Below are 144,179 nucleotides of genomic sequence, written 5' to 3'. Positions count from 1 at the left end.
TCTCTCACTAGGGCCGCTCCAACATCCACTGCCTTACCTTGTATCTCTTTTATAACCCCATCCATATACAGATTGAACAACCATGGAGACATGACACACCCTTGTTTCAGTCCAACCTTCAAATAGAAAAATTCACTCAGTTCACTATCCACATACACTGCAGCCTTAGCACCCTTATCCATACTCTTCACGTCATCAAACAGCTTTCCATCTACTCCATATAATCATAATAATTTCCCCGCATCACACCATATTATTAGCCACGCTCTCTCCAGACCAATTATTTAACCACTGAATGATTTCTATCAGTGAAATAGATGATAAAAGTTACATCTCTCCCTTCCAGCTTGTAAGGTCATCCCTTAATCGAATAAAATCGTGTTGTAATAGTACGAATAAAATATAGAATACTGCACGCCATGTGACTGAATTGGACATGTAGGAATACGTATGTAAAGTACAATTAGTGTTCTTGATGGTTTAGGAGACTCTCTGGTAGCTACTTCATTGCCTATATATTATAGTCTCTTCAGCTCGAGGACGTAAGCTATATTTAGTTCTTGCAATCTTCAGATGATTTTACTGAGTTTAGATATTACGAATGGTGGATGGATATATCATACTCTTACTCCTTATATAATATATATATATATATATATATATATATATATATATATATATATATATATATATATATATATATATATATATATATATATATATAGATAGATGGATAGATATGTGTAGGAAGAACATCACCAGGGCTCGTATATACATCTTCATCTTTATTGGCTAACGTTTCGGTACAATACTTTTACCATCATCAGGGTCAAAAAAAGAAATAAAGGACTGTACATGTAATATTCTTCCTTACTGTAATTTAGTTACAAGTAATAAAATAAAACTGCATTAATTTCTGCATAAAAGCCTTAAGGTGAGAAGTGCAAAATGAAACAAAGTTTTACTAACTATTGTGTCGTCTAGTGCACTCATTATTTTTTTTTTTACTATTGGCATTTTTATACTAGTGTTTACATAAGTTTTTGATACGTTAATGAATGCTTGCCACATTTTGTAACGTCTTGTGACTTATTTATTTCTATCTATCTATCTATTGCCAGACGCCTCAATCCCGTTTAGGGTGGCCACAAACAAATCGCCTCCAAGTCGCCCTGTCCCCCGCCATCTCACTGCCCTGCTCCCAACTCACACCCCCCTCTCTCATATACCTCTCCACCCCATCCCTCCATCTCATCCTCGGCCTCGCTCTCCCTCTTCCCTCCTCCACCTCACTCACATACACTCTCTTCGTCAGTCTTTCACCCTCCATCCTCTCCACATGGCCAAACCACCTCAGTGTGTTCCTCATAACGCTTCCTATCACATCCACATCCACACCACAACGCTCCTTTATATCCTCATTCGTCAACCTGTCTCTCCATGTGACTCCACAGGCTCCTCTTAAATAACTCATTTCCACTGCTCTCACTCTTGACTTGTGTCCTTCCAACAATGTCCAAGCTTCACTTCCGTACGTTAGAGTTGGTATCACAATACTGTCATGTAGTAACATTTTCACTTCCATGCTCACTTCCCTGTTTCTCATCACTGCTTTCAAAGAACCAGCAACCTTTCTTCCCTGCTGTACCCTTTCACGCACTTCACCCTCCAAACCTACATCCTTACTCATCACACTACCGAAGTACTTAAACGTACTCACATTTTCCAATTCCTCACCATCCAACCTCGCTGTACATTCACTGACTTCACCTCTCTCAAAGACCATCACTTTACTCTTCCCTACAATCACCTTTAGATTCCGTTTCTTACACACTCTCCCAAACTCATCCTCTAAGCCTTGCAGCTCCCCTTCGTCTTCACTCAACAACACAGTATCATCTGCAAACAACAGTACAGGGAGTTTCCAAACACTATCCTCTCTCACCAGGGCCACTCCAACATCCACTACCCTACCTTGCACATCTTTTATTACCCCATCCATGTACAGATTGAACAACCATGGAGACATGACACATCCCTGTTTCAACCCAACTTTCAAAGAGAAAAATTCACTTAGTTCACCATCCACACGCACTGCAGCCTTCGCACCATCGTACATACTCCTCACAGCAATCAACAACTTCCCATCTACTCCATATATTCTTAACACTTTCCACAATCCTTGTCTATCCACCCTGTCATATGCTTTCTCCAAATCCATGAAAGCCGCATACAACTTCTTTCCCTTCTCTAGAAACTTTTCCACTAAAGATCTAAGAATGAATATCTGATCTACACAACCTCTTCCCTTCCTAAAGCCTCCCTGTTCTTCTCCAACTAATTTCTCTGTTCTTTCTCTAACTCTGTCTATAAGTATCTTACCATACACTTTTCCTATTATACTAAGAAGACAAATGCCCCTATGATTACCACACACTTCTTTTTCCCCTTTTCCTTTGTACAAGGGAATAATTATACCTGACTTCCAATCCTCCGGGACTCTACCTTCCTCCCAGGCTAATCTGCACATTTTCCACATCCATTCTGCTACTATCTCTCCCCCATGCTTCAGCATTTCACCACACACTCCATCAATTCCTGGGGCTTTCCCCGATTTAACTTTCTTCATTGCTTCCACAACTTCTATCCTACTGATTTCTTCCTGTCTTCTTACCTCTCCTTCTCCCAGCCATTCCCCAGCCACTTATACTCGCATTACTTCCATCCTCTATGTTCACCAATTCCTTAAAGTGTTCTCTCCATCTGCTCACTTTTTCTCCCTTCTTCACTAGTAATCTACTATTTTTATCTTTCATTCCCCTGTTAACTTCACTTCCACCTCTTACTCTTTTCACCTCTTTCCAGAACATTTTCTTACAGTCCCTCCACTTTACACTCAAATTCCTTCCAAATTCCTTATGCACTCTCTTCTTACTCTCTCTTACTAATCTTTTCACCTCTCTCTTTCTTTCTACATATAACTCTCTCTTATTTATTTACCTTGGTTTAATAGTAATTTTACTTACCAGACCCGACTTCAAATTTTTTATTATTTCTCCTAGAATGAGTTTTTAATTTCATTATTTCACGTAGGTTGATTTCACCCAAAAGTATTCATTTTGCACTTTTCACCTTAAGGCGTTTATGCAGAAATTAATGCATTTTTATTTTATTACTTATAACTATAATACAGTAAGGAAGAATATTACATGTGCAGTCTTTTATTCCTTTTTTAGGCTCTGAGGATGGTAAAAGTATTGTACCGAAACGTTAGCCTACAAAGATGAAGATGTATATACAAGCTCTGGTGATGCTCTTCCTATTAAGACTATGCTTTCCAAGCAACAAGTCCGTGGCTGTTTCGTTTTCGTTTTTAAAGGCTCCAACATGCTTGCATGTGTCGGCCTTGGTCACCTAATGGCGGCTCTCCATGCTGCACGATCCATTGCAGCCTCCCTGTTCAGTCCCTTAACCCTAAGGTCACACTTAATGACCTCGTCCCATGTCTTTCTCGGTCTACCCCTCATAACCCCACCCCCAATATTAACACTTCTCACCTTCCTCACCCAACTATCATCCCCCATCCTCTCCACATGTCCAAACCACCTCAATCTACCTCTCCTCATCACAACACCAATACACTCCAGTCCCATCCTACCTCTCAACTCTTCCATTGTAAACCCAGCCCCTCCAGGCCTTGGACGCAGGGACGCACTGCACATCCACCTAATCATTGTCATTTCTGTACGTCTGAGCCGGCGAATGTCTTCCTCCTTCACTGCCCAGGTCTCACTGCCATACAGCATTACACTCCTAACACACGCTGCATACAAAGACCCCTTAGCACGTAGGGAGAGCCCCCTCAATGTCAGGAGAGGCAAGAGCTCCCTGAACTTCTTCCAACCACTTCTCACCCTAGCCACAGAGCTAGCTCCAGCCCCACCTCCAGCACACAACATGTCTCCTAAATAACAAAACTCTTCCACACACTCAAGAGATTCACCAGCAAGTTCAATTCTTTCACGTCTGACGATCTCCACCTGCTCACCCCGGCACGCCGCACACACAAAATCAGCATTATCTATATATATATATATATATATATATATATATATATATATATATATATATATATATAAACTGAGGACTGTAGCCGTCGTCCTCTGTGGTAATAGGACAGCTTTAAGTAATGTATGTAGAAAGATTTTCAACACAAAGAAAATCGCCAAGAGATTTCAAAATTTTACCAATATAATACGTCACCTGATTCAGGCAGTTTACTATTATTAAACCGCAATGTGTGATATGGAAAATATGTATTTTTTTCTCTTGAGGTTAGGAGAGTTTCCTGCATCAATTCTTTAGCAGTGTACTGTATGTAATCTAAGAAAATTTATCCCCTTCAATAATAATTAGTATTATTTTTTTTTAGAACGGTTTAATTCAGCCTAGAGGTAACCACCCCTTGTGATAGGATGAAAAATAATTTCCATTAATCCTTGCCGTGTACGATCTTTCCTAAGCTGAATGTAATGTTGTATAATTATGCAACAAAAATAAAACATACAAGAGTGTATTGAAGGACAATTATATGTGTTGCGCGTTGAACTTAACTGTCCTCGGCACCCATTCCTTTGACTTACTTTGGCTTATTGCAACATATCCCTTTTAGTAAAGAGGTATCTTTTTTTTCAGCAAATATATAGTTGTGAGTAAAAGATGGAAGAAGAGCATAAGAGAGTATGGATCAGTTGGGTCAAGGATTGTGTGGGTAAGATTGAAAGTTGGAATACAAATGTGGGCGATTATGTGTGTATGTGCCAACGCAAGAACGTGCAAGCAGAGTGAGATAAGAGTTCTGGACAAATGTGGAAGTGTGCATGGAAAAGTTTGGAAGGAATGAGAGTGTTTTTGATCGGTGATATGAATGGTAAAGTAGGGAATGTAAAGGTGGATGGAATAGTTGATGAGTGGGGTGTGCCTGCTGAGATAGATGAGAACGGCAGTGCGTTAGTGGACATTTGTGCTTGGAGGGGGTTGGTGATAGCCAATACCCTCTTCAGGCACAAGATGATCCACAGGTATACATGGTGAGTGATGAGAAGGGTGGGTGGTGAACTGAATGAAAGGAAGGCAATGATTGATTATGTGTGTGTGGATAAAAAGATGGGAAAATGTGTAATGGATGCAAGAGCTTATAGAGGTTAGGGGAGTGGACTTTCTGACCACTGCTTGGTAGTGGCCAGAATCAAGGTCCAATTAGGATGGAGAAATAGAAGAAGGGAGAGACGGGAAGAAGGAGTATTTGTAAGGAGAGTGGAAAGGTTACAAGAGGATGAGAAAAAGGCAGAGTATAAGAGAGAAGTGGAGGAACGATTGGGCAAATATGAATTGGAGCAGATGGGGGACGTGGAAGGTGTGTGCAGGATATTTACAGAAGAAATATGTGCAGCATGTGATGTGGTGTGTGGGATGAAGAGAAGACGGAGGGGTGTGCAAGGAGCAGCATGGTGGAATGAAGAGGTAAGACAGGCTGTGGCACAAAAGAAGAAAGCATACAATGAATGGATGACAAATAGGGGCGTGGAAGAAGTTGAGAGGCGGAAGAGAGAGTTATATGTAGAAAGAGAGAGGTGAAAAGATTAGTAAGAGAGTAAGAAGAGAACGGATGAGGAATTTGGAAGGAACTTGAGTGTAAAGCAGAACTGTAAGAAAATGATCTGGAAAGAGGTGAAAAGAGTAAGACAGGGTGGAAGTGAAGTTAGCAGGGGAGTGAAAGATAAAAATGGTAGATTACTAGTGGACAAGGGAGAAAAAGTGAGCAGATGGAGAGAACACTTTAAGGAATTGTTCAACATAGAGGATGGAAGTAATGCGAGTATAAGTGGGGGGGGGGGGAATGGCTGGGAGGAGGAGGGAAGTGAGAAGACAGGAAGAAATCAGTAGGATAGAAGTTGTGGAAGCAATGAAGAAAGTTAAATTGGGGAAAGCCCCAGGAATTAATGGAGTCTGTGGTGAAATGCTGAAGTATGGAGGAGAGATAGTGGTAGAATGAATGTGGAAAATGTGCAGATTAGCCTGGGAGGAAGGTAGAGTCCCGGAGGATTGGAAGTCAGGTATAATTATTCCCTTGTACAAAGGAAAAGGGGAAAAAGAAGTGTGTGGTAATCATAGGGGCATTTGTCTTTTTAGTATAGTAGGAAAAGTGTATGGTAGGATACTTATTAACAGAGTTAGAGAAAGAACAGAGGAATTAGTTGGAGAAGAACAGGGAGGCTTTAGGAAGGGAAGAAGTTGTGTAGATCAGATATTCATTCTTAGATCTTTAGTGGAAAAGTTTCTAGAGAAGGGAAAGAAGTTGTATGCGGCTTTCATGGATTTGGAGAGAGCATATGACAGGGTGGATAGACAAGGATTGTGGAAAGTATTAAGAATATGTGGAGTAGATGGGAAGTTGTTGAATGCTGTGAAGAGTATGTATGATGGTGCTAAGGCTGCAGTGCGTGTGGATGGTGAATTGAGTGAATTTTTCTCTTTGAAGGTTGGGTTGAAACAGGGATGTATCATGTCTCCATGGTTGTTCAATCTGTACATGGATGGGGTAATAAAAGAGGTACAAGGTAGGGTAGTGGATGTTGGAGTGGCCCTGATGAGAGAGGATAGTGTTTGGAAACTCCCTGTACTGTTGTTTGCAGATGATACTGTGTTGTTGAGTGAAGACGAAGGGGAGCTGCAAGGCTTGGTGGATGAGTCTGGGAGAGTGTGTAAGAAACGGAATCTAAAGGTGAATGAAGGGAAGAGTAAAGTAATGGTCTTTGAGAGAAGTGAAGTCAGTGAATGTACAGCGAGGTTGGATGGTGAGGAATTGGAAAATGTGAGTACGTTTAAGTACTTGGGTAGTGTGATGAGTAAGGATGGAGGTTTGGAGGGTGAAGTTCTTGAAAGGGTACAGCAGGGAAGAAAAGTTGCTGATTCTTTGAAAGCAGTGATAAGAAGCAGGGAAGTGAGCATGGAAAAGAAAAAGTTACTACATGAGAGTATTGTAATACCAACTCTAACGTATGGAAGTGATGCTTGGACGTTGTTGGAAGGACACAAGTCAAGAGTGAGAGCAGTGGAAATGAGTTATTTAAGAGGAGCTTGTGGAGTCACATTGAAAGACAGGCTGACAAATGAGAATATAAAGGAGCGTTGTGGTGTGGATGTGGATGTGATAGGAAGCGTTAGGAGGAATACACTGAGGTGGTTTGGCCATGTGGAGAGGATGGAGGGTGAAAGACTGACGAAGAGAGTGTATGTGAGTGAGGTGGAGGGGGGAAGATGGAGGGAGAGGCCGAGGATGAGATGGAGGGATGGGGTGGAGAGGTATATGAGAGAGGGGTGTGTGAGTTGGGAACGGGGCAGTGAAATGGCGGGGGACAGGGCGACGTGGAGGCGATTTGTTTGTGGCCACCCCGAACGGGATTGAGGCGTCTGGCAATAGACAGATAGATAGATAGATATTCAGCTTGGAGTACTCACTCACAGTGAAGGAATCCGTAAAGGCTCTGTTTTTCCTCTCCAATTCGTAAAAGTCTCTCCAAAGCTGAAAAGTATTGTCTGGGGATGGTAACACTTTAATTTATAAGGCATCTTCGTAGTCAAGTTGCCAATATTCTCATGTGTAATTTGAATTTTTTTCATCAATGCTGCTTCCCCCCCTGATTGAAGAGAACGTCAGTCCCTTCATTCCGGTATGATACGACATGTTCGCTTTTTCCTTTCTAATCTTTGGGAGAAGAACCAAGTCGTGACGTGGTTTATGGATACTGTTTTCGACCCCATGGTTTGGTCAAAGTTAACAAAATCGTCCGGAGGTGTGTGCCACGAAGAAACTACAAAGAAAAAAAAAGTTATTAAAGTAAATTGACTGCCATGCCATATGCAGAGAAACACAGGTTTTCTTGTGCTCTTAGGAAACTCCCTTGGATCCCTTTATTTGTGGCAGGGTTTGACCTCCATCGCAAGACCAGGTAAATGTGCTTGAATCAGTATATTAGTGGCAGGATTTTACCTGCATCACAAGACCAGAATAATGAGAGTGAATCTCTCTCTCTCTCTCTCTCTCTCTCTGAGAACTATGAGCAGAATTTTTCGCTGCACCGCAACCGTTATTCTTGCAACATTTATTTTCATTAGGTGTACTTCCTGCCCAAGTCCAACCAGAATTCCAGGTCATTCTACTCATTCCCTTGCTATCCAGGCCCATTTCCTCATCCCTTCTGTGGCATGTTCATGGCGAGACTCAGGTCACGCTGTCAAAGAACAAGAATTTTGCTAGTTTTTACTGGTTCTTTAGAAACTGGGCTTATGTCCCTAGCTCTCCGTCCACCTATTTACAGTATTATCACCATTCGCGCCTCCGTTCAACCTCCTCATTTCAAGCCAAGCCCCCCCTTGTCCATCAACTCAATTAAAAACTTATGATAACTTTCCAGGTGCCTGAAGTGTACTGATGGCCGTGTGTGTGTGTGTGTGTGTGTGTGTGTGTGTGTGTGTGTGTGTGTGTGTGTGTGTGTGTGTGTGTGTGTGTGTGTGTGTGTGTGTGTGTGTGTGTGTGTGTGTGTGTGTGTGTGTGTGTGTGTGTGTGTGTGTGTGTGTGTACTAGTTCACGTAACTACTAGGCAATTGATACTGATCATTTCTCCCTGCATATGTATGAATCTATGTATCTGTCTATATAGTTTTACGTATATCTGTCTGTTTACATCTACTTATTATCCTATCATTCAGTTTCTCTTCCTCTGTCCATAAGGCTGTCATCTCCATGTCTTTTTTGTCTTCCTTTCTCATTAAACTACTTCTGTCCTTCAACGTCAGCAAATAATATTACAACAACACTCGTAATAACTTCTCGGCTACCTGAAATGAAATTAGATCTGGGTGTGTATTATTACCCACGGCCATCCGAGATTACAAGCTCCTTTGCACTGTAATTATTTGAATAATTACGGTGATAAATTTAGAAGTGCAATCACGACAGGGGAAGAGGAGTTGCAGGAAGGGTGTGTCAAATTACGGGTAATATTAACAGACTATCATAATGACAGAGACGGGTAATTGTGTAACTGTTATTCTTTTTATGTCACATAGGCATAATCACTATCATATGACTTGCCATATTCTCCTCCAAAATAGGGTGAGGTATAATCCAGAAACAAATGCTCTGCTATTCCTCAGTTTCACCAGGTTTCATTCCTCGGTGTTTCACGCATAATTTCCTATATCAATGAACCTTTTTCTTGCTCTGTCATGCCTCCTCCCACAGTCAAACTCAGAGACGTGCTCTAAGTTGCTCTGGAGATATGGTAGCACTCTTCTTGAACGATTTATCCTGCACATTCCACCTCAGTATCCTTTCGTAGGTTGTTGATGCAAACTGTGTCAATATTAAGGCGATAAAAGTACATTTCAAAAGGAGTATGTTATGTAATATACAAAATAATTTGCTAAATAAGAGGCGTTACGAAACCTACTATACCTCCCGGATTATGACTCTCAGTCACAAATACTGTACATGCAACGTTCCAGCAAAGCCATCAGAACAAAAGTTGTGTTCGTCTATCATTTTTATGCGTGACTAATTCTCGAAAAAATTTGTCTGTCTATTTATAGCCCGACGCATTAATCCAGCAAAGGGTGGCCGCAGACAAAACATCTCACAAATATGTCTGGATAATTTATATCACATCAAGGTCTTTACTCCAGTGGCGAAGTTTTCTTTTTTTGTTTACCAATCAGCGGACGTTCTTACTGAACGATTTCATTCAACAGCAATGGGGAAGGGAATAAAGAATGGCATTAATAGCCCCTGCATTTCAAGATGTGTTTCCTAAACATAAATCATCTGTAAAGCAAGAATATAAAAAGTCCTCGGACTGAATGGATTCATTCGTTTTTATTTATTTATTTTTATTTGTCCACAGAGAACAGTTGAGGTCCAGTTAGATGGAAGATTTTACTATATGAATACAGATGTTGTTGGCTTATTGACTAGATGGAAGTAATATCATTATCCTGGACATAGAGAGATGCAGCAAGCTAGGAGGTGTCGGGCAGGGGGGGGGGGAGGGGGAAGGCAAGAAATGGGTTGACTGGAGGAGGGGAATGGATGGTACAGTCGCCCAAAGAAGTGATGGGACAGTAGCCTATAGAGAAGTTTTAGTCAGCAATAATGCATATACTCTTCCTTATATCTTTACCATGTGAAATTGTAACAACAGAAGACAAACGACATGGCTAAAGCAGTATGTGCATCTCAATATTTTGGGAAGTAATTAGTTTGTGTCGATACTAAAGAATTCTCAAACTACCTGAAATGTAAAACTATCACCCAGGGACGGTCAAGAATAATTTGCGAAATTTAAATTTGACATGGTAACAAAGAATAGTCCTGTAACTATGTAAGACTGAAAAGATCAGAAAGAATCAGTTCAATCACTAATGATTACTATTGAAACTCTATGTTAGAACACAAATGAATATTATAAAGCCATGTAATATCATATCTGCTGTTCGGAAAGTGACAAGGTTAGAAGGATATTTAATATGGCTCATCATCATCAAGCGAAGAGGAATGAAACTGTTGTTCATAGCAAGTACTTTCTACACTGAAGACGGTCATGTTTCCGGTAAGAGAAATCACTAGATGACTGTAAGTGCCAGATACCTATAAATCAGTGAATAAAGTATGGATAAAGAGAACTTTGAAAACTTGACAAGATTCGAAATTCCTTGGAAAGTCCAAACATAAGTCATTTCCCAATACCTTCAGGGTCTAAATGGTTTACTGGCGTGGTAGAAAACAAAGGCTTATATATAGATTTACGAGTTAAAAATCCTCAGTTCAGTAATTTCAGGTACACACGACTTGAATGGTTTGTTCAAACGATAAAGATTTGAAAGAATAAAAGACAAAGGTATTTCCCTTTCTATGGATCTGTAAATTACGTTCAGGTCCTCCTTACTGACACGTGTAAAAGAAAAACGGTAAAAATCTGAAATACTTTATAAAACTATCCATCCAGCCATCCATCATCCAATCCTACATTGCCCCATGAGTGTAGGAGCCCGGGGCTAAGCAGTTGGTCCCGACATTTAAGATGAGAATGACCAGCCTCACTCATCCCTGAGTGGCATTACATGAGCAATCAACCCCAACAACCCCTTGCATATAAACCTTCACCTGTTCAATCAGAATGGAGCGCAATAATTACTCACTAAACCACCAGGCGCCAAAATTTGGTTATATGGTTACCACCCAGCGTAGGAAATAACTTTTAAAAATCTTTGAGGAATAAACTGGCGACAATTATGAGCATTTTAACTGAGAAGATAAAGAATAAAGGCATGCAAGTTAAGCTCCTACGAATTATTAACTGATTCGTATTTGCTACATTGTATTTTTATTGTTGTGGCATTTGTATTGTTGTTACATCATCGCCATGGCATATGATACTCGTGTGTGTGTGTGTGTATATATATATATATATATATATATATATATATATATATATATATATATATATATATATATATATATATAGATAGATAGATAGATAGATAGATAGATAGATAGATAGTGTATAGATAGATAGATAGATAGATCTCGAAACCTTCTTAGTTGGCCTTCGAAACTACACAAGTTATTGTGCCTGAAAGCCAACAACATAAATACTTCAGGAAATTCTTCCCAGGTGGCAAGATTTAACATCACACATTCAGCTTCGGAAGACGTCTCTTACGGTGTTACCTCCTAAAATGTTTAACTGTCTCATGTTATTCATTTTACATCAGTATCAGCGTAAAGCAATATTCATTTTTTTTTTCATAACGACTCTATAGGCATATAAATTTAAATCTATATTAACTATTTTCCACTGAACATTTGGCAGTGCACTGCCTGATGGGTTTTGAAACTGCCTTTCCTCTCGGGGCGACTGTACAGTGCAGATTTTGAACAGTGTTGGGTGTTTATGTAGGGTATGAAGAGAACTCCCTGTGCAGACGGTTTTTGTATAAGCGTGACGGTGGTGAAGAGACTGAGTCTACATTTTACTTCGATATTTAAATGGATGAAGCAGAATATCACTGTGTTGGGCGGAAGGGGGTAGGCAGGATGGCCTGAGATTGTAGTGGATGTTAGGACAGTGTACCAATGTACCCTGTGAAGATAAGTGGTGGTGGTTGCATGCACTGGCATGAAAAAGGTTTAAGTTAATTTTTTTCCTATGAATATGAAGTGAGAGTGAACAAAACGGAAACATGGATTTTACTTCTGGGCAACTTTTGTTCAATTTATTCTTGAAAGAACAACTTCTTTTTAGATTTTTTTTTTCAAATGTGCTACTCTCATTTTCCTCCTGTCATGCTACACAGGAAAAAAAAAATCTGTCATCCTGACAAATAGGAAAGGAACACTATTTGCTACATACTTTTCTGAAATAATTTTTACCTAAATCTGCGTTGGTTAAAGTTCTTTCGAGATGTGCAAAAGGAGAAACAGATCCATACATTCTACGATCGTAACAACACTGTCACCAACTTCCTCGAACGATTAAACCTCGAATATATATATATATATATATATATATATATATATATATATATATATATATATATATATATATATATATATATATATAATTTCCCGTGGCATCCCATGGGATGCATAGGGTCTCGATGAACTCTCTCCACCAATTTTTGTCTATTGCCATCTCCTTCAGGTCCCACCAACACTCCTCTCCTGCTTCTCTTTTCATTGTCCTCAACCAGGTTTCCCTCGGCCTCCCTCTACCTCTTCTTCCTCTAGCAGTCCATTCTGGCACATCCTGTATTAAACTGCCTTCGTTTCTGTATATGTGCCCCAGCCACTTCCAGCGAGATAGTCTCACATATTCATTAACTGGTTCCACTCTCGTAATATCCCTTACTCTTTCATTTGTAACTCTGTCTTGCCACTGTACCCCAAGAATCCTTCTCAGTATTTTATTCTCAAATCCTAATACTTTCTGATCTGTTGCAATTGTAGTGTACCATGACTCATGCCCATAAATTAAAATTGATGTAACCATTGACTTGTAAATTTTCACTTTAGTATGTAACCTAAGCATATTATTATTCCAAACAGATTTCAACATTCCAACAGCTCGCCAAGCCTGTCTAATCCTCTCCTCAATTTCATTGTTTAATGATCCATTAGATGATAGAATCGTTCCCAGATATTAGAAGTTTTCTGCATTCTTCACCACATTATTCCCAGTTACACAATCGATTTGGATCTCCACGTTCATGTTAATAATTTCAGTCTTTCCACAATTTATTACCAATCCCACTTTTTCTCCTTCCTCCACCAGACAATCAAGCACCCTCTGCATCTCGTAATTACTTCCGCAAATCAGTACAATATCATCAGCATAGTCCAAATCCATCAGCTTCTTATTTTCTTTCCAGTTAATTCCTGCACCTGTTCTCCTTACAACCTTTCTCATAACATAATCAATAACCAAAACAAACAGCAATGGCGGAAGAAATCCTCCTTGAATCACGCCTGACCTAACTTCAAATGGATCACTCAAAGAACCACCCACCATTACCTTACAAAAAGTACGTTCATGCAGGCTTCTAATAATATTGACAAAGTTTTCTGGTATACCATAGAATCTAAAAATTTTCAACATAGCTCCACGTGAAACACTATCAAACGCCTTTTCAAAATCCACAAAACACATACTAAGTGGCATTTTAATCTCAATAGCTTGCTGCATTAGATGCCTTACAATAAAAATATGATCATTACAACCTCGACCCTTTCTACATCCCGCTTGTTCTTCTCTTAAAATTTTATCAATTACTGGCTTTATTATGTTTAAAAAGATTTTGGGAAAAACATTTGCAACTGCAGGTGTCAAAGTTATCCCCCTCCAATTGCCACACACACTTAAATCTCCCTTTTTTGGTATTTTTATAATCACTCCATTTTTTCCACTTTTCTGGAATTCCACCATTATCCCAAGCCACATTAAAAAGTTTCAAAAGTACATTCATCAACTCATCATTTTCTAACTTAAGCATTTTAGGAAATAGTCCATCCTCTCCTGGGGCCTTAAAATTCTTTAACTCCTTTATCGATTTTGTTACGTCTTCCAAGGTTATATCCCCTGTTTCTATCTGCAAATCTCTCTCGGCTGGCAAAATGTCCTCTTCAGCTGGGATTGTTCTATTTAGAACAAATTCAAAATGCTCTTTCCACCTTCCTTTTATATGCAAATCTTTAGTCATCATATTACCATTTCTGTCTCGTACAGTTATTTCCTTCCTTCTCTTTTCAGTCCCAGTTAACTCTTTTATGGCCTGATATGCTGCCCTTGTGCTCTGACCGTCATTTTTACTTAATTTAATTTCTGTCTATGTTGCCTTTTCATCATATAACCTGCTTTTATCACGTCTAACGAGTCTTTTTCCTTCACAATGTAAACTCCAGTACTTTGCTCTAAGACGTCAACTACCTGGCCATCAACATGTTGTTCTTCACTTCTTAACTTCGCCTCTTTCCTTTGCTGAATTACATTCCATGTTTCATCTGACATCCACTTTTTGCTTCTCGCTTTTCTATTTTTCATAATAGTAACCTTAGCACTCTCATGCAAAACCTCTTTTACCTCTCTCCACATTTGATTAATATCATTGTCTTCAGATTCCATAAAAGTCTGCAGGACTAGAAACCTGTTCCTACATTCTCACTGAAACTTTTCCTTCGTGTTCTCATCACTTCTCAGTTTATCAAAATCATAATTATTACCTCCTGTACAATTACCATTAATGTTTCTCTTAAGTTTTATTTTAATATTTGACACAACAAGTTGATGATCACTACCTATATCTGACCCCCTCCTTACGCAAACATCTCGCAGATAGCTCCTATGCCTTCTGCTAATTGCAATGTGGTCAATCTGGTTACAATATTTACCACATGGTGAAATCCAAGTAGTCTTCTGTATTTTTCTATGCTCAAAGATACTTCCACCAATTATAATGTCATTTGCCAAACAAAAGCTTCCAGATCGCACCCCATTTACGTTTCTTATACCAACACCCTCCTTACCCATACAGCCTTCAAAGTCATCCCTACTACTGGCAACAATCGCATTGAAATTACCAGTGCAAACTAACACACCATGTCTTGCTACTCTGTTCACTACATCCTGCAGCTTCGCATAAAGTCATCCTTCATTTCATCAGCAGCCTCATTTGTCGGAGCGTACCCTACAACCATACTGACATTACCATGGTCAGATTTTAAACGAGCATAAAGCAAGCGCTCATTAATTGGTTCAAACTCACATACTGCCTTACAAGCATCTCTACTCAGCAGTAAGCTGAGAGAGAGAGAGAGAGAGAGAGAGAGAGAGAGAGAGAGAGAGAGAGAGAGAGAGAGAGAGAGAGAGAGAGAGAGAGAGAGAGAGAGAGAGAGAGAGAGAGAGAGAGAGAGAGAGAGAGAGAGATTATACATCAGTCCGGTATGAGACAACACTAGCGTGTTTTCAATATGGACGGTGAAGGTCAATGCCGAATTGGTGACATGCGTAGGTGTATGGACGTAGGATGACTACTGGGTCTTAATACCAGGCTATGAAGCCTTTATCCAGAGTCGGACACACACACACACACACACACACACACACACACACACACACACACACACACACACACACACACACACACACACACACACACACACACACACACACACACACACACACACACACACACACACACACACACACACACACACACACACACACATACACGATAATGCTATATAAGTGCATATCAGGGAAGGAGAAAATAGACATAAATGATTACTTAACATATGGAGAAGCATCAGCAAGAGGACACTGCAAAAAACTGCATAAGAAGAGAGGTGATAAAGACGTAAGAAAATTCTGTTTCCCAAATAGAGCAATTGATCAATGGAATGCACAACCGAATGAAATAGTGTGTGCCAAAACAATTCACAAATTTCAGGATATGTACGATAAATATGGTTTAAGACACGGGACAGTACGAGCTTGACTCATTCCTGTAAAGATACAATTAGGTAAGAACAATTAGGTAAGAACACACACACACACACACACACACACACACACACACACACACACACACACACACACACACACACACACACACACACACACTCTCCATCAACCCGCCTACAGTATTATCATCATTCCCTCTTCCGTTCAACCTCCTCTTTTCAAGCCACGCCCCCCTCCCTCCTTTGTCCATCAACCCAAATAATAACATATAATAACTCTCCTGGTTCCTGAAGTGTATTGATGGTCGTGTGTGTGTGTGTGTGTGTGTGTGTGATTACTTTCGTATTTACTAGTTCACATAACTACAAGTCAATTGATACTGATCATTTTTCCCTTCATATGTATTAGTCCAGGTATTTGTATATCTAGTTAATTTATGTACACCTGTCTCTTTATATCTGCTTATTATCCTATCACTCAGTTTTTCTACCTCTGTCCTTATGTCTGTCGTCTCCCTGTCTGTTGTGTGTTTCTACCTCGTTAATCTCCTGTTCTTCAACGTCAGGAAATAATAACATTAAAATAAGTTTCGTAACAACGTCTCGGCTACCTAAAGTGTAATTAGATCTGGATGTGTCTTATTGATCCACGGCCATCCGTGATTACAAGGTCGTGGGACTGTAATTCCTTGCATAATTACGCTCATCAGTTTGGAAATGGAATCACGACAGAGTAAAAGTAGGTGCACAAAAGGTGTGTCAAATTACGGGTAATATTAACAGACTTTATCCCTGGGGATAGTTTTTTTTTTTTTTCAAGAATACTCCCTCAGTATCCCTGCTTGTTGTACAAGGCGACTGAAAGGATTGGCGGAGCGTTAGCGCCCCTCCCCGGAAAACAACTAACTAAAAAGACGAAGAAGAAGCCTAGGACAAGGACTGACCTAAACATGACCAAGGACTGGACCAAGGACATGGCAATCACAACATGGAATGTAGCAAACTCTCATCCCTTTTCTGTCCAACTCTCTAATGCAAGAGTTAACCGTTACTCCCAGTCCTTCACTTATGCAACAGGTCAGCTCTGGAACTGTCTTCCTCTGTCTGTATTTCCTGCTTCCTCTGATCTCCAGTCTTTCAAATGCAGTGTGTCCAGGCATCTCGAAATGATCGGATCTTGAATTTGGCTCTCTCTTGTATTTTGTTTTTCTCTTGGAAGGAACAATTTTGCGGGCTCGCGGCCTTTGGTTCCTTCTTCCTCATAAAAGAAAAATTTAGCCCTATGGGGTCAAATTAATTTCTCTCTAAGGATTTCCCACTTCACCTGCCCCTTGTTTCTCTCCGTCTTTGTGCCGTGATCTGTAATCCCTTTCCCCTGGACCTCACCTTCCTTACTCTACCGGCACTCTTCCCTACCAACCCCAGCCAATACCTGTCGAGCAGGGCAGTACTCCCAAGGTGGATGGAAAGCTGATGACAGGGAGAACTGGAGCTCCCGTTTCATCAGCCTTCGGGACTAAGTCCCGACCATCCCCCTTTGCTGAACTTTTTCAGTATCTCATTAACACAGAGAGTACACCAGCATGCTCTTCAATATATGTTTCTCCAACTATGAACACCAAACTACATGCACAGTACACACCACACTTCCTTTTTCAAAATTTTTGAAAATGGCGTCGAAAAACATAGCCTCGGAGTCCCTAGGGGGGGGTAACATAAATGCCCGCACCTTCAGCCCCTCTCCCAGTGACGACTCAAGGTGCCTGGAACCACTGTCTGACTCTTCTTCTTCATTTCTGCAACATTCGTGGCCTTTCCTCTAACTTTCGCTCTGTTGAGCACCACCTCTCCTTCTCTAAACCTCACCTTCTTTTCCTAACTGAGACTCAGCTGTCTGAGGCAACTGACAGCAAACCCTTTTCTGCATCCTCCTACTTTCTCTATACTCATTTCAAAGCCAAAGGTGGCTGTTGTGTATTTGTGTATATATACGCAACAACTTATCATGCTCTCGTGTTCCTGAACTCGATTCTTCTGAATTCTCTACACTCTGGCTTCGGCTTTCCTGTCATTCTCTGACTAAATATATCTGTGCTGTTTACTTATCTCCTAATTCTATTGACAATCAAAAATTCTTTCACTATCTTACTTCTCCGATGGAACACATTCTATCCATCTCTCCTTTCCCTGAAATCTCCATTCTTGGAGATTTCAATGTTCACCACCACCTTTGGTTCTCCTCTCCTTTCACTGATCCACCTGGTGAAGAAGCCTACAACTTTTCTATCCTTAATGACTAGAGCAGCTTGTACAGCACCCTACCCGTATCCCTGAATGCCTTGGAGGGAGCTCCAACATACTTGATCTCTTCCTTACAGCTAATCCTTCTGCTTACACTGTTAATCTTTTCTCTCCGTTGGGCTCCTCCGATCATAACCTTATCACTTTAACCTGTCCTATCGCTCCGGTATGGCCTGCGGACCCTCCAATAAAACGTCGTCTGTGGCACTTTGGAGCTGCGGATTGGGAGGCCCTCATGCAGTACTTCTTTGATTTTCCCCGGAATGATTATTGCTTTCATGGCCGAGAGCCATCTGGATGTGCCTTGCCATTACGGAGGTTATTCTCTCGGGCATGGAAGCATGCATTCCTTTCTCATATCCTTTGACTAACGCAAGAAAGCCTTGGTTTAATCACACTTGTTCTAATGCTGTCCACAACAAGGAGAGGGCCTATAAAAGGTACCGGAGCCATTGCACCCCTGAATCACATCTTTTATACATTTCTGCCCGGAATCGTGCTAAGTCAGTTCTTCGCTCTGCTAAAAATAATTTCATCCGTACAAAATGCTCTCAACTCTCCAACTCGAACTCTTCCCTCTCCTTCTGGCACCTTGCCAAAAACCTTTCTAACAACTTTACCTCATCATCCTTCCCTCCTCTTTTCTACTCTGATGGCTCTGTAGTTATTTCTTCTACTGACAAAGCAGATCTCTTCGCTCAGACTTTGTTCTCCAATTCCACCTTAGACGATTCCGGTGCTGTTCCTCCATCACTTCCCCCCTCTGACTTCCTCATTGCTAACATTAAAATGTCTTCAGCTGATGTATTTTCTGCCATTGCTAGCCTCAGTACTAATAAGGCATATGGGCCTGATGGAGTCCCTCCTGTTGTTCTTAAGAACTGTGCTTCTGTGGTTACACCCTACCTAGGCAAACTCTTTTGCCTTTGTCTGTCAACTTGTACCTTTCCTTCTTGCTGGAAGTTTGCTCTCATTCAGCCAGTCCCAAAGAAGGGTGACCATTCCCAACCCTCTAACTATCGCCCAGTTGCTTTAACATCCTGTATCTCAAAAGTTTTTGAGTCTATTCTTAATAGAAAAATTTTAAAGCATCTTTCCTATCACAGCCTTCTTTCTGATCGCCAGTATGGGTTCCGTTAGGGACGCTCCACAGGCGATCTTCTCACATACCTTTCATCCTCCTGATCATCCTCCTTTCGGGACTTTGGCGAAAGCTTTGCCATTGCACTTGACATCTCAAAGGCTTTCGATCGAGTCTGGCATAAATCTTTAATTTCCAAACTGCCCTCTTACGGTTTCTATCCTTCTTTCTGTGCCTTCATCTCTAGCTTCCTTTCTGGTCGTTCTACGAGTATAGCCGCTGTTGTAGACGGCTATCGTTCTTCTCCTAGATCTATTAACAGTGGTGTTCCTCAGGTCTCTGTCCTATCACCAACTCTCTTCCTTTTATTCATCAATGACCTTCTAAGCTGTACATCTAATCCTAACCACTCATACCCTGATGACTCCACCCTTCATCTTTCCATTCGATTCTCACAACGTCCATCTCAGCAGTTACTTCAACAGGCAAGGGATGAGGCTATGGCACACCTAATGTCTGACTTGGCTCGTATCTCTGACTGGGGTAAAAGTAATCTGGTTGTTTTTAGTGCATCAAAGACTCAGTTTTTGCACCTATCAACCCGACAAAATCTTCCACAGGTATACCCACTTATGTTTAATAATACTCAAATTAATCCTGCGTCATCCTTGAACATGCTTGGGGTTTCATTTGCTCGGGACTTGTCTTGGAAAGATCATATTACATCTCTTGTAAAATCTGCTTCCAAGCGATTGGGTGTGCTTAGCCGACTCCGTTCCTTCTTTGCCCTTGCACAATTGTTGACTCTATATAGGGGTTTTATCCGCCCCTGTGTGGAGTACAACTCTCATGTGTGGGGAGGCTCCCCACATGCAGCTCTTCTCAATAGGGTGGAGTCAAAGGCTTTTCGTCTCATTAACTCTCCCCCTCTTACTGACTCCCTTCAACCTCTGTCTCTTCGCCGCAATGTTGCATCTTTATCTCTTTTCTATCGCTACATCAGTGGTCACTGTTCCTCTGAACTGTCTGCATGCATTCCTGCACTTCTACGACGGGCGCGTAGCACCCGTCTAGCAGCAAACTCTCATCCCTTTTCTGTCCAACTCTCAATTGCAATAGTTAACCGTTACTCCCAGTCCTTCATTTATGCAACAGGTCAACTCTGGAACTGTCTCCCTCTGTCTGTATTTCCTGCTTCCTATAATCTCCATTTTTTCAAACGCAGTGTGTCCAGGCATCTCGAAATGAATGGATCTTGAATTTGGCTCTCTCTTGTATTTTGTATTTCTCTTGGAAGGAACAGTTTTGCGGGCTCATGGCCGTTGGTTCCTTCTTCCTCACATAAAAAAAAAAAAATCTCCCACTCCCACTGTCTTCTGCTAGGCTATATGTACAGGACATGTGGTGTATATTCAGCAATTGTATTCTGGGGAAGCCGTGAGGCGAAACGTCATTACACACTGAGTCCCACATCGGTGTTTCTTTTTTTCTCTAGTTAAGTGACTATTGTTCCTATTATGTCACATACGCATAATCACTATTCTATGACTTACCATATTCTCCTCCAAAATGGGGTGAGGTATAATTCAGAAACAAATGCTCTGTCTAATCCTTAGTTTCACCAGGTTTCATTCCTCGTGTTTCACGCATAATTTCCTATATCAATGAACCTTTATCTTGCTCTGTCATGCCTCCTCCCACAGTCAAACTCAGAGACATGCTCTAAGTGGCTCTGGAGATATGGTAGCACTCTTCTTGAACGATTTATCCTGCATATTCGTCCTCAATATCATTTCGTAGTTTGTTGATGCAAACTGTCAATATTAAGGCGATAAAAATACTGAAGGAATATATTATGTAATGTACAAAATAATTTGCTAGGTAAGAGGAGTTACGAAACCTACTATACCTCTCGGAATATGACCCTCACTCACATATGCTGTACATGCAACGTTCCAGCAAAGCTATCAGAACAAAAGTTGTGTTCGTCTATTATTTTTATGCGTGACCGATTCACGAGGAGGATTGTCTAGATAATCTATATCACTTTTTTTTTTTTTTTTCACTTCAGTGGCGAATTTCCTCTTTCTTGTGACCAATTGGAGAATGATTTTACTAAGCAATTTCAGTCAACAGCAAGAGTGAAGGGAATAAAAAATGGCATTAATAGCCCCCGCTTTTCAAAAAGTGTTTCCTAAAGATAATAAACCATCCGTAAAGCAAGAATATAAAAGTTCTCGGGATGAATGGATTCATTCGTTTTTTGTTCAGTTCACCGAGAACAGTTGAGGTCCAGTTAGATGGAAGATTTTACTGTATGAATACAAAATTATGCTGTTGGCTTATTGACTAGATGGAAGTAATATCATTATCCTGGACATAGAGCGATGCAGCAAGCTAGGAGGTGCCGGGCAGGGGGGGGGGGGGGAAGGCAAGAAATGGGTTGACTGGAGGAGGGGGATGGATGGTACTGTCGCCCAAAGAAGTGATGGGACAGTAGCCTATAATGAAGTTTTAGTCAGCAATAATGCATATACTCTTCCATATATCTTTACCAGGTGAAATTGTAACAACAGAAAACAAACGATATGGCTAAAGTAGTATGTGCATCTCAATTTTTTGGGAAGTAATTAGTTTGTGTCGATACTAGAGAATTCTCAAACTACCTGAAATGTAAAACTATCACCCAGGGACGGTCAAGAATAATTTGCGAAATTTAAATTTGACATGGCAACAAAGAATAGTCCTGTAACTATGTAAGACTGAAAAGATCAGAAAGAATCAGTTCAATCATTAATGATTACTATTGAAACTCTATGTTAGAACACAAATGAATATTATAAAGCCATGTAATATCGTATCTGCTGTTCGGAAAGTGACAAGGTTAGAAGGATATTTAATATGTCTCATCATCATCAAGCGAAGAGGAGTGAAACTGTTGTTCAGAGCAAGTACTTTCTACACTGAAGACGGTCATGTTTCCGGTAAATCACTAGATGACTATAAGTGTCAGATACCTATAAATCAGTGAATAAAGTATGGATAAAGAGAACTTTGAAAACTTGACAAGATTCGAAATTCCTTGAAAAGTCCAAACATAAGTCATTTCCCAATAGCTTCAGGGTCTAAATGGTTTACTGGCGTGGTAGAAAACAAAGGCTTATATATAGATTTACAAGTTCACAACCTTCAGTTCAGTAATTTCAGGTACTCACGACTTCAATAGTTTGTTCAAACGATAAAGATTTGAAAGAATAAAAGAAAGGTATTTCCCTTTCTATGAATCTGTAAATTACGTTCAGGTCCTCCTTACTGACACGTGTAAAAGAAAAACGGTAAAAATCTGAAATACTTTAAAAAACTATCCATCCAGCCATCCATCATCCAATCCTACATTGCCCCATGAGGAGTGTAGGAGCCCGGGGCTAAGCAGTTGGTCTCGACATTTAAGGTGAGAGTGACCAGCCTCACTCATCCCTGAGTGGCATTACATGAGCAATCAACCCCAACAACCCCTTGCATATAAACCTTCACCTGTTCAATCAGACTGGAGCGCAATAATTACTCACTAAGCCACCAGGCGCCAAAATTTGGTTATATGGTTAACACCCAGCGTAGTAAATAACTTTTAAAAATCTTTGAAGAATAAACTGGCGACAATTATGAGCATTTTAACTGAGATGATAAAGAATAAAGGCATGAAGGTTAAGCTCCTATGAAATGTTTACTGATTCATATTTGCTACATACTATTTTTATTGTTGTGGCATTTGTATTGTTCTTACATCATCGCCATGGCATATTATGCTCGGATATATATATATATATATATATATATATATATATATATATATATATATATATATATATATATATATATATATATATATATAGATAGATAGATAGATAGATAGATAGAGTATAGATAGATAAATAGATAGATCTCGAAACATTCTTAGCTGGCCTTTGAAACTGCACAAGTTATTGTGCCTGAAAGCCAACAACATAAATACTTCAGGAAATTCTTCCCAGGTGGCGAGTTTTAACATCACACATTCAGCTTCGGAAGACGTCTCTTACGGTGTTACCTCCTAAAATGTTTAACTGTCTCATGTTATTTTACATCAATATCAGCGTGAAGCAATATTCATTTTTTTTTTCCATAACGACTCTATAGGCACATAAACTTAAATCTATATTAACTATTTTCCACCGAACATTTGGCAGTGCACTGCCTGATGGGTTTTGAAACTGCCTTTCTTCTCGGGGGGACTGTACAGTGCAGATTTTGAACAGTGTTGGGTGTTTCTGTAGGGTGTGAAGAGAACTCCCTGTGCAGACGGTTTTTGTATAAGCGCGACGATGGTGAAGAGACTGAGTCTACATTTTTCTTCGATATTTAAATGAATGAAGCAGAATATCACTGTGTTGGGCGGAAGGGAGTAGGCAGGATGGCCTGCAGCTGTGCTTAAAGTCATCCTTCATTTCATTAGCAGCCTCATTTGTCGGAGCGTACCCTACAACCATACTGATATTACCATGGTCAGATTTTAAACGATCATAAAGCAAGCGCTCAATAATTGGTTCAAACTCACATACTGCCTTACAAGCATCTCTACTCAGCAGTAAGCTGAGTATATATATATATTGTTACGGAACAGAGAAAGATAACGTACACTTTAAGTGAGAATACTAAGAGTCACTACTGTCCCGTAAAGTTCCAGGTTCAAAACAAAAGAGTTAGGTAAAATTACAAGTTAAAGTTCAATGCACAAACTAACAACAAAACATTCAGAACTCATAAGGATAATGTAATGGGAAAAACAGGTTAAATATATGGTTAACTGCAATAGCCTCTATTAACACGAAATTAGCAAGAATAAATTTATCTAAGTCAGCCCTGATAAAATGAGATACCAGATAATACTCAGTGAATGCCAGATAAATAATTACAGATACAAACTATTATCAAAAATGACTGACATAAAGAACCTCACACGAATTACAAAAACTTCACTAGGCCTACAAATTAAACTTATGCTACACAGTACAAGAAAAAATGCAACAACAGTTATACTCAAATTACACACAGCTGCTAGATGGTTGGAGATTTCTTGAGCACTCACAATAATAATATCTGTACAGAGGAGGACAGAGATGTGAACAAAATGAGGAGCAGATCTAAGTGGCAATGATGCAGAGACTGAGCTCATTATATAGGGGCTGGCAGAGCTTGATACAACTTGTAAGAGGGACGCGCAAATGAAGCCATGGGGACAGAGAGCTGAAAATCCCGCAAAGTATAACAGAGAGAACGACTTACTCTACTATAACGGTAGAAGGGGGGGACTGAGGCTGAACACGCTCGTGATCAAACATGCAGCATACTGTGCGTTAAAATTACACAAAGGATGATGAAATCATAGGCTATGTAACACCTCCCCACAAAGAAAAAAGAAATTTACAAAGGAAATTTCTTATTACTCTAAAACAATCTGTCTAAAGTCTGGATAAGCAATCTGCAATAACATTTTCTTTCCCCTTGACATGTTGTATGTCTAATGAATACTCCTGAGGAAGTAGACTCCATCTTGTCAATCTCTGATTTTTATCTTTAAACTTACTAAGGAATTTCAGTGGGTTGTGATCGGTATAAATGACTATGGGGTCAAAACCAGAACACAAATAAAATGAAAAATGCTGTAAACCCAAAATCAAGGCCAAAAGCTCTTTCTCAATAGCTGAGTAGTTCTTTTGAGGTGGAGTGAACTTCTTACTGTAATAAGATACAGGATGTTCAATACCCTGATCATCCTCTTGCAGCAAAACAGCCCCAGCTCCTGTATCACTTGCATCAACAGCCATCTTAAAAGGCTTAGCAAAATTTGGAGTAGCGAGCACTGGCTGACTTAATAGAATAGCTTTAAGTTTGTTGAAAGAGGATTCACAGTTATCGGTCCAGACAAATTCAACTCCCTTTTTCAGTAGGTCTGTAAGTGGTGATACAAGAATAGAAAAGTTAAGAACAAATCTCCTGTAATAACCTACCATTCCCAAAAATCTTTGTAGCTCTTTCCTACTTTTAGGTCTGGGAAGATCACTTATAACCTGAACCTTAGCTCCTGGTGGTGCAACATGTCCATCACCAATTACATACCCAAGGTACTGAACTTTAGCTTGACCAAACTCACACTTTGATAAATTAGCTACAAGATTAGCATGAACTAAACGGTCAAGAAATTTACTGACATGGCATAGGTGATCTTTCCAGTTGTCACTGAAGATTAATACATCATCAATATAAACAACACACCCTTCCAAACCCTCTGTTACAACATTCATGAGCTTCTGAAATGTGGCTGGTGCATTCTTCATACCATACGGCATTACTGAACATGCAAAAGCCTTTCCTAATGTTACAAAACATGAGATCTCCCTAGCACGTTCAGTCATAGGTACTTGCCAGTATCCCTTTAACAAATCAAACTTACTTATGTACCTAGCCTTTCCGATCTTGTCTATGCAATCTTCCACACGAGGGAGAGGGTAAGTGTCTGTTTTGGTTATCTGATTAACACGTCTGTAGTCGATGCAAAACCTCTGTGACCCACCTGGCTTAGGGACTACAGTGACAGGAGAACTCCACTCGCTCTGAGAGGGCTCAATCATCTTGTGGTCCAACAGGTAGCCAAGCTCCTTCTGGATGAGAGGAACTTTCACTGGGTTCACACGGTAAGGAGGCAATTTAATTGGCTTTGCGTCTCCAACATCGACATCATGCATCAACACAGTGGTTCTTCCTGGAGTGGCACGGAACACTTGCGGGTACTCCTGCAGTAATGCCGAAAACTCCTGCCTTTCCTTGGGTGGTAGATGAGAAAGCTTAGTCTGGAGATCATTCATGATATCAGGATTCTTCCCCAAACTATCACTCAGGCTCATACTGCATGGGAGAGCTTCACTTGCAGACTCGGGTGGAACAGCTACAGTGCAGACTGGATTATTTTCGTCCCGCCTGTGATATAACTTTAGCATGTTGATGTGACATAGTTGCTTGCTCTTTCTACGATCTGGTGTGGCGATGACATAGTTGACATCACTGAGTTTCTTCTCCACGAAATAAGGACCACTAAACTTGGCTTGAAGAGGTTGCCCATGAACTGGTAGCAGAATCAAAACCTGATCTCCTGGCTGAAAGTGGCGTAACCTGGACTTCTTATCATACCAAGTCTTCATCTTCTCCTGAGCAGCTCCTAAATTCTCTCTCGCCAGCTGTAAAGCAGTGGACAGCCGTTCTTTGAACTTCATCACATTCTCCAGCAGGTTGACGTCATCTTCCTCCGACAGCCAGCATTCCTTGAGTAACTTAAGGGGTCCTCTTACTTCATGGCCAAACAGTAGTTCAAAAGGTGAGAAGCCCAGTGATTCATTTGGAGATTCTCTTGCAGCAAACACAACGAATGGAAGACCTTTATCCCAGCCTTTCTGATGTTCCAAACAGTATTTCTTGAGCATCGATTTGAGTGTTTGATGATATCTCTCCAACGCTCCTTGGGTCTGGGGATGGTAAGCTGAAGACGTGATCTGGGTGATGCCCAACTCTTTCAGAGACTGCTTGAAAACGTTTGACATGAAATTACTTCCCCAGTCTGACTGTACCTCCTTGGGCAGACCAAACTTTGTGAAGAACCCTAGCATTTCCTTAACCACGTTCTTTGCTGAGATGTTTCTAAGTGGAATGGCTTCAGGATAACGAGTAGCCATATCAATCATGGTCAACACATAAGAAAATCCTGAAGAAGTCTTAGGAAGAGGGCCCACAATATCCACCAACACACGGGTGAAAGGCCCCTCAAAAGGAGGAATGGGAACTAGAGGTGCAACCTTTTCGGTCTGATTACACTTTCCCACAACTTGACAGGTGTGACAAGACTTACAATACCAGGAAACATCCCTGAAGATACCTGGCCAGTAGAAGTGTTTCAAAATGCGTGCCACAGTCTTCCTCACTCCAAGGTGTCCTGCCAAACTGGAATCATGAGCCACTCGAATGATATCCTGCCTACAAACACGAGGGATGACAACTTGATGTACAACCTCCCATTCACAGTCGGCTGATGCTGTTGGGGTCTCCACTTCCTCATAAGTACTCCTGACTTTACATAATAACAAGTAGAAGCACCGGCTGACTCTTCTTCACTGTAAGCAGAGTTAGCTAGACCTTTCAACTCAGGGTCAGCAACCTGCAACTCAACCAACTCTTGACGAGACAAATTATCAACACTACGGGGTACTGCCTCATCTGGTGAGTGGTCCAAATTAGCAAGAAAAGTGTCAGCTAGGATAACATCATCATCATTATCCTCTAAATCACCAGTAACTTTAGACTTAGCCCTAGTGACAGCACATGCAGGGAACACATCAGGGACATCACAATCCTGGGACGCAGCCACTGGCTCACTAGACAACTGAGGAGCTGGACACACTTGACTTCCACCAATATCATTTCCAAGTAAGAAAGTTACACCTGACATTGGGAGTGTCTCAACCAACCCAACCATAACGGAACCATTAACAAAACCAGACTCTAAATTCACTCTGCACAGAGGGACAGAGAAGTAATTATTCCCTACACCTTGTAAGATTACAGTTTCATCAGAGGAATTAACATTAGAGCCTAGAACACTGGTCAGCATAAGGGATTGGCAAGCACCTGTGTCACGATATATTTGAACTGATTTCCTGCCATTACTGTCCAGAGGACTGACAAAACCATCAGACAGGAAATTAGCACATGAACTCTTGAGAGTGTCACCCACGTTACTGCTTCAAAGAGGAGCTCCATCATGAGAATTTAAGTTACCCCTCAAAGCAGGTTCAGTTAACTCAGTTAAAGAATTCTGGGAACTCTCAAGAGTGGACACTAGACCAATTGACTGAATATTTAAAGACTCCTTTTTGTTCACATCACGCTGTCTCCTGAAACATCTCTCCGTAGTATGACCAAGCTTACTACAATAAGTACATTTACTTTTCTGAAATCTAGAGGTGAAGCTGGTATTTACTTCCTGAGAAACATCATCCTTATTCTCTTTCCTGTTACCTGTACTCTGAGTAGAGGCAACGTACTTACTCTCAGCTTTCCCTTTTTCTTTAGAATATCTCTTGTGAGTGAGAACATACTCATCAGCTAAAACTGCAGCATCAGACAAATTATCTATTCTTCTCTCATCAAGATATAGGCTTACATCTTTACTAATACACCTTTTGAAATCCTCCAGCAAAATCATCTGCTTAAATTTACCAAAATCAGAATCCACATTCTTAGAATTTAACCACTGCTCCAACAAATCTTCTTTGATTTTTGCATACTTAACATGGGATTGCATATCTTGCTTGTAAGTTGTCCTAAATTTTAGTCTATAGGCTTCAGGAACAAGCTCATAGGCCTTAAGAATCAAGCTCTTAACTACATCATAATTATCAGATTGATCCTGAGGCAAAGATGCATAAGTTACTTGAGCTTTACCGGTGAGAACAGTTTGAAGGAGTACTGGCCAATACCTTTTTGGCCAATTAAAACCTGTAGCTACCCTCTCAAACAACTGAAAATACTTTGTTAAATCAGATTCATTAAAAGGAGGGACAAGCTTAACATTTTTAGCCACATCAAAATCATCAGAGCTAGATGATCCAGTTCCACCTTGTTTCATGCGATACTCATGGTCTGTCTGAATCCTAGCAAGTTCAACTTGTGCCTCAACCTCCCTAGCACGGGCCTCCTGCAGGGCTAGCTGTAACTTAGCTAATTCAATCTGCGTTTGCTCATTTGGAGGAGTTACATTGAACAAGTTTTCATTAATCATGGCAACAATTTGATCTTTAGACTGATGAGAGCGAACAACAAATCCCAATTGTTGAGCAACAATCTTAAGTTCATTCTTTGTTCTGTTTTCGATATCACACACTGTTTGCACATTTGACAAAAAATCCCTGGCTTCATCAAGTGTAGAAATAGTAGCCATCATGAATATATCACAGTCACAAAATATCAAACAATATCCTTATGATAATATCCTGAATATCCTGATATGAGGTCGCCAAATTTATGTTACGGAACAGAGAAAGATAACGTACACTTTAAGTGAGAATACTAAGAGTCACTACTGTCCCGTAAAGTTCCAGGTTCAAAACAAAAGAGTTAGGTAAAATTACAAGTTAAAGTTCAATGCACAAACTAACAACAAAACATTCAGAACTCATAAGGATAATGTAATGGGAAAAACAGGTTAAATATATGGTTAACTGCAATAGCCTCTATTAACACGAAATTAGCAAGAATAAATTTATCTAAGTCAGCCCTGATAAAATGAGATACCAGATAATACTCAGTGAATGCCAGATAAATAATTACAGATACAAACTATTATCAAAAATGACTGACATAAAGAACCTCACACGAATTACAAAAACTTCACTAGGCCTACAAATTAAACTTATGCTACACAGTACAAGAAAAAATGCAACAACAGTTATACTCAAATTACACACAGCTGCTAGATGGTTGGAGATTTCTTGAGCACTCACAATAATAATATCTGTACAGGGGAGGACAGAGATGTGAACAAAATGAGGAGCAGATCTAAGTGGCAATGATGCAGAGACTGAGCTCATTATATAGGGGCTGGCAGAGCTTGATACAACTTGTAAGAGGGACGCGCAAATGAAGCCATGGGAACAGAGAGCTGAAAATCCCGCAAAGTATAACAGAGAGAACGACTTACTCTACTATAACGGTAGAAGGGGGGGACTGAGGCTGAACACGCTCGTGATCAAACATGCAGCATACTGTGCGTTAAAATTACACAAAGGATGATGAAATCATAGGCTATGTAACAATGTGTATATATATATATATATATATATATATATATATATATATATATATATATATATATATATATATATATATATATGGATGTTAGGACAGTGTACCAATGTACCCTGTGAAGATAAGTGGTGGTGGTTGCATGCACTGGCGTGCATATATATATATATATATATATATATATATATATATATATATATATATATATATATATATATATATATATATATATGGATGTTAGGACAGTGTACCAATGTACCCTGTGAAAATAAGTGGTGGTGGTTGCATGCACTGGCGTGAAGAAAGTTTAAGTTATTATTTTTTCCTATGAATATGAAGTGAGAGTGAACAAAACGGAAACATGGATTTTATTTCTGGGCAACTTTTGTTCAATTCATTCTGGAGAGAAATACATTTTATTTATTTTTTTTTCAAATGTGCTACTCTCATTTTCCTCGTGTCATGCAACACAGGAAAAAAAAAAATCTGTCATCCTGACAAATGGGAAAGTAACACTATTTGCTGCATACTTTTCTGAAATAATTTTTACCTAAATCTGCGTTGGTTAAAGTCCTTTCGAGATGTGGATAAGGAGAAACAGATCCATACATTCTGCGATCGTAACAACATTGTCATCAAATCCTCGAACGATTAAACCTCGAATATATATATATATATATATATATATATATATATATATATATATATATATATATATATATATATATATATATATATAATTTCCTGTGGCACCCCATGGGATGCTTAGGGTCTCGATGACCTCTCTCCACCAATTTTTATCTCTTGCCATCTCCTTCAGGTCCCACCAACATTCCTCTCCTGCTTCTCTTTTCATTGTCCTCAGCCAGGTTTCCCTCGGCCTACCTTTACCTCTTCTTCCTCTAGCAGTCCACTCTGGCACATCCTGTATAAAATTGCCTTCTTTTCTGTATATGTGCCCCAGCCACTTCCAGCGAGATAGTCTCACATATTCATTAACTGGTTCCACTCTCGTAATATCCCTTACTCTTTCATTTGTAACTCTGTCTTGCCACTTTACCCCAAGAATCCTTCTCAGTATTTTATTCTCAAATCCTAATACTTTCTGATCTGTTGCAATTATAGTGTACCATGACTCATGCCCTTAAATTAAAATTGATGTAACGATGGACTTGTAAATTTTCACTTTAGTATGTAACCAAAGCATATTATTATTCCAAACAGATTTCAACATTCCAACAGCTCGCCAAGCCTGTCTAATCCTCTTCTCAGTTTCATTGTTTAATGATCCATTAGATGATACAATCGTTCCCAGATGTTAGAAGTTTTCTACATTCTTCACCACATTATTCCCAGTTACACAATCGATTTGGATCTCCACGTTCATGTTAATAATTTCAGTCTTTCCTAAATTTATTACCAATCCCACTTTTTCTCCTTCCTCCACTAGACAATTAAGCACCCTCTGCATCTCGTAAATACTTCCGCAAATCAGTACAATATCATGAGCATAGTCCAAATCCATCACCTTCTTATTTTCTTTCCAGTTGATTCCTGCACCTGTTCTCCTTACAACCTTTCTCATAACATAATCCATAACCAAAACAAACAGCAATGGCGAAAGAACTCCTCCTTGAATCATGCCTGACCTAACTTCAATTGGATCACTCAAAGAACCACCCACTATTACCTTACAAAAAGTACGTTCATGCAGGCTTCTAATAATATTGACAAACTTTTCTGGTATACCATAGAATCTCAAAATTTTCAGCATAGCTCCACGTGAAAAACTATCAAACGCCTTTTCAAAATCCACGAAATATATACTAAGTGACATTTTCATCTCATTAGCTTGTTGCATTAGATGCCTGACAATAAAAATCTGATCATTACAACCTCGACCCTTTCTACATCCCGCTCGTTCTTCTCATAAAATTTTGTCACTTACTGGCTCTATTATGTTTAAAAAGATTTTGGAAAAGACTTTTGCAACTGCAGGTGTCAAAGTTATCCCCCTCCAATTGCCACACACTCTTAAATCTCCCTTTTTTGGTATTTTTATAATCACTCCATTTTTCCACTCTTCTGGAAATCCACCATTATCCCAAGCCACATTAAAAAGTTTCAAAAGTGCATTCATCAACTCATCATTTTCCAACTTAAGCATTTCAGGAAATAGTCCATCCTCTCCTGGGGCCTTAAAATTCTTTAACTCCTTTATAGAGTTTGTTACCTCTTCCAAGGTTATATCCCCTGTTTCTATCTGCAAATCTCTCTCGGCTGGCAAAATGTCCTCTTCAGCTGGGATTGTTCTATTTAGAACAAATTCAAAATGCTCTTTCCACCTTCCTTTTATATCCAAATCTTTAGTCATCATATTACCATTTCTGTCTCGTACAGGTATTTCCTTCCTTCTCTTTTCAGTCCCAGTTAACTCCTTTATGGCCTGATATGCCGCTCCTGTGCTCTGACCGTCATTTTTACTTGGTTTCATTTCTGTCTCTGTTGCCTTTTCATCATATAACCTGCTCTTATCACCTCTAACGAGTCTTTTTCTTTCACAATGTAAACTCCAGTACTTTGCTCTAAGTACGTCAACTACCTGGCCATCAACATGTTGTTCTTCACTTCTTAACTTCGCCTCTTTCCTTTCCTGAATTACATTCCATGTTTCATCTGACATCCACTTTTTGCTTCTCGCTTTTCTATTTTTCATAATAGTAACCTTAGCACTCTCATGCAAAACCTCTTTTACCTCTCTCCACATTTGATTAATATCATTGTCTTCAGATTCCATAAAAGTCTGCAGGACTAGAAACCTGTTCCTACATTCTCACCGAAACTTTTCCTTCGTGTTCTCATCACTTCTCAGCTCATCAAAATCATAACTATTACCTCCTGTACAATAACCATTAAAGTTTCTCTTAAGTTTTATTTTAATATTTGACACAAGTTGATGATCACTACTTATATCTGCCCCCCTCGTTACGCAAATATCTTGCAAATAACTCCTATCTCTTCTGCTAATTGCAATGTGGTCAATCTGGATACAATATTTACCACATGGTGAAATCCAAGTAGTCTTATGTGTTTTTCTATGTTCAAAGATAGTTCCACCAATTATAAGGTCATTTGTCAAACAAAAGCTTCCAAATCGGACCCCATTTTCGTTTCTTATACCAACACCCTCCTTACCCATACAGCCTTCAAAGTCATGCCTACTACTGCCAACAATCGCATTAAAATTACCAGTGCAAACTAACACATCATGTCTTGCCACTCTATTCACTACATCCTGCAGCTTCGCTTAAAGTCATCCTTCATTTCATCAGCAGCCTCATTTGTCGGAGCGTACCCTACAACCATACTGATATTACCATGGTCAGATTTTAAACGATCATAAAGCAAGCGCTCAATAATTGGTTCAAACTCACATACTGCCTTACAAGCATCTCTACTCAGCAGTAAGCTGAGTATATAATATATATATATATATATATATATATATATATATATATATATATATATATATATATATATATATACTGGAGAGAGAGAGAGAGATTATACATCAGTCCGATATGAGACAGCATTAGCGTGTTTTCAATATGGACGGTGAAAGTCAATGCCGAATTTGTGACATGCGTAGGTGTATGGACGTAGGAGGACTACTGGGTCTTAATACCAGGTTATGAATCCTTTATCCAGAGTCGGACACACACACACACACACACACACACACACACACACACACACACACACACACACAAACTCTTCATGAACCAGCCTACAGTATTATGATCATTCCCTCTTCCGTTCAACCTCCTCTTTTCAAGCCACCCCCCCCCCCTTTGTCCATCAACCCCAATAATAACATATAATAACTTTCCAGGTGCCTGAAGTGTATTGATGGTCGTGTGTGTGTGTGTGTGTGTGTGTGTGTGTGTGTGTGTGTGTGTGTGATTACGTTCGTATTTACTAGTTCACATAACTACAAGTCAATTGATATTGATCATTTTTCCCTTCATATGTATTAGTCCAGGTATTTGTATATATAGTTCATTTATGTATACCTGTCTCTTTATATCTGCTTATTATCCTATCACTCAGTTTCTCTACCTCTATCCTTATGTCTGTCGTCTCCCTGTCTGTTGTGTGTTTCTACCTCGTTAATCTCCTGTTCTTCAACGTCAGCAAATAATAACATTAAAATAAGTTTCGTAATAACGTCTCGGCTACCTAAAGTGTAATTAGATCTGGATGTGTCTTATTGATCCACGGCCATCCGTGATTACAAGGTCGTGGGACTGTAATTCCTTGCATAATTATGCTCATCAGTTTCGAAATGGAATCACGACAGAGTAAGAGTGTTTACAGGAAAGGTGTGTCAAATTATGGGTAATATTAACAGACTTTACCCCTGGGGATAAGGGGGTTTTTCAAGAATACTCCCTCAGTATCCCTGCTTGTTGTACAAGGCGACTGAAGGGATTGGCGGAGCGTTAGCGCCCCTCCCCGGAAGACAACTGATTAAAAAGACGAACAAGAAGCCTCGGACAAGGACTAACCTAAACATGACGACCAAGGACTGGACCAAGGACATGGCAATCGCAACATGGTATGTAGCAAACTCTCATCCATTTTCTGTCTAACTCTCTAATGCAAGAGTTAACCGTTACTCCCAGTCCTTCATTTATGCAACAGGTCAACTCTGGAACTGTCTCCCTCTGTCTGTATTTCCTGCTTCCTATGATTTCCAGTCTTTCAAACGCAGTGTGTCCAGGCATCTCGAAATGATCGGATCTTGAATTTTGCTCTCTCATGTATTTTGTTTTTCTCTTGGAAGGAACAATTTTGCGGGCTCGCGGCCTTTGGTTCCTTCTTCCTCATAAAAAAAAAAGAAGAATTAGCCCTACAGGGTCAAATTAATTTCTCCCTAAGGATTTCCCACTTCACCTGCCCCTTGTTTCTCTCCGTCTTTGTGCCGTGATCTGTAATCCCTTTCCCCTGGACCTCACCTTCCTTACTCTACCGGCACTCTTCCCTACCACCCCTAGCCAATACCTCACCCCACTCACACTCCCACTGCCTTCTGCTATATGTAGAGATGTGTATAATCAGCAATTGTATTCTGGTGAAGCCGTGAGGCGAAACGTCAATACACACTTAGTCCCACATTGGTGTTTCTTTTTTTATCCAATTATGTGACTATTATTCCTTTTATGTCACATACGCATAATCACTATTCTATGACTTACCATATTCTCCTCCAAAATGGGGTGAGGTATAATCCAGAAACAAATGCTCTGCTATTCCTCAGTTTCACCAGGTTTCATTCCTCGGTGTTTCACGCTTAATTTCCTATATCAATGAACCTTTTTCTTGCTCTGTCATGCCTCCTTCCACAGTGAAACTCAAAAACGTGCTCTAAGTGGCTCTGGAGATATGGTAGCACTGTTCTTGAACGATTTATCCTGCACATTCCACCTCAGTATCCTTCCATAGGTTGTTGATGCAAACTGTGTCAATATTAAGGCAATAAAAGTACATTTCAAAAGGAATATGTTATGTAATGTACAAAATAATTTGCTAAGTAAGAGGAGTTACGAAACCTACTATACCTCTCGGAATATGATCCTCACTCACATATGCTGTACATGCAACGTTCCAGCAAAGCTATCAGAACAAAGTTGTGTTTGTCTATCATTTTTATGCGTGACCGATTCACGAGGAGGATTGTCTAGATAATTTATATCACTTTCTTTTTTTTTCACTTCAGTGGCGAATTTCCTCTTTCTTTTTAACAATTGGAGAACTATTTTACTAAGCAATTTCAGTCAACAACAATAGCGAAGGGAATAAAAAATGGCATTAATAGCCCCTGCATTTCAAAAAGTGTTTCCTAAAAGTCCTCGGGCTGAATTGATTCATTCGTTTTTTGTTCAGTTCACCGAGAACAGTTGAGGTCCAGTGAGATGGAATATTATACTATATGAATACAAATGCTGTTGGTTTATTGACGAGATGGAAGTAATATAATTATCTTGGACATAGAGTGATGCAGCAAACTATACTTGCGACAGCGAGAGGTGGCGGAGAAGCCCGTCCCACTCTCTTCCCACTGGAATGCCTGTGATTGGTGGATTGTGGGATGGGAGGTGCGTGGGTGAGGTTAGGAGTCCATTTGATGGCCAGTACAGGTGTATCATCTAATGTGGAAAGACTTCTTCACTTGTCTGGTGCTACTCCCTCTCGCTCTCTCTCTCTCTCTCTCTCTCTCTCTCTCACTTTGTATGTACTGTATATATGTATGTATGTATTTTTTTTTCTTAAAATTTATTGTTTCCATTATATTTTCTAATCTCTTTTTCCATGGCATTGAAATACAAAGGAAAATATTATATTTATCAAAATGTACTTATACCAGTCATTATCTCTTTACATGGCTCATTAAGTCATGCGTGATTCATCGCCGTATTTAACCCTCTCGCGCACGGTAAGTTTTGGTAAGTTTTCTGCTGCACGATTATATCCACCTGGCCACCCGGCCCGGCTGCTTGTGCATGGCAAATAACACGTATTCTCGCCTTACTTTCGCCACCCAAACATCAATATACTGCCATGAAACCTATCTCATCTTATTCGTCAATGTTTGTTCTAGCTGATAAGCACCACAAAAAAAGACAGCAAAACATGAATAAAACAACATTAGGTGGTCATGAATAAACATTTCACTACATCAATTTCAGTTCCCAACATCACCATTTGAATGCTTTCCATCATACAAGAAAATGTTATTAAAAGTTTTGATAGAAAATTTCATCAGCTTTCTAATGAGACAAATCCAGTTGTGTTAAGATTTTTAGTTTTGAAGAAAATAGCCAAAAACTGAAAGCCATTTTTAAAAAAAATTTAGGGAGCTTTTAAGAATTTTTCTCGCACACCTTATGTTTTATTGCATAATATTATGCAGAATTTCACGAGCTTTGCCATGAGCACCAACTGGTTTCGATACACCTCATAGTTTTCGAGTAAATCACCAAAAACGACTGGGTACTCACAGCCGTGCGTCACTTCCATGATGCATGCACAATAATCATTATATTCCTGCCTTTTCGTCAGAGATATTATACTGTTATGGTCTAAATATACGTAGAATTCACTGATCTTGGTCTAAAGATACGTAGAATTCACTGATCTTGGTCTAAAGATACGTAGAATTCACTGATCTTGGTCTAAAGATACGTAGAATTCACTGATCTTTATCGTGGTTCATACGGGAAATCGATAGGTACAATAGTTTTGGAATAATTGGATGACAAACCTAGAGTACTCCTCATCGCCCACAGGCGAGATAAAAACATTCTTTCCTTGCCTCACCCACTTCTACATATTTTTGCTCATTAGGTATTATTATTTTCTTTTTTGCTCAAAGTATACACGTAAAATGTCATAAGGTTTTTGATAGAGCTCTCAGAAACTCAACATGACCACTAGTCATTTGCCAGGTACTGATACTGAAGCTGAACTTTCTTCCATCTCATATGTGTTTAGGTATAAAATAATACTTATTTGTGTTAAAAAAATATAGAACTATAGAAATAGGTCAATACAGTATACAAATCAACAAAATATGGATAACTCATTTCCTCCAGAGGTATTGAGATGCTGGCAGGAGCTTGAAGGATTGCTGGAAGATGAGGAGTTATGTAGTGTGTAAGCATGTGTGTGTGTGGGTGAATGTGTGTGTGGGGGGATGAGTGTGTGTACATGTGTGTGTGTGTGTCTGTGGCTGTGGCGTATGTTCTTCTCTCCTTGCAATATGTTTGCCTAAAACACATGCAATGCACACAATAGATTTCTCCATGAACATTCACTGCAAGCCATACATATATATATATATGTGGCTGTGGCATATTTCTTTTCTCTGATACTTGCACTATGTTTTTGCTAAGTTAGTCAATACATGCAATATTTCTCAGTGAATACTTGCTGCACTATTTTCTTCGTTTGTTTCACACTAAACCATACGCAATATAGCACTGTCTGAGATTGGTATATTACCTTTTCACTAAAGTCTGTGACTGTGTGGCATAAGTGTTGTCTCTGATATTTGTGCTAGGTTTGAGCTACATCAGTCAATGCTTGCAATATTTCTCGGTGAACACTCACAGCACTACTTTATATGTATGTTTCACACTAAACCATACACATTATAAATCACTATCACATGATTCTATCGCAACCTCCTCTATTATTCCCTTCCCGACTCTATGGTGAAGGTGACTGCCTGTTTCCTTAGCGACTGTTGCATATCTCTATGGTGTACATAATGCCTGCTAAGGTAGGTCAGTTATTTCACCAATCCAGGCAATATATGTTTCACAAATATAAGTATTGGCTTCAGTATAAAAAGGTAAAATACTTATCATTTACAGCCTAATGGCTGATAATGGGTCTCAATGTTCCATAGACACAATCACTTCACATTATAGTAAAAAACACTGTACAATCACAATATTTCAATAATGGCTTCTGCCTCGGGTGGGAGAGGGGAAAATGGCGGGTTTAAAGGAATGACTGACAGCTGCACCACCCTCCAGCCCTGCTAGTCATGAGATACTGAGATTTTTCTGCTATGCATTGTCTCGTCAGAGCAGTCACAGTGTTGCCAATGCATCACCTTGCGACAGACACGTGCCCGCTAGAACTCACCAAAATTTGACGCAAATCGGCCGAAAACTTAATTTTTGGTGATTTTTTGTGTGCTTAGGAACGCGATTCGCGTGACTGTGCTTCTTCCTACCAAACCACATGGAACGCGATTTGCGTGATTGTACCAGAGAGGGTTAATAACCTTAAATATACTGTACCAGCCTCCCCCCTTCAACCAATCTCTCTCTCTGTCTCTGTCTCTGTCTGTCTGTCTGTCTGTCTGGTCTCTCTCTCTCTCTCTCTCTCTCTCTGTCGAGAGAAAAAATGAAACATAAGAGGGGTATTGATAAAGGATTTGATATAGATAAGTTTCATAATTCATAAGGAAGAGGGAAGCCAAAATCGAAGGTAGCCAAGTGCGTGTGTAACCTGAGAAGGGAGGCTAATTCTTAAGGGACAATATAATCTGGTGTGTGTGTGTGTGTGTGTGTGTGTGTGTGATACTCCAGGACTTGTACACTCTGCTCCACGTCAATAAAATCATTACTGGTATATGCTATCCCTCCACTTCCACTCAATTTTTATTTTCCCTCAGTTTTTCACTCCTTTCAGTGTCTCTTAACCCCTACACCGCGGGCTTGTTTACCAATGACTTGCGTGTGCTGCGGGGTTATTTGGGCTCCGACAGACTCTCAAAAAATATTTGCCAAAAATCAGTTATTAGTCCTAGAATAATAAAATTACATATGCTTATGGCACATACCTTCAGCTTTCTCCTGGAATGATTGTTGAGCTTTCGTCGGTTACCGTAGGACTTGTGGAGACCTCTGAAGTAGGGTAACAAAGTCTCCACTTTACACTTCCCGACAACCCGTAATATGATTACCATAGCCAGATACAAACACTATAAACACTATTCTACAATTTTCAAGTAGTTTGGGATCCATACTAAAAAAAAAAAACACTGTGAAAGCAATGGAAATTACGAGCGCGTCTGATCATCGCACTGGCACTAGTTCGCTCTTGGTACTCTGTCATTTATTATTCATAAAACCCCTCACACTTTATATTTCTATTACTATATAACACTTATATATATATACAGTCTTTATCCATAAGTTTCCTTCAGTAGTATTAGTTTATTGTCACTGTAGGGATTCAATTTCTTTCAGTAAAATACGTAGCATTCACTTTCTCGTCCTGTATACTGGCATTGAGAGTGAATGTCACTTTCATGTTCACTATCATAACTCATAGCATTCAGACATGCTAGAGTGAAACTTTCACTTTCATTACTCCTAGGGTATATACTCGTATTCTTATAATACTACTCATTTACATTTCTATTTACGTTCTCTATTTTATTTACGTTATTTGCATTTCTATTTTATTTACACTGTGTTGTGCACTGTCACTTGAAATAACTTATGAAACTATTTTCCATTGTTCACGTATATTTACATTCATTACTTTCACTTGCTGTTTACACATTATTTACACATTATTTACAATTCCACTTGCACTGTTTTACTCAATAGAAAGATCGTAGTCACTCTTTTATCAATTGTCAGCCCTTTACCTCTTTCCACACGAGGTTTAGTAGGGGGTAAAGGTCACAGGGCCATTTGCATGGGGGTGAAAAAAGGCCTTGAAGTCAGCAAGAAGAAACATACGTACCCTCGCTTCGGAAGATGAGAGTAAACTGATAACGGAGGGCCAGCGTGGAGGCCTGCTTAGGGGTTATTCAGAGTTACCAATATTAGTTCTTGAAACAGCTAAGTCTAGCACTGAAATGATTGGCAGGAAATCTAGACAATACATTATAAATTTGGTAGTTCCAGGTGAATGTAAATATCACTTAGGCTTCTCCCTTCCCTCCTTACATGTATATTTATTACGAAAATAGATTAGAGGCCTACTTAGGAGATATATATTCAGAGCTACCAATGTTAGATCTTGAAACAGCTTTGTCTAGCACTGAAATGATTGGCAGGAAATCTAGACAATACATTTTAAATCAGGTAGTTCCAGGTGAATGTAAATATCACTTAGGCTTCTCCCTTCCCTCCTTACATGTATATTTATTACGAAAATAGATTATACGGCATATTTCAAGGGGAAAAAAACAGCGAAAATTAACGAACGAGTGCACGTGAGGTGTTGTCAGGTGATAATTAGCCAATTCCAGGTGTATGGGACTCTCACTTACCTTATTTCTTTCTTGTATATATTATTTGGTATAAGAATAGGACATAGGGCTTATTTCAATGGATGAAATCAGTGAAAAATTCCAGGGAAGATTTACTTAACGTTGCATGGCCGGGCAGGCGAGAGGATAGGGTAATGGAGGGGGGGGTAGGGAGGGGAGTCAAGAACGGGGAGAAATGGCTAAATTGTCAACAATGGATGGGAGTACAGATGAGATTAGGAGTGCTGACTAGTGTTGGACATTGGCAGTACTGATAGATGATACAAGCCCCCACTTGGAAGCCCGGGTGAATTCAAAATAACACAGAATCACAAAAGCGACGCCCCGCGGTATGATCCCTTGCTCCCAAGCATCACGAAAGTGATGCCCCGCGGTTAAGGGGTTAAATGTAGCGTACCAGTGTACAGTGCCTCATTCCTTTTGTCCCGTCATCTCCCAACACTCCTCCCTTTCTATCTGTCTGTCTGTCTGTCTGTCTCTCTCTGGCAAGCATGGCCAGGTAATCCCTTCAGCCCTCCCATGAACATCCCCAGGGACGTGAGCGTATAGCCTGAGGGAATATTTGCCTTTTGTATCCTCTGTATTTTGCACCATGCCTCTTCACCTCACCTTCCAGACGCTTTGTCTGCTTGTCTGACAGAATGCTTTGCTTTTGGCTCGTGGTGTATATTGTATGTCCTTTCTAATGCTTTGCTTCTATAATATTAACTTCGCATACCGGCGTACAGTACACTCGGTCAAAAAAAAAAAAAAAAAATCTTGGCAGGGGTGAACAATGTTTTCACAATGAGCGATGCTCCTGTTCATGTTGGTTTAAGCCAGTTTATTCTGAATGAATATTTCCCAGCCATATGGAACATAAATACTTCTTTATGGTTTGTTAAGAAAAACAGTTGAGATTCACAAGCATGAGAATTTTACTCAAGAATAATTTCAAAAGTTTCGTCCACTGTTAAAGTGACAAGACAAAGCTTACAAAGATTATTTTATGATCGTGTACACTCATTGTACAATCATTCTTAATTTTCTCTCTCTCTCTCTCTCCTTCATGATTTTGGTTTATGATGAGTACTATACTGTCCTTTCTAATGATTTACTTGTTATATATTTTTACTAGACTTTCATGTTCTAGAATATCAACATGCACACCTGTATGTATTGTAATATACCATAGGTAATATTCTATATACGCATATTAGTTGTTGTAACCAATAAATATAGCTTCGAACAATGGCGATCAATTTGGTGACAATACTACAGGGAAGTATAAGCGCTGTCACACCTCACCATTCTGCTCATCTCCGTAGACCAATCAGGGACGAGAGAAGGAAAGACTTTTCCTCGCTCTTCTCTGAGAGAGGCGCTTCTCCGCCACCTCTCGCTGTCGCGAGTATAGGAGGTGTCGGGCAGGGGGGGGGGAGGGGGAAGGCAAGAAATGGGTTGACTGGAGGAGGAGAATGGATGGTACTGTCGCCCAAAGAAGTGATGGGACAGTAGCCTATAAAGAAGTTTTACTCAGCAATAATGCATATACTCTTCCATATATCTTTACCAGGTGAAATTGTAACAATAGAAAACAAACGATATGGCTAAAGCAGTATGTGCATCTCAATATTATGGGAAGTACTTAGTTTGTGTCGATACTAGAGAATTCTCAAACTACCTGAAACGTAAAACTATCACCCAGGGACGGTCAGGAATAATTTGCGAAATTTAAATTTGACATGGTAACAAAGAATAGTCCTGTAACTATGTACGAATGAAAAGATCAGAAAGAATCAGTTCAATCATTAATGATTACTATTGAAACTCTATGTTAGAACACAAATGAATATTATAAAGCCATGTAATATCGTATCTGCTGTTCGGAGAGTGACAAGGTTAGAAGGATATTTAATATGGCTCATCATCATCAAGCGAAGAGGAGTGAAACTGTTGTTCAGAGTAAGTACTTTCTACACTGAAGACGGTCATGTTTCCGGTAAGAGAAATCACTAGATGACTAAGTGACAGATACCTATAAATCAGTGAATAAAGTAGGGAGAAAGAGAACTTTGAAAACTTGACAAGATTCGAAGTTCCTTGGAAAGTCGAAACATAAGTCATTTCCCAAGAGCTTCAGGGTCTTAATGGTTTACTGGCGTGGTAGAAAACAAAGGCTTATATATACATTTACGAGTTCACAACCTTCAGTTCAGTACTTTCAGTTACTCACGACTTGAATGGTTTGTTCAAACGATAAAGATTTGAAAGAATAAAAAACAAAGGTATTTCCCTTTCCATGGATCTGTAAATTACGTTCAGGTCCTCCTTATCGACAAGTGTAAAAGAAAAAAGATAAAAATCTGAAATACTGCAGAAAACTAACTTTTAAAAATCGGTAAAGAATAAACTAGCAACAATTATAAGCATTTTAACTGACAAGACAAAGAATAAAGGAATGCAAGTTCACCTCCTACCAAATGTTAACTGATTCATATTTGCTACCATAGCATTTTTATTGTTGTGGTATTTGTATTGTTCTTACATCATCGCCATGGCATATTATACTCGTATATATATATATATATATATATATATATATATATATATATATATATATATATATATATATACATTGTTACGGATTAGGGTTCAAACCCGTAACATTAAATAATAATGAACAACTCCCATCAAAAGGCAACAAAACTAGAATTACTACATTACTACAAGAATGGAAGTTACCAAAAATAATATACTGGAGGGTTAAAATTATCCTTCAGTGAAACCCTAAAACTATACAACAGCCAGGAAGATCTTCATCACGTCATTGGTTTAATTCAGTTTTCTTTTGGTACCAGCAGTCAAATTAATAGCTTAGGCTTTCATAAATTCAAAGAAAATATAAAGTCAGATATTATTTACATATAAATTACATTTTATACATTTACACCCTTACTCATACAAGATAACAGATTATACTTATCAAACAGAGTTACACAAGGCACCACAAATACAAGGTAAGCAGACCCATGATGACAGGCAGGTCAGGTCAGGTCAGAGCTCGGAGATGAACTGCTCTCACAAGTGTATAACTTGCAGTCATCACCTTGGTCATTGAGCATATCATACAGTGCCAAATCTACAACTACATGAATAACAAATAAGTTAACAAAGAAATAGTTTACAGTACTTCATTATCATGTTTGAATGAAGACCAACAATAAGAAAATAATAATCCCACTATATCTATTCCTACGTCTGACAGCACTACTGGATGAACAGGCATACGAGAGCACAGGAGGGGGGGGGTATTCGAAACTACTGGCGCCAAGACAGCCGGCTTTTACTGCCTGGAGAAAAGGTGTCTGGAATTCCACACTCCTGGGCAGAAACACTGTTCATCCAGTAGTTAAACAAAATAAATGTAATACATAACACCTCCCCCATCAAGAGATTTATAAGAAACGTTATAAATCAAGTCTTTAAGTCCTAGATAACATGTCTGCAATTACATTATTCTTCCCTTTTATATGAAAAATGTTCAGTTTATATGGTTGCAATGCCAGAGTCCATCTCATGAGACGTTGGTTAGAGTTTTTCATTTTATGCAGAAATATAAGGGGGTTATGATCAGTGAACACATCAATAGGAAAAGTAGAACCATTCAAGTACACACTGAACCTTTCAATAGCAAACAACATGGCATAGCATTCTTTCTCTATCGTACTGTAATGCTTTTGGTATGTTTTGAACTTAGTGGATGCATAACAAACAGGATGTAGCACATTATCATCACTAAACTGTAATAACACTGCCCCTGCTCCCACATCACTAGCGTCTATTTGCATGACGAATGGCTTATTGAATTGCGGAGATCTCAATATGGGTGCGTTGGTGAGAAGAGCTTTGATTTTAACAAAAGAGTCTTGGCACTCCTGGGTCCACACAAATTTTGTCTTGGGACTGACAAGGTCGGTTAAAGGAGCCGAGAGATCAGCAAAATTGGGCACAAACCGCCTATAGTACCCAGCCATGCCTAGGAAGCGCATCAATGCCTTTCGATCATGAGGCACAGGCAGTGATGTAATGGCCTCCACTTTTGCGGTTACTGGGCTCACTTCACCTTGCCCAACAACATGACCCAGGAATATCACCTTGGCGTGCCCAAACTCGCTCTTGGCCAAGTTTATTGTTAGCCGTGCGTCAGCCAAGTTGTAGAAAAGGGCGCGCAGTTGAAGACGATGATCATCCCAGGATTTGCTGTATACAATCAGATCGTCCAAGTAAGATTGCACTCCGACTAGTCCCTCGGTTACCCTATGAATCAGTCGTTGGAAGGTCGCTGGGGCGTTGATCATACCAAAAGGCATGACAGTGTATTGGTATAAACCGTCAGGGGTAACAAATGCAGAGATCCGTTTGGCTCGCTCAGTCAGCCGCACCTGGTAGTATCCACGCAATAAGTCAATCTTTGTGATGAATTTTGCTTCTCCCAGTTGGTCGATCAGGTCATCTATTCGAGGGAGAGGATAACAGTCCTGACAGGTCAGTTGGTTCACCTGGCGATAGTCAGTACACATGCGAAACGATCCATCCGGCTTGTCCACCAACAGGCATGGCGAAGCCCACTCACTGTCACTCATCTCCACCAGGCCATGGTCCATCAAGAACTGTACCTCTTTCCTCAGGGCCTCCCGCTTCCATGGACTGGCACGGTAAGGATGCTGCTTGAATGGCCGAGCACCCTCGACCAACACTACATCATGCTCAACCAGGGGGCACTGCTGAGGGACATCACCAAACAGCTGCGGAAACTCAGTTAACAGGCGTTCCAAGTCACCACTGTGGTCAGGCGGCAAATGCTGGAATTTCAGATGAGGGTTAGCCAAGAAATCCGAGTTTTGTAATTTAGGGTCCGAAACCAACGAAATATCGTCCTGTTCATCTGCATTAATAGTTTCTGATACACCCAAGTTCAGGACAGGGGTCTCATTGTCAGGCCTTCTTATAAAATATGGCTTGATCAGGTTCACATGTATCAGTCTCTCTGCCTTTCTTCTATCAGGAGTTTTAAGGACATAATTTACATCACCGATCTTCCGTTGAATCACATAAGGACCGTGAAACTTACTTTGTAAAGGTTTCTTAGGGATTGGCAGAAATGCTAACACAAGATCACCTGGCTTAAACTCTCTTACAACAGCTTTTTTATCAAAATTGTCTTTCATTTTTACTTGAGAATCCCTTAAGTTTTTCATAGCATGTTCTACAGCAGATTTTAATCTCTGTTTAAACTGTTGTACATAGGTAAGTAGAGGTTTATTAGAGGGTTCATCTAACCAAGATTCCTTCAGGACTTTCAGAGGACCTCTAACCTCATGACCATACACTAACTCAAAAGGTGTAAAACCAAGGGAATCTTGTACACTACTCCTTACAGCATACAACACGAAATGAATGCCTTCATCCCAGTCTGCATTATTCTCCTCACAATACTTAGTCAACATTGATTTCAGAGTTTGATGCAGTCTCTCTAATGCACCTTGGGACTCTGGTCTACAGGCTGTGGAATGGTACTGGCGCACTCCCAACTCATCCATAGTTTGTTTGAAGAGATTAGAAGTGAAGTTACTACCCAAGTCAGATTGGACAACACGAGGAATTCCATACTGAGTGAAGAATTTACCAAGGGCTTTCACTATGTTCTGAGAAGTTATTCTCTTCAGTGGAAAAACCTCTGGATATCTGGATGTTGAACACATAACTGTTAGCAAGTACTCATTTCCAATGCGTGTTTTAGGCAAAGGACCAACACAATCAATTATCACTTTACTGAAAGGTTCCTCAGTCACTGGAATAGGATTTAATGGTGCAGGTTTTATTGGCCGATTTGGTTTTCCAGCCATTTGGCACTCATGGCATGTCTTACAGTAGTAGGCAACAGACTGCTTCATTTTAGGCCAGAAGAAGTCTTTGGAGATTTTACTGTAAGTTTTGTTAATGCCTAAGTGTCCACCACTGAGGTCATGAGCTATTGACATGACAAAAGATCTGAACTTTCTAGGTATCACCACCTGATGGCATTCTTGCCAGGTTTCATTGGCTGGTACATTGGGAGGTCTGTATTTTCTCATTAGGATACCGTTCTTCGTATAAAAGCAAATAGGAGAGTTCACTATCTCCGAATCCTGTACAGTCTTATCAAAGAACTGTATTAACTCAGAGTCTTGTACCTGAGCGTCTTTAAGAGTGTTTGAATCAATTGGTACATTACTAAGGTGCTCTGGAGAAGTTAACACCTGAGAAGGGTCATTATCAGGAAATAGGTGGGAGAGGTCAACATCCACAGAATCAGTGCTATCTTTACTGTCACCCTGTTGAGCTGCCGTGTTCCTTGTCACTACACACGAAGGGAATAAGTGAGGATACTCTTTTTCCAGTTGCTCTGTGTTATTACATTGTGAGGGAGCCAAAGCTACAATGGGGTCAGGTACAACTTTTCCACCTGCAATATCATTCCCTAAGAAAAAGTTCACTCCCTTTACAGGCAGAGACTCTTGAACTCCTACAGTGAAGTAACCACTAGCTAATTCAGTATTCAAATAAACCCTAGCCAGAGGAACAGCAATACACCCACTAACTCCCTGAATCAGAACACTCTGGGCCAAATAACAGTCCTCCAAATCAGGCATCAGACCTTTTAACATGAGGCTATGAGAGGCTCCTGTGTCTCTAAGTACTTGAATGGGATATTTAGTGGAGGTGTCAGAAGAAGAAACTGTTCCTGTAGAACGAAAGGGTTGAAACTGATCAACAGAACATCTAGGAGGGTCATTACAAGCCGAAACACTGTCTCGAGTCCGTGTTGGGATATTAGGACAGTCACTCAGAACTGACTGTTCAAAATTTTGCTTTGGAACAGAATTAGATGGTTCACTAGTAGGCAAATGAGAGAAAATGCTAGTGCTAGCCAAAACTTGTTCTGAGCGTTTTTCTTTACTTTTAAGCTTAGGACATTCCCTAATGTGATGACTGGGGTGTTTACAGTAAGCACAAATCAAAGTGGATGTGGAAGAGTTTGGGATTTTACCTGGTTCAGTCTTTCTAGTTACAGTATTCCCATAAGTTAACCTAATAGATGGCTGGAAGCCACCAGAACCATTCCCACCGCTTGTTATTAGAGTTCCACCACCGCCTCGGGAACTGCCTGCAAGGTCTGTCCCCTTCTGTTTCTGCCTGACATACGAGTCACCATGAGTCAACCTATAATTTTCAGCTAAGGTGGCTGCCTTGTTTACAGTAGTAACTTCTCTCTCCTGTAGGTATAATTTCAAGGAATATGGAACTTTGCGGAGAATTTCTTCAAGCAAAATCAGCTGACAGAGTTGCTCAAAAGTAGTTACTTTACTAGCCCTCAACCAAGCACTGAAAATCCTTTCTTTTTCTTTGATAAATTCTAGATATGTTTGTTTCTCTCCCTTCTTCAGATTACGGAAATTCTGTCTATGGGTCTCGGGAACTTGATCATATGCTTCCAAGATGGTCTTTTTTAGATGATCATAAGTCAACTCATCACTAGGCAAATTAGAGTAAATCATCTTAGCCTTACCTACAAAAGCTGTTTGGGCAAAGAAACTCCATTGGTCTTTTGGCCATTTAAGTTGGTTTGCCACACGCTCAAAGAGATTGAAGAAATTCTCCACATCAGTCTCATCAAATCCGGGCACAAATTTTAAAGAGTTTCCAAGATCAGAGATAGATTTATTTGCATTAGCTTCTCTGTTTTTCATACCTTCTTCATTCTTTAGTTTCAACACTTGAAGTTCATGTAAACGCTCTTGAGCTTTCATTTCCTGCTCTCGAGCTTTCATTTCCTGCTCTTGAGCTTTCATTTCCTGCTCTCGAGCTTTCATTTCCTTTTCATGCTCTCTTTGTTTCTCTCTATCCTCAAGTTCCAACTTTTTAATCATAAGTAAAGATGCACTACCTCCGTCACCATAACACAGACTATATGCTTCAAGAGGTAGCAACTCATTTTTTTACCATTCTATCGATCACACTCTTCTTTATCTCCGCTTTAGTCATGCTAGATTTATGAGGAACTTCATATATGGCTGCTAACGCCATCCAGTCAGTTTTCTTAATCTGAGAAACAGCCAAAGTGCTTAAACACGGTTTCTCAACAAATTCATCAATGTTAAATTCCATATTGAACTTAATTCAGGTCTAAAGGAATTAGCAAAAGAGGGAAGGTTAGAGAGAGCACAAAATCAGAAATCTCACGCCACGCAAATACCAATGTCCTGATTTGCCACGATTACGTTCGCACAATTATCGACCAATGACGTCAGTACTTAGCTGCTGTATAAAGGCAATGTATCCCGGACAGGCCCCCACTTAATGTTACGGATTAGGGTTCAAACCCGTAACATTAAATAATAATGAACAACTCCCATCAAAAGGCAACAAAACTAGAATTACTACATTACTACAAGAATGGAAGTTACCAAAAATAATATACTGGAGGGTTAAAATTATCCTTCAGTGAAACCCTAAAACTATACAACAGCCAGGAAGATCTTCATCACGTCATTGGTTTAATTCAGTTTTCTTTTGGTACCAGCAGTCAAATTAATAGCTTAGGCTTTCATAAATTCAAAGAAAATATAAAGTCAGATATTATTTACATATAAATTACATTTTATACATTTACACCCTTACTCATACAAGATAACAGATTATACTTATCAAACAGAGAGTTACACAAGGCACCACAAATACAAGGTAAGCAGACCCATGATGAGAGGCAGGTCAGGTCAGGTCAGAGCTCGGAGATGAACTGCTCTCACAAGTGTATAACTTGCAGTCATCACCTTGGTCATTGAGCATATCATACAGTGCCAAATCTACAACTACATGAATAACAAATAAGTTAACAAAGAAATAGTTTACAGTACTTCATTATCATGTTTGAATGAAGACCAACAATAAGAAAATAATAATCCCACTATATCTATTCCTACGTCTGACAGCACTACTGGATGAACAGGCATACGAGAGCACAGGAGGGGGGGGGGGTATTCGAAACTACTGGCGCCAAGACAGCCGGCTTTTACTGCCTGGAGAAAAGGTGTCTGGAATTCCACACTCCTGGGCAGAAACACTGTTCATCCAGTAGTTAAACAAAATAAATGTAATACATAACAATATATATATATATATATATATATATATATATATATATATATATATATATATATATATATATATATATAGATATATATATATATATATATATATATATATATATATATATATATATATATATATATATATATGTGTGTGTGTGTGTAAGAAACTTTCTTTGCTGGCCTTCGAAACTACACAAGTTATTGTGCCTGAAAGCCAACAACATAAATACTTCAGGAAATTCTTCCCAGGTGGCGAGTTTTAACATCGCACATTCAGCTTCGGAAGACGTCTCTGACGGTGTTACCTCCTAAAATGTTTAACTGTCTCATGTTATTCATTTTATATCAATGTCAGCGTGAAGCAATATTAATTTTTTTTTTTCCCATAACGACTCTATAGGCACATAAATTTAAATCTATATTAACTATTTTCCACTGAACATTTGGCAGTGCACTGCCTGATGGGTTTTGAAACTGCCTTTCCTCTCGGGGCGACTGTACAGTGCAGATTTTGAACAGTGTTGGGTGTTTATGTAGGGTGTGAAGAGAACTCCCTGTGCAGACGGTTTTTGTATAAGCGTGACGGTGGTGAAGAGACTGAGTCTACATTTTTCTTCGATATTTAAATGGATGAAGCAGAATATCACTGTGTTGGGCGGAAGGGAGTAGGCAGGATGGCCTGAGATTGTAGTGGATGTTAGGACAGTGTACCAATGTACCTTGTGAAGACAAGTGGTGGTGGTTGCATGGACTGGCGTGAAGAAAGTTTAAGTTATTATTTTTTCCTATGAATATGAAGTGAGAGTGAACAAAACGGAAACATGGATTTTACTTCTGGGCCAGTTTTGTTCAATATATTCTCGAGAGAACAACTTTTTTTTTTTTTTTTTCAAATGTGCTACTCTGATTTTCTTCGCGTCATGCTACACAGGAAAAAAAAAAAAAATCTGTCATCCTGACAAATGGGAAAGTAACACTATTTGCTACATACTTTTCTGAAATAATTTTTACCTAAATCTGCGTTGGTTAAAGTCCTTTTGAGATGTGGAAAAGGAGAAACAGATCCATACATTCTGCGATCGTAACAACACTGTCACCAACTTCCTTGAATGATTGAACCTCGAATATATATATATATATATATATATATATATATATTTATATATATATATATATATATATATATATATATATACTGGAGAGAGAGAGAGAGAGAGAGAGAGAGAGAGAGAGAGAGAGAGAGAGATTATACATCAGTCCGGTATGAGACAGCACTAGCGTGTTTTCAATATGGACGGTGAAAGTCAATGCCGAATTGGTGACATGCGTAGGTGTATGGACGTAGGAGGACTACTGGGCCTTGATACCGGGCTGTGAAGACTTTATCCAGACACGGACACACACACACACACACACACACACACACACACACACACACACACACACATACTCTCCATCAACCTGCCAACAGTATTATCATCATTCCCGTTTCCGTTCAACCTCCTCTTTTCAAGCCACGCTCCCCCTCCCCCCTTGTCCATCAACCCAAATAACCAAATAATAACAAATAATAATTTTTCAGGTGCCTGAAGTGTATTGATGATCGTGTGTGTGTGTGTGTGTGTGTGATTACGTTCGTATTTACTAGTTCACATAACTACAAGTTAATTGATATTGATCATTTTTCCCTTTATATGTATCAGTCCCGGTATTTGTATATGTAGTTCATTTATGTATACCTGTCTCTTTACATATGTGGTAGGTGGGGGAGCTCACCATCCACTCACTCGATGTAGTGCTGCTCTCGGGTGTCTCCCCTTTCCTCTCCTCCATCCTTCTTTCCTTCCATCCTCTTCTGTCTTCCTTTCCTTCATTCTTTCCTTGTCCTTCTGCCTTAGGGTAACTTTACACTCCCCCTTCTGTCTATCTTTCCTTCATTCTTTCCTCTTCCTTCTGCCTGTGGGTGACTGTACACTGTGTGACAAGCCAAATGGTTTCCTGTACATCAGGAAACCATTTACTGTGCTGGGTGGTAACCATATAACCAAATTTTGGCGCCTGGTGGTTTAGTGGGTAATTATTGCGCTCCAATCGGATTGAGCCGGTGAAGGTTTATATCCAAGGCGTGGTTGGGGTTGATTGCTCATGTAATGCCACTCAGGGATGAGTGAGGCTGGTCACTCTCATCTTAAATGTCAAGACCAACTTGCCTAGCCTTGGGTTCCTACGCTCCTCTGTGGGGCGACATAGGATTGGATGATGATGATAATGTCTCTTTACATCTACTTAATTTCCTATCACTCAGTTTCTCTGCCTCTATCCTTATGTCTGTCGTCTCCCTGTCTGTTGTGTGTTTCTACCTCATTAATCTGTTCTTCGATGTCAGAAAAAATAACATTAAAATAAGTTTAGTAATAACGTCTCGGCTACCTAAAGTGTAATTAGATCTGGATGTGTCTTACTGATTCACGGCCATCGTGATTACAAGGTCGTGGGACTGTAATTCCTTGCATAATTACGCTCATCAATTTGGAAATGGAATCACGACAGAGGAAGAGGAGGTGCAGGAAGGGTGTGTCAAATTACGGGTAATATTAACAGACTATCATAATGACAGACACGGATAATTATGTAACTATTATTCCTTTTATGTCACAGAGGCATAATCACTATTATATGACTTGCCATATTCTCCTCCAAAATGGTTGATGTATAATCCAGAACCAAAGCTCTGTCTATTACTCAGTTTCACCTGGTTTCATTCCTCGGTGTTTCACGCATAATTTCCTATATCTATGACCTCGGTGTTTCACGCATAATTTCCTATATCAATGAACCTTTTTCTTGCTCTGTCATGCCTCCTCCCACAGTCAAACTCAGAGACGTGCTCTAAGTTGCTCTGGAGATATGGTAGCACTCTTCTTGAACGATTTATCCTGCACATTCCACCTCAGTATCCTTTCGTAGGTTGTTGATGCAAACTGTGTCAATATTAAGGCGATAAAAGTACATTTCAAAAGGAATATGTTATGTAATGTACAAAATAATTTGCTAAGTAAGAGGAGTTACGAAACCTACTATACCTCCCGGAATATGACCCTCACTCACATATGCTGTACATGCAACGTTCCAGCAAAGCTATCAGAACAAAGTTGTGTTCGTCTATTATTTTTATGCGTGACCGATTCACGAGGAGGATTGTCTAGATAATCTATATCACTTTCTTTTTTTCACTTCAGTGGCGAATTTCCTCTTTCTTTTTAACAATTGGAGAACGATTTTACTAAGCAATTTCAGTCAACAGCAATAGTGAAGGGAATAAAAAATGGCATTAATAGCCCCTGCATTTCAAAAAGTGTTTCCTAAAGATAATAAACCATCCGTAAAGCAAGAACATAAAAGTTCTCGGGCTGAATGGATTCATTCGTTTTTTGTTCAGTCGACCGAGAACAGTTGAGGTCCAGTTAGATGGAAGATTATACTATATGAATACAAAATTATGCTGTTGGCTTATTGACTAGATGGAAGTAATATCATTATCCTGGACATGGAGTGATACAGCAAACTAGGAGGTGCCGACGAACAATAGTCCTTTAACTATGAAAGACTGAAAAGATCAGAGAGAATGAGTTCAGTCATTAATGATTACTATTGAAACTCAATGTTAGAATATAAATGAATAATATAAAGCCATGTAATTTCGTATCTGATGTCCGGGAAGCGACAAGGTTAGAAGGATAATTAATATGGCTCATCATCATCAAGCGAAGAGGAGTGAAACTGTTGTTCAGAGCAAGTATTTTCTACACTGAAAACGGTCATGTTTCAGGTAAGAGAAATCACGTGATGACTACGTGCCAGATACCTATAAATCTGTGAATAAAGTATGGAGAAAGAGAACTTTGAAAACTTGACGAGATTCGAAATTCCTTGGAAAGTCGAAACATTTCCCAGTAGCTTCAGGGTCTAAATGGTTGACTGGCGTGGTAGAGAGCAAAGGCTTATATACAGATTTACGAATCCAAAACTTTGAGATCAGTGTTTTTAGTTACACGGAACTTAACTGGTTTATTCAAACAATAAAGAATTGAAAGAATAAAAGACAAAGGCATTTCCCTTTCCATGGATCTGTAAATTACGTTCAGGTCCTCCTTACTGACACGTGTAAAAGAAAAACGGTAAAGATCTGAAAAACTGTCTAAAACTTACTTTTAAAAATCTGTAAAGAATAAATTGGCAACAATTATAAGGATTTCAATTGAAGGGAAGACAAAGAATAAAGGCAAGCAGGTCCAGCTGATAAAGGAGATCTCTTCACTCAGACTTTCTCCTCCAATTCCACCTTAGACGATTCCGGTGCTATTCCTCCATCACTTCCCCCCTCTGACTTCGCCATGGCTGACATTAAAATTTCTTCACCTGATGTATTTTCTGCCATCACAGGCCTCAATACTAACAAGGCATATGGGGCTGATGGAGTCCCTCCTGTTGTTCTCAAGAACTGTGCTTCTGTGGTTACACCCTGCCTAGGCAAACTCTTTCGCCTTTGTCTATCAACTTGTACCTTTCCTTCCTGATATAGTTTGCTCTCAGCCAGTCCCAAAGAAGGGTGAGCATTCCCAACCCTCTAACTATCGTCCAATTGCTTTAACATCCTGTGTTTCAAAAGTTTTCGAGTCAATTCTTAATAGAAAAATTTTAAAGCATCTTTCCTATCACAACCTTCTTTCTGATCGTCAGTATGGGTTCCGTCAGGGACGCTCCACTGGCGATCTTCTATCCTACCTGTCACTCCTGGTCATCCTCCTTTCGGGACTTTGGCGAAAGCTTTGTCATTGCACTTGACGTCTCAATGGTTTTCGATCGAGTCTGGCATAAATCTTTAATTTCCAAACTGCCCTCTTACGGTTTCTATCCTCTATCTATGCCTTCATCTCTAGCTTCGTTTCTGGTCGTTCTATAGCTGCTGTTTTAGACTGTCATCGTTCTTCTCCTAGATCTATCAACAGTGGTGTTCCTCAGGGCTCTGTCCTATCACCAACTGTCTTCCTTTTATTCACCAATGACCTTCTAAGCTGTACATATAACCCTATCTACTCATACGCTGATGACCCCATCCTTCACCTTTCCATTCAGTTCCCGCAACGTCCATCTCAGCAGTTACTTCAACAAACAAGGAATGAGGCTATGGCATGCCTAATGTCTGACTTGGCTCGTATCTCTGACTGGGGTAAAAATAATCTTGTTGTTTTTAATGCATCAAAGACTCAGTTCTTACACCTATCAACCTGACAAAATCTTCCACAGGTGTTCCCACTAATGTTTAAAAATATTCAGCTTAATCCTGCGTCATCCTTGAATTGGGGTTTCATTTACTCGGGACTTATCTTGGAAAGATGATATTACATCTCTTGTAAAATCTGTTTCCAAGAGGTTAGGTGTGCTAAGCCGACTCAGTTCCTTCTTTACCCCTGCACAACTCTTGACTCTATACAAGGGATTTATCTGCCCCTGTGTGGAGTACATCTCTCATGTGTGGGGAGGTTCCTCACATACAGTTCTTCTCAACAGGGTGGAGTCAAAGGCTTTTCGTCTCATTAACTCTCCTCCTCTTACTGACTCCCTTCAACCTCTGTCTCTTCGTCACACTGTTGCATCTTTATCTATTTTCTATCGCTACATCAATGGTCACTGCTCCTTTGAACTGTCTGGATGCATTCCTCTGTCTCTACGACGGGCACGTAGCACCCGTCTAGCAGCCAACTCTCATCCCCTTTCTGTCTAACTCTCTAATGCAAGAGTTAACTGTTACTCCCAGTCCTTCAGTAAAGTTTGCTTTTATGAAATTCACATCTATAAACTGTTCGCTGGCCGAGCCGGAAGTCGATCCTGGGTCCTTTAAGACTGCAGGCCGCCCCTCTACCGATTCAACCACCTCCTCCCTCTGACCCTGAAAGGTGCAAAATCAAGGTTACTGGTTTTCAGAGGGCTGTAACTTGAAACCGGTTGAAGGTAGAGATGTTTACTATTATGAACATGCAGGAACTCGTAATATTGGCCCTCATTTGACACCAAGACCTTTGACCTTGAGTGACCTTGGAAGGTGAAACTCAAGGTCACGGATATTAAGGGGGCTATAGCGTAACTCGAAACTGGTTGAAGATAGAGAGATATTTACTATTATCAGCACATAGGATGGCTCATGGGTTTTTAATTGGTGCCATGACCTTTGACCGTAAGTGACTGTGAAAGGTCAAACTCATGGTCACGGATATTCATGGACCTATAACTCGAAACTCGTTGTCGATAGAGATGTTTACTATTACCATGATATCTCTCATATGGGCTTTCATTTGGCACCATAACCTTTGATCTTCATTGACCTTGAAAGGTCAAATGCAAGATCACAGATATTCAGAGGAGGTAACTTGAAAACGTTTGTGTCATTACCATAGACTTTTACTGTATACTGACATCAGTGTTCAACAGCAGTGGTATGTGGGGGCGCTCACCATGCAGTCAGTGTAGTGCTGCTTTGGGTGTCTGCCCTTTCCTCTCGTCCTTCCTTCCTCTTCTTTCTTTCCTTCCTCTTCTTTCTTTCCTCCGTTCTTTCCTCGTCCTTCTGCCAACGGGTGACTTTACACTCCCTCTTCTATCTTTCTATCCTTCATTCTTTCCTCTTCCTTCTGCCTCTGGGTGACTCTACACTGAGTGACAAGCCAAATGGTTTCCTGTACACGAGGAAACAATTTACTACGCTGGGTGGTAACCTTATAACCAAATTATGGCGCCTGGTGGTTTAGTGGGTACTTACAGCACTCCAATGGGATTGACCCAGTGAAGGTTTATATCCAAGGAATGGTTGGGGTTTATTGCTCACGTGATCAGAGTGACCAGCCTCAGTCAGGGATGAGTGAGGCTGGTCACTCTCATCTTAAATGTCAGGACCAACTTGCCTAGCCCCGGGCTCCTACTTTCCTCATGGGGCAATGTAGGACTGGATGATGGATGAACAGCAGTAAAATAACTGCTGGCGGGCAAGGGCTGTTGTGCCTGGCGTTACTTGTTTTTACTGGTTTGGAAAAAGTATGTGCTCACTGAATACTTTCTAGCTTAAATATTGTTAATACCGACAGAGATTGCATCAGTAACATACAGAAAGTTAATGGGGTGATGGGAGCAAAATAAGTTGTTATGGAGGTGGTGTTATGAAATCTCTCCAAACACTTAGAATAGCCTACGACTCTATAATCTTATCACCTCCTGACAGTTATATATAGCTCAAGATAAACTTTTCGAACAAGGTGGGTTAGATGAAGCAGCCATTAGCCCTTGTACTACTAGGGGGCTTCCAAGACTGCATTTAAATCGACCGGGGCAGCAAAAGTAAAACATATAACACGTCCTCCAATTTTAGGTCTTCGTCTAATTTTTACAGTTGATCCCTCCACAGAGGAAAAAATATCGTGTTTTGTAAAGAAGCAAATGAAAATGAATCCTGCAAATGAAGGGTTAAATATAAGATTGATTTCAGTTTCGTTACTACAAAAGGTCTGGCTAAATAAATATTTGTGCATGCAACAGAAGAAATATCATGTGGCATGAGCAAACAGAAAATTGTCTGTTGGTGAAAAATGTAAAGCCATCTCTCGGTGGGAGGCGGTGGCTCAGTCGGTAGACAGGTGGCCTGCAGTCCTACCGGACTCAGGTGCTAATCCCGGCTGGGGCAGGGAACAGTTTAAGAATTTGAATTTCTTTAAAATCAGACTTTACTGATCTACCAGAAGACCCTCCGACTTGTAAAAATACCCCCGCTAATACCAATACAACAGTCCTATATGAGACAGCCCTAGCATGTATTCAATATGGACGGTGGGTGTTGGCACCGAAGTGGTGACATGTAGAAGTGTATGGTATGTAGGAGGACTACTGGGCCTTGAGAGCAGACTGTGAGGCCTATGCCCACAGTCGGACACATAAAAAAAAAAAAAAATACATAAACGCCTGTTAGTGAAAATAATTTATTCTGTCGGTGCATATATAAAACAATTACTGCAGCTTCTCGGAGCAAAATACACTGTGTCGGTGCAAATAATATTGTCTGCCGTTGCAAATGATACAGTCTGTCAGTGCATATATAAAATACTCTGTCAGTGCAAATAATATGGTTGGTCGGTGCAAATAACACTGGTTTACAAAAAAAACAAAAAACAAAAATCTGAGGCAAGCATGTGAATAGGTGTTTTTGACTAATTTTGATATGCTTAATTCAAATTTCTAAACAGTTTTGCTCTATCACCTCTAGTTTTTTTGCTTCCACATATCCTTTTTTTTATTATAATGCATATATTTATAATATAATGAGTTTATTTCATACATTAAAATGGCATATTATAGAACGAAACAAAACAGACACAGAACACTGACAGAGCTAAATATTACCATTACTTGGATATAAGCATATTACTGTACACACCATAGTACTACAGACAGTCAGAAGTGAGTTTTTTTGGACGATCTGGTGTACTTTGCCTCCGGGATGTCGCGCAGGAGCATCCAGCAGAAGTCCCCCATCATGCTGGGGTTCCACTTACCTTCATAGTTGCTCTCCATCCTAGTAATATCTTGGTGGAACCTTTCCACATATTCGTCACTTACTGCTCCGAGGTTCTGGGGGAAGAAGTTGAGGTGGGAGTGGAGAACGTGAATCTTGAGAGACATTCGGCACCCCATATCCTGATAAGCCTGCAACAACTTCTCGACACGCTCTTGGTAATCTAGTGCCCCTGTATTACCAAGAAAGCCATGGCAGACTACCTTAAATGCTTTCCATGCTCTCAATTCCTTCAAGGCGAGCTTCCCCTCGAATACCTCATCCTTCAGCACCTCCCGGATCTGAGGTCCGATGAAGATGCCCTCCTTGAGCTTAGCTGAACTGAGAGCTGGGAACAGAGTGCACAGGTGTTGGAAGGCAGCGCCATCCTTGTCCATGGCCTTCACGAAATTCTTCATAAGGCCAAGCTTGATATGAAGAAGGGGAAGAAGCATCTTGTTCATGTCCATCAGAGGATTTCCTTGGACCCCCAGTACTTCTGCGTGTAGTGCTTGACATGTTTGAGCTTGTTGTGGCGCGCGTTTTAAACAAAGTTCCAAGAAAATAGGACGGTAAATGGATTTTTGGCGAATATTTTGGGTCTAGGCCTATATGTATACATGTACATACATGTATACATGTATATCTCAAAAACTAGAGGTGATGTGTGAAAACGGATTTCGAATCTGAAATCAGCACCTCAAAATTACGTTAGAACACCTAATTTCATGCTTGCCTCAAATTTTTTGTAAACCAGTCTAATAAAGTCTGTCTGTGCACACACACACACACACACACATATATATATATATATATATATATATATATATATATATATATATATATATATATATATCTTTAATTGCTTTTAGATAGGGGAGTTTGGGAGACACTTAACCCGGCCCCAAACCCCGAGTATATGGTTACCACCCTGCGTAGTAAATGGTTTCCCTGGTAAAGGAAGCCATTTGGCTTGTCACTCAGTGTAGAGACCATAAGCCCCCCCCCCCCCCCGCCATCTCCCACATACGTTACTACCCCTCACCCTGCCCTAGGGTGGGAAATGAGGTGCGGATGATGATGATGATGATGATATATGTACGCCATGTATATATAAATTTGTTTGTCGATGCAAATAATATACTCTGTCGGTGCAAATAATATAATCTGTCGGTGTATATGGTATAGTATGTAGGCGTAAATAATAGAGCATGTCGGTGCAAATAGTACAGTCTGTCGGTGTAAATAATATAATCTGTCGGTGTACATAATATATTTTCTCAAATAATGCAGTCGCTACAAATACTATAGTCTATTGATGCAAATAAGATTGTCTGTCCGTAGCAAATATCGTCTGTCTGTGGTAACATATAATCGCCTGTCAGTAGGAAATATAAGGTTATTTATTATCACGGTGCAAATGATTAAGATCAGGGGTCCGACTAGACTTAGCTAGTAACTTAAGTCCCTGTGTAATACATTTTTTTTTTTTTTATGCGAGGAAGAAGGAACCAAAGACCATGAGCCTGCAGTAACAGTTCCCTCCAAGACAAAAACAAAATACAATAGAGAGCCAAATTCAAGATCCGATCATTTTGAGATGCCTGGACACACTGCGTTTGAAAGACTGGAGATCATTGGCAGCAGGAAATACAGACAGAGGGACACAGTTCCAGAGCTGACCTGTTGCATAAATGAAAGACTGGGAGTAACGGTTAACTCTTGCATTAGAGAGTTGGACAGAAAAGGGATGAGAGTTTGCTGCCAGACGGGTGCTACGCGCCCGTCGTAGAGGTGGAGGAATGCAAGCAGACAGTTCAGAGGAGCAGTGACCATTAAAGTAGCGATAGAAAAGAGATAAAGATTTAACAGTGCGGCGAAGAGACAGAGGTTGAAGGGAGTCAGTAAGAGGAGGAGAGTTAATGAGACGAAAAGCCTTTGACTCCACCCTATTGAGAAGAGCTGTATGTGGGGAGCCTCCCCACACATGAGAGTTGTACTCCACACAGGGGCGGATAAAACCCCTGTATAGAGTCAACAATTGTGCAGGGGTAAAGAAAGAGCGGAGTCGGCTTAGCACACCCAATCTCTTGGAGGCAGATTTTACAAGAATTGTAATATGATCTTTCCAAGATAAGTCCCGAGTAAATAAAACCCCAAGCATGTTCAAGGATGATGCAGGATTAAGCTGAATATTATTAAACATTAGTGGGTACACCTGTGGAAGATTTTGTCGGGTTGATAGGTGTAAGAACTGAGTCTTAGATGCATTAAAAACAACCATATTATTTTTACCCCAGTCAGAGATACGAGCCAAGTCAGACATTAGGTGTGCCATAGCCTCATCCCTTGTTTGTTGAAGTAACTGTTGAGATGGGCGTTGCGGGAACCGAATGGAAAGGTGAAGGGTGGAGTCATCAGCATATGAGTGGATAGGGTTAGATGTACAGCTTAGAAGATCATTCATGAATAAAAGGAAGAGAGTTGGTGATAGAACAGAGCCCTGAGGAACACCACTGTTGATAGATCTAGGAGAAGAATGATGGCCATCTACAACAGCGGCTATAGAGTGACCAGAAAGGAAGCTAGCGATGAAGGCACAGATAGAAGGATAGAAACCGTAGGAGGACAGTTTGGAAATTAAAGATTTATGCCAGACTCGATCAAAAGCCTTCGAGATGTCAAGTGCAATGGCAAAGCTTTCGCCAAAGTCCCGAAAGGAGGATGACCAGGAGTGAGAAAGGTAGGTGAGAAGATCGCCAGTGGAGCGTCCCTGACGGAACCCATACTGACGATCGGAAAGAAGGTTGTGATAGGAAAGATGCTTTAAAATTTTTCTATTGAGAATTGACTCGAAAACTTTTGAAATACAGGACGTTAAAGCAATTGGACGTAGTTGGATGGTTGGGAGTGGTCACCCTTCTTTGGGACTGGCTGAATGAGAGCAAACTTCCAGCAAGAAGGAAAGGTACAAGTTGACAGACAAAGGCGAAAGAGTTTGCCTAGGCATGGTGTAACCACAGAAGCACAGTTCTTGAGAACAACAGGAGGGACCCCATCAGGCCCATATGCCTTGTTAGTACTGAGGCCAGTGATGGCAGAAAATACATTAACTGAAGAAATTTTAATGTCAGCCATGAGGAAGTCAGAGGGGGGAAGTGATGGAGGAACAGCACCGGAATCGTCTAAGGTGGAATTGGAGGAGAAAGTCTGTGCGAAGAGATCTGCTTTATCAGTAGAAGAAATAGCTACAGAACCATCAGAGTAGAAAAGAGGAGGGAAGGATGATGAGGTAAAGTTGTTAGAAAGATTTTTGGTAAGGTGCCAGAAGGAGCGCGAAGAATTCGAGTTGGAGAGTTGAGAGCATTTAGTATGGATGAAATTATTTTAGTAGAGCGAGGAACAGACTTAGCACGATTCCGGGCAGAAACGTAAAGATGATGTGATTCAGGGGTGGGTTGGCTCCAGTACCTTTTGTAGGCCCTCTCCTTGTTGCGGACAGCATTAGAACAAGCGTGATTAAACCAAGGCTTTCTTGCGTTAGTCAAAGGATATGAGAAAGGAATGTGTGCTTCCATGCCCGAGAGAATAACCTCCGTAATGCGCAAGGCACACTCAGATGGCTCACGGCCATGGAAGCAATAATCATTCCAGGGAAAATCAAAGAAGTAGTGCCTGAGGGCCTCCCAGTCCGCGGCTCCAAAATGCCACAGACGACGTTTCCCTGGAGGGTCCACAGGCCGTACTGGAGTGATAGGACAGGTTAAGGTAATAAGGCTGTGATTGGAGGAGCCCAACAGAGAGAAAAGATTAACAGAGTAAGCAGAAGAATTAGTTGTGAGAAAGAGGTCAAGTATGTTGGAGCTCTCTCCAAGGCGGTCAGGGATACGGGTAGGGTGCTGTACAACCCGCTCTAGGTCATTAAGGATAGAAAAGATGTAGGCTTGTTCACCAGGTGGATCCGTGAAAGGAGAGGAGAGCCAAAGGTGGTGGAGAACATTGAAATCTCCAAGAATGGAGATTTCAGAGAAAGGAGAAATGGATAGAATGTGTTCCATCGCAGAAGTAAGATAGTCGAAGAATTTTTGATAGTCAGTAGAATTAGGGGATAAGCAAACAGCACAGATATATTTAGTCAGAGAATGACAGGAAAGCCGAAGCCAGAGTGTGGAGAATTCAGAAGAATCAAGTTCAGGAATACGAGAGCAAGATAAGTCGTTGCGTATATACAGGGTGTAACGCGACGTATGACAAAAACTTACACCAATGATCTATCATGTAATTTTGAGTATATTTTGTTCTATAAACATATGCTCTCCGCGACCCCAGTTCAGTACACAGCATTCTGCAGTTTTGTGTAAAAGCTTCGTCTCTTGCATGTGCCATTGGGTGAGAGCTTGGCAGGGCGACGGGAGACGAGTATTATTAGCTTATACTGTACTATACATGAAAATCCCATATCCTATCAGTACACACGAGTTTTAAGAAGAAACTTTACGTAGTCTATTGATTCTTTAACATCAAGTCATGCATTCATGCAATTCTTTTGCACAAATCGACTGTAATTAAGGATTAAATTCGAATTTTATAGCTTGCAAGGGAGTAGGGAGGGAGGGAGGACAGGCTGGTGTGTTGTTGCCAGTTATGTAATATTTGGTTTGTAGGATGTTGCTACCAGCATTATCATAACACCCGCAGCTCATTCAGTAAAAGAACATTACTGTTCTGAGTGACTAGCCTCACTTTAAATCAGGAGTAATATTATTATTCATTACAATTTTTCTGCTGCAAGTAAACGTGGCACCATTTTTTTCATATGATGACGTGGGAACAGTGATACAGGATTGCCAATGCAACGCCTATGCAACTAGACCTATTTTTTGCTTCTACTTGCAGCACTAACATCTGGCAACATGATATCTAGCTACATTCTGGATATTTTTGCCATTTTTAGGTGATATTCTAAAGATTTTATCGTATTTTCCAGCGATGTTTTGCAGTGTTTATTGTCTAGCGACATTCTAGCAAGTTATCAGGACTTAACTAGCGATATTGATAAGGACTTGGCAACCCTGCGTCCACTGTCATTTGAACGGGAACATTTGCAGGGGAGGCACACACTTCAAATACTGTTCTCCGCGTTCTGTTGTTCACCGGGTTCAGCTTCACATGTTCATGAAACAGCATGCTACGTACGTACAGCAATGAAGAATATGCAGATATCGTGTATTTTTGTTACGGGTTCTGCGATGGTAATGCCAGTGCTGCAGAGAGGAACATAGATGGAGATACCCAAGGGCGCCACGTTTACTTGCAGCAGAAAAATTGTAATAAATAATATTGTTCCAGACTTAAAGTGAGGCTAATCTCCCTTTAGAATAACGTTTTTTCACTGAATGAGCTGTGGGTGTTATGATAATGCTGGCAGCAACATCCTACAAACCAAATATTACATAACTGGAAACAACACACCAGCCTGTCCTCCCTCCCTCTCTATCCCTTGCAAGCCATAAAATTCGAATTTAATCCTTAATTACGGTCGATTTGTGCAAAAGAATTGCATGAATGCATGACGATGTTAAAGAATCAATAGACTACGTAAAGTTTCTTCTTAAAACTCGTGTGTACTGATAGGATATGGGATTTTCATGTATAGTACAGTATAAGCTAATAATACTCGTCTCCCGTCGCCCTGCCAAGCTCTCACCCAATGGCACATGCAAGAGACGAAGCTTTTACACAAAACTGCAGAATGCTGGGTACTGAACTGGGGTCGCGGAGAGCATATGTTTATAGAACAAAATATACTCAAAATTACATGATAGATCATTGGTGTAAGTTTTTGTCATACGTCGCGTTACACCCTGTATACACAACAGCCACCTTTGGCTTTGAAATGAGTATAGAGAAAGTAGGAGGATACAGAAAAGAGTTTGCTGTCAGTTGCCTCAGACAGCTGAGTCTCCGTTAGAAAAAGAAGGTGAGGTTTAGAGGAGGAGAGGTGGTGCTCAACAGAACGAAAGTTAGAGGAAAGGCCGCGAATGTTGCAGAAATGAATAAGAAGAGAGTCAGACAGTGGTTGCAGGCACCTCGAGTCGTCACCGGGAGAGGGGCGGATGGTGTAATACATACGCTGCTCAACTTAGACTTTCTTTGAAGATAAATCAAGATCAAATCCCTGTATTCATATTTAACTCCTCCAGCTCTTCAATTACCAAAATAACTTTAACCAAAACTCAAGACTTACCTATTACAAGACTAAAGAGTTACACATATACAAATGGTGGCTACGAAGTTCCAGCAATAAATGGTGGCAGCAACGATCGACTCTACGCCTATGAACCATCATTTCTACAAAAGCAGGCGAAACTGTAACCAAGATCAGCTCCAGGTCTACAGGTGATTCTACATTATCAAAAAAGTACAATTCCATGATCAAGTAACCACAAGTGAGTGTACAATAAGAAGAACGAGTCTACGAGTTTATGAGTCTACGAGCATACAGAAGCAACGACGAGTTACGAGTGAGGATCAACAAGCCCCACAATTAACTACAAATAACACATCTACAAGACAGCTCTATAATATTCTTCATGCAACTTCAAGTATCAGCAAGAAGACTAAAAAATAAAACAAGTAAACGAAAAGCAAGACCAAAGCAACAAGCACTAGAGACCCAATGCTCTCTCCTACCACCCCCCTACCTCCACTGCTGAGGCAGAGGTCAAGACGACACAGCAAACACCAGAGCCATATTTATAACGCATCTTACTCACTTTTCCTCACTCAGGTGACTCATCACTACTCAGTTACTCACCACAGCTACCATTGTGGGAAGCCGACATCACCATGTGTATCTGCTGAGATGACATCACCATGCGTGTTCGCTGAGACGATGCCACACTTATCAACGTGTGACTGCCACCAGGCATTTCTCACCCACTACTCGTTACTCATTCTTATTCACATAGCTCCTACTCATACTCATTTATTTCCACAGTACTGAATGGGAATTCGACGTTAAATGGTGAGGTTCGCCTGTGAGTTCAGCTGTTAACCACTACATTCATCAAGCCATGGAATTTCCTGAGTAATATCGTCCATCAACACAGCCCTAGAATTATCGAGAGGAGATCTTCATTCAACTCTGCATTTATCTTCCGAGATCGACAGCTGCTCTTGACATGCCTCCCCGAGTGACCATCTGTATCAAGTGAGTGTACTTATACTTACTCATTTCTTCTCAGTGCTTTAAATTAGGTACAATCACCTCCTTTACTTCTTTTTATATATACACTTATACACTCACTATCTATCATTCATTACAATTCTATTACTCATCTATTTAGTTAGGACATAAACAAAAGATGTATTTCATAACACCATACCTTAGCAACATGAATTCTTTTTAGCTGAGTGATATGACAGGAATATTTTCACCTCCACCCGTATTAGTACCAGAAGATACACAGTTAGCGCCCACTGCAGATACACAATTAGGAGAGTACCAGGGCAACACACCCACCCTACAAAATTCACGACAAAGTAATGGTAATGATTGGCAAACCCCCTCTGATGTGGCGAGTGAGAACTTTGTTTCTGACTTGCATATCTATGAAAATATACCTAACAGAGTTCATCGTTCAGGGAAAACCTATTCCACTATTACCTCACACAATGATAAACAAGTCCAAGTTAAACTAACAGAGTAACCAGTGAAAATGAATACCACGAATCAAACATCCCTAACTAATGTTTACGTTTACCATGAGGATAAAACTGCCACGAAATCCTCTGGCACAGAAAAAGACCGTATTGATGTCATGTCACTGGTTAATCAACGCGAACAGATCTTCGTAAACAGGCATATTACAGATGAACAAGAGAAAATTGCTATTTTTATCTCTTGGATAAATCAGGAAAGGTGCCCGGCAGGAAACTTGCTTAAGTCAGACAAACTTTTCCGAGCTAAGACATATGATGAATTTAAAATTGAATTTTTGAAGAAATTTTCTGGAGGTATGAACTTTTTGTCAAGTATAATCCCAGAATTATATAAGATTGTAGATCTTGTAAGGGAGCACACTACAAATCATGTACTCAGTGGAATAACTGCCGATGTGTCCACGATCAAAAGAACATTATTAGCTACCTTAGAAAACTCAAACTGGATAACAGGAGATAGAAAGATGTCCCCAGACCTCATCGTGGATATCATTGGTTGTGTAGCTGCCTTGTGTAAATAACCTGATAGGACCCTCAAGATAGCCAAGACGATAGCGTACACCCCAGGTACGTGCTTACTAGACTTAATGAACGAGGTAGAGATGCAGTGTAGCAAAGCAGGGGTGATCGAAACACAATCACATTCTAGTAGAATGAGAGTGCCTGAGACAGTATCAGCTGTGAAAAGAGCTACAACTACCTCAAACAGAGAACAAAATCGATTGCGACCCAAAAGCAGGCAGAACAAACAACCAAATGCGTCAAGGCTACGATCACAAACACTAGGCTACAGGCAGTTACGTAAGTTTTTGCGCAGTCCAAGCAGATCTCGCGCCACAGACACCACTATGGGAAGTCATCTTGCAGATCGCAGTTAGGAGATAGGTCCATTCTATATCTATTGTGCAAAACCCTGACACACAAAGAATGAATGCTTTATCAAAACAAAAGAGGATAGACAAAAGACACAAGGATTTGGTCCCTACTGTAGGCATCATCGGTGCCAAGGGCATTGGACCAGTAACTGCAAAACTGTAGAAAAATTAGTGTCTATTTTCAAATCGGGGGAAGACTAAGCCATGACAAAAAACGAACAAACGTAAAGAAAAGCAAGTCTAAAGTTCACATAGGAGGCATGTTGGGAAATGAGTGTATCTTGATACCAGCTGTATGTGAGGATCAAAAAGTTTCCTTATTTTTAGACATAGGCTCTCCAGTGAACTTAATAACACAAGAAGAAATAAACAAAATTTTTAGAAATAAGAAAAAAGTAACTTTTCTGGAAGAATCTGATTTAGACTTATATACAGTAGATGGCAAACAAATCACAGTAAAAGGTATGATACGGTTAAACATCAGTTTCACAGAGACTACAAGACCAATCTCTACATTTTTTTTATATTGCTGAAAACTTAGCAATTAAAGCTCATATGTTACCGGGCTTAAGATGCATGAGAACAGAGAAAATAACTTTATTCCCACAAATGAATGGAATAGACTTCGATAATAAATTCATAGAAGAAATACCATCAGAGTCCTCACCGATTAGTAAAAGAGGACCAAAAATAATTGGTAATATTAAAAGCTTAAACAAACATACACAAACAGATGAGTGTATAGATCCACTCACCCCCTCCCCCAGCCTCCAGGACTAGAAACCCAGGTAACGGTATTGATTTATCAGTTTTTCCCGCCTATCTCACCAATGATTTAGTTATACCACCTAACTCCTATATGAAAGTTACCAACAAGAGCAAGTTACGGAACGGTACTGTTCTTGTCTTAGAAGAATTATGTATAGTAAAAGGATTGTCAGTAGAAAACGCAATATGTCAGATGAACGACGATGGGCAAACTCAGATATTTCCAGTTAAACACATGACTGAGGAAGTACAGTTGAAAAAAGGGACATGTATAGTTAATATTGAAAAATATCCCTCCCCTGTGATGGAAATAGTTGTAGCTGGAGTCACAAGTGAGATAAAATCTACGGATAGAGAAAGTATAAAAGAGAATTTAATTCATCCAGGAGAATTTGATGAAGAAAATGATTTGTTAACCCTGTTGGAAACACACAGGGACACCGTAGCATTACCCGGAGAACAATTAGAGTGTACTAACCTGATTCATCACAAGATTAATGTGCACCCAGATACATCACCAACATTCTTACCTGCCTACCGAATCCCACAATCTCAGTGTACACTCGCAAATCAGTATGTCGATGAAATGTTAAAACTTGGAATTATTGAGCCATCAGTCTCCCCGTAGAATGCCCCATTGTTCTTCGTGCCCAAAAGAAATGGAGAAATGCGTGCAGTAGTAGATTACCATAAATAACACAGTCACACAATCTTAGACTGATTTCCCATGCCATTGCTAAGCGACATCCTGCAGAATATTGGACCAGAAAATAATATATTTTCCACAATCGATATGCTAAGTGGTTATTATCAAATTTCTGTAGATCAGGAGTCACGTAAATACACTGCCTTTTCCACAAATAGAGGACACTATCAGTATAGAAGGACGCCCATGGGACTGAGGACAGCCCCGGGCACATTCCAGTATCTTATGAATTGCGTATTATCCGGAATTTTAGGACAAGGAACATTTGTTTATCTTGACGATATTATCATCGCAACGAAAGATATCACAGAACATCTCCAGAAATTAGACCTACTCTTACAAAAGCTTGGTGATGCTGGTTTAAAAATTAAGCTTTCTAAATGCGAATTTTGCTTTAAGGAAATAAAATTCTTAGGCTGCAGATTAAGTTCTAATGGTATTCACACCACTGATGACAAAATATAGGCAGTGAGAGACTTTCCTGAACCCACTACGAATGACGAAGTTAGACAATTATTATATCTAGCTGGGTACTATAGGTCATTCGTACAATAATTCTCTCATATAGCCTTTCCTCTATCCCAACTACTCAAAAAAGATGCTATATTCCAATGGGGACAAGAACAAAAACAAGCATTTGACAAAGTAAAAATTAAACTAACTAATGCACCATGTTTGGCATATTCGGATTTCACAAAACCATTTATTATTTGTACAGATGCATCAGTTAAAGGATTAGGGGCTGTATTGATGCAAGAAGATAAAAGAGGACAAACTCAACCAATTGCATTTGCCAGCAGATAAATAAAAGGTGCAGAGAAAAATTATTGCACTACAGACTTAGAGGCACTTGCAATGGTTTTTGCATTACAAAAGTTTCCAAATCTGGTATATGGTTACGAAATACACTTATTCACCGACCATAAACCGCTAGTGGGTATGTTTTAAAAAAACTCCTCTCTGGGTGGAGAGCAAGATGGAAATGTACAGTCGAAAACTACAATGTACATATTCATTATATACTAGGCAAATTGAATCTAGTAGCCGACGCATTATCTAGGATCCCGAAAACAATTCAGGTCGCGGCATTAGGTCTCAAAGGAGACATCCCAAACCACGATGAAATCGCAACAGTACAAAGACTTGATCCAACTTGGTCTAAAGTTTATATACAAGTTAGAAAGTGGAGATGACATACAATTACCCAAACTACATGTATCACTAGAACAATTCACAATAATCAGTAATATCTTATACAAGATCAACCCAGAAAAACCAAAACGCCGAAGAAAAACCAATTGGCAGTACCTACTGACATGATACCTCAAGTATTACGGACAATACATGATAGCCCACATTTTTTAAAAATAGATAATGAATGGAGGAGGGAAAAACAAACGGGAAAGAAAATAAGACCATGTGCATAATGGCATCCTCCATTCATAAAATACCCATAACAACTAGACTTGAACTGAAGTGGATCAAATGTTTGTGGGAAACAACTCCCAGGAAGCGAATTCCAGACAATAGTAGTTCTGGGGATAAATGAATTTTGATAAGCAGAGGTTCTGCATTGCGGGGGAGAGAGTGTGAATTCATGGGCGTTCCCAGCTGCCCGAACAACTGAAGCCAGTTCGTCTGAACACTTACGGTAAGAATATCTGTAAAATAATACTAAAGAAGCAACATCTCTACATACTGATAAAGGAGGAAGGTCTTGCGTGATGGCAGGATTATTGATTAATCTAATGACTTTATTTTGAATTTTGTCCAACTGCCTCAATGCAACCGCTCCACATCCACTCCACAGTGGTGAACAGTATCTAATCTGAGAACGCACATGGCTTTTGTATGTTGTGGCCATCTGCTCGTCAGTGAAGAACTCACGAACCCTGTACATAAGTCCCAATTTTATTGAAGCATTTTTAGCAAGGGATTTAACATAAGCTGTCCAGCTTAGGTTGAGGTTTAGAGTAACATCTAGGATATCAATTGTAGTGGATATGGGAATATTGACATCATTTGAAATTATGTGAGAGTCTGAGGGATTCTTTCTGTTGGAGAAATTAATGTACTTAGTTTTTTGAGCATTAAATGAGACCAGATTTGTTGGTCGCCATTGATTAATTTTAGAAAGGTCCTGATTCAGAGAAATAGCTGTGTTTATTTGGGAATTCATAATATCAAATTGTGTAAATGAGGTAGTAAATATGAAAGAACTATTAAGGGTCGAGTCATCAGCATAAGGGTGTATTGGGTTGTGAGTCACAGATAGGAGGTCGTTTATATGAATGAGAAAGAAGGTTGGAGCCAAAACTGATCCCTGAGGTACGCCAGCATTTATGGAGTGACACTGAGAATAAATATCATCTACCATGACCCGTATTATTCTATTATGAAGGTAAGAAGAAATTAGAGGAACCAGTGATGCAAGGCCATAGTATGACATCTTAGAAAATAAGGCCCGGTGCCATACTCTGTCAAATGTTTTTGATATATCTAGTGCTATTGTATGTGTTTCGCTGTGTTGGTCTATTGTTTTGTTAATCTGATGGGTAAGAAGGCAAAGAATGTCTACAGTTGAACGTTCTTGTCTAAATCCATACTGCCGATCATTGATTAATTCATTGATTTCTAGATGCTTGATTATGTGTTTGTTATTTAGCGTCTCAAAAACTTTGCCAAGAATGGAAGTTATTGCAATTGGTCTATAGTTTGATGGCTCAGAAGTTGCCCCTTTTTTAGGAACAGGATGGATATTTGCTTCTGTCCAAGAAGCTAGAAAACTTGAGGTACGGATGCATAAGCGGAAAAATTTTGCCAATACAGGAACGAACACTGAGAAGCAATTTTTAAGTACTATTGAAGGAATTTCATCTGGACCAGTAGCTTTGTCTGCTGAGAGATTCCGTAATAGAGCTTGTATGTATCTGGTATGAATCATGAAAGGAGGTATTTGAGGGGAACCAAATCAAGTACAGGAATATTGTAATTTTCTGTATTTAGGGTTGAGTTCATTGAAAAAATGTCAACAAGAAGTTTGGCTTTTCCACGTGGGTCACCTACTAGATTTCCATCGGGGGACTGTAAAGGTGGACTGGAAGAGGAGGTAGTGAAGTTAGTTTTGAATGAGTTGAGGGTTGACCAGAATATTTTGTTATCATTTTTGGGTTGTTTAGTAGTTTCTTAGCCTGTCTATGCAGAAAGTTTGATTTAGAAAGATTGATGATAGTTTTAGCATAGTTTCTGATATTTCTATAATAGTTAAAGGCTTCTTTGGTTTTGATCCTTGTATAAGTTTTATAGGCTGTTGTTTTATGTTCTGTTAGTCTAGCACAATTGTGGTCAAACCATTTAGGAGAATTACATCTTTTTCTGTAACTATGATGAGGAATGAATGTTTCCATGCCGACTTTAATGAAATCCTGTATGTGGCCCAATGCAGGACATCCTGGAAAGGATAGGACATTCAAACAAGCCCAGTTGTTATATTACTGGCTATCATTACGAAAAGATATAAACAATCATATAAACAGATGTCAATCATGTGCAAAACACAAAGGATACCCAATTTCACCTGCACCTATAGGTAATTACCCTGTACCACATCAACCATGGGACGTTGTCGCTGTTGATTTACTCAAGATGCCATTATCATACAATAATAACCAATACCTACTCGTAGCAACGGATCATTTTTCCCGTTATGTAATTTTGGCCCCAATTAAAGATAAAACAGCAGAGACAGTAGCAAAGGCAATAATAGATAATGTGATATGTCGCTTTACTACCCCAAAGGTACTAATAAGTGATAATGGAGGAGAATTTATTTGTAATATCTTACAAGAAATATATAAACAATACAATATCAAAAAGATTAACGTTTTAGCCTATCACCCAGCATCCAATGGGTTAGTAGAGAGACAAATAAAAAAAGTATTAGATGTACTACGACACATTCTCAATTAATATTATGCAAGCTGGGATGATTGGATTCCCAGAGTAGAAGCCTCAATTAATGGATCTATAAATAAATCTATAGGTGACACATCACATTTCATTATATATGGGACAGAAAAAAACTACCGTATGAGATTCTAGGTCAAAATCTACCCATATACAACTACGATGATTAAACTCCGTTTACGTGAATTCCAGGACATATATAAAAGAGTCAAAAAACAATTAACGATGTCCAAGGAAGAAATGACGGAGGCATTTAATAAGAAGGCAAAAGACTCTCCTATCGGCTTAGGAGACATTGTATATGGTATCATTCATACGAGAGACAATAAATTATCCCCGAAATTTCACGGCCCATGCAGAGTAATTAACATAAAAGCAAACAAAGTTTTAATTGGGTCACTGTTAAGTGGCGAAGAGAAACAAGTTCATATTGACCATTTAAAACGAGTTTCAAGGGAACTATCCAATAATTATTCAGCCTCGGATACAACCGAACAAGCGAACGTAACTCATGAAACCAGTCAAGAAAACAACAATAATTACAAAAATAAATTAAGGTCATATACCAAACAATCAAACATAGGTGCAACTGTTCCAATAAAATCTACAGTACATCATTTACATTATTTAAATTTCAATTTAAACTCCTTCTATAAATGAAATAACAAGCAAGTTATTATTCTCCGTTAGTCAACCGTAACGCACATCATCACGATCATCGACCACAGCATGACAATATTAGAAAATTAATAGATTTTTTTTGTCGGTAAGTAACGATGAAGGGACTTATGCTATGGATTCTCCTCTACATAGTAAGAGGATATGCGCACTTAGACCCCCAACACATAGTAGCCTACGGCAAGGATGCCTCATAACTCCAACGGCCACGACATCAATCGTAAAAGATGTCATGAGTACTGAAATCAGTTTGGATTACTTATACGAATTACCTTCTTATTTAGAGAACATCGCCAGACCAATGAGGACCCTGGACTTCATGATAGGAGGCTATGTTTCACAGGCACATAACACACAAGAAGTGGATGAAGTAGTGAAGTTATCGAAATGGAAGATAGAACCGGCGAAGTCAACTATGCTCATCATGATCCAAGATCTCCCACCTCATGGAACGGAGGTATTGAGCGTCATGAACAATATTACACGTACTCGCCAAAAGCGCGGTTTGTTTGACCTGGGTGGTGCAGTTCTTGCGAACATCTTTGGATTGGCTACAGAGGAAGACCTTCAAGAAATAAACAACAAATTTAATAAAATAGCTCAGGTACTAACATACCAAGATATATTCATCGCAGGACATAACTCAGCAATGAAGAAAATCGTGATAAATCTGAAAAAGGCGGAAAACATAGGTCTCGAAAGTGTAGATAAAATAAATGACATGGAAGGAAACATATCACTTTTCCAACACTTCTCCATCATCACGGAACACATTGACACAATTCTACTCCAATTACACAACACTAGAGTTCGTTACAGGGCACTTATGTAAGGAATTTCGAATGTCGGTGATGGCAAGATCACAACTGACTTACTTCCAGTTCATGAGCTACGTCAGATAATTAGTCAAGGCATACATAAAAAAAAATTGAAGCCTTTGTTCCGAAATAAGGATTTCATGCAATATTATCCATATTTAGACGCAGCACTAACACCAACATCAGTAATAGTTCATGTACCATTCATAATTGACGACCTGTTCACAGTATACGAAATACACCCTTTCCCTTCTAAGAATAATAACACTTTGGTCATCATGAAGATCAACACAGACACTGAACTCATCATGGTCTCCAAATGACGGGACACTGTTACTTTCGCAAGTGAATCAACGATTGAACGACAGTGCCGCACATCCTTACATGCTGTTCATCTTTGTCCTGCGGACATTTTGACGTTTCAGCCTACTGAAACAGTCCCTTGTGAAATGGCTATCATAAGAAATCACAATATTCATAATCATTGCAACATCACTTTTGCTCCAGATTAGCTTGTACACCATCAACGCATCGAACACTCACAGTTTTTTTTTTATTTCACTCATAACACATCAGTTTACATAGTCTGTCCAGACATACCACCATCTCATACATCAGCATCAGGATTATACATAGCACCAGACTACTGTGCGGTATTTACACCATCCATGTCCACTTTATCCACCATCAATCACTACCCCATCCTCAATCATACACACAAACATTTCCACTCACTACCTAACATGGACTTAAACATGAGCACAAGTATTAATTGACTTCACCCTAAGTTTGAAACTATGCAATTGATCTATGAAACAATGAAGCCCTGGGAAGATTTGAGTTTGAGTATGTTCAACCCATGTTATGTGTATAGCCCAGCATTACTGTCTTTATAATCTTCTGTATTGTATTTACAGTAGTGCTGTTCACAATGCACAGAATGCATGCGAGAATTGCAAACTTGGAGTTAGTATTTAGTGGGGGTAGAGTAAGCATTCGAGTTAACCATTCTGAATGAACTGTACATATTTTGTATATTGCATTAATTAAAAAAAAAAAAAAATGAATGACACATGGTATAAAAGTATACCAGTATCATTATCTCTATATGAATTATTAATAGCTCTTACCATAATCTTAACTTTAAACTTTTTTTTTTTTTTGCATTTATGCATTTTACTGTTATACATACAATAAACATCTTGCAAAATGTCATACAATAACCAATTTAACCATATTGCATTTGCTCAATTATGTATACAACTTGTTTAAAATGTAATGTTACTGGATCATTGCAATATTAACATGCATATTATATCTATGCAATATTACAATCAATATTATGTATTAATATATTAGCATGTGTCAGTGATGATTGCTGTCGGATGACCGCCAGTCGGCCTGACCGAGCGATGTCAGGACTCCATATTAGAATAATAAAACTTATAGATAGATAGAGAGATAGATAGGTAGATAGACAGATAGAAGCACCAAGCCAGGGGGTAAGAGAGCAAGTGTGTCAGCAACCATTGCAACTCTTGAGTGAAAGAATGTTGGTCGTGCACCGGAAGCTGAACATACACAGACATACAGTGTTTTAGAAGCTTCACAACAGTATAGCCCAAGTGACACGACCCCTGCTAAACGAGAATGTAGGAATCAGAGCTCAGAACGGGGCAAGCCATAGAACAAGCAAGTAGTGGAGAGATCAAATAAGAAGAGGGGTCCGACTAGACTTAGCTAGTAAATTAAGTCCCTGTGTAATACCTACTCTCCTCAACTTAGACTTTCTATGAAGATAATATCTCAAGATCAACTCCCTGTATTAATCTTTAACTCCTCCTGCTCTTCAATTACCAAAATAACTTAAACCCGCGGCGTCCCGGGGACGTACTTCCACGTCCTCACGTTTTGTCACAGCTAATCCCGGGGACGTTCTTCAACGTCCTGCAATTGCAAGGTTCATAATTTCCACAATTTTCAATTTTCGCGAGTCATTTTTGGTACGTATACACGTGAAACCTTCCTCAACAAGATGCCAGGCAGAGACAATGCCTTACCCAGCATGACCTGCTCCCCCCCCCCTGCATGCCATTGTCTCAGAAATTCACCTGTTATCAGTGACCTGGCCAGTATAGCCATGTCATGCCACGGTACGAAATTCAGGGCCAGAGTGATTCCCCAATCAATGACAACGTGGAGGACAAACTTTACATAGCATTAGAGGAAGACAGTTAGAAATGATGATCAGGTAATGTGGCAAAAAATGGTCAGGTATTAGTGAGTGAAACAATGCTTATAATGCCTATATTACTGCTTGAAAACCAATATACTCTTGTACTAAATATAAATTCGTAACAGTAAATAAATAAATACCGTTTATGAGTGGTGTAAAATAGTTATCCTCCCATAGAACTCGTTTTCTTTGGTGCTAGCCTGATAGAAAACCCAGTAAGGTAAGGAGGCTCTCCTACCTGTAATGAGTATTTTAAACTTTAGGTGAGCGATTTCTCTATGAATTTTCGATGTTTCTCACCAAAAGCGAAAGTTTTAGCAAAAAAAAAAAAGGGTCAATAAATGGTCGGGATTGGGGGGTACCAGTGGTCAAAAAGCGGTTGGGACGGGGCGGGTTAACCAAAACTCAAGACTTACCTATTACAAGACTAAAGAGTTACATATATATAAATGGTGGCTACGAAGTTCCAACACACACACACACACACACACACACACACACACACACACACACACACACACACACACGTGGTAGCGTTCTCGCTTGCCATCTGGTAGACGGGAGTTCGTGTCTCGCTCAGGTTGCGAAAAGTTTCACTGACGAAGTGGGTGGTTACTGTCCCCCTTGAGCAAGGGGACGGGTGTGTGCGTGTGTGAAGGTCACAGCCTTGCCCTTAGATCGGACTATATGAGCTCTCAGCTCCCTTCCGGGAGGGTAAAAGCTGACGATCACGACCATCAAGTGATCCTGACCGACCCGGTGAATTACACACACACACACACACACACACACACACACACACACACACCACTTTTCTTGCCACAGAACCACTCTACCATTGTACTCTGCAAATCCTCCGGTCACCATAATGAGCCTTATTTGGGTTCATTAGACGGAACTTGGCCACGTGCACAGCTTTGAAGACTTTAGTCTTGGATGCATGAAAATCACTAATCCTTAGCTACGAGGCGGTAATGAGTTTCCATGGTTAGCAGTAAAATAGACTGTTCAATCTGACTAAACTCGACCATAAATTTAACTGAAAAATTAAGGATCATTTTTAGATAAAAGAATGTTCTTTCGTATTTTTATTTTTCAGTTTCTCTCGTCACCTTCACCCACTGTGCATCCCCTCCCACATCACTTGCCTCCACTCGACCCACAGCCTTCATTACCTTCAGCTAAGCAATGTTTGCTCTCATCTCGCCCTCATCACCACCCTGCCTACTACCCGCACTCCCTAAAAATTCACACACCCTCGGCTTCGTATCCTCGACAACTTATGAAATCCGCTACCACTACTTCCATGCCATTTTATTTCTGAATATTACTTATTCCTGATATCTGCAAACAGCTAAATTATAGCCCTTTTGTATGAAGTGTCTTCTAACCTGATGGTAATTGTCCCATGCATGGCAAAAATAAAATAAACGTTATGTAATGGTAAAGGAAGAGAACCTAAGCACTCCCCCCACCATTTTCATTTCTGACATCAGGACTCATTTAAACTTCGTCCTCAGTCATGTCTTCAGTAGCTGCCACCTCCTCTTATGTCCTCCCATTTCTCCCTTTAAACTAATAAACTTTTAATACGCAAACTTTACACTTCATTTAAGGCACAACAAAGTGTCTACTTTAAATAAAGTTTCACCAAGAGTAACACAAAAACTATATACCGGTATAAAAACCTCGAAAGAAAGCATCTCACGCCTGTGTAAAATGAGAGAATCCATTCATCCATCATCCAATCCTACGTTGCCCCATGAGGAGCGTAGGAGTCCGGGGTTAGGCAAGTTGGTCCTGACATTTAAGATGAGGGAGAGCCTCACTCACCCCTGAGTGGTATTATGTGAGCAATAAACCCCAACCATCCCTTGGATATAAATCTTCACCGGCTTCATCCGATTGGAGCGCCGTAATTAATCACTGAATCACCAGGCACCAAAATTTGTTTATATGGTTACCACCCCCCTGGGGGTAGGTTTTTTTTTTCAAGAATACTCCCCCAGTATCCCTGCTTGTCGTAAAAAGCGACTAAAAGGGTTGGCGAAGGGTTAGTGCCCCTCCCCGGAAAACAACTAACTAAAAAAACAAACAAGAAACCTCGGACAAGAACTGACCAAACGATGACGACCCAGGACCGGACAAAGGACTTGGTAATGAGTACATGGAATGTAAGAGGAGCGAATGATGAGGTGAAAGATAAAGAGATTGTCCAGGTGCTTGAGGGTGCGAAAGTGGATGTATGTGGAATAACTGAAACAAAATGGAGAGGAGAAAGTGAGAGAATATGTGTATGGATGGGGTATATGTGCAGGAGTAGGTGAGAATGAGAGGGCAAAGGAAGGAGTATGTATAGTTGTGAGTAAAAGATGGAAGAAGAGCATAAGACAGTATGGATCAGTTGGGTCAAGGATTGTGTGGGTAAAGTTGAAAGTTGGAATACAAATGTGGGCGATTGTGTGTGTGTATGCGCCAACGCAAGATCGTGCTAGAAGAGTGAGAGAAGAGTTCTGGACAAATGTAGAAGTGTGCATGGAAAAGTTTGGAAGGAATGAGAGAGTGTTTTTGATCGGTGATATGAATGGTAAAGTTGGGAATGAGAAGGTGGATGGAATAGTTGGTGAGTGGGGTGTGCCTGCTGAGATAGATGAGAATGGGAGTGCGTTAGTGGACATTTGTGCTGGGAGGGGGTTGGTGATAGCCAATACCCTCTTCAGGCATAAAATGATCCACAGGTATACATGGCGAGTGATGAGAAGGGTGGGTGGTGAACTGAATGAAAGGAAGGCAATGATTGATTATGTGTGTGTGGATGAAAGGATGCGAAGATGTGTAATGGATGCAAGAGCTTATAGAGGTTGGGGGAGTGGACTTTCTGACCACTACTTGGTGGTGGCCAGAATTAGGATTCAATTAAAATGGAGGAATAGAAGAAGGGAAAGACGAGAGGAAGGAGTAGTTGCAAGGAGAGTGGAAAGTTTACAAGAGGATGAGAAAAAGGCAGAGTATAAGAGAGAAGTGGAGGAATGATTGGGCAAATATGAATTGAAGCAGAAGGGAGACGTGGAAGGTGTGTGTAGGATATTTAGAGAAGAAATATGTGCAGCATGTGATGTGGTGTGTGGAAGGAAGAGAAGACGGAGGGGGGTGCAAGGAACAGCGTGGTGGACTGAAGAGGTGAGACAGGCTGTGGCACAAAAGAAGAATGCATACAATGAATGGATGAGAAATAGGGGCGTGGAAGAAATTGAGAGGCGGAAGAGAGAGTTATATGTAGAAAGAAAGAGAGAGGTGAAAAGATTAGTAAGAGAGAGTAAGAAGAGAATGGATGAGGAATTTGGAAGAAATTTGAGTGTAATGTGGAGGGACTGTAAGAAAATGTTCTGGAAAGAGGTGAAAAGAGTAAGACAGTGTGGAAGTGAAGTTAGGAGGAGAGTGAAAGATAAACACGGTAGATTACTAGTGGAGAAGGGAGAATAAGTGAGCAGATGGAGAGAACACTTTAAGGAATTGTTGAACATAGAGGATGGAAGTAATGCGAGTATAAGTGGCTGGGGAATGGCTGGGAGAAGGAGGGAGATGAGAAGACAGGAAGAAATCAGTAGGATAGAAGTTGTGGAAGCAATGAAGAAAGTTAAATCGGGGAAAGCCCCAGGAATTGATGGAGTGTGTGTGGTGAAATGCTGAAGCATGGGGGAGAGATAGTAGTAGAATGGATGTGGAATATGTGCACATTGGCCTGGGAGGAAGGTAGAGTCCCGGAGGATTGGATGTCAGGTATAATTATTCCCTTGTACAAAGGAAAAGGGGAAAAAGAAGTGTGTGGTAATCATAGGGGCATTTGTCTTCTTAGTATAATAGGAAAAGTGTATGGTAGGATACTTATTGACAGAGTTAGAGAAAGAACAGAGAAATTAGTTGGAGAAGAACAGGGAGGCTTTAGGAAGGGAAGAGGTTGTGTAGATCATATATTCATTCTTAGATCTTTAGTGGAAAAGTTTCTAGAGAAGGAAAAGAAGTTGTATGCAGCTTTCATGGATTTGGAGAAAGCATATGACAGGGTGGATACACAAGGATTGTGGAAAGTGTTAAGAATATATGGAGTAGATGGGAAGGTGTTGAATGCTGTGAAGAGTATGTATGGTGGTGCGAAGGCTGCAGTGCGTGTGTATGGTGAACTAAGTAAATTTTTCTCTTTGAAAGTTGGGTTGAAACAGGGATGTGTCATGTCTCCATGGTTGTTCAATCTGTACATGGATGTGGTAATAAAAGAGGTACAAGGTAGGGTAGTGGATGTTGGAGTGGCCCTGGTGAGAGAGGATAGTGTTTGGAAACTCCCTGTACTGTTGTTTGCAGATGATACTGTGTTGTTGAGTGAAGACGAAGGGGAGCTGCAAGGCTTGATGGATGAGTTTGGGAGAGTGTGTAAGAAACGGAATCCAAAGGTCAATGTAGGGAAGAGTAAAGTGATGGTCTTTGAGAGAGGTGAAGTCAGTGAATGTACAGCGAGGTTGGATGGTGAGGAATTGGAAAATGTGAGTACGTTTAAGTATTTGGGTAGTGTGATGAGTAAGGATGGAGGTTTGGAGGGTGAAGTGCTTGAAAGGGTACAGCAGGGATGAAAGGTTGCTGGTTCTTTGAAAGTAGTGATAAGAAAAAGGGAAGTGAGCATGGAAGTGAAAAAGTTACTACATGACAGTATTGTGATACCAACTCTAACGTATGGAAATGAAGCTTGGACGTTGTTGGAAGGACACAAGTCAAGAGTGAGAGCAGTGGAAATGAGTTATTTAAGAGGAGCCTGTGGAGTCACATGGAGAGACAGGCTGACGAATGAGGATATAAAGGAGCGTTGTGGTGTGGATGTGAATGTGATAGGATGCGTTATGAGGAACACACTGAGTTGGTTTGGCCATGTGGAGAGGATGGAGGGTGAAAGACTGACGAAGAGAGTGTATGTGAGTGAGATTGAGGGGGGAAGAGGGAGAGGGAGGCCGAGGATGAGATGGAGGGATGGGGTGGAGAGGTATATGAGAGAGGGGGTGTGAGTTGGGAGCAGGGCAGTGAAATGGCGGGGACAGGGAAACTTGGAGCCGAGTTGTTTGTTGCACATATTTCTTCTCTAAATATCCTACACACACCTTCCACGTCTCCCATCTGCTCCAATTCATATTTGCCCAATCGTTCCTCCACTTCTCTCTTATACTCTGCCTTTTTCTCATCCTCTTGTAAACTTTCCACTCTCCTTGCAACTACTCCTTCCTCTCGTCTTTCCCTTCTTCTATTCCTCCATCTTACTTGAATCCTAATTCTGGCCACCACCAAGTAGTGATCAGAAAGTCCACTCCCCCAACCTCTATAAGCTCTTGCATCCATTACACATCTTCGCATCCTTTCATCCACACACACATAATCAATCATTGCCTTCCTTTCATTCAGTTCACCACCCACCCTTCTCATCACTCGCCATGTATACCTGTGGATCATTTTATGCCTGAAGAGGGTATTGGCTATCACCAACCCCCTCCCAGCACAAATGTCCACTAACGCACTCCCATTCTCATCTATCTCAGCAGGCACACCCCACTCACCAACTATTCCATCCACCTTCACATTCCCAACTTTACCATTCATATCACCGATCAAAAACACTCTCTCATTCCTTCCAAACTTTTCCGTGCCACTTCTACATTTGTCCAGAACTCTTCTCTCACTCTTCTAGCACGATCTTGCGTTGGCGCATACACACACAATCGCCCACATTTGTATTCCAACTTTCAACTTTACCCACACAATCCTTGACCCAACTGATCCATACTGTCTTATGCTCTTCTTCCATCTTTTACTCACAACTATACATACTCCTTCCTTTGCCCTCTCATTCTCACCTACTCCTGCACATATACCCCATCCATACACATATTCTCTCACACTTTCTCCTCTCCGTTTTGTTTCAGTTATTCCACATACATCCACTTTCGCACCCTCAAGCACCTGGACAATCTCTCTCTCTTTCACCTCATCATTCGCTCCTCTTACATTCCATGTACCCATTACCAAGTCCTTTGTCCGGTCCTGGGTCGTCATCGTTTGGTCAGTCCTTGTCCGAGGTTTCTTGTTTGTTTTTTTAGTTAGTTGTTTTCCGGGGAGGGGCACTAACCTTCCGTCAACCCTTTTAGTCGCCTTTTACGACAAGCAGAGATACTGGGGGAGTATTCTTGAAAAAAAAAAATCTACCCCCAGGGGGGTGGTAACCATATAAACAAATTTTGGTGCCTGGTGGTTCAGTGATTAATTACGGCGCTCCAATCGGATGAAGCCGGTGAAGGTTTATATCCAAGGGATGGTTGGGGTTTATTGCTCACATAATACCACTCAGGGATGAGTGAGGCTCACTCTCATCTTAAATGTCAGGACCAACTTGCCTAACCCCGGACTCCTACGCTCCTCATGGGGCAACGTAGGATTGGATGATGGATGAATGGATTCTTTCATTTTATACATGCGTGAGATGCTTTCTTTCGAGGTCTTTATACCGGTATATAGTTTTTGTGTTACCCTTGCTGAAACTTCATTTAAAGAAGACACTTTGTTGTGCCTTAAATGAAGTGTAAAGTTTGCATATTAAAAGTTTATGAGTTTAAAGCGAGAAATGGGAGGACGTAAGAGGAGGTGGCAGCTACTGAAGACATGACTGAGGATGAAGTTTAAATGAGTCCTGATGTCAGAAATGAAAATGGTGGGGGGAGTGCTTAGGTTCTCTTCCTTTACCATTACATAACGTTTATTTTATTTTTGCCATGCATGGGACAATTACCATCAGGTTAGAAGACACTTCATACAAAAGGGCTGTAATTTAGCTGTTTGCAGATATCAGGAATAAGTAATATTCAGAAATAAAATGGCATGGAAGTAGTGGTAGCGGATTTCCTAAGTTGTCGAGGATACGAAGCCGAGGGTGTGTGAATTTTTAGGGAGTGTGGGTAGTAGGCAGGGTGGTGATGAGGGCCAGATGAGAGCAAACATTGCTTAGCTGAGGGTAATGAAGGCTGTGGGTCGAGTGGAGGCAAGTGATGTGGGAGGGGATGCACAGTGGGTGAAGGTGACGATAGAAACTGAAAAATAAAAATACGAAAGAACATTCTTTTATCTACAAACGATCCTTAATTTTTTAGTTAAATTCATGGTCGAGTTTAGTCAGATTGAACGGTCTATTTTACTGCTAACCATGGAAACTCATTACCGCCTTGTAGCTAAGGATTAGTGAATTTCATGCATCCAAGACTAAAGTCTTCAAAGCTGTGCACGTGGCCAAGTTCCGTCTAATGAACCCAAATAAGGCTCATTATGGTGACCGGAGGATTTGCAGAGTACAATGGTAGAGTGGTTCTGTGGCAAGAAAAGTGGTGTGTGTGTGTGTGTGTGTGTGTGTGTGTGTGTGTGTGTGTTGGAACTTCGTAGCCACCATTTATATATATGTAACTCTTTAGTCTTGTAATAGGTAAGTCTTGAGTTTTGGTTAAAGTTATTTTGGTAATTGAAGAGCAGGAGGAGTTAAAGATTAATACAGGGAGTTGATCTTGAGATATTATCTTCAAAGAAAGTCTAAGTTGAGCAGAGTAGGTATTACACAGGGACTTAATTTACTAGCTAAGTCTGGTCGGACCCCTCTTCTTATTTGATCTCTCCACTACTTGCTGCTTCTATGGCTTGCCCCGTTCTGAGCTCTGATTCCTACATTCTCGTTTAGCAGGGGTCGTGTCACTTGGGCTATACTGTTGTGAAGCTTCTAGAACACTGTATGTCTGTGTATGTTCAGCTTCCGGTGCACGACCAGCATTCCTTCACTCAAGAGTTGCAATGGTTGCTGACACACTTGCTCTCTTACCCCCTGGCTTGGTGCTTCTGTCTATCTACCTATCTATCTCTCTATCTATCTATGAGTTGTATTATTATAATATGGAGTCCTGACATCGCTCGGTCAGGCCGACTGGCGGTCATCCGACAGCAATCATCACTGACACATGCTAATGTATTAATACATAATATTGATTGTAATATTGCATAGATATAATATTCATGTTAATATTGCAATGATCCAGTAATATTACATTTTAAACGAGTTGTATGCATAATTGAACAAATGCAATATGGTTAAATTCGTTATTGTATGACATTTTGCAAGTTGTGGACTGTATGTATAACAGTAAAATGCATATATGCAAAAAAAAAAGTTTAAAGTTAAGATTATGGTAAGAGCTATTAATATTTCATATAGAGATAATGATACTGGTATATTTCTATACCATGTGTCATTCATTTTTTTTTTGTTTTTTTGTAAAATTAATGCAATATACAAAATATGTACAGTTCATTCAGAATGATTAACTCCAATGCTTACTCTACCCCCACTAAATACTAACTCCAAGTTTGCAATTCTCGCATGCATTCTGTGCATTGCAAACAGCACTACTGTAAATACAATACAGAAGATTATAAAGACAGTAATGCTGGGCTATACACATAATATGGGTTGAACATACTCAAACTCAAATCTTCCCAGGGCTTCATTGTTTCATAGATCAATTGCATAGTTTCAAACTTAGGGTGAAGTCAACTTAATACTTGTGCTCATGTTTAAGTCCATATTAGGTAGTGAGTGGAAATGTTTGTGTGTATGATTGAGGATGGGGTAGTGATTGATGGTGGATAAAGTGGACATGGATGGTGTAAATACCGCACAGTAGTCTGGTGCTATGTATAATCCTGATGCTGATGTATGAAATGGTGGTATATCTGGACAGACTATGTAAACTGATGTGTTATGAGTGAAAAAAAAAAAAAATGTGAGTGTTTGATGCGTTGATGGTGTACAAGCTAATCTGGAGCAAAAGTGATGTTGCAATGATTATGAATATTGTGATTTCTTATGATAGCCATTTCACAAGGGACTGTTTCAGTAGGCTGAAACGTCAAAATGTCCGCAGGACAAAGATGAACAGCATGTAAGGATGTGCGGCACTGTCGTTCAATCGTTGATTCACTTGCGAAAGTGACAGTGTCCCGTCATTTGGAGACCATGATGAGTTCGGTGTCTGTGTTGATCTTTATGATGACCAAAGTGTTATTATTCTTAGAAGGGAAGGGGTGTATTTCGTATACTGTGAACAGGTCGTCAATTATGAATGGTACATGAACTACTAGTGATGGTGTTAGTTTTGCATCTAAATATGGATAATATTGCATGAAATCCTTACTTCGGAACAAAGGCTTCAGTTTTTGTCTATGTATGCCTTGACTAATTATCTGACGTAGCTCATGAACTGGAAGTAAGTCTGTTGTGATCTTGCCATTACTGACATTCGAAATTCCTTACATAAGTGCCCTGTAACGAACTCTAGTGTTGTGTAATTGGAGTAGAATTGTGTCATTGTGTTCCGTGATGATGGAGAAGTGTTGGAAAAGTGATATGTTTCCTTCCATGTCATTTATTTTATCTACACTTTCGAGACCTATGTTTTCCGCCTTTTTCAGATTTATCACGATTTTCTTCATTGCTGAGTTATGTCCTGCGATGAATATATCTTGGTATGTTAGTACCTGAGCTATTTTATTAAATTTGTTGTTTATTTCTTGAAGGTCTTCCTCTGTAGCCAATCCAAAGATGTTCGCAAGAACTGCACCACCCAGGTCAAACAAACCGCGCTTTTGGCGAGTACGTGTAATATTGTTCGTGACGCTCAATACCTCCGTTCCATGAGGTGGGAGATCTTGGATCATGATGAGCATAGTTGACTTCGCCGGTTCTATCTTCCATTTCGATAACTTCACTACTTCATCCACTTCTTGTGTGTTATGTGCCTGTGAAACATAGCCTCCTATCATGAAGTCCAGGGTCCTCATTGGTCTGACGATGTTTTCTAAATAAGAAGGTAATTCGTATAAGTAATCCAAACTGATTTCGGTACTCATGACATCTTTTACGATTGATGTCGTGGCCGTTGGAGCTATGAGGCATCCTTGCCGTAGGCTACTATGTGTTGGGGGTCTAAGTGTGCATATCCTCTTACTATGTAGAGGAGAATCCATAGCATAAATCCCTTCATCGTTACTTACCGACAAAAAAAATCTATTAATTTTCTAATATTGTCATGCTGTGGTTGATGATAGTGATGATGTGCGTTACGGTTGACTAACGTAGAATAATAACTTGCTTGTTATTTCATTTATAGAAGGAGTTTAAATTGAAATTTAAATAATGTAATTGATGTACTGTAGATTTTATTGGAACGGTTGCACCTATGTTTGATTGTTTGGTATATGACCTTAATTTATTTTTGTAATTATTGTTGTTTTCTTGATTGGTTTCATGAGTTACGTTCGCTTGTTCGGTTGTATCCGAGGCTGTATAATTATTGGATAGTTCCCTTGAAACTCGTTTTAAACGATCAATATAAACTTGTTTCTCTTCGCCACTTAACAGTGACCTAATTAAAACTTTGCTTTTATGTTAATTACTCTGTATGGGCCGTGAAATTTCGGGGATAATTTATTGTCTCTCGTATGAATGATACCATAAACAATGTCTCCTAAGCCGATAGGCGAGTCTCTTGCCTTCTTATTAAATGCCTCCGTCATTTCTTCCTTGGACATCGTTAATTGTTTTTTGACTCTTTTATATATGTCCTGGAATTCACGTAAACGGAATTTAATCATCGTAGTTGTATATGGGTAGATTTTAACCTTCTAAAATCTCATACGGTAGTTTTTTATCTGTCCCATATATAATGAAATGTGATGTGTCACCAATCGATTTATTTATAGATCCATTAATTGAGGCTTCTATTCTGGGAATCCAATCAACCCAGCTTGCATAATATTAATTGAGAATGTGTCGTAGTACATCTAATACTTTTTTGTTTTGTCTCTCTACTAACCCATTGGATGCTGGGTGATAGGCTAAAACGTTAACCTTTTTGATATTGTATTGTTTACATATTTCTTGTAAGATATCAGAAGTAAATTCTCCTCCATTATCACTTATTAGTACCTTTGGGGTAGTAAAGCGACATATCACATTATCTATCATTGCCTTTGCTACTCTCTCTGTGTTTTATCTTTAATTGGGGCCAAAATTACATAAAGGGAAAAATGATCCGTTGCTACGAGTAGGTATTGGTTATTATTGTATGATAACGGCATCTTGAGTAAATCAACAGCGACAACGTCCCATGGTTGATGTGGTACAGGGTAATTACCTATAGGTGCAAGTGAAATTGGGTATCCTTTGTGTTTTGCAAATGATTCACATCTGTCTATATGATTGTTTATATCTTTTCGTAATGATAGCCAGTAATATAACAACTGGGCTTGTTTGAATGTCCTATCCTTTCCAGGATGTCCTGCATTGGGCCACATACAGGATTTCATTAAAGTCGGCATGGAAACATTCATTCCCCATCATAGTTACAGAAAAAGATGTAATTTTCCTAAATGGTTTGACCACAGTTGTGCTAGAGTAACAGAACGTAAAACAATAGCCTATAAATCTTATACAAGGACCAAAATCAAAGAAGCCTTTAACTATTATAGAAATATCAGAAACTATACCAAAACTATCATCAATCTTTCTAAATCAAACTTTCTGCATAGACAGACTAACAAACTACTAAACAACCCAAAAATGATAACAAAATATTCTGGTCAACCCTTAATTCATTCAAAACTAACTTCACTACCTCCTCTTCCAGTCCACCTTTACAGTCCCCCGATGGAAATCTAGTAGTTGATCCACGTGGAAAAGCCAAACTTCTTGTTGACATTTATTCAACAAACTCAACCCTAAATACAGAAAATTACAATATTCCTGTACTTGATTTGGTTCCCCTCAAATACCTCCTTTCATGATTCATACCAGATACATACAAACTGTATTACAGAATCTCTTAGCAGACAAAGCTACTGGTCCGGATGAAATTCCTTAAATAGTACTTAAAAATTGCTCCTCAGTGTTGGCTCCTGTATTGGCAAAATTTTTCCGCTTATGCATCCGTACCTCAAGTTTTCCAGCCTCTTGGACAGAAGCAAATATCTATCCTGTTCCTAAAAAAGGGGCAACTTCTGAGCCATCAGCCTATAAACCAATTGCAATAACTTCCATTCTTGGCAAAGTTTTTGAGACGCTAGATACCAAACACATAATCAAGCATCTAGAAATCAATAAATTAATCAATGATCAGCAGTATGGATTTAGACAAGAACGTTCAGCTGTAGACATTCTTTGCCTTCTTACCCATCAGATTAACAAAACAATAGACCAACACAGCGAAACACACACAATAGCACTAGATATATCAAAAGCATTTGACAGAGTATTGCACCGGGCCTTATTGTCTAAGATGTCATACTATGGTCTTGCATCACTGGTTCCTCTAATTTCTTCTTACCTTCATAATAGAAAAATACGGGTCATGGTAGATGGTATTTATTCTCAGTTTCACTCCATAAATGCTGGCATACCTCAGGGATCAGTTTTGGTGCCAACCCTCTTTCTCATTCATATAAATGACCTCCTATCTGTGACTCACAACCCAATACACCCTTATGCTGATGACTCGACCCTTAATAGTTCTTTCATATTTAGTACCTCATTTACACAATTTGATATTATGAATTCCCAAATAAACACAGCTATTTCTCTGAATCAGGACCTTTCTAAAATTAATCAATGGCGACCAACAAATCTGGTCTCATTTAATGCTAAAAAAACTAAGTACATTAATTTCTCCAACAGAAAGAATCCCTCAGACTCTCACATAATTTTAAATGATGTCAGTATTCCCATATCCACTACAATTGATATCCTAGGTGTTACTCTAAACCTCAACCTAAGCTGGACAGCTTATGTTAAATCCCTTGCTAAAAATGCTTCCAAAAAATTGGGACTTATGTACAGAGTTCGTGAGTTCTTCACTGACGAGCAGATGGCCACAATATACAAAAGTCATGTGCGTTCTCAGATCGAATACTGTTCACCACTGTGGAGTGGATGTGGAGCGGTTGCATTGAGGCAGTTGGACAAAATTCAAAATAAAGCCATTAGATTAATCAATAATCCAGCCATCACGCAAGACCTTCCTCCTTTATCAGTATGTAGAGATGTTGCTTCTTTAGTATTATTTTACAGATATTCTTACCGTAAGTGTTCAGACGAACTGGCTTTAATTGTTCCTCCCCTTCACATTTTCTCCCGAAATATTCGGGCAGCTGGGAACGCCCATAAATTCACACTCTCTCCCCCGCAATGCAGAACCTCTGCTTATCAAAATTCATTTATCCCCAGAACTACTATTCTCTGGAACTCGCTTCCTGGGAGTTGTTTCCCACAAACATTTGATCCACTTCAGTTCAAGTTTAGTTGTTATGGGTATTTTATGAATGGAGGATGCCTTTAGGCACATTAGCTTATTTTTTTCCCCTTTGTTTTTCCCTCCTCCATTCATTATCTATTTTTTAAAAATGTGGGCTATCGTGTATCGTTCGTAATACTTGAGGTATCATGTCATTAGGTACTACCAATTGGTTATTATTTCTTCGGCGTTTTGGTTGTTCTGGGTTGATCTTGTATAAGATATTACTGATTATTGTGAATTGTTCTAGTGACACATGTAGTTTGGGAAATTGTATGTCATCTCCACTTTCTAACTTGTATATAACTTTAGACCAAGTTGGATCAAGTCTTTGTGCTGTTGCGATTTCATCGTGGTTTGGGATGTCTCCTTTAAGACCTAATGCCGCGACCTGAATTGTTTTCGGGATCCTAGATAATGCGTCGGCTACTAGATTCAATTTGCCTAGTATATAATGAATATGTACATTGTAGTTTTCGACTGTACATTTCCATCTTGCTCTCCTCCCAGAGAGTTTTTCTTTAAACATACCCACTAGCGGTTTATGGTCGGTGAATAAGTGTATTTCGTAACCATATACCAGATTTGGAAACTTTTGTAATGCAAAAATCATTGCAAGTGCCTCTAAGTCTGTAGTGCAATAATTTTTCTCTGCACCTTTTATTTGTCTGCTGGCAAACAATTGGTTGAGTTTGTCCTCTTTTATCTTCTTGCATCAATACAGCCCCTAATCTTTTAACTGATGCATCTGTACAAATAATAAATGGTTTTGTGAAATCCGAATATGCCAAACATGGTGCATTAGTTAGTTTAATTTTTAATGTCAAATGTTTGTTTTTGTTCTTGTCCCCATTGGAATATAGCATCTTTTTTGAGTAGTTGGGATAGAGGAAAGGCTATACGAGAGAATTGTTGTACGAATGACCTATAGTACCCAGCTAGATATAAAAATTGTCTAACTTCATCATTTGTAGTGAGTTCAGGAAAGTCTCTCACTGCCTATATTTTGTCATCAGTGGTGTGAATACCATTAGCACTTAATCTGTAGCCTAAGAATTTTATTTCCTTAAAGCAAAATTTGCATTTAGAAAGCTTAATTTTCAACCTGCCCCATCCCGACCACTTTTCCACCACTGACTCCTCCCAATCCCGACCATTTTTGGAAAAATTTTCTTTGGCTCAAACCTTCGCTTTTGGTGAGAAACATCGAAAATTCATAGAGAAATCGCTCACCTAAAGTTTATAATACTCGATACAGGTACGAGTACCTCCTTACCTTACTGGGTTTTCTAACAGGCTGGCACCAAAGAAAACGAGTTCTATGGGAGGATAACTATTTCACACCACTCATAAACGGTATTTATTTCTTTACTTGGTACGAATTTATATGTAGTACGAGAGTATATTGGTTTTCAAGCAGTAATATAGGCATTTTAGGCATTGTTTCAATCACTAATACCTGCCTTTTTTTGGCCACATTACCTGATCATCATTTCTAACTGTTTCTTCCTCTAATGCTATGTAAAGTTTGTCCTCCACATTGTCATTGATTGGGGAATCACTCTGGCCCTGAATTTCGTACCGTGGCATGACATGGCTATACTGGCCAGGTCACTGATAACAGGTGAATTGCTGAGACAATGGCATGCAGGGGAGGGGAGGAGGTCATGCTGGGTAAGGCATTGTCCCTGCCTGGCATCTTGTAGAGGAGGGTGTCACGTGTATACGTACCAAAAATCACTCGCGAAAATTGAAAATTGTGCAAATTAGGGACCTTGCAATTTTTTTGCGTTTATGTACGCCGACGGGATTGGCAGTGACAAAACGTGTGGACGTTAAAGAACGTCGACGAGACGCCGCGGGTTAAACTAGCATCACCAAGCTTTTGTAAGAGTAGGTCTAATTTCTGGAGATGTTCTGTGATATCTTTCGTTGCGATGATAATATCGTCAAGATAAACAAATATTCCTTGTCCTAAAATTCCGGACAATACGTAATTCATAAGACACTGGAATGTGCCCGGGGCTGTCCTCAGTCCCCATGGGCATCCTTCTATACTGATAGTGTCCTCCATTTGTGGAAAAGGCAGTGTATTTACGTGACTCCTGATCTACAGAAATTTGATAATAACCACTTAGCAAATCGATTGTGGAAAATACATTATTTTCTGGTCCAATAGTCTGTAGGATGTCGCTTAGCAATGGCATGGGAAATCGGTCTATGATTGTGTGATTGTGTAGTTTATGGTAATCTACTACCACACGCATTTCTCCATTTCGTTTGGGCATGAAGAATAATGGGGTATTCCACAGGGAGACTGATGGCTCAATAATTCCAAGTTTTAACATTTCATTGACATACTGATTTGCGAGTGTACGCTGAGATTGTGGGATTCGGTAGGCAGGTAAGAATATTGGTGGTGTATCTGGGTGCACATTAATCTTGTGATTAATCAGGTTAGTACACTCTAATTGTTCTCCGGGTAATGCTACAGTGTCCCTGTGTTTTTCCAACAGGGTTAACAAATCATTTTCTTCATCAAATTCTCCTGGGTGAATTAAATTCTCTTTTATACTTTCTCTATCCGTAGATTTTATCTCACTTGTGACTCCAGCTACAACTATTTCCATGACAGGGGAGGGATATTTTTCAATATTAACTATACATGTCCCTTTTTTCAACTGTACTTCCTCAGTCATGTGATTAATTAGAAATATCTGAGTTTGCCGATCATCGTTCATCTGACATAACGCGTTTTCTACTGACAATCCTTTTACTATACATAATCCTTCTAAGACAAGAACAGTACCGTTCTATAACTTGCTCTTGTTGGTAACTTTCATATAGGAGTTAGGTGGTATAACTTAATCATTGGTGAGATAGGCGGGAAAAACTGATAAATCAGTACCGTTACCTGGGTTTCTAGTCCTGGAGGCTGGGTCGGGGGGTGAGTGGATCTATACACTCATCTGTTTGTGTATGTTTGTTTAAGCTTTTAATATTGCCAGTTCTTTTTGGTTCTCTTTTACTAATCGATGAGGGCTCTGATGGTATTTCCTCTATGAATTCATTATCAAAGTCTAGTCCATTCATTTGTGGGAGTAAAGTTATTTTCTCTGTTCTCATGCATCTTAAGCCCGGTAACATATGAGCTTTAATTGCTAAGTTTTCAGCGATATAAAAAAATGCAGAGGTTGGTCTTGTAGTCTCTGTGAAACTGATGTTTAACCGTATCATACCTTTTACTGTGATTTGTTTGCCATCTACTGTATATAAGTCTAAATCAGATTCTTCCAGAAAAGTTACTTTCTTCTTATTTCTAAAAATTTTGTTTATTTCTTCTTGTGTTATTAAGTTCACTGGAGAGCCTATGTCTAAAAATAAGGAAACCTTTTGATCCTCACATACAGCTGGTATCAAGATACACTCATTTCCCAACATGCCTCCTATTTGAATTTTAAACTTGCTTTTCTTTACGTTTGTTCGTTTTTTGTCGCGGCTTGGTCTTCCCCCGATTTGAAAATAGACACTAATTTTTCTACAGTTTTGCAGTTACTGGTCCAGTGCCCTTGGTACCAGTGATGCCTACAGTAGGGACCAAATCCTTGTGTCTTTTGTCTATCCTCTTTTGTTTTGATAAAGCATTCATTCTTTGTGTGTCCGGGTTTTGCTCAATAATGATATAGAATGGACCTATCTGCTGACTGTGATCTGCGAGATGACTTCCCATATTTAGTGGTGTCTGTGGCGCGAGATCTGCTTGGACTGCGCGAAAACTTACGAAACTGCCTGTAGCCTGGTGTTTGTGATCGTAGCCTTGACGTATTTGGTTGTTTGTTCTGCCTGCTTTTGGGTCGCGATCGATTTTGTTCTCTGTTTGAGGTAGTTGTAGCTCTTTTCACAGCTGATACTGTCTCAGGCACTCTCATTCTACTAGAATGTGATTGTGTTTCGATCACCCCTGCTTTGCTACACTGCATCTCTACTTCGTTCATTATGTCTAGTAAGCACGTACCTGGGGTGTATGCTATCGTCTTGGCTATCTTGAGGGTCCTATCAGGTAATTTACACAAGGCAGCTACATAACCAATGATGTCCACAATGAGGTCTGGGGACATCTTTCTATCTCCTGTTATCCAGTTTGAGTTTTCTAAGGTAGATAATAATGTTCTTTTGATCGAGGAGACATCGGCAGTTATTCCACTGAGTACATGATTTGTAGTGTGCTCCCTTACAAGATCTACAATCTTATGTAATTCTGGGATTATACCTGGCAAAAAGTTCATATCACCAGAATATTTCTTCAAAAATTCAGTTTTAAATTCATCATATGTCTTAGCTCGGAGAAGTTTGTCTGACTTATGCAAGTTTCCTGCCGGGCACCTTTCCTGATTTATCCAAGAGGAAAAAATAGCAATTTTCTCTTGTTCATCTGTAATATGCCTGTTTACGAAGATCTGTTCGCGTTGATTAACCAGTGACATGACATCAATACGGTCTTTTTCTGTGCCAGAGGATTTCGGGGCAGTTTTATCCTCATGGTAGACGTAAACATTAATTAGGGATGTTTGATCCGTGGTATTCATTTTCACTGGTTGCTCTGTTAATTTAACTTGGACTTGTTTATCATTGTGTGAGGTAATAGTGGAATAGGTTTTCCCTGAACGATGAACTCTGTTAAGTATATTTTCATAGGTATGCAAGTCAGAGACTAAGTTCTCACTCGCCACATCATAGGGGGTTTGGCAATCATTACCATTAGTTTGTGGTGAATTTTGTAGGGTGGGTGTGTTGCCCTAGTACTCTCCTAATTGTGTATCTGCAGTGGGCGCTAACTGTGTATCATCTGGTACTAATACGGGTGGAGGTGAAAATATTCCTGTCATATCACTCAGCTAAAAAGAATTCATGTTGCTAAGGTATGGTGTTATGAAATACATCTTTTGTTTATGTCCTAACTAAATAGATGAGTAAATGAATTGTAATGAATGATAGATAGTGAGTGTATAAGTGTATATATAAAAATTAGTAAAGGAGGTGATTGTACCTAATTTAAAGCACTGAGATGAAATGAGTAAGTATAATTACACCCACTTGATACAGATGGTCACTCGGAGAGGCGTTTCAAGAGCAGTTGTCGATCTCGGAAGATAAATGCAGAGTTGAATGAAGATCTCCTCTCGATAATTCTAGGGCTGTGTTGGTGGACGATATTACTCAGGAAATTCCGTGGCCTGATGAATGTAGTGGTTAACAGGCGAACCTCACCATTTAACGTCGAGTTCCCACTCAGTACTATGGAAATAAATGAGTATGAGTAGGAGCTATGTGAATAAGAATGAGTAACGAGTAGTGAGTGAGAAGTGCCTGGTGGCAGTCACACATTGATTAGTGTGGCATCGTCTCAGCGAACACGCATGGTGATGTTATCTCAGCAGATACACATGGTGATGTCGGCTTCCCACAATGGTAGCTGTGGTGAGTAACTGAGTAGTGATGAGTCACCTGAGTGAGGAAAAGTGAGTAAGATGCGTTATAAATATGGCTCTGGTGTTTGCTGTGTCGTCTTGACCTCTGCCTCAGCAGTGGAGGTAGGGGGATGGTAGGAGAGAGCATTGGGGTTCTAGTGCTTGTTGCTTTGGTCTTGCTTTTCGTTTACTCGTTTTATTTTTTAGTCTTCTTGCTGATACTTGAAGTTGCATGAAGAATATTATGGAGCTGTCTTGTAGATGTGTTATTTGTAGTTAATTGTAGGGCTTGTTGATCCTCACTCGTAACTCGTCGTTGCTTCTGTATGCTCGTAGACTCATAAACTCGTAGACTCGTTCTTCTTATTGTACACTCACTTGTGGTTACTTGATCGTGGAATTGTACTTTTTTGATAATGTAGAATCATGTGTAGAACTGGAGCTGATCTTGGTTACAGTTTCGCCTGCTTTTGTAGAAATGATGGTTCGTAGGTGTAGAGTCGATCGTTGCTGCCACCATTTATAGCTGGAACTTCGTAGCCACCATTTGTATATATGTAACTCTTTAGTCTTGTAATAGGTAAATCTTGAGTTTTGGTTAAAGTTATTTTGGTAATTGAGGAGCTGGAGGAGTTAAAGATGAATACAGGGAGTTGACCTTGATTTATTATCTTCAAAGAAAGTCTAAGTTGAGCAGCGTATATATTACACAGGGACTTAATTTACTAGCTAAGTCTAGTCGGACCCCTCATCTTATTTGATGTCTCCACTACTTGCTGGTTCTATGGCTTGCCCCGTTCTGAGCTCTGATTCCTACATTCTCGTTTAGCAGGGGTCGTGTCACGTGAAGCTTTTAGAACACTGTATGTCTGTGTGTATGTACAGCTTCCAGTGCACGACCAGCATTCCTTCACTCAAGAGTTGCAATGGTTGCTGACACACTTGCTCTCTTACCCCCTGGCTTGGTGCTTCTATCTGTCTATCTACCTATGTATGTATGTATGTATGTATCTATCTATAAGTTGTATTATTATAATATGGAGTCCCGAAATGTGTTGCATAAAACTATTTTTTTTTTTTTACGTCGGACATAACAAGTATCCCATTTATGTGCTGCAAGAATCCCATTATGTGAGGTATTAAAGTGTGCATACATTCTTACTGTGGTTGTTGTACTTGCATCACGCTCATACAATCCAGTCTGCAGCGATCTTCAGAGGCTGTGCTACACTTGCCCTTCCCAAGTACCCATACCCACTGCCATTTTTTTTTATGTTTCCGACTCTGGGCATAGGCTTCACAGCCTGCTACCAAGGCCCAGTAATCCTCCTTCATGCCATTCACCTCACATGTCACCACTTTGGCGCTAACACCCACCGTCCATATTGAATACACGCTAGGGCTGTCTCATACAGGACTGGTGCAGTAGTATTAGTGGGGGTATTTTTACGACATGTCGGCGGGTCTTATGGTAGATCAGTAAAGTCTGATTTAGTGAAATTCAAATATTTAAAGTGTTCCCTGCCCCAGCGGGGATTTGAACCTACTCCTTTCCGTTCGCTCCACTAACATTTTTGCATTCATATTAAATTCTTGGGTGAAGGTTTCCCTTGCATCCTACTTGTTGATCTGCAGAGTCTACTGTGCAGTCCAAGACGGCCACAGCGATATAGTCAATCCTGTGAAAATGACTGCTTCAACTACTGACAGAAATACAATGCAGATATTAACAGAGTATGCTTACCCTAATGGTGTGCTGCTTATCACCATCCCAGCTCATCCCGTCTACTCCTCTCCAGAAACTTCAAGCCTGGGTTAACTTCTGTTTAGTCCCATGACCAGGGCCGTCATATCGTAATCATAATTATACGTGGTGAACAGCTATCAGCTTTAAAAGAGAGAGAGAGAGAGAGAGAGAGAGAGAGAGAGAGAGAGAGAGGTCTTTCGAAAGTTAGGTCGCAAACAGAAATATTGCAAAGCACACACACACACACACACACACACACACACACACACACACACACACACACACACACAGTTATAATAATGGTTTAGTGTGTGGGTGTTGCGTGATGAGGAAGCATTGCGTCTGCAAAAGGGTTTGCGTCACTGGGTGTGTTTTTACCTCTTCACGAATCCCACTCTGCAGTACACCAGGGTTGTCCAAACAGAGACATGCACATCCTAACCGTGCATGTATTCTCAGTAAAGTTAATAAATTGTCCCTAGGATGCGACAGTCTCACATATCATAGCAGCTCCTGATCCAATAATATTGTATGTCTAGTATCTATTATTCTAAATCATTATGGCTTGGCTTGATATCCAGTATTATTCTGCCCGAGAAGAAGATTATGTTTGCAACCCTGTTTGTTAATTTTTGTTTGTTTGTCTGTTAGCAGGATTTCTCAAAACTAAAGATTTGGAAAAAATTTGGTGGGTAGATAGCCCATGACCCATGGAACAACTGAGTAACTTTTGGGACCGAGCCGGATCATATTACAGATTCTGGATCCGGAAAACACTTTTTGCGAAACCTTAATCACAGAAACCCCTACCCATTATGAAGAGTGGTTTGGAAACTAAGTTGCAATTGTCGGAGAGACGTGCGCCACTGAGTGCCCCTCTAGTTTGATCTTTGGTTTTCAAAAATTCTGTAAATTTGATATAAACACTTTATGAAATGGTGTGTATAGGTTCGGATATATTTGATTTGGGAGAGCATAAGCAAATAAAGATCACACACACACACACACACACACACACACACACACACACACACACACACACACACACACACACACGACAGACATCAGGTAATATTGTTAGCCTGAGTACGTTATTTATATTATATTTTGCATTCTCTGGAGTATTTCAGTTCATTTATGGCGAACTTTTCAAAACAAATATGTTATATGTAGTCTACACGAACCTTTTCACTAATAGAGTGGAAAACAATATTGTCAAAATCATCTGATGGTAGTCTGAGCCAAACGGAAATTACGCCTTCGTAATGAAGGGGTTTATTCTCTTACTTTCAAAAAGTCTCTTCTGACCGTAAGAAAATGGACTCAGAGCTGGAAGAAAAGAGATGTCATGGTGAAAAGTTTTAATGCTTAATGTTCATATGGCAACTGTTTCACAGTGCAGATCCATTCCATGGCTTACTATATTGTGCATTTAAGTTAAATTCAGAAGATTTTGTTCAGCAGAGGGAAAACTTTGCAGTCAGTGGTTAAACAGCATCTCCGAGATCCTTCCTACGTTTAACTACATCCCCGGTAGAGGACAAATTTAGAGGCTCGAATATCATATCTATAACATGTTTTTATATTTTGCACAAGAAATGTACTGTTCTGTAATATGAGAGGCAGAGTTGGTGTGATTTTGATATATAACAATGTAATCACCAAGAGGTACGAGCCTATTAACTGTATTCCTAGCATGAAAGAAAAACAAATGATTCCTGAGCTTATTGCAGCAAAGTTTTCTCTTGTGGTTCTTCTCATTGAGACTATTATTTACTCGTGCGATCCCAGACATACTCGAAATTACCGGTAGAATGTTAACGGAGAGCCGGACGGGACTTTGTGAGCCCGTGACTCGTTTTGCCGGTAAAAGGTGAAACCGCTGTTAATATAGGTAAAATCATCGGGAGGTAGCATGAATAATACTGACAATTCCGATTTCTGATATTCTCTTGTATGACATTATGCAAACTGTGTCAGTATCAGTAAGATATGAATTCCACACCAGGGTTATATGCCTTGCCGTGTAGTTGTATAAAGCATCAGCCCCTGCAGACGTCATGTAACATTCATATGAATACCTACAAGGCGTACGTTTAATGCTGTCGGAGTTTTGGGTTAGTGACCTACTTTTAAAAATGTCTCCAACTAAGTACTCTGACTTCAATACCATAAACTTACAAGCGGTAATGCGGAACTGGATGCTACTTGTTATTAATTATGTAAGAAAGTAGAATCGCTAAAGAAGTACCAGGGAACCCTCTAAGACCAGGAACAAAAGGTCGTTCACCACGGGAGGTCTCCCTAAATCTGGATAAAATTGTCACTTGGTAACAAAAATATAATGCAAAGAAAATTATTTCACTGGATGCGGTATTGTGTAATATGCAAAACACAAAACCAAGGACGAGGTGTAAGGCTGCATCTAAGTCCACGAAAGCACGACAGTGGACATGTGTGGAAAGTAACCTATAAAAAATTGTATTTCTCTGATATGATAACTCTTCTTAGAGATGTAAATTATGCCTCTCGATAATCATTTAGAATATATATATATATTTTCTTATGTGAAACATTTATCTTCCCTTCTGTGTTAAGCTTGATTCACACTATATCAGTACGTTATTAACCTGCTGGTACTCAGCGTCCAATATAATGGACAGAACTGGGCATTTTCAAAATTTAATAAAGAAGGGAACCCCGGGGTAGGGACCTATGAGCTTTGCAACTATGAGCCGATAGGTGGAGGGTGGTACGCTTAGTACCCGTCCAGTAAAATCCCTCTCACAGGAACTCTGGCCACTAAATGGGTTAATGGACCTGACCTTCACCTGACCGTCAACGGACGACAACGGCATTCACACTACACCGTCTGGTCTTCAGCAGTACAGTCACTGTACAGTCCTGCTTGTGTACCTGGTAGGATCGTATATCTAAGGTGGATATGCTTGAAAATTTTAGTATAAGTGACTTTTTTTTTTATGTGAGGAAGAAGGAACCAAAGGCAATGAGCCCGCAAAACTGTTCCTTCCAAGAGAAAAACAAAATACAAGAGAGAACCAAATTCAAGATCCGATCATTTCGAGATGCGTGGACACACTGCGTTTGAAAGACTGGAGATCATAGGAAGCAGGAAATACAGACAGAGGGAGACAGTTCCAGAGATGACCTGTTGCATAAATGAAAGACTGGGAGTAACGGTTAACTCCTGCATTAGAGAGTTGGACAGAAAAGGGATGAAAGTTTGCTGCTAGATGGGTGCTACATGCCCGTCGTAGAGGTGGAGGAATGCATGCAAACAGTTCAGAGGAGCAGTGACCGTTGAAGTAGCGATAGAAAAGAGATAAAGATGCAACAGTGCGGCGAAGAGACAGAGGTTGAAGGGAGCCAGTAAGAGGAGAGATGATGAGACGAAAGGCCTTTGACTCCACCCTATTGAGAACAGCTGTATGTGGGAAGCCTCCCCAAACATGACAGTTGTACTCCACGAAGGGACGGATAAAACCCCTATATAGAGTCAACAATTGTGCAGGGGTAAAAAAGGAAAGGAGTCGGCTTAGCTCACCTAATCTCTTGGAAGCAGATTTTACAAGAGATGTTATATGATCTTTCCAAGATAAGTCCCGAGTAAATGAAACCCCAAGCATGTTCAAGGATGATGCCGGATTAAGCTGAATATTATTAAACATCAGTGGGTATACCTGTGGAAGATTTTGTCGGGTTGATAGGTGCAAAAACTAAGTCTTTGATGCAATAACAACAACCAGATTATTTTTACCCCAGTTAGAGATACAAGCCAAGTCAGACAATAGGTGTGCCATAGCCTCATCCCTTGTTTGTACTGCTGAGATGGACGTTGCGGGAATCGAATGGAGTGGTGAAGGGTGGAGTCATCAGCATATGAGTGGATAGGGTTAGATGTACAGCTTAGGTCATTGATGAATAAAAGGAAAAGAGTTGGTGATAGGACAGAGCCCTGAGGAACACCACAGTTAATAGATCTAGGAGAAGAACAATGGCCGTCTACAACAGCGGCTATAGAACGACCAGAAAGGAAGCTACAGATGAAGGCACAGAGAGAAGGATAGAAACCGTAAGAGGGCAGTTTGGAAATTAAAGATTTATACCAGACTCAATCAAAAGCCTTTGAGATGTCAAGTGCAATGGCAAAGCTTTCGCCAAAGTCCCGAAAGGAGGATGACCAGGAGTTTGAAAGGTAGGTGAGAAGATCGCCTGTGGAGCGCCCCTGATGGAACCCATACTGATGATCAGAAAGAAGGTTGTGATAGGAAAAATGCTTTAAAATTTTTCTATTAAGAACAGACTCGAAAACTTTTGAGATACAGGATGTTAAAGCAATTGAACGATAGTTATAGGGTTGGGAATGGTCACCCTTCTTTGGGACTGGCTGAATGAGAGCAAACTTCCAGCAAGAAGGAAAGGTACAAGTTGATAGACAAAGGCGAAAGAGTTTTCCTAGGCAGGATGTAAACACAGAAGCACAGTTCTTGACAACAACAGGAGGGACTCCATCAGGCCCATATGCCTTATTAGTATTGAGGCATGTGATGGCAGAAAATACATCAGCTGAAGAAATTTTAATGTCAACTATGAGGAAGTCAGAAGGGGGAAGTGATAGAGGAACAGCACCGGAATCGTCTAAGATGGAATTGGAGTAGAAAGTCTGAGCGAAGAGATCTGCTTTATTAGTTGAAGAAATAGCTACATAGCCATTAGAGTAGAAAAGAGGAGGGAAGGATGATGAGGTAAAGTTGTTTGAAAGGTTTTTGGCAATGTGCCAGAAGGAGTAGGAAGAATTCAAGTTAGAGAGTTGAGAGCTTTTAGTACAGATGAAATTATTTTCAGCAGAGCGAAGAACAGACTTAGCATGATTCTGGGCATAAACATATAAATGATGTGATTCAGGGATGGGTTGGCTCCGGTACCTTTTATTGGCCCTCTCCTTGTTGCGGACAGCATTAGAACAAGCGTTATTAAACCAAGGCTTTCATGCATTAGTCAAAGGATATGAGAAAGGAATGTATGCTTCCATGCCCGAGAGAATAACCTCAGTAATGCGCAAGGCACACCCAGATGGCTCCTGGCCATGGAAGCAATAATCATTCCAGGGAAAATCAAAGAAGTACAGCCTGAGGGCATGCCAATCTGCAGCTCCAAAGTGCTACAGACGACGTTTCTTTGAAGGATCCACAGGCCGTTCCGGAGCAATAGGACAGGTTAAGGTGATAAGGTTGTGATTGGAGGAGCCCAACAGAGAGAATAGATTAACAGTGTAAGCAGAAGGATTAGTTGTAAGGAAGAGGTCAAGTATGTTGGAGCTCACTCCAAGGCGGTCAGGGATACGGGTAGGGTGCTGTACAAGTTGCTCTATGTCATTAAGGATAGAAAAGGTGTAGGCTTGTTCACCAAGTGGATTAGTGAAAGAAAAGGAGAGCCAAAGGTGATGGTGAACGTTAAAATGTCCTAGAATGGAGATTTCAGAGAAAGGAGAAATGGATAGAATGTGTTCTATTGTAGAAGCAAGATACTTAAAGAATTTTTGATAGTCAGTAGAATTAGTAGATAAGTCAACAGTGCAGATATATTTAGTCAGAGAATGACAGGAAAGCCAAAGCCAGAGTGTAGAGAATTCAGAAGAATCGAGTTCAGGAACACGAAAGCAAGATAAGTTGTTGCGTATATATACACAACAGCCACCTTTGGCTTTGCAATGAGTATAGAGAAAGTAGGAGGATACAGAAAAGGGTCTGCTGTCAGTTGCCTCAGACAGCTGAGTCTCAGTTAGAAAAAGAAGGTGAGGTTTAGAGAAGGAGATATTGTGCTCAACAGAGCGAAAGTTAGAGGAAAGGCCACGAATGTTGCAGAAATGAAGAAGAAGAGAGTCAGACAGTGGTTCCAGGCATCTTGAGTCGTCACCGGAAGAGGGGCAGAAGTTGGGGGCATTTATGGTCCACCCCCCTGGGGACTCGGAGGCTATGTTATTCGACGCTTCTTTTTTTTCTTTTTTTTTTTCAATTTTGAAAAGGAAGTGTGGTGTGTACTGTGCATGTAGTTTGGTGTTGATAGTTAGAGAAACTTGTATTGCAGAGCATGCTGGCCTACTCCCTGTGTTACTGAGACACTGAAAAAGTTCAGCAGTATTGGCGCTCCTCTTGCAAGAGGAAGGAAAGGAGAATCAAAAGAACAAAACAAAAGTGACTGGGTGCACAGATCATTAAAGAAATGAAAAACAGAAGAATTTTTCATTATATAAAGAACTGCATGATCATGAACTAAAATTTCATCAGTACTTCAGAATGTCGAAGTATCAGTTTAATGAGTCACTAACTTTAATTGTGGAGGCTACCAATAAAAGGAACACTCCTTCCGTCCATCTCGAACAAGAGCGCGATCTCAGTTGAGGCACCTCAGCTGCTGATGCCGGTAGGTACCCGTGCCGGTCCCTTGTTCACACTATCCAACACGTACAAGATCAGGACCTGAACGTTACCGGACACACACAGCAAAATGTTCTCGCCGAGAAACGTGACCGACAACTGCCGGTGACGGTTCATGCAGGTGAGGTGCAGGTCCGGTGTAGTGTGAATGCAGCAATGGTTATATCATTGAATTATATTTTGTCGGTCCTGTACGGTATGTTACGTGTCGGTGAAGTTATGTATAGTGTGAATCAACTCTTATTCAGACAGTCTATGTTGATAGAAAAAGTATACATCAGTTAAGAAGACAATCAGCGTGTTATATACATAGATTAGCTGGTAAGTAAGAGGTGTTAGGAAACTTATTTTTTAGCTGACGAGAGTACGGAGCTTAAGATCGTATGAGCAAAACATGAGTAGTGAACGAGTAGGGAAGTCCCAATCACTGGCAATATTTTCTTAGTTGCCTATAATAGGACTAAATGAATATCTGAATCATCATCATCACAATATCTTTCCACTTTATCGTTCGTGATGTGTAAAGCAAACCCTTTTCTAAGATGACGTTTAATGTTTTCTTCTTGCCATCAGCAAAGGTATTGTATATCCTATAGATCCAACACTACACTGACGCTTTTTCACTACATTCTGGCTAACCATGTTAATTAGCTTGGTAAAAGGTAAATACTAAAATTATATGGGTAGGAGAGAATGGATTGAGAACTGCTGAACAAAAATAAACTAACGACACAGCCCACTACAAGATGGTCGATTGCAAGTAGTATGATCTATTTTCATAATATTTTGTCTACCAAATAGATGATTTTTATGCAATATAGGTAAGATTTATAGTTCTGGGAGGAGCAGTAAATGAAAGCTATATCTAACTCCTCTAGTTCGAAGAGCCTTTCTTAAGCTGAACAGTATCATATGGATATATCAAGATAAAAAACAGAATGAGACGCAGTTGCAGTAAAGAGGTTAAACTGCTTTCATTACGTTTCCCAAACAGTTCCAAGAAAATAAAATTATAAATACAAAACCTAATAAGACATTTTCACCGAGCTCACTTTTCAATCATTACTTTCCCACTGGTTTTCTATTCGGACTAAAGTATATATATATATATATATATATATATATATATATATATATATATATATATATATATATATATATATATATATATATATAATAGGAGAAACACATACTACACATGCTTATAATAGGAGAAACACATACTACACATGCGTACATACGTGTAACGTTTTTATCACTCTAGCTGGGAAGCGTACCGGGACCCCTAATTCTTCATGCATTTCAGGTGGTTTGGCTTTTATCACGTCATTGTATAGTGACCCAGTGAATTACTCTTATCTAGTGTCCCTGGTTCAATTTCCGACTAGAGCGTCACATATAAGATCCTTGTACTGGCTGGGATTGATTAATGCAGCTATATAGTTTGCCAATATGCGTGGGGCTAAATAAAATTCCATATGACATCGAAATATTTGGCATTATATGGGTTCGGGTTGAAAGTATCCTCCCATAACGAATTTTCCTGTTTTAGAACTCAGATATCTTAGCTTTTATCATGTCATAGTATGGTGGCACAGTACCTACCTACTATTGAGGAGTCCCGGGTTCGATTCCCGGCTAGTGTTAAAACTTTTCAATATATATATAATTCTGTGTTCTGTGCCTTATATCGTCTTAATATCAACGTAACCTTCCATCAATAACACACAATGTGAACCTGAAGTGTTGTGTGCAGAGTTAAAGACTACGTCTTACATATTATTCAAAGCCACTTCAAGAATGACTCTATCTCACGCGCTAGAACGTGGCATGGGGCAGACTTCGAAGTCAGAATTACATGAAGCTCAGACTGGCGGCTTTTTCAAACACAGAATAATCAAACTGACTTAGTCATTTGCATGATGTTATGCAGGCTCAAGTCTGACTTTGCAGAGACAGGTTCAGTTCAAGGATTTGAAACAAATTTTTGATTATTACCAAATTAATTAATCACAGCGCCGAATTTGTCTCAAATATAGCAAAAAAGGCAATTAATTTACCGAGGCTTCTTTTAAAACAAAAGTTAAAAATGATTGACATTTAATGGCAGCTGTCATTATGGCCGTGGGTATTTTCCCTATCGAAGTTTGTGTAGGTTACAAATCCAAATAAAAGATACTAAGAAACAAAAGGTTTCTTTTAAGACTATTCTTAAGAAACATGTGCAAAAGTGCACAGATAATAGATGAAAAAAGCACAGAAACAAGAGGGTATTAAGAATGAGAGGAGAAGAGATTTGAAGACCTATTCCCATTACTACATTCCATCAGTTACACACGTTCTATCCATTTCTCCTTTCTCTGATATCTCCAGTCTAGGAGATTTCAATGTTCACTACCACCTTTGGCTCTCCTCTCCTTTCACTAATCCACCTGGTGAACAAGCCTACATCTTTTCTATCTGATCTATAACAGCTTGTACAGCACCCTACCCATATCCCTGACTGCTTTGGAGGGAGCTCTAACGTACTTGACTTCTTCCTTACAACTAATCCTTCTGCTTACACTGTTAATCTTTTCTCTGCGTTGGGCTCCTCCAATCACAACCATATTGCCTTAACCTGTCCCATCGCACTGGTACGGCCTGTGAACCACCAAAGAAACGTCGATTGTAGAACTTTGGAGCTGCAGATTGGGAGGCCCTCAGGCAATACTTCTTTGATTTTCACTGGAATGATTATTGCTTCCATGCCCAGAAGCCATTTGCGTGTGCCTTGTGCATTACAGAGGATATTCTATCGGGCATGGAAGCATACATTCTTTTCTCATATCCTTTGACTAATGCAAGAAAGCCTTGGTTTAATCACGCTTGTTCTAATGCTGTCTGCAACAAGGAGAGAGCCTATAAAAGGTACTGGAACCAACCCACCCCAGAATCACATTTTCGTAAATTTCTGCCCGGAATTGTGCTAAGTCTGTTCCTCGTTCTGCTAAAAATAATTTCATCCATACTATATGTTCTCAACTCTCCAACTCGAATTCTTCCCACTCCTTCTGGCACCTTGCCAAAAACCTTTCTAACAACTTTACCTCATCATCTTTCCCTCATCTTTTCTACTCTCATTCAGCCGGTCCCAAAGAAGGGTGACAATTCCCAGCCCTCTAACTATCGTTCAATTGCTTTAACATCCTGTATCTCAAAAGTTTTCGAGTTAATTCTTAATAGAAAAATTTTAAAGCTTCTTTCCTATCACAACCCTCTTTTCTGATCGTCAGTATGGGTTCCGTCAGGGACGCTCCACTGGCGATCTTCTCACCTACCTTTCAGACTCCTGGTCATCCTCCTTTGGCTAAAGTATTGCCATTGCACTCCACATCTCAATGGCTTTCGATCGAGTCTGGATTAAATCTTTAATTTCCAAACTGCCCTCTTTCCGTTTATATCCTACTATCTGTGTTCCACCAATAGCCTTCTTTCTGGTCGTTCTTTAGCCACTGCTATAGACAACCATCCTTCTTCTCCTAGATCTATCAACAGTGGCGTTCCTCAGGGCTCTACCCTATCACCAACTCCCTTGAATTTATTCATAAGTGACCTTCTAAGTTGTACATTTAACCCTATCCACTTGTACCCTGATAACTCCATCCTTCACCTTTCCATTCGGTTCCCGCAACTTCCATCTCAGCAGTTACTTCAATAAACAAGGGATGAGGCTATGGCACACCTAATGTCTGACTTATCTCGTATCTCTGACTGGGGTAAAAATAGAATTGTTTTTAATGCATCAAAGACTCAGTTCTTACTACTCTCAACCCGACAAAATCTTCCACAGGTGTACCCACTAATGTTTAATAATATTCAGCTTAATCCTGCATCATCCTTGAACATGCTTGGGATTTCATTCACTCGGGACTTGTCTTGGAAAGATCATATCACATCTCTTGTAAAATCTGTTTCCAGGAGATTAACCCGTCACGTCCCGAGGTTTTCCGCACCTCCGACATCCCCCAGTCCCGAGGTATTTTCGATTTTTTTTTTTTTGGCTAAAACCTTCGCTTTTGGTGAGAAACATCGAAAATTCATAGAGAAATCGCTCACCTGAGGTTTAAAGTGCCCAATCCAGGTAGGAGTTCCTCCTTACCTGAGTGGGTTTTCTAACATGCTGGCACCAAAGAAAACGAGTTCTATGGGAGGGTAACTATTTTATCCACTCATAAACGGTATTTATTTATTTACTTGGTACGAATGTATATGTAGTATGACAGTATATTGGTTTTCAAGCAGTAATAAAGGCATTATAAGCATTGTTTCACACACTAACTAATCACCATACCTGACCTATTTTTGCCACACTACCTGATCATTATTTCTGGCTGTTTCTTCTTCTAATGCTATGTAAACATTGTCCTCCACATTGTCATCGATTGGGGAATCACTCTGGCCCTGAATAACTTTACTAGCCAGGTCACTGGTAACAGGTCCTTTGCCAAGACAATGGCGTGAGGGGGGGAGGGGGAAGGTTATGCAGTGTAAGGCATTGTCCCTGCTTGGTATCTTGTACAGGAATAGAGGAAGGTGTCCCGTGTATACATACGAAAAATCACGTGTGAAAATTGAAAATTGTGCAAATTAGGTACCTTGCAATTGCACGACGTACTGGTACGTCGCCGGGACTGGCAAATGCAAATCGTGGTGACGTACCCATACGTCGTCGGGACGGGGCGGGTTAAGTGTGCTCAGCCGACTCCATTGCTTCTTTACCCGTGCACAATTGTTGATTCTATACACGGGTTTTACCTGCCCCTGTGTGGATTACATTCACATGTGTGAGGAGGTTCCCCACATACACCTCTTCTCAATAGGGTGAAGTCAAAGGCTTTTCGTCTCATTAACTCTCCTCCTCTTACTGGCTCCCTTCAACCTCTGTCTCTTCGCTGCAGTGTTGCATCTTTATCTCTTTTCTATCGCTGCTTCAGTGGTCACTGCTCCTCTGAGCTGTAAGCTTGCATTCCTCCACCTCTACGACGAGCGCATAGCACCTGTCTAGCAGCAAACTCTCATGCCTTTTCTATCGAACTCTCTAATGCAAGAGTTAACCGTTACTCCCAGGCCTTCATTTATGCAACAGGTCAACTCTGGAACTGTCTCCCTCTGTATTTCCTGCTTCGTATGATCTCCAGTCTTTGAAACGCAGTGTGTCCAGGCATCTCGAAATGATCGGATTTTGAATTTGGGTCTCTCTTGAATTTTGTTTTTCTCTTGGAAGGAACAGTAATTGCAGGCTCGTTGCCTTTGGTTCCCTCTTCCTAGCATAAAAAAAAATAAATGGGTATAGGTCTCCAAATCTTCTCCCATCCTGAATGCTCTCTTGGTTCTGTGCTTTTTTTATTTCTTAGCTGTGCACATTTGCCAGTCCTACTTCTTAACAATTATTTTTGAAGAAAATTTTTGTTTTCTAGTTTCTGATCTCTTTGTGGAGGTATACTTATGCATAGAGCAAGTGTTAGAGTTACATGCATAGCATACTGAAAGACTACAGTGAGGGTGAAAAAGAGTGTTTTAGTACATTCTTTAACTGTAGGCGAGCTGTAGCTAACCAATATTTCACAAAATGGCGTACTTATGGGTTACCGCGATGCGGTTTTCAGGTCGTAACTTGTGAACAGTAGACTGCCGGAATGCTTTTATATGCATGAAAAGAAATGTCTACATTTGACAAGTAGCATTTTGGTATATATCACGCTCTGGTATGGCTTTTTGGAGTTATGGTTGATAAGAAAGAATACAAGAAAGAAAGAATAACACAGCTGATATTTTTGTGGTTTGATTTTGTGACTCCTTCGAATGTTAGCAAGGCTTTGCGAGTAGTTTCGTCACTTGAATAGCAAAGGTCCGTTTTCGCTCTAATGCGCATATATCTTATAGTCAACCAAAAAACGATGTCTTCGTTCTGAACCCAGTAAATATTGGGACAATTAAGTCAGTGCAATAGGCATAGCTTCACAGGTCTGGCAGCTCTGTCAGACCAGACAGTGGTTGGAGTGAGTCGTTTGGGGGTGGGGGTGGGGTTGTGGAGGATATGTGTGTACACATGGTATGTAATATATCCTGTTATGTTCAGAAAGGAAAACATACAGTAAAAACACAGCTGTCTGTCCTTTACTCCGATGTTATGTGGCTAGTTAATACCCGGTGGAGGGGTTGTGACAGGAAGGTGGGGAGAACGTGGGGTAGCACCTTGTCGTTAACACTTGTTAGGCTGCAAGTTCTAGGCATAATTTCAGGTTGAGATCCATTTCACTACAGGTATTAAATCAAGTGAAATATCACATTTAGCACCTTTGCTCTGTGGTGTAGTGCTAGACTACAATACCAACAATAACTACAGCACACATATCTTCCTAGGGGCCTTGATTTGTCTGTAATTGTGGGGGGGGGGGGACACAATCGGCATCATACTACTTTGTGTGCACTGCAGGGGATGGTGGATGGGGCGTCCCGGGGGGGGGGTGCGTAGCCCCCCCGCCCCTGGCGGAGCATTTTTGTGATGTGAAGGTAAATGTATGTATTGTACAACACAAGCACAGCATTCTATTGTAGAATGGTCTAGAGAAAAGACTATCTTTTATTCATTGTTTGCCATTGTGTTAAATTACATCAATATTGGGTAATTTAAAAAATAATCCACAGTACAGGTTTCTAGGGTGTACTTTGAAAGATAAAGACGACGAACTGGTAGCCTAGCCCTATAACCACCAGAAGATACTACAATACAGTATTATTCAAAGGACAATTACCAAAAACGAGCATACACTCACTCATGATAGTGATACTACATAGATTATCATTTGTACATTGTTTAATAATTAAAGTCATTGATATCCCATTATTGCACATTCAGAATTTCCCAAATATCTGGGATCTAGCATCAACTCCTCAGATGAGCTATTTTGCTATCTCCTCACATGACAATTCCCTGAGGATGTCTCTATGAACATGACAGACAGCAACATGGTTGAGACGTTGTTGACTCATGGTAAATCTTAGGCAGGTCTTGAGCTGACATAGAACACTGAAGGAACGTTCAGCCTCACATGAGCTTGCTGGAAAGAATAGAAGTAATTTCACAAGACGTTCAACTGCAAGGAACATAGGTCTGACTGCAGGGTCCATTTCACTGAAGTGTTTCCTGTGTTCCTCCAATGCTAAGCCTTCATAATGTCATCTGTAAAGCTGAAGTTCCAGACTCAAAGAAGATTCATCAAGGCCAGGATACTTCCGAACAGCATCTGTGTTTACATCATCAGCTCACCATCTTGTATTCTTCTAGTTCAGAAGAAGCGAAGTATTCTTGCAAACTGGCTGATGCACAATCAACTGCTGTGAAGCATTGCACTCCGTAGTGATTCTCCACTTTCTCATGATGGTGTCCTTTCCCATCGCCATGGTCGTACCTTCTGGAAACCTTTTGTTTGCCTGGTAGCTGCATAGGTTCCAGCTGGAGATCAAAGCTCAATTCTTCCGCTTGTCTGAAGGTATTCAAGAAAATTGTCTTCTTGCAAGTTTATTAGTTCCTCCTATACAAGTCTCACACCCTACAACATTCCATCCACATTGGTGTTGGAGCTGTGCTGGTAGCCAGTAGAAGTTCTCTTTTTCTACTGCTTATTCATTTAGTTTGATTTTCATTGTCTCAGGCATCAGGGGTGGTGCATAAGTCAAGACTGACCAAATAAATACATCTGGTGTGATTAACCTCTCAGCCCTTGACTCAGGTGACTACTTGACCTGCCCCACTCAGCAGGGACTGATTTTCGTATCACCTAAACTGTACTGTACCGTATAGAAAGGATTTGTCCGTTAAGGAAAAAAAAAAGAAAAACGGCATAAAGCTATTCATCCTGAATATACATAGAAAAATGAGGAGACAAAAGATACTTTGTCCCCCAGGCTCCAAAAAGTTGGGGGGACAAGTCCCCCTGTCCCCAACCTAAACGAGCATCTTCCACTACCCCACCTCCACCCCAGGACCAGTCACTCTCACCACCGTCTGGTCAGGTTGCCAGACTTGCTAAGCTATCCCAGCTGCCTTGGGATATCTGTTAGAATATTTTCGGGGTTTGGAAATAAGACACTACTTTTTTGGCTGTCTCTATACAAAGTAATAATTGTATTATTATTGTGGGACTCATGAACAGTAGGGAAACCCCATAGAACTCGCCTCAGTCAGTTAACCACCCGTGTTTGAGTTCATAATTGATTAAGTTTCTTCAAAACATTCGTCATTGTATCATGAGTGACTGTCTTTATGTGCAGAGAGTAATGTTTCACTGACCGATATTTTTTGTGTATTTATCTTTCCTCCACCTTGCCTCTGCAGCCATTAATCTAGAACATGCCTACTTCCGCTGATCATGTATTACTTTGTGGCTGGCGTGAGAACATTAGTCATTTTGTGTCCAGCCACAGTGAGTGATGACATCAAGAATGGTGTAAGGAAGCAGCGACATCCAAGGTTACCCTCGTGCCAGTTCCTTGTCTCAGTGATTTGACTGCCTAGTTCTTCCTACAGCTCTGTGTCTCCAATATCTTTTCATCGAGTTGGTGACAGACAGACAGTGGATGTCACGTGCCGTGTCTATAACAGTGGCCAGTGAGCAGCGGTCACCTAGTCTCTTCACAGCCGTGTCCCCATTTTCTCCTTGACGAGTATGTTCTTTCTGTGTTTCAAGGCTTAAGAAGTTAAGAGTCTTAGGTTTGTCTGATTGAGTGAGTGGGTACTCATTTAAGTTATCTTGTAACATAAAAAATCATTTTGCTTGTCATTAATAAATTATAGTTCTTTTCTTTGAGCTTAATTAAATGTGAGAATCGTGTTTCTTATCTCCATATTGTGCTTACTTTAGTTTGCTACGTCCAATTTGCACAGTCTTATATGAATCACGACTGTTAGCTAAGCCAGTTCTTTCATATTAATTCATATATCCATTTGTGCCAGCCAGGAGTTAGCACCAGCAAGAACCTATTTATTATTATTATTATTATCGATTGTTAGGGGTAAGGACACTTTCTCAGAAGCCAACAGTATTGAAAATTCAGCATTCGTAAGTGATTAGTCTCCACTGTGTACTGCTGAGAAATTTAATGAAATCCTCACTTTTAGAGAATCAGTGACGTAAGTTGGCATTAAGTAAAGACAACCATAATTTCATAAGTCGATCCCTCACGTGCCAGTGGCGATTTTTTTCTTTTCTACCACAAGTGGTGGAGGAATATTTCTTTTCCCACCGTAACATCCGATGACTTAACCCTCTCGTTACCAATCGACGCAGGCTGCGTTCAACCACATTGAATGCTTGGGACACAGTCCTGGGCACCCAAGGCCACACACTGAGAGACCTCCATCACTGTGCTATTCCCACACACTCGATAGTTCATAAACAGTTTATGCTCACACCCTTTTTATGCTTCAATAATCATAATCTTTTTTCACCATAATCCTGAATATTTATTCTTGTTTATGGTGTAGTAAAATAGATCAGCCAAATGTAAATTATTCCTTAATTAATTTATTTACTTCATATTTTTTCTTTTTTTAATAGAAATATAATTTTTATGGTAAATGTTACTGAGAAAAAGTTATACATTTTGATGTGTAAAGAATTACTTTAGGCCAATTAGGACTGATTTTATGGAGCATGAAAGGAAATTATATATTATACTCGAGCAAGGCTCGTAACACACTGTCTGGGGCAGTTTGGTGATGGTGGGAGTGAGGTGGGTTGAATGCAGTGGAGGAATACACATGGACATACGGTAAGTAGTGCTTTGTTCTCCCCCAGAAATGGAAGGAAAATCATTCCATAACCAAAAGAACAGGGGCGATTTCATTCGACACAACCGGCGTCGAATTGTAACGAGCGGTTGAAATGTGCTCAGATGCAGCCTGTGTCAACTGGTAATGAGTGCATGAAATTTGCACTGCACCCATAAACACGAATTGGTTAACGGTCACTACTTCTGCTCTCTACCTGCGATGGGCTGTGGGTCACTATGGGCCCTGTTAGTTAATCGGCACCCGTGTGGATCTTTTTAACAAACCACGGGTCGATGCTGCAAGGGATGGATCAGCTGAAAAGAAGCATGGACTCGCAGATGAGAGAAGGAGCTTGCATCTGATTGACTGCTGTCTTCATTGAAAGTGCCAGGCAAGGCTCTGAACCTCACTTATTTCCACACTGTGCCTATGCATTAACCCAATTGCATTAACCCCTTAACCGCGGGGTGTCACTTTCGTGACGCTTGGGAGCAAGGGATCATACCGCGGGGCGTCGCTTTTGTGATTCTGTGTTATTTTGAATTCACCCAGGCTTCCAAGTGGGGGCTTGTATCATCTATCAGTACTGCCAATGTCCAACACTAGTCAGCACTCCTAATCTCATCTGTACTCCCATCCATTGTTGACAATTTAGCCATTTCTCCCCGTTCTTGACTCCCCTCCCTACCCCCCCTCCATTACCCTATCCTCTCGCCTGCCCGGCCGTGCTACGCTAAGTAAATCTTCCCTGGAATTTTTCACTGATTTCATCCATTGAAATAAGCCCTATGTCCTATTCTTATACCAAATAATATATACAAGAAAGAAATAAGGTAAGTGAGAGTGCCAAACACCTGGAATTGGCTAATTATCACCTGACAACACCTCATGTGCACTCGTTCGCTAATTTTCGCTGTTTTTTCCCCTTGAAATATGCCCTATAATCTATTTTCGTAATAAATATACATGTAAGGAGGGAAGGGAGAAGCCTAAGTGATATTTACATTCACCTGGAACTACCTAATTTATAATGTATTGTCTAGATTTCCTGCCAATCATATCAGTGCTAAACAAAGATGTTTCAAGATCTAACATTGGTAGCTCTGAAAATATATCTCCTAAGTAGGCCTCTAATCTATTTTCGAAATAAATATACATGTAAGGAGGGAAGGGAGAAGCCTAAGTGATATTTACATTCACCTGGAACTACCAAATTTATAATGTGTTGTCTAGATTTCCTGCCAGTCATATCAGTGCTAGACTTAGCTGTTTCAAGAAGTAATATTGGTAACCCTGAATAACCCCTTAGCAGGCCTCCACGCTAGCCCTCCGTTATCAGGTTACTCTCAACTTCCGAAGTGAGAGTACGTATGTTTCTTCTTGCTGACTTCAAGGCCTTTTTTCACCCCCATGCAAATGGCCCTGTGACCTTTACCCCCTACTAAACCTCGTGTGGAAAGAGGTAAAGGGCTGACAATTGATAAAAGAGTGACTACGATCTTTCTATTGAGTAAAACAGTGCAAGTGGAAATGTAAATAATGTGTAAATAATGTGTAAACAGCAAGTGAAAGTAATGAATGTAAATATACGTGAACAATGGAAAACAGTTTTATAAGTTATTTCAAGTGACAGTGCACAACACAGTGTAAATAAAATAGAAATGTAAATAACGTAAATAAAATAGAGAACGTAAATAGAAATGTAAATGAGTAGTATTATAAGGATACGAGTATATACCCTAGGAGTAATGAAAGTGAAAGTTTCACTCTAGCATGTCTGAATGCTATGAGTTATGAGAGTGAAGATGAAAGTGACATTCACTTTCAATGCCAGTATACAGGACGAGGAAGTGAATGCTACGTATTTTACTGAAAGAAATTGAATCCCTACAGTGACAATAAACTAATACTACTGAAGGAAACTTATGAATAAAGACTGTAGATATATATAAGTGTTATATAGTAATAGAAATATAAAGTGTGAGGGGTTTTATGAATAATAAATGACAGACTACTAAGAGCGAACTAGTGCCAGTGCGACGATCAGACGCGCTCGTAATTTCCATTGCTTTCACAGTGTTTTTTTTTTTTTTATGGATCCCAAACTACTTGAAAATTGTAGAATAGTGTTTATAGTGTTTGTATCTGGCTGTGGTAATCATATTACGGGTTGTCGGGAAGTGTAAAGTGGAGACTTCGTTACCCTACTTCAGAGGTCTCCACAAGTCCTACGGTAACTGACGAAGGCTCAACAATCATTCCAGGAGAAAGCTGAAGGTATGTGCCATAAGCATATGCAATTTTATTATTCTAGGACTAATAACTGATTTTTGGCAAATATTTTTTTAGAGTCTGTCGGAGCCCAAATAACCCCGCGGCACATGCAAGTCATTGGTAAACAAGCCCACGGTGTAGGGGTTAAATGATGCAATGGGAGTTTTATGCCAAATTGCCTAATCACATCAATTGAGTGGGGCCTGTAAAAAACTGCAGTGCTTCGTCCGCCCTGATTGTGACGTAAATGGCTTCAGGCCAATGAGAACTCACCCCTGAGGTGGCGTGAAGAGGAATCGGACCAACCCGGGCAGTGGGGGGGAACCCCCCATCTGGGCCGCCTTCGTGCCACCCTCTACCCCAATCCCTCCTTGTCCCTCATCACGCTTTCACCCCTCCATGCACCTGCATCTCTCCTCCCACCACCACCTGTGTCCCTCCCCATGCACTCTCGCCTCTCCTCCCACCCTGCTAGCCTTGTGTCCCCCCAAACCCCACCCCATCCATCCCTCCTTGTCCCTCACTACCCTCCCACTCCCTACACAACCCCGAGAGGTATCAAGCCACCAAGATGTTACAGAAGATACAGAAGTACTTTCTGCGAAAAGTTGGTTATTTTCCACCCACGGACCTATAGGCCTACTCCCCACAACCTACTTTATCTCCCCACAGCCTAGTAATCTCCCCACTCTTACATACACCTGTTTTCATGGTTTGATACAAAACACTTTGAAATGCCTGAAATGCCCTTTTTCAATAAGAAAAATAGGTAGTTATCAAAATTTTCACGTTTAGATTGTTTCTCCCCACACTTACACCTGTTTTCATGGTTGGTCATACAAAACACTTTGAAATGCCTGAAATACCCTTTTCAATAAGAAAAATAGGTAGTTATAAAAATTTTCACATTTTAAAATTTTGACATGATTGTGCAGTGACCATTAGGCCTACGGGGGTGCGAATTGTGTTGTCAGGTGTGTAAATTCTTCCTCTTTAGCCAGAACACAATCAATTTGCCCTTGGTGAAAGTCACCAAAACCCTGAATTGGGGCTGTGGAGGGGGACCTGCCTATTGCAGTCTTAAGGGGTTAACCAGGGAACCCTTCTTCTCTGGTTAACAGAGGTATAACCAGTAAACTACTGGCCGTTCTAAGTCATTTTATGTAATCCAAGGACTACCACGTTTCCTAGTTAACCCATACCATCCCATGCATTTTTGCAATTTTATACCCACACAATCCCGGAGCAAAAACTGATAAAATTTTTATTGCATAAAACAGTCCCAAAGGGCATATAAATCACGGAAAAGCAAAGAAAAGTACTCCTTATAGGAGAAATAAGAGCAGGATGGCTGTCTGTCATGTTTTCTAGCCCAGTTTCCCTAGCCGTGAGCGACGTTTTCCCATCCAGCTGGGAGGGATGAGAGAGAATGGACGAGGAGAATGAGGGATTCCCCGTTCTCAATGTCCTCCTCTGGCTCGTATTCCTCTCCCCAGAAGAGTCATCCAGATCTTCCTTTTCTGAAGAATCACTAAATGAAGGGACAGAAGAGTCCTTATGACCATTTCACCAACCTCCTTTAGCCCAATGAGGCAGAAAAATGGTGTGATTTTCACAACATTTTGAAGCTGTGACAGACAATGACACATTGATGTTACCTATCAAACCCATGCTACAAGTGCTTGGGCACAGTGTTGCCAATAAGTTAAGCTACTTTTTAACAAAAATTAGCTTGATTGAAGCAGTCTGAGAAGTGCTACAGTGCTCGAATTAACATGTCATCACCATCACGTCGGCGGGATTAATTGAGATGTTTTGTACTGTCAGGACCGCGCGGACGGTGGGATTGTATGGGTTAATAATCTACCTACCTGGTAATAAGAAGTTAATGGCGACCTCATGTGCACGATCCTCTGGCTGGTGTCTGAATTTTTCAGCTAGGGCATACCTTTTGTTACATGTACGCTGAGTACCAAGCAGAGGGTAACTGCAATTTAATACAAATTATTTTCACATTGACACTGTTGATGCTACACCTTGATTAATTTCACAGGTACAGTTGGTGGGTGGAGCAGTTTTGCTGTACCGGTAAAGCGATAGGTGTAGTAGTTTTGCAAGGAAGAATGAACCAAAGGCTAGGAGCCCGCAAAACAGTTCCCTCAAAGAAAAATAAAAACAATATAAAAGAGAGCCAAATTCAAGATCCGTTCATTTCGAGATGCCTGGACACACTGCGTTTGAAAGACTGGAGATCATAGGAAGTAGGAAATACAGACAGAGGGAGACAGTTCCAGAGTTGACCTGTTGCATAATGAAGGACTGGGAGCAACGATTAACTCTTGCATTAGAGAGTTGGACAGAAAAGGGATGAGAGTTTATTGTTAGATGGGTGCTACACACCCGTCGTAGAGGTGGAGGGATGCATGCAGACAGTTCAGAGGAGCAATGACCATGGAAGTAGCGATAGAAAAGTGATAAACAGGCAACAGAGACAGAGGTTGAAAGGAGTCAGTAAGAGGAGCAGAGTTAATGAGACGAAATGCCTTTGACTCCACTCTATTAAGAAGAGTTGTATGTGGGGAGCCTCCCCACACATGACAGTTGTACTCCATACAGGGACGAATAAATCCTGTGTATAAAGTCAACAACTGTGCAGGGGTAAAAAAGGGATGGAGTCGGCTTAGCACATCTAATCTCTTGGAAGCAGATTTTACCTGAGATGTAATATGATCTTTCCAAGATAAAACTTTAGTGAATGAAACCCCAAGCATGTCCAAGGATGATGCTGGATTGAGCTGGATATTATTAAATAATAGTGGGTAGTCCTGTGGATGATTTTGTTGGGTTGATAGGTGTAAAAACTGAGTCACTGATGCACTGAAAACAACAAGGTTACTGTTACCCCAGCCAGAGATTCGAGCCAAGTCAGATATTAGGTGTGCCATAGCCTCATCCCTTGTTTGTTGAAGTATCTGCTGGGATGGACGTTGTGGGAACCGAATGGAAAGGTGAAGGGTGGATTCACCAGTGCATGAGTGGATAGGATTTGATGTACAGCTTAGAAGATCATTGATGAATAAAGGGAGAGAGTTGGTGACAGGACAGAGCCCTGAGGAACACCACTGTTGATAGATCTAGGAGAAGAACGATGGCCATCTACAACAACGGCTATAGTACGACCAGAAAGGAAGCTGTAGATGAACGCACAGATAGAAGGATAAAAACCGTAAGAGGGCAGTTTGTAAATTAAAGATTTATGCCAGACTCGATCAAAAGCCTTTGAGATGTCAAGCGTAATGGCAAAGCTTTTGCCAAAGTCCCGAATGGAGGATGACCAAGAGTCTGAAAGGTAGGCGAGAAGATCGCCAGTGGAGTATCCCTGATGAAACCCATACTGACAATCAGAAAGAAGTTTGTGATTAGCAAGATGCTTTCAAATGTTTCTGTTAAGAATAGACTCAAAAACTTTTGCGACACAGGATGTCAAAGCAACTGGGCGATAGTTAGAGGGTTGGGAACGGTCACCCTTCTTTGTGACTGTCTGAATGAAAGCAAACTTCAAGCAAGAAGGAAAGGTACAAGTTGAAAGACAAAGGCAAAAGAGTTTACATAGGCAGGGTGTAAACAGCTGTACAAGCTGCTCTAGGTCATTAACCCCTTAAGTCCTAATCACATCAACTGATGCGATTTGAGTTTTATGCCAAAATGCCTAATAGCATCAATTGAACGCGGCCTGTAAAAAAACGCTGAACACTTGCTCCACCTCGATTATGACGTACAGGGCTTCAGGCTAATGAGAACTCGCCCCTGATGTGGCGAGAGGGGGGATCAGACCAACCCTGGTGATGGGGGGGCACCCTCCTCTCGGACGCCTCCATGCCACCCTCTACTCCACTCCCTCACGCCCTCCTTGCCCCCCATCACTCTCCCACCCCTCCACGCAACTGCATCTCTCTTCCTACAACAACCTGCATCCCTTTCCACCCTCTGTTGCCCCTCCTCCCTCCCTGCTAGCCTCGTCCCCCCCAACACCCCATCTCTCCCTCCTTGTCCCTCACTACCCTTCAACCCCCAACAGGCCCCCGAGTGTCAGGCCTGATGTATGTACCTGTTTCATATTATTTCTACTTCTTCCCAAATTTTTACACCTCACTCTGTTCATTTCTCACTTCGTACGTACCAGTTTCTGTACCTACGTAGTTGGAGAATACTGTATGTTGTACTACATACGTCGCATCTTATTATTATTATTTTATTTTTTTTTCATTCTCCCTACCTTCCCAGATTAGCAGCTCTACAGCTCTAAGTAGTGTCCGTCTGTGTTCGTTTTCGAAAGACTATGAGACCTTGTAAGCCTACTCCTCACATCTGTTCCATCTCCCCACACATACAAACACATCTGTTTTCATGGCTGGTGTGATAAATTCCAGTGAAATGCAGTTTCCACAAGAGAATTTGGTTATTGCCGAAACTGTAATAATAAGTGTGATGAAGTGTAATGATAATGTGATAATTGTAATGGTGTGATAAATGTGTAACGAGAAGTTGGTACAGTAAAAAGAGAAATCGGAAACAAAATATTGTTTTTTTTTTCCTTTCTTATGCATGCATTTATAGCATTATTCAACTTTATTTTGATGTCCTTGATGAATATAAACATTTATATGCATCTCTGTTAGTTTTGGAATGACTATGAGGCCTTGTAGGGCTACTCCCCACACCTGTTTCATCTCCCCACACCTACATACACACCTGTTTTTATGGCTGCTACGACAGATCCCATTGAAATGGATGGTTTCCACAAGAAAATTTGGTTGTTGCCAAAATTGTTCTCCCTAAGTACCACCAAGGCCTTGCAGGCCTACTCCCCACACTAGTTATCTCCCCACACCTACATACACATCTGTTTTTATGGTAGATGTTACAGAACACGATGAAGTGCTTTCTTTTCATGCGAAAAGCTGGTTATTTCCAACCCCCGTACCTATAGGTCTACTCTCCACAGCCTGCTTTATCTCCCCACAGTCTAGTAATCTCCCCAAACCTACATTCACCTATTTTCATGGTTGGTGTGACAAAACATTTTTAAATGACCTGTTTCAATAAAAAAAAAAAAAAATAGGTAGCTATAAAAATTTTCATGTTTTTGAGTGTTTTCGAGGGGTAACTATCATAAACTTTTTTTTAACTTTGACACGCGATTGTGTGGTAACCATTAAGCCTACGGGGGTACAGATTGCGTTGTCAGGTGTGTAAATTCTTCCTCTTTAGCCCGAGCACAATCAATTTGCCCTTGGTGAAAGTTGCCAAAACACCCCCGAATCACGGTTGTTGGGGGTACCCTGCCTGAAACAAGTGAGGTCTTAAGGGGTTAAGGATAGAAAAGATGTAGGCTTGTTCATTAGGTGGATCAGTGAAAGGAGAGGAGAGCCAAAGGTGGTGGTGAACATTGAAATCTCTTAGAATGGAGATTTCGAGAAAGGAGAAATGGATAGAATGTGTTCCATCATAGAAGTAAGATAGCCGAAGAATTTTTGATAGTCAATAGAATTAGGAGATAAGTAAACAGCACAGATATAGTTAGTCAGAGAATGACAGGAAAGCCGAAGCCAGAGAGTAGATAATTCAGAAGAATCAAGTTCAGGAACACGAGAGCAAGATAAGTCATTGCGTACATATACACCATATAGAGACGCCCTCAGCTTCTCCATATCGTTATTTATTTGTATTATACCCATTTATACATAGGTGCAGTTACACCACAACTGTCACACCTACACTATGTATCACATACACCACACTACATAACAATTAGTTGTTAAAATTAATGCAGCAAACTTTCACTCAGTTTGACCTGAGTACAGGATTTTTCACCTTCATCACAGAGATTTCTCCTTCAAGCTTCCTTCTGTTAACATAAATACAGGCTTTTTACGCTCATTGGTGACAGTGATCGTCCGCTGAAGCGGGATAGTTCACACACCACAGTGTGAATCTTGTGTGACTGAATTAGGTTGTATTTCTTGTCAAAAGTTTCAGAAAAAAAATCATTTTGATGATGCATAATGTCATGAAATTGCCACACTGTTTCTTTATTCAAATTCATAAAATGGTATTATTATTGTGGGACTCATGAACAGTAGTGAAACCCCATAGAACTTCGCTCAGTCAGTTAACCATTTGCGTCTGCACTCAGATTTGATTTTTTTTTTTTTTTCAAAACACTCGTCATTGTATCATGAGTGACTGTCTTTATGTGTAGACAGTAATATTTCACTGAGCAATATTTTTTTGTTTATTTATTGTTCCTTTGCCTTGCCTCTCTAGCTGTGAAGCTAGGCTGTGCCTACTTTCGGTGATCATGTATTGCTTTGTGGTTGGCATGAAAACATTAGTCAGTCAGTGCAAAGCAACCGTCAGTGACGGACATTGAGGGCTGTGTAAAGAAGCAGCATCAGCGGAGATAACCCTTGTGCCAGTGGCATGCGTCAGCGGTTTGACTGCCTAGTTCTTCCAGCAGCTGTACATCTCCAGTATCTCTCCACTGAGTTGGTGAGAGACAGGCAGTGGACGTCACATGCACTGTGTATAGCAGTGGTCAGCGGGCAGCAGTAACCTAGTCTCTTCACAGCTGTGTCTCCATTTTCTCAATTGACCAGTATTTTCTGTGTTTTCTAGGCTTAAGAGTATTAGCTAATTTGTCTGATTTTTTTTTTTTTAATGCAAGGAGGAAGGAGCTCGCAAACCATTCCTTTCAAGAAAAAAGCAAAAAACAATTCGAAAGTGAGCCAAATTCAAGATATGTTCATTTTGAGATGCCTGGACACACTGTGTTTGAAAGACAGGAGATCATAGGAAGTAGGAAATACAGACAGAGGGACACAGTTCCAGAGTTGATCTGTTGCATAAATGAAGGACTGGGAGTAACAGTAATCTCTTGCATTAGAGAGTTGGACAGAAAAGGGATGAGAGTTTGTTGCTACACGGGTGCTATGCACTCTGTAGAGGTGGGGGGATGCAAGCAGACAGTTTAGTGGAGCAGTGTTTATTGAAGAAGCGATAGAAAACAGATAAGAATACATCAGTGCGGCAAAGAGACAGAGGTTGATGGGAGCCAGAAAAAGGAGGAAAATTAATGAGATGAAAAGCCCCTAGGGGTAGTATTTTATTTCAAGAATGCTCCCCCAGTATCCCTGCTTGTCATAAAATGCGACTAAAAGAGTTGGCGTAGGGTTACTGCCTCTCCCCAGAAAACAACGAACTAAAAAGACAAACAATTAGCCTCGGACAAGGACTAACCAAAAGATGATGACCAAGGACCGGTCAAAGGACATGGTAATCAGAACATGGAATGTAAGGGGAGCAAATGAAGAGGTGAAAGATAGAGAGATTGTCCAGGTGCTTGAGGGTGCAAAAGTTGATGTATGCGGAATAACTGAAACTAAATGGGGAGGAGAAAGTGTGAGAGAATGGGAGTATGGATGGGGTATATGTGCAGGAGTAGGTGAGAATGAGAGGGCAAAAGAAGGAGTATGTATAGTTGTGAGTAAAAGATGGATGAAGAGCATAAAAGAGTATGGATCAGTTGTGTCAAGGATTGTGTGGGTAAGATTGAAAGTTGGAATACAAATGTGGGCGATTGTGTGTGTGTATGCACCAACGCAACATCATGCAAGCAGAGTGAGAGAAGAGTTCTGGATAAATGAGGAAGTGTGCACGGAAAAGTTTGGAAGGAATGAGAGAGTGTTTTTGATCGGTGATATGAATGGTAAAGTAGGGAATGTGAAGGTGGATGGAATAGTTGGTGAGTGGGGTGTGCCTGCTGAGATAGATGAGAATGGCATTGCGTTAGTGGACATTTGTGCTGGGAGGGGGTTGGTGATAGCCAATACACTCTTCAGGCACAAAATGATCCACAGGTATACATGGCGAGTGATGAGAAGGGTGGGTGGTGAATTTAATGAAAGGAAGGCAATGATTGATTATGTGTGTGTGGATGAAAGGATGCGACAATGTGTAATGAATGCAAGAACTTATAGAGGTTGGGGGAGTGGACTTTCTGACCACTTCTTGGTGGTGGCCAGAATTAAGATCCAATTAAGTTGGAGAAATAGAAGAAGAGAAGGACGGGAAGAGGGAGTATTTGTAAGGACAGTGGAAGGGTTACAAGAGGATGAGAAAAAGGCAGAGTATAAGAAAGAAGTGGAGGAACGATTGGGCAAATATGAATTGGAGTAGATGGGGGACGTGGAAGGTGTGTGGAGGATATTTACAGAAGAAATACAGTATGTGCAGCATGTGATGTGGTGTGTGGGATGAAGAGATGACGGAGGGGTATGCAAGGAACAGCATGGTGGACTGAAGAGGTGAGACAGGCTGTGGCACAAAAGAAGAAAGTATACATTGAATGGATGAGAAATAGGTGGCGTGGAAGAAGTTGAGAGGCAGAAGAGAGAGTTACATGTAGAAAGAAAGAGAGAGGTGAAAAGATTAGTAAGAGAGAGTAAGAAGAGAGCGGATGAGGAATTTGGAAGGAACTTGAGTGTAAAGTGGAGGGACTGTAAGAAAATGTTCTGGAAAGAGGTGAAAAGAGTAAGACAGGGTGGAAGTGAAGTTAGCAGGGGAGTGAAAGATAAAAATGGTAGATTACTAGTGGGGAAGGGAGAAAAAAAGAACAGATGGAGAGAACATTTTAAGGAATTGTTGAACATAAAGGATGGAAGTAATGCGAGTATAAGTGGCTGGGGAATGGCTGGGAGAAGGAGGGAGGTGAGAAGACAGGAAGAAATCAGTAGGATAGAAGTTGTGGAAACAATGAAGAAAGTTAAACTGAGGAAAGCCCCAGGAATTGATGGAGTGTGTGGTGAAATGCTGAAGCATGGGGGAGAGATAGTAGTAGAATGGATGTGGAAGATGTGCACATTGGCCTGGGAGGAAGGTAGAGTCCCGGAGGATTGGAAGTCGGATATAATTATTCCCTTGTACAAAGGAACAGGGGAAAAAGAAGTGTGTGGTAATCATAGGGGCATTTGTCTTCTTAGTATAATAGGAAAAGTGTATGGTAGGATACTTATTGACAGAGTTAGAGAAAGAATAGATGAATTAGTTGGAGAAAAACAGGGAGGCTTTAGGAAGGGAAGAGGTTGTGTAGATCATATATTCATTCTTAGATCTTTAGTGGAAAAGTTTCTAGAGAAGGGAAACAAATTGTATGCGGCCTTCATGGATTTGGAGAAAGCATATGACAGAGTGGATAGACAAGGATTGTGGAAAATATTAAGAATATATGGAGTAGATGGGAAGTTGTTGAATGCTGTGAAGGGTATATATGATGGTGCTAAGGCTGCAGTGCGTGTGGATGGTGAACTGAGTGAATTTTTCTCTTTGAAGATTGGGTTGAAACAGGGATGTGTCATGTCTCCATGGTTGTTCAATCTGTACATGGATGGGGAAAATAAAAGAGGTACAAGGTAGAGTAGTGGATGTTGGAGTCGTCCTGGTGAGAGAGGGTAGTGTTTGGAAAGTCCCTGTACTGTTGTTTGCAGATGATACTGTGTTGTTGAGTGAAGACGAAGGAGAGCTGCAAGGCTTGGTGGATGAGTTTGAGAGAGTGTGTAAGAAACGGAATCTAAAGGTGAATGTAGGGAAGAGTACGGTGATAGTCTTTGAGAGAGGTGAAGTCAGTGAATATACAGCGAGGTTGGATGGTGAGGAAATGGAAAATGTGAGTATATTTCAGTACTTGGGTAGTGTGATGAGTAAGGATGGAGGTTTGGAGGGTGAAGTGCTTGAAAGGGTACAGCAGGGAAGAAAGGTTGCTGGTTCCTTGAAAGCAGTGATAAGAAGCAGGGAAGTGAGCATGGAAGTGAAAAAGTTTCTACATGACGGTATTTTGCTGCCAACTTTAACATATGGAAGTGAAGCTTGGACGTTGCTGCAAGGACACAAGTCAAGAGTGAGAGCAGTGGAAATGAGTTATTTAAGAGGAGCCTGTGGAGTCACATGGAGAGACAGGCTGACAATTGAGGATATAAAGGAGCGTTGTGGTGTGGATGTGGATGTGACAGGAAGCGTTAGGAGGAATACACTGAGGTGGTTTGGCCATGTAGAGAGGATGGAGGGTGAAAGACTACCGAAGAGGGTGTATGTGAGTGAGGTGGAGAGGGAAAGAGAGAGCGGGAGGCCGAGGATGAGATGGAGGGATGAGGTGGAGAGGTATATGTGAGAGGTGGGTGTGAGTTGGGATCAGGGGAGTGAAATGGCGGGGGACAGGGCGACGTGAAGGCGATTTGTTTTTGGCCACCCTGAACGGGATTGAGGCGTCTGGCAATAGATAGATAGATAGATAGATAGAAAAGTCTTTGACTCCACCCTTTCAAGAAGAGCTGCATATGGGGAGCTTACCCACACATGAGAGGTGTCCTCTACACAGGGGCGAATAAATCCCATGTATAAAGTCAACAACTGTGCAGGGGTAAAGAAGGTTCAGAGTAGGCATAGCACATGTAATCTCTTAGAAGCATTTTTTTACAAGAGATGAAATATGATATTTCAAAGTTGAGCTCCAAGAGCATGAAATCCCAAGGATGTTTAAGGATGATGCAGGATTGAGCTGGATATTATTTAATGTTAGTGGGTACTCCTGTGGAAGATTCTGTTGAGTTGATAGGTGTAAGAACTGAGTTTTTGATGCATACAAACAACAAGATTATTATTACTCCACTCAGAGACATGAGCCAAGTCAGGCATTAGGTGTGCCATAGCCTTATCCCTTGTTTGTTGAAGTAACTGCTGAGATGGAACCCTGAGGAACACCACCGTTGATAGATCTAAGACAAGGGCGGGCAACCTCCAGCCAGCGAAGGTCTAGCGTCTGGCCCACCAACCTGTTTGGCATGAGCAGGCCCACGAAACCCCAGCCAAAACAAATTAAATTATGACAAATAGCATCTGCCAGCCGCATGTGGCCAGCAGATGCTATTTGGCAACTCGGCACTCCCCTCACCCCACGTGATACAATCTTTCTGCCTTTGTGCCAGACGCCAGTGTCCGTAGGACTTCTGCATTGAGAGGAGGTATGTGTCACTCTTAAGGTGGGTACACACAACTCTTCTCCAAAATGAAGTACACGAAGTCTCGCCTACGCTCCCAGCTCTCCAACCATCATGTCAATGACATTCTTCTACTGTCTACTTCATCCATCGATCCAGACATTGAATCAATTCTTCATGGCAAGCAGCACCAGCCGTCTCACTGATTTGTATATTTTCAACAAAATTCTTGTACGTAGCTACTTTTGTGTTCTCATTTGTTATTCCAGCCCACGGGCTGCTCCCGAAAGTCTCATCTGGCCCAAGCTCTGGAAATGTTGCCCGCCCCTGAACTAGGAGAAGAATGGTGTCCACCTACAACAGCAACTGTAGAACAACCAGAAAGGAAGCTAGAGATGAAGGCACAGATAGACAGGTAGAAACCGTAAGAGGGCAGCTTGGAAATTAAAGTTTTATACCAGACTCGATCGAAAGCTTTTGAGATGTCAAGTGCCATGGCAAAGCTTTTCACTAAAGTCCTGAAAGGAGGATGACCAGGAGTCAGAAAGGTAGGTGAGAAGATTGCCAGTGGAGCGACCCTGACAGAACTCATACTGACAATCAGAAAGAAGGTTGTGATAGGAAAGATGCTTTAAAAATTTTTTGATAAGAATCGAAAACTTTTGAGACATATGATGTTAAAGCAATTGGGTGATAGTTAGAGAGTTGGGAATGGTCTCCCATCTTTGGGACTGGCCGAATGAGAGTAAACTTCCAGGAAGAAGGAAAGGTACAAGTTGATAAACAAAGGCAAAATAGTTTACCTAGGCAGGGTGTAAGCAGAGAAGCACAGTTTTTGAGGCCACCAGGAGGGACCCCATCAGGCACATATGCCTTGTTAGTATTGAGGCCAGTAATGACAAAAAAACATTAGATGAAGAAATTTTAATGTCAGCCTTGAAGAAGTCAGAGGAGGGAAGTGATGGAGGAACAGCACCGGAATAGTCTAAGGTGGAATTGGAGTAGAAAGTCTTAGCAAAGAAATCTGCTTTACCGGTAGATGAAATAGCTACAGAACCATCAGAAAGAAAAGAAGAGGGAAGGATGATGAAGTAAAGATGTTAGAAAGGTTTTTGGCAATGTGTCAGGAGTAGGAGGAATTCAAGTTGGAGAGTTGAGAGCAATTAGTTTTGATTACTCGTTGTATAAACTAAATTGTCAAAATCTTACCAAATATATTTGTGTAGTTTATCGCTCCCCCAATGCTTCTTCAGAACCCAGTGTATTTGATTCCATATCCAAAAAGTTGAGTAACCTTACCCTTGCCCTTAGCACCGAAATTACCATTTTGGGTGATTTTAACGTACATAACATTGAATGGTTATTGCATTCTGCCAGGTCTGACGATGCTGGTCTAGAGTGGGAGCTGTTTGCAGAATCGTTTAATCTCACCCAGCTGGTAAAGCAACCAACCAGAATACCTGATAATCCTAACCATAATGCCCATCTCTTGCATATATTCTTGACAAATAATCCAGGTCAGTACAAGATAGAGGTACTGTCAACAGTTTGATCCTCTGACCACAATCTCATCAAACCCTAATTAGTTATCTCCCCCACACCTCCCTGTTCTGAACCTGTCTGGGTGACCCGATGGCACTTTGATAGGGCAAACTGGGATGGATTTAGAAATTATCTTGCTGATATTCCATGGTAATCTTTCTTCTCTAGTGATCCCAATTCTACCCAGTCCCACATTAGCCACTTAATACTAGCTGGTATGGATTTATTCATACCAAGTCACCAGTTCACTGAAAGATCGAACTCTCCAAAATGGTTTGGTGGCAACTGTGCCAGAGCAACAGCCCAAAAGTCATTAGCATATAACTCTTACTTAAAATAAAAAATATCTGAATCACTCTCTCAATTCAAAATTGCTATAAATCATGCAAAAGCTGTAATAAATCTAGCTGAATCAAACTTTCTTCAATAGCAAGCGTCAAAACTACTTAACAACCCTAATGACAATAGAATATTCTGGTCAACTCTTAATTCTTTCAATAATGACTTTAACATGTCTTCCATTCCCTCACTAAAATCTTCAGATGGCATCATTACAAATGACCCGAGTGGGAAAGATATTTTTGCCAGTACATTTGCCTGAAACTCTACCATATACGATACCAGCCAGATTGTCCCAGTACTTGAACTTGGCTCTCTCGAAATTGCCCCACTTAAAATACAGACAAGATACAAAAATCCATCCGAGACAATTTACGTACCATCAAAGCTCCAGGCCCAGATGGAATTCTGCTAATTGTTTTGAAAAAGTGTTCCCCTGAACCTGCCTCTGTTCTAGCTAATTATTCAGACTATGCATACGTACTTCTTTATTCCCATATTTATGGAAAGAAGCCAATATCCACCCAATTCCAGAGAAAGGAAGTTCCTCTGACCTCTCTGATTACAGACCAATTGCTGTCACATCTTCTATTGGTAAGGTATTTGAAACTTTAATTAATAAGCACATTGTTAAACATTTTGAATCCAACAACTTAATTAGTAATAGACAATATGGTTTTCGCCACGAAAGATCCACCATTGACATACTCAATCTCCTAACTCATACCATCCTTCAGTCAATTGATCTACTGTACATGGAGAAACTCATGCAGTAGCTCTTGATATTTCTAAAGCTTTCGACAGAGTAAGACACCTTTCCCTGCTGTCCAAACTCCCTTTTGTTCCTTTGATTTCTTCATATCTTAGTGACAGGAAAATAAGAGTAAAAGTAGATGATGTATATTCCAATTTTCACTCAATTAATGCTGGCATGCCGCAGGGGTCAGTTCTGGTACCAATCCATTTCCTAGTTCATATTATTGATCTCTTATCTGTCACCCACAATCCCATCCATTCATACGCAGATGACTCAACACTACATAGTTCATTCACACTCACACAACCATTTACAAAGTCTAATATCTCTACCTCTCAACTCAGTACAGCCGTCTCCATAAATCAAGAACTATCTACGATCAGTGAATGGGGACAAAACAACCTTGTCTCATTTAATGCTAGTGGAACTAAATATATACAATTTACTAATAGACAGATATTGCCAGATTCATACATTACCTCCAGTGCTACTACGATTCCGATCTCCAAAAGTATTGAAATTCTTGGCGTCTTACTTAACGATGCCCTCAGCTGGACCTCTCATGTTAGATCATTTGCTAAACCGCCTCAAAAAAACTTGGATTTTTGTACAGAGTCCGTAACTTCTTCGCTGATGAGCAGTTAGCTCTAATTTATAAGAGTCATGTGTGCTCTCAGCTTGAATATTGCTTACCCTTTTGGAATGGATGTGGAGAGCTTGCATTAACCCGCGCCGTCCCGAGGACGTACTTCCACGTCCTCACGTTTTGTCACAGCTAATCCCGAGGACGTACTTCAACGTCCTGCAATTGCAAGGTTCATAATTTCCACAATTTTCAATTTTCGCGAGTCATTTTTGGTACATATACACGGGACACCTGCCTCAACAAGATGCCAGGCAGAGACAATGACTTACCCAGCATGACCTCCTCCCCCCCCCTGCATGCCCTTCTCTCAGCAATTCACCTGTTATCAGTGACCTGGCCAGTATAGCCATGTCATGCCACGGTACGAAATTCAGGGCCAGAGTGATTCCCCAATCAATGACAATGTGGAGGACAAACTTTACATAGCATTAGAGGAAGAAACAGTTAGAAATGATGATCAGGTAATGTGGCAAAAAAAGGTCAGGTATTAGTGAGTGAAACAATGCTTATAATGCCTATATTACTGCTTGAAAACCAATATACTTTTGTACTACATATAAATTCGTAACAGTAAATAAATAAATACCGTTTATGAGTGGTGTGAAATAGTTATCCTCCCATAGAACTCGTTTTCTTTGCTGCCAGCCTGATAGAAAACCCAGTAAGGTAAGGAGGCTCTCCTACCTGTAATGAGTATTTTAAACCTCAGGTGAGCGATTTCTCTATGAATTTTCGATGTTTTTTTAGCAAAAAAAAAAAAGGTCGACAATTGCCCGGGATTGGGGGGTACCAGTGGTCGAAAAGTGGCCGGGACGGGGCGGGTTAAAACAACTAGACAAAATTCAGAACAAAGCTGTTAGAATTATTAACAACCCTGCCATTACAAATAAACTACCTCCCCTGCAAGTTAGGTGGAATGTTGCCTCCCTTGCATTATTTTGCAGATATTTTTACGGCAAATGCTCAGACGAAGTTGCGTCCATGATGCCACCTCTCCATGCCTTCCCTCGTGCTACACTGGCATCTGGTAGCGCTCATGACTGGAATGTCACTCAGCCATATTGCAGAAGTTCTGCCCATCAGAATTCTTTCATTCCCCGAACTGCATCTCTCTGCAACTCACTTCCGCAGAGTTGTTTCCCTCCAAATTTCAACCCACAGCTGTTGAAGTCTAACTGTTACAGATATTTTATTAACAGAAGACATTAGTATTCTAATTTATGGATTATTTTACTTTTTATTCATTTATTTTTCCTTCCTCCGTTGTTATCAAAAAAAAAAAAAAAAAATAGAGCGAAGAACAGGCTTAGCACGATTCTGGCCTGAAACAAAAAATATATGATTCAAGGGTGGGTTGGTTCCGGTACCTATTTTAGGCCTTTTCCTTGTTGTGGTCAGCATTAGAACAAGTGTGACTAAACCAAGGCTTTTTTTGCATTAGTCGAAGGATATGAGAAAGGAGTGTATTCTTCCCTGCACGAGAGAATAACCTCCATAAAGTGCGAGGCACACTCAGATGGCTCCTTGCCATGGAAACCATAATCATTCCAGGGAAAATAAAAAAGTACTGCCTTAGGGCCTCCCAATCAGCTGCTCCAAAGCGCCACAACCAACGTTTCTTTGGAGAGTCCACAGGCCGTACTGGGGTGATAGGACAAGTTAAGGTAATAAGGTTGTGATCAGAAGAGTTCAATGGAGAGAAAAGATTAACAGTGTAAGCAGAATGATTAGTTGAAAAGAAGAGGTCAAGTATGTTGGAACTCTCCAAAGCAGTCAGGGATACGGGTAGGGTGCTGTACAACCTGCTCTAGGTCATTAACAATTGAAAAGATGTAGGCTTGTTCACCAGGTGGATCATTGAAAGGAGGTGAGAGCCCAAGGTGGTAGTGAACATTGAAATCTCCTAGAATTGAGATTTCAGAGAAAAGAGAAATGGATAGAATGTGTTCCATCGTAGAAATAAGACAGTCGAAGAATTTTTCACATTCAGTAGAATTAGGGGAAAAGTAAACAGGGCAGACATATTTAGTCAGAGGATGACACCAATGCCGAAGCCAGGGAGTAGAAAATTAAAAAAACGTCAAGTTCAGGAACTCGAGAGCAAGATAATTCTTTGAGTATGCGTACACAGCAGCCACCTTTGGCTTTGAGTGAGTGATTACTCATTTGTCTTGTAGGAATTCATTTTGTTTGTCATTAATAAATTTTACAGTAGTTGTTTTCTTTGAGCTTAATTAAATGTAAGCATTGTGTTTCATTTCCCCATATTGTGCTTTCTTTAGTTTGCTACTTGCAGTCTGCACAAACCTATGTTATATTAATCACGACTGGTAGTTAAGCCAGTTCTTTCATATTAATTCATAGATTCGTTTGCGCCAGCCAGGAGCAAGCATCATCACAAACCCATTTATTATTATTATTATTGTTGTTGTTGTTGTTGTTGTTGTTGTTGTTGTTGTTGTTATTATTATTATTATTATTATTATTATTATTATTATTATTATTTATTATTATTATTATTATTATTATTATCATCATCATCATCGATTGTACGATGTGAAGTACTAACAGTTCAGCATTCGTAAGTGATTAGTCATCGCTGTGTACTGTTGAAAAACTTTATGAAATTCTCGCCTCTGGAGAATCGGCGACGTGAGCCAGCATAAAGTAAGCACTACCGTAATTCCATAAGTCAATCCCTCTCGTGTCAGTGGCGATTTTTCCTTTTCTGTCATACGTAGTGGAGGTATAGCCTATTTCTTTCCCACCGTGACAAATGACGACTTATTGGCAATCTATTCATATTTCACTTCCCCCCTTTAGAGGCTGACTATACAGGACGCCATTCTGAACCTGCACTATTCCTTCTTACGGAGTGCTATCACACTGCATGATAATAATTATGGGAAATAATTTGTCCAGTTTGATCATTCTTAGTTTAGTCACGGCCTATACAAGTAATAGATGCACAGACATTTATTTTCATGAATATAGTATTCAGTGTAATTCTGTGGTGCAGTACAATAATTAAATGTCTTTTTTTTTGTCTTAAAGGATAGTAGGCAACTGCTTTTACAAACGTACAAGAATTGCCTGATTAGACATTACCATCTTTTCATAATAATAGGCAGTTATACGAAATGAAGAGCATACCTTACATTAACCCTATGCCGCATTAGTAGCGATACAGAAGAACTAAATGAAAAAGCATGCATCATGATCATTTCAACAGTAACGGACAGTGAGTTTAAGAAATAGCTTGATATGTCTCCTGTTATTCTTCCAGAAGCATGGTATAAAGTTATGGACAGCTTATTCTGTACCATGAAGTCTATACTTTCCGTGGTTTACAGGTTATAGTGGGTGAAAAAACAAATGTAGAACTGTCAGTAAATTACAGAGATGTGTAGGCTACGAAAATTATCATTTTAACATACACACACTAAGCTACATAATCTTTTATATGAGTTGATGAACTACAGAGTGATGTTACTTACAGGGTACTTTATCTTCCTCATAACACAAAGTACTCCTCGACAATATAAAAGTGTATACTTTGCAATTCAAATAATAGTTTAGTTACATGGAAATTTGTTCAAGATAGTTACTTCATTGTCTAATAACCTATATCATGAACCACGGTAGTGGTTCATAACAGGGGTCGCCCAGGAATTTGCTGAAAACCCTAATAGAACAACCACCTGAAAAACCATCTTAGAAAGCAAACTTACTCTTGAAACAACATCCAAAACAGGGATGTATTTAGGATCTTGAAATATTGGGGTCTTTGCCCAGCCCAGAAATGTTTAGACTTTCACCTGTTAATTTTCAAGTTAGAGTGAAACGAAAAAAAGAAGTGAGACAGTACTGTGCTTTACCACAAGGTTCTGGTCAGGTGCTTAGGCAAACTCTGGCAACATGAAATAAAAATAAAATGAGTACAATCTGAGCTGTGACAAAACTGTGTTAGCTCTGTGTCTTCTCCATCTGATATTCTCCTCTTCATCTCTCCAGAAGCTCTTTTAACGTCTCATCTATCTGTCGCACTTCTCATCTCTTCTGCTTTCTCCTCCTGTTCTCTCCTCCTGTCTCCTGTACTGGTCTTTAAAAAGATGCAGTTAACATATGCCAAGCAACATCTAATCAAATCTCTCATTTTTGATGTGATGATTAGATCATAAACACATGCTATTTATCAATTTATTTTGTACATAATGTGACTTAATCAGTTTTTTTCTGGGGAAGAAGGATCAGGGTGTAGCATTTTGATTTTAGTTGGGAGACTGTGTTAACCACTTTGTCATAATCAAGGCTTCCAACCAACTCTCTCTCGATTGACAACACTGCCAAATCATAGAGTCTCTCCTGGCCCATAGTGCGCGTAAGCCAAGTAAGTAGTCGGTGAAGAACACTGAATGATCCCTGACAACCGCAGCTTCTGACCGGGATGGGAAGGGGCACCTGTAAGATCGTCTTCAGTGATGGGAACATCATGGGATCAAGGAGCTTGAATACACTCAGAATGTCTGGGATGGCATCTGGCCCCTTCCTGCTCAGAAAGCTTTTCACCACCATGACCTCTTCTGGGACTAGGTGGATGTTGTAATGTGAGGCTAGTTTCTCTAGGGACGGCATGTACATGAAGGTTTCAGAGGCTGGGTGACATGTTTGGATGCCAATCATGACTTCTCTCCCAGCACTAGAAAAACGATTCTCCAACTCATTGGTTATTCAATCGATGCAAGGGTAGAAAAGCCTCTGCTTGAGATGTTCTGAATCATTAAGCAGGTCTGATTTGGAACCACATGACACCTCCACAACAAAGTCTCTTCTGTTTCCTTCTCAGACCGAAAGAAGACTCCTGGATGTTTGTTCTTCTCACATGCTGCCTTTGTCATGGCATAGATCTCTCCAGCTACCTGTCTAGTTCGCTGGCTAACCAGGGTGTCGTGAACTGCAGTTTTGTTGTGCACTGCCTGTGCCAAGTCGACGGTTTCTTTCTAAAAAACCTTGTGAAGCTCTTCATTGATGCCAAGCAACTTTATGAACACAACCAACAGGTAGATCCCAGGGAGTTGGATAATTTTGACTGCAGACCTAGTGCTGTTGGTGTTCTGATCTTCTAAAGACATTTCATAACAACAGGAAACTTCAGGAGTGCATTAACAGAGGGCAACGGAAATGACCATTGGGTGTTTGATATTTGTACAAGCTCTCTCTGCTCAACATGGAGTTCTTTCTTAATGGGAGCAAACTGGTCGTGGTTGAGTGTAAACACGCTGAAAAATGAGTAGCGGTTTTCAAGCAGATAAAAAAAAAATCATTGGCTTCAGGAATGGCTTTTCAGGTGTGGCAAAGGACCAGATTTAGGTCATGTGCATAGCAATGCACATAGTCAGCCTCTGGATGTTTTTCCTGGAAACGAGCTTACACCCCTCGAACAGATCCACCCATCATTGCCGCACCGTCATATGTTTGGGCGACAGTTTTCAGGTCAGCACTGTTGGACACAACAACCTGCTCTACTGCATTATATGATCCCTTCTGCGGCATAGCCATCTAGTTTCTTCAAGCAAAGGAAACTTTCCTTGATGTTATGTTCTGGTGGAGCATAACGCACACATACAGCAAGCTGTTCTGTGTGCCCATCCTTGGCTTCATCTGCCATTACCACAAACAACTTTGATTCCTTTACTTCTTGAATAACCTGTGCCGTGTCCTCTGTGGTGCAACAACCGATTAATTAATTTTGAAAAAATGACGAGAGGTATGTACAGTACAATTGACAGGAGCTTTGTATCTCCCCAGGAAAGGGTCAAACTTTTGCAGTAGCTGCATACATTTAAGAAAATTCCCTTCCTTGGGGCTGCCATCCGATTCACTGTGGCCACGAAAAGAAATGCCATGTTTGGCTAAAAAAGACTAAGCGAAATATTGCGGCATAAATACTCGCTTATTTCACTGATCTCAGCTACAGTAACAGCTTGTAACTGCTCGGCTATATCACCATGAACTTTGCTTGCTTTATAGCTCATCCATGCCACCATGGAGGCCTTGTGTAATGAAGTCATCTCATGGTCCGTAGGCGAATCCAGAGCCCTCTTTCAGTTGCTGTAGTCAGTAGAGGCTAAACCATCTTTCTTTTCCCTACATTGCTGCTTGCTGAATAGTCTACAGAAGAAGCAGAGTGCGGAATTTTGGCTGACTTAATACTCTAGCCAGTTATAAGTGTTGTACCAGCTCCTCCAAAAAGGACCTCTTAGGAAGGAAGCTGGATATCTTTTACTTTTTTTTTTTTTTATGTGTCCGACTCTGGGCATAGGCTTAACAGCCTGCTATCAAGGCCCAGCAGTCCTCCTACATACCATACACCTCTTGCATTGGACCTGTGTCTGGGTTTCCTAAATCTGTCTCATTTGAGCTCTCCCCTTTTTTTCCATCTTCTGTCCTCCCTGGCTCATCTATGAAGCAGTAGTAAACGACAGGTTTTAGGCCTATACTTTATCTACCCACAACAAAACTCACAACAACTCTATCAACTGTTTCATTTGCTCTGCGATTTACCTAGTTAAAATTTTTCCTTTGATTATTACATATTTTACTAATCACTCTCCTTTATATTGCATTTTTGTTTTATTGTCCATTATTAGTATGCATTTGATTTAGTTCACACCTTTTATGTCATGTACCTAGTTTAATCATCACCTTGTCTTTTATGCCTTTCATTTATATCTTTTATTCTCCTATATGGAATGTTTTCAGCTACATTTTTAGTTATTAAACGTGATGCGCTATTCATATAAATGTATTATTATTAATTGCTTATTGCGTATGCACACACACACACACACACACACACACACACACACACACACACACACACACACACACACACACACACACATAACTTGGCCCACATTTTTCGTTCATTTTTTTTTTTTTACTTTGTGTCACGTAGCTCAGTGGCAGAAAAGGACAGTACCACTGCTGTATATTCTTTTTCACAACACTAATTCGTAACTAGCATAGTATTTCAATTTTGAGCCAGGTACTGTAGACGAAGCCGATGGTCACTATTTTCGTACGAAATGTATCTGTCTGTCTGTCTGTGTCGAAAACTCAAATCTCGGAAAGTTTTGATTGAAGAAGGAAATGTTATTAATAAAAGTTGTTTAGAGTCACGACTTGAGTTCACATGTCACTCAACCACCATTGGGAGTCATGCAAGGTGGATATATACTCTAATAGTCAAATTTCCATCTAACAGTATTATTACAGTCTACCTCTACATATGGATGGTCTTGTTTATATGTTGTAAGAATTCAACAGTCAAGTTGGGAAGGGTAAATTTATCAAGTCAGGGCGAAAAGATTATAGCAATATTATGATGCAGATGATGAAGTAATCGTAGTGGGAGTTAAGCCCTTGAATCATGTGTTTTCTTTGTCCTTTTTTAGCCTGTTTTTGGTACCTCCAGACGTTATTCCAGCTCGAGTGATTTTTTTTTAGCTGGATCTTTTATTCATCCCTGTAATACGAGAGCTTGCCTTTGCTGGATAAAGCTGAGGAAAGGAAAACCTGTTAATACTAACCAGGTTAGTAAAATACATATGTAAAACCAGCCTCTTTGAAGTTTCCTTGTGTGTGTGTGTGTGTGTGTGTGTGTGTATCAGAACCACAGGTGTTGTCGCCTCAATTAGTCATTCGCATCTCACCTGAATTAAAAAAAAAGTACAGCCCTTATATAATGTCCCCTATCATTAGCGAAAGATGCTGAAATTAGCCATCACCCTCCACCTGCTCCTCCGTCACCCCGCTTACTCCCCAACCAAGTGCAGTGACCCCCCCTCCCCCCCTTGCAATACGATGAAGACCAAAGGCACGTCGTTGTAGTGAAAAGGTTGATAGTGATGTTGCTTTGAGAGGATGCAGCATTTGGCAATTTGGATTTGAAGGTGTGTGTGTGTGTGTGTGTGTGTGTGTGTGTGTGTGTGTGTGTGTGTGTGTGTGTGTGTGTGTGTGTGTGTGTGAGAGAGAGAGAGAGAGAGAGAGAGAGAGAGACCTCTAATTAAGAGTAACCACTCAGAGATGTGGTCAATTTCCCAATTTATAACGTATTATTTTCAAAACACCTGTGTAAGTACAAACTGGTCAGTCTTTATTCTGAGTTACATAATTCACTTAGTAACGACGTAGACTTGTTAAATTTATTTTGTATTTTCTGCCACGTGTCTCAGTAATGTTATATTTATAAAAATGAGTTTTCTTTCTCTTCATCAATTTCAACTTCACTATGGTCTTTAAACGAGGACTTGAAACATGTATCACGGACTCATTTTTATCTACGAGTATCTATCTATCCGTCTCTCCGTCCATCCATCCTTCCATCCATCCTTCTATCTATCTGTCTGTCTATATCCATCTGTTAATTCATCTGTCCTTCTATCCATATATATCTAAATCCATCTCTCTCTCTTTCTGTCTATGCATCTATCTATCTATAGCTAAACGCCTTAACCCCGTACGAGATGGCCACAAACAAATCAAGTCTGTGTCGCCCTGTCGTCTGAATTTGGCTGCCCTCCCTCCACCGATAGCAGCCAGAGTGTGGTGGTGAGGCAGCAGTGTGGTAGAAGGCAGGGTGTGGTGGTGCGTAGCAGTGTGGTAGAGGGCAGGGTGTGGTGGTGTGTAGCAGTGTGGTAGAGGGCAGGGTGTGGTGGTGAGGCAGCAGTGTGGTAGAGGGCAGGGTGTGGTGGTGTGGCAGGACTGTGGTAGAGGGCAGGGTGTGGTGGTGTGGCAGCAGTGTGGTAGAGGGCAGGGTGTGGTGGTGTGGCAGGACTGTGGTAGAGGGCAGGGTGTGGTGGTGTGGCAGCAGTGTGGTAGAGGGCAGGGTGTGGTGGTGTGGCAGCAGTGTTGTTGAGGGCAAGGTGTGGTGGTGTGGCAGCAGTGTGGTTGAGGGCAGGGTGTGGTGGTGTGGCAGCAGTGTGGTTGAGGGCAGGGTGTGGTGGTGTGGCAGCAGTGTGGTTGAGGGCAGGGTGTGGTGGTATGGCAGCAGTGTGGTTGAGGGCAGTGTGTGGTGGTGTGGCAGCAGTGTGATTGAGGGTACGGTGTGGTGGTGTGCCAGCAGTGTGGTTGAGGGCAGGGTGTTATGGTGTGGCAGCAGTGTGGTAGAGGGCAGGGTGCGGTGGTGTGACAGCAGTGTGGTTGAGGGCAGGGTGTGGTGGTGTGGAAGCAGTGGTTGAGGGCAGGGTGTGGTGGTGTGGCAGCAGTGTCGTTGAGGGCAGGGTGTGGTGGTGTGGCAGCAGTGTCGTTGAGGGGAAGGTGTGGTGTGGCAGCAGTGTCGTTGAGGGCAGGGTGTGGTGTTGTGGCAGCAGTGTGGTGTTGTGGCAGCAGTGTGGTTGAGGGCAGGGTGTGGTGGTATGGCAGCAGTGTGGTTGAGGGTAGGGTGTGGTAGTGTGGCAGCAGTGTGATTGAGGGTACGGTGTGGTGGTGTGGTAGCAGTGTGGTTGAGGGCAGGGTGTTATGGTGTGGCAGCAGTGTGGTAGAGGGCAGGGTGTGGTGGTGTGACAGCAGTGTGGTTGAGGGCAGGGTGTGGTGGTGTGCCAGCAGTGTGGTTGAGGGCAGGGTGTGGTGGTGACGAACATTTTGAGAATGGGATTATAGAGAGAGAGAGAGAGAGAGAGAGAGAGAGAGAGAGAGAGAGAGAGAGAGAGAGAGAGACTTTCAGTAGGCTCATGAGGATGGTATATACATAATTATAGAAGGCGGTGCAGCGGTGGCTAAGAACAGTACATTGACCTTCTTGAGGCAGCCAGCAAGACGAGGAACAGGATGGGTGGGAGGAAAAACCTTGACCCTATGCTGCCAGTCAGGTCGGGTTAGGTCAGATTAGGTGGAGTTAGGTCACAGCCAGGATCTCTTAGTGTGCCAGATGTTGGTTATGTCTTCACTCTGACAGCTATCATTTCACAACTGCATGTTTTATAACACTCTCTCCTCGCCTCCGCCTCTTTCTCCCTCTCTCCCTATTCGTCCTCTCACATCTTTGTCCACCCTCCCGGCTCTCCTCTCATATTCTATCTCCTCATCATCATCCTCATAAATCTCTCCATTCCTTCACTTCCCTCCACCCCTTCTCCGTCGTCGTCCACATTACCGTCTTAGTTTGTAAATATCCTGCAATTTCTTCTTGCTTCTTTCTCTAATTTCCCACAGACGATTTCTTCCACGTCTCCTCCCTTCGTCCTTCTTATTTTCGGAGTCCTCTCCTCTTCCCCCATGCATATGGCCTATCTGGGGACAACGCTGTAAACGGCACTGTTCAGGAGAAACAGAGACTGGTATACCAGTATTTAACTACTTTTCTTTTGGGTCTTTGGTGATGAAGTTGTGAACGACCCCCTCAGGGATGAGATGGTCTCATCATTGATGTTGGTACAGGGTCTCCACTTGCCTGTATTAAAACTAATTACTCACCCAGCCTTTTTTTTTTTTTAATAATAGGACTATGTTCAATTATTTTTTCATTTTTCTATAATGCATCTTTCTTGAAATATGAGTTATCATTCTGGTCATATGAAATGTTTCTAAAAGCAGGGTATTTTTAAAAATACACATTCCTTTGATTCTGCATTGAGTTACCGTGAGCGCACTGTCCATGACACGTGGTAAGCACAAGTGTCCTTGAAGCTAGTATATCAACACAGCCACACATTACACACCCTGGTATTAATAAACTTTCTCATTACCCCCTGACCCACACTTGTGCTACATTGAGATGGATTTAGCAGTACCGGCACCACACAGGAACTTTAGCATTGCATCTGTTATCCGTTATACGAAAATAGGTTTTTCCCTTATCCGTTATTTAAAAAACAGGTCTTTCCCTCATTCATTATATGCAAAACAGGTCATTCCTTTATTCATTACACGAAAGACACGAAATTCCCTCATCCGATATACGAGAAACAGGTCATTCCCTCATCCATTATGCAAAAAAAACAGTTCTTTCCCTTATCTGTTATATGAAAGACAGGTTATTCCCATTGTCATTTCCGTTTGTAGTTTTAGTTATTATGCCTGTGAAATTATCTTCCATCCCTCCAGCTGTTGTCTGACGTTCTCCACCTGACCTATCACTGTTTTTAACTCCATCACATCAACGAAGCTTTTTTTTTTTTTTTTTTCCTTGCAGCCTACAGACCATATTATTCAGTATAGACGAGATGTGGGATGTTGAAGGGGTTAACGAAGGCTCTATCTCCCCCAGTGGCTCTATACTTGGGGGTGCATGAATCTCCAGAAAGTACCCATGACTTTTACTGGGGATGCACATGCCCCATTAATTTTTTTTTTTCTTTAATACGCTTTAAGATTCTTTCTCTTTACCTGTCACGGATTCTTTAATGTTCACAGAATGTATTGATCTGGGCTAGTCATTTATTAGGTACAGTCGGAATCAAACGTCCTCTCACCTCTCCTGTTTCTTCATTGACCTTGAAAATTGCATTAACTTCCATTCTCGGTAAAGTTTTTGAGACACTAATTAACAAACACATAATCAAGCATCTAGAAATCAATAAAATAATCAATGATCAGCATTATGGATTTAGACAAGAACGTTCAACTGTAGACATTCTTTGCCTTCTTACCCATCAGATTAACAAAATGATAGACCAACACGGTGAAACACACACAATAGCACTAGATATATCAAAAGCATTTGACACAGTATGGAACCGGGCCTTATTGTCTAAGATGTCACACTATGGCCTTGCATCAATGGTTCCTCTAATTTCTTCTTCCTTCATAATACAAAAATACGGGTCATGGTAGCTGGAATTTATTCTCCATTTCATTCCATAAATGCTGGCGTACCTCAGGGATCAGTTTTGGCGCCAATCCTCTTTCTCATTCATATAAATGATCTCTTATCTGTAACTCACAACCCAATACACTCATATGCTGATGACTCGACTCTTCATAGTTCTTTCACATTCCTTTACACAATTTGATATTATGAATTCCCAAATAAACACAGCAATTTCTCTGAACCTGGACCTTTCTAAAATTAATCAATGGGGACAAACAAATCTGGTCCCATTTAATGCTCAGAAAACTAAATACATAAATTTCTCCAACAGAAAGAATCCTTCAAACTCTCACATAATTTTAAATAATGTCGATATTCCCATATCCACTACAATTGATATCCTAGGTGTTACTCTAAACCCCAACCTAAGCTGGACAGCTTATGTTAAATCCTTGCTAAAAATGCTTCCAAAAAATTGGGACTTCTGTACAGAGCTCGTGAGTTCCTTATTGACGAGCAGATGGCCACAATATACAAAAGTCATGTGCGTTCTCAGATCGAATACTGTTCATCACTGTGGAGTGGATGTGGAGCGGTTGCATTGAGGCAGTTGGACAAAATTCAAAATAAAGCCGTTAGATTAATGAATAATCCTGCCATTACGCAGGACCTTCCTCCATTATCAGTACATAGAGATGTTGCTTCTTCAGCATTATTTTATTGATATTTTTACCGCAAGTTCTCTGACGAACTGGCTTCAATTGTGCCTCCCCTTCACATTTTCTCCCGAAATACTCGGGCAGCTGGGAACGCCCATGAACTCACACTCTCTCCCCCGCGATGCAGAACCTCTACTTATCAAAATTCATTTATCTCCAGAACTACTACTCTCTGGAATTCACTTCCAGGGAGTTGTTTCCCACAAACATTTAATCCACGTTAATTCAAATCCAGTTGTTATAAATATTTTATGAAAGGAGGATGCCTTTAGGCAGAAAGACTTATTTTTTTCCCTTTGTTTTTCCTTCCTCCATTCATTATATATATATATATATATATATATATATATATATATATATATATATATATATATATATATATATATATATATATATATATATATATATATATAAGAAAACGATGGTGATTCCGCAGGAACTGACAACAATGAATTTATGTAGCCATAAATCAATGTCATCAGTGTCGTTTGTTGAGGATTCACCACAGTGGTATTCAAAATCCTTGGAGAATTTTTAATGGTAACTATATATATATATATATATATATATATATATATATATATATATATATATATATATATATATATATATATATGTTGATAGAATTGTCACCAGGTTGATGGGATATTCAAATCGGTTATCACATTATTATTATTATTATTATTATTATTATTATTGCTAATATTTTGCATGTCGTACGAAGCCGGCCTTACCGTGTACAGTCAGGGAAAGTTCCGCATTACCCACTGTTCGGAGCATTGGTGGTCGACGAATAGTCACGAAACAGGAAGCAGATCCCACATGTCTGGTAACTGTCAGTGGGACGGAAGCTGGCCGAGGGTGGGAGGGTTTGGAGCACGGAGGAGAAAAGACACGGAGTATTAACTCTTACGGGCGAACACGAGACCAATGTAACGAGCTGGGTTGGTCAACAGATGGCATTGTGGTCGCCGGTGTGTCGTCTGTTTGTTTACACAAGTTGACAGGCTGGATGCGATGGGGCGTGGCGGTACAAATAAACATGGCTGTAAACCCTAGACACCGCTGTGTTGTTTGTGGGACAAACCGACGAACTGGAACTAACCAACGGTCTCGTTTCTTTTCAATGGAAAAAAAAAAAGAGGTGTGTAAAACAAATGTAACAAACTGTTATGCATAAACAGTTGCACTACGGTCATAAATGTTTGTGCACATTAAAACCTCAACAGCTGAAACTGGGCCTCGGCACTTACACCTAATATTGAAATCTCTAGAAATTACTATGTTTCATTACACGTATGATAAGGGATAAATTGGGCATTGATAAGGGACATGTGAACTTGCTGAGGTAATACCACCACACTCGCACCGCAGGATATTGTTTACCG

General features: G+C 40.4%; 1 protein-coding gene across 1 annotated transcript; it reads right to left on the bottom strand.

Moving 5' to 3' along the window:
- Positions 1–44,237: 44,237 nt before the first annotated feature.
- LOC145400766 (uncharacterized) lies at positions 44,238–134,943 on the bottom strand. Its single transcript, XM_080273205.1, has 4 exons — positions 134,704–134,943; positions 49,237–49,338; positions 45,026–47,492; positions 44,238–44,338 (listed from the first exon to the last, which is right to left on the bottom strand). The coding sequence occupies exons 1-4, from the start codon at positions 134,941–134,943 to the stop codon at positions 44,238–44,240; spliced, it is 2,910 nt and encodes a 969-aa protein (XP_080129331.1).
- Between the last annotated feature and the right edge of the window lie 9,236 nt (positions 134,944–144,179).

The sequence above is a fragment of the Coenobita brevimanus genome, chromosome 53 (assembly GCF_032717465.1).
Source record: "Coenobita brevimanus isolate Jiangsu-jjx chromosome 53, ASM3271746v2, whole genome shotgun sequence".
NCBI lineage: Eukaryota > Metazoa > Arthropoda > Malacostraca > Decapoda > Coenobitidae > Coenobita > Coenobita brevimanus.
The sequence above is the reverse complement of the archived record's forward strand: the minus strand, read 5'-3'. Positions and strand labels throughout refer to the sequence as shown.

Excerpts from the sequence above, each read along its gene's own strand:
- LOC145400766 (XM_080273205.1), bottom strand. The coding sequence starts at position 134,943 with ATGATTGGCATCCAAACATGTCACCCAGCCTCTGAAACCTTCATGTAC. Across the intron at positions 47,493-49,236 it reads AGAGTGTGATCGATAGAATG|GTGTTAACTTCTCCAGAGCA; the intron begins GTAAAAAAATGA and ends GACCCTTCTCAG. Across the intron at positions 44,339-45,025 it reads CGTCATGCAAATAGACGCTA|TTGTAGATTTGGCACTGTAT; the intron begins GTGATGTGGGAG and ends TTATTCATGTAG.